At 51.8% G+C, this 136,719-nt stretch overlaps 2 protein-coding genes across 7 annotated transcripts; one reads left to right on the plus strand and one right to left on the minus strand.

The window, feature by feature from the left end:
* The first annotated feature begins 10,292 nt into the window (after positions 1–10,292).
* Positions 10,293–110,192, plus strand: CAMK2B (calcium/calmodulin dependent protein kinase II beta). 6 transcript variants are annotated; one of them, XM_053608407.1, is made up of 24 exons: positions 10,293–10,587; positions 53,321–53,415; positions 70,646–70,705; positions 75,163–75,217; positions 79,051–79,116; positions 84,692–84,764; positions 87,887–87,989; positions 88,080–88,163; positions 88,705–88,799; positions 89,007–89,129; positions 89,559–89,642; positions 90,467–90,509; positions 91,517–91,591; positions 96,570–96,607; positions 96,825–96,896; positions 98,348–98,392; positions 100,005–100,053; positions 101,424–101,537; positions 101,975–102,103; positions 103,844–103,972; positions 108,770–108,845; positions 108,950–109,044; positions 109,308–109,542; positions 110,051–110,192. In XM_053608407.1, the coding sequence occupies exons 1-23, from the start codon at positions 10,523–10,525 to the stop codon at positions 109,538–109,540; spliced, it is 2,001 nt and encodes a 666-aa protein (XP_053464382.1). In that variant the 5' UTR covers positions 10,293–10,522; the 3' UTR covers positions 109,541–109,542; positions 110,051–110,192. The 6 variants fall into 6 exon arrangements, with proteins under 6 accessions (XP_053464382.1, XP_053464383.1, XP_053464384.1 ...); XM_053608408.1 differs by lacking the exon at positions 91,517–91,591 and having other exon boundaries at positions 96,567–96,607; XM_053608409.1 differs by lacking the exons at positions 101,424–101,537; positions 101,975–102,103; positions 103,844–103,972.
* Positions 110,193–116,457: 6,265 nt separating this feature from the next.
* Positions 116,458–128,710, minus strand: YKT6 (YKT6 v-SNARE homolog). The gene is made up of 7 exons (XM_053608417.1): positions 128,422–128,710; positions 125,119–125,201; positions 122,958–123,058; positions 121,787–121,891; positions 121,381–121,446; positions 118,134–118,235; positions 116,458–116,760 (listed from the first exon to the last, which is right to left on the minus strand). The coding sequence occupies exons 1-7, from the start codon at positions 128,523–128,525 to the stop codon at positions 116,725–116,727; spliced, it is 597 nt and encodes a 198-aa protein (XP_053464392.1). The 5' UTR covers positions 128,526–128,710; the 3' UTR covers positions 116,458–116,724.
* Between the last annotated feature and the right edge of the window lie 8,009 nt (positions 128,711–136,719).

A 136,719-nucleotide genomic window follows, 5' to 3' on the forward strand; every position in this document is an offset into this window, starting at 1 on the left:
TGAGTCTTTTTCCTCTGTGATATTCCAGTTAATTTCCATTGATCTGCTTCCTGTTTACTGACTCTTCCACTATCTCCAACCTACTGTTAAACCTTCCAATGAATTTAAAAATTTTAAATTTCAATTATTTTACTTTTTGGTATTAAAATTCACATGTGAATATATATATTTCCATACATATTCCATTTGGGGGCTGAGCTTTCCTATAAATTCACTGATTAGGACCATATCTTCCTTTAATTATTTGAACATATTCCCAATAGTCGCTTTAAAGTCTGCTAAATCTAACATCTGGGTCATTTTAGGTCTAGTTTCTGTTTCTATAGACTGCTTTATCTTTGCCTGGGTGTCACATTTTCCTGTTTTCTTGTATACCTAGTGCTTTTTTGAAAAAATTGAATACTGGAAAGTGTGGCTTATATGTTGTGAAACTCAAAATTCTGTTACCTTCCTCTGAAGAATGTTGATTCTTGTTTTAGTAGGCAGTTCAATTATTGGCGGATGAACTTGAACTTGCTTAGCTGGGTTTCATATTTTGTTACTGCAGATCTGTGGAAAAATCCAAGATGTTCCCCAAGATCCACCACTTTGGCATGACTCAATCCTTCCCTTTACTGTGTGCAGCCTTATTGTCAGCCAAGGACTCGCAGGGCTCCCCAGGTGGAGTCCTGGGGACAGCTGCCTGATGGTTCCCTCTTCTCCGATGCTATGCTCCATACATGCCTGCTGCTGTCTACTGTCCCTCACTTTCAACTTCACCTCTTCAGCTCTGGAACTCTGTGCCCTGCCCAGACAACTGCACTCTGTGCCACAGTGATAAAACTGTCCATGGGAAAGCAAGGAGCAATTGTGGGATTTGCCTCATAGGTTTCTCTTTTCTAAGGGATCCAAGTTATGAACTGCCTGTTTTCCATTGCTTAAAACAGTTGCTTCATGGGCGGCACCTGTGGCTCAGTGAGCAGGGCGCCGGCTCCATATACCGAGGGTGGCGGGTTCAAACCCAGCCCCGGCCAAACTGCAACAAAAAAATAGCCGGGCATTGTGGCGGGCGCCTGTAGTCCCAGCTACTCGGGAGGCTGAGGCAGGAGAATTGCCTAAGCCCAGGAGTTGGAGGTTGCTGTGAGCTGTGTGACGCCACGGCACTCTACTGAGGGCAATAAAGTGAAACTCTGTCTCTACAAAAAAAGAAAAAAAAAAACAGTTGCTTCATACATGTCCAGATTCATGATTGCTTATGGCAGGAGGGCTAGTCTGGTATCAGCTAATCCATAATGTCTAGAACTGGAAGTCACAAGTAACATTTTTTTCAAGACAGGATCTTGCTATACTGCCCAGGCTGACCTGTATGTAACTCCTGGCCTCAGATGATCCTCCTGCCTCAGCCTCCTGAGTTGCTGGGTTTACAGGTATGACCCAATGTGGCCAGTTCGCAAGTAATTTCTAATGTGGGAGGTAACACTCACCTGCACATCTTGATCCTCCAACATCCTCCTTGACCTACTGGCCCAGCACTGCATTTCTCCACCTGGACACATCTTAGCACAGCTTCCATGATGCTCTTCTCTCCTAGCTTGCACACCGCTCCGCTTACTCCTCCTTGGTCTCTTTAATCACCCCTTCCTCAGACCATCTCCTTTATGCTGCACCCCCTGGAGACCCGCACGGACACTTTTCTCTCCTCCTGGTGACTTCACTAGGCTGGCACTCATCCTTCCTTCTGTCGATTCCCCAGTCGGTGCCATCTATTTGTCTCTGTATTTGGGTATCCAGACACCTGATATTGCAGGCAATGGACATTTACACTTCTTCAGTGGGATTTGGTATCTTTCCAAACCTGGTCCTCTTCATTGTCCCTCTGTCCTGCCACCTGTATGTGAAAACAGGAGTGTGCATGCAGCCCTGGCTCCCTACTACCCACATCTCACTTGCAGTGGGCCTCAAATCTAGATTCTGAGATCCTATGTCAAAGGGATAGGATCCCCCCTTTCATCCTCTACCAATAAGTGGTAACTGCTGTTAGCACAGGTAGTAGCCACAAAGGTGAGGTCGCTGTGTAGGTTGTTTCCAGGGTGTGGTGGAACAGAAGCTGGGTCTGGCCCCAGGCGGTTTTTCTCTAGGGGCGGAGGCAGCACTGGGGAGTGGGAGGTGTTGAGTGTTCAGGAGCTGCCTGGGAGCCCATGGCCAGGATCCACCCAGACCCCCCCCCCCCCGAGACAATCCTGAGGGGAAGCCCTGGGTGAGAGCCACTGCACCAGAAACCTGACTGTGTGGGAGGTGGCCACTGATCTTTGTCCTCCAGGCCCTGGGAGCTGTGGTGGCTTGAGGGCACCTCAGCCTAGAGGCTGACCTGTAATCGGGGCTACTTCAGGTCTACCTGCCTGTCATGCAGCTGGCCACAGTGAGGATCTGGGCCAGTGGAGGCCTCCGCTGAAGTCCTCCCTCTGGGTGTGTGTAGGATGCTTGGCCAGGGCAGGGGCTGAAGAGCATTCAGAGAGAAGCCATGCAAACAAATGGCCAAGGTCTCAGCCCAACCTGGCTGCAGCACTGGATGGATCATTTGTTGCTGCCTTGGAGTGGGAGGGGGTGTCGCCTCTTCTTGTGATCATCCTGTATCAGAGTCTCCAAGCTCTGGTGGCCTCCCAGCCTGAGGATATGAAGAAGGAGGTGGGGGTAGCCATATACTTTGCACTAAGCTTCTTTGGAGACTACCAAGAAAGGATGATGCAGGCAGGAGCCAGGCAAGAGCCACGCCACTCTGGGCCTTAGGCTCCATCCACTACCCCATCCTCCTTCCACTGGCTCTGCCAAGGTTACAGGGACTCTTGGGGCCCAGGGGGTACGTAGGAATTGTGTAATGAGTGTCAGAGTGGAAGACCTTGAACTTGAGGTGAGTCCATCTCCAAGAAAGGGTTCAGAGGGTGTTGCCTGCTTCAGAATCAGCTGAGTGGAATCCCTGAAGGGCAGAGTGAGAACACAGGACACTCTCCAAAGGAAGAAAACACAGATTTTGTTGTTGTTGTTGAGACAGGATCTTATTCTGTCGCCCAGGCTAGAGTGCAGTGGTGTCATCATAGCTCACTGTAACCTTGAATTCCTGGGCTCAAGCAATCCTCCTTCCTCAGCTTCCCAAGTAGCTGGGACTACAGTATATGTCCCCACCACACTCTGCTAATTTTTAAATTTTTTGGTAGAGATATTGCCCAGGCTATTCTTGAACTCTGAGTCTCAAGTGATCTTCTTGCCTTGGCCTCTCAAAGTGCTGGTATTACGGGCATGAGCCCCTGCGCCTGGCCAAGAAAATGCAGCTTTAAAACATGTCCCCTCCCACCCCTGACTCTATACTACCCACGCCAACATTTTTGGTGGGGGAGGTGGAAGAACTCAGAGGGGAGAAATTATCTCTACTGGGGGAAGTCCCTTTGAACTTCATGCTCTGTTTCTGTCCTTATGATTCCTGGGCAATTAGAACAAAGTGGCCTTTGCAGTTGTTTTTCTCGCAACCCCCATTCCTGATCAGGACCTAGGGAGGGGGCTGGCATCTGGGCACAAAGCTGGCAACATAGGCCCTAGATCCCAGCCAGCCTCCTCCCTGCTCTCTTCCTACTGTTTGTCTTCAGGCAAGTTACTTAACCTCTCAGGGCCCTGGTGTCCTCATTTGCAAAGAGCTGGTGGTAATAACATGTCTGGCACACAGGAAGTACTCAAGAAATGCTGGCTCTGACTGTAATCGCTTTAGCTATTTTCTGCTTGCTTTCGCCTGACACCTGTATGTCCATGCGTGTAGCTTTCCATAATTACGGTGGTTGTGTACAAACTACGTTATATTTGGCGTCCCCCACGCATGAGGCTCTTGTATCCACTGAGTTCTCTCCCTTCTCACTTGTCACGTGGCCCCACATCTCCATCCACTGGCTCCGTTGTTTCTGCCAGGCCAATCCCCTGTGGGGGGCGATTTGGGTTGTTTCCAGTTTTTTTCAGTTATAAATAGCACTGCTGTGCATATCTTTATTACAAATTCCTTCTTGCCTCTGAAACCCTGAATAACTGAGCCTACAGGGCATCCAGTACCTGGCGCAAGCTGCCTTACAAAACCCTCTGCGCTTCCTGGCCTGTTCCACCTGTGCCACGCTATGCCCTGTGGACGGGCATCAGCGCAGGAAGGACCTGCATGGTCCTTGTTTTCAGCTGCTGGGGTGGCTGGATGGCGGGGTGGAAGGGCCACTTCAGCCACGGCTCTTCTGTAACCCCAGGAGCGAAAATAGGAACACATAGATGCTTGACACCATTCAAGTTCACAGGCATAGAACCAACCAAACCAAAATCACAGGGAAAAATGCTCCTCCAGCATTTTCTAACATGCCATGCCCTTAAACTTTTTTTTTTTTTTGCAGTTTTTGACAGGGGCTGGGTTTGAACCCACCACCTCCAGCATATGGGGCTGGCGCCCTACTCCTTTGAGCCACAGGCACCACCTATGCCCTTAAACTTAAAAAGACGTGCACCTGGGGTGGAGCGAGGTCGTGGCCCTCTCCTGGTGGTGGAGAGGCACTATGGTTTCCTCGTTTACAAGCTTCATTTCCATAGTTTCCATAGTTTGTCATTTAAATTTCCTGCTGAGTGATTTATTTGGCTTTCCTTCCGTTATTCTTTTTAATTTTCTTGCAGTGATTCTCACTTTTGTAGCATTTGTGTGTGTGAGTTCCTTTGTCTCCTAATGCTTGGCCTATTGCTAAAACTGTTCCATGTGACGGAACAAAAGTGTATCCTCCACATGGGATGTCAGTATCAGTGAATATTTCATGTAATTTTAAGTTGAGGTATAATTTACACACATAATTGCATGAAACTTACATGTAAATTATATTTACATAAAATGCTCTTGATTTTATGGGTACAGTATGTTAAGTTTTCAACCAATATATACACTCGTGTAACTACAAAAAAATACAGAACATTTCTAACATCCCAGAAAGTCCCCTTGAGCTCCTTGAAATCAATCCCAGCACCAACCCAACTCACTGCGAGACAGTTACTTTTCTGAATTCTTGACCACAGATTAGTTCTAGAATTTTGTAGAAATGGAATAATGCAGTGTGTATTCTTTGTGTCTGACTTTTTGGGTTCAGCTTTCTGTCTGAGAGACTCATCCTTGTTGTTGAGTGCATCAGTTGTTATTTTTTATTTATATATATCAATTTGTTTATCTACAGTCCTGTTTATGGATGTACTCTACTGTTTCCAGTTTCAGCTACTGTGAATAGACCTACTATAAAGGCCCTTGTAAAAGTTTCTTTCTCTCCCTCATGTGTGTTTTTATTTCTTTTGGGTAAATTACCTGAGAGGAATTGGCAGATCATAGGAAAGGTATTTGTTTAGCTTTATAAAAAAATAGCCAAACAGTTCTTCAAAGTGGCTGTCCTGTGTGTGCATATTATCTTTGTATTATGTTTTGTGCCTGTCAATAGTAGTAAATCCTAGTAGCCATCAGATGTTAGCACCTATCACAAAGTAGAACAGAAACCAATGCCTTATGCTCCATGGACCTTGGTTCTTCGGCAGTGATAACCACAGAATAAGTAGGGCATTGCACAGACAAGGTGGCAGAGACCGCACTTGTCCCTGGCACCGTTTTCCATTTGTTCCGCCATAGACACCCCACATCCCCACCTCTCTTTCAGCTAAATGAACTCTTGTGATTTGGCTGTCAGTGGGGCCGTATGGCAGAAAGCTGACTGGTACCTGCCATCCAGCCTCCCTTTCTCTATGCTGGGGACACAAATGTGATGACTGGATCTTCACATGGAAGCACCAGGGAGACAACCAATTCCAGATGCCAGAGCAGAAAGCCAGTGCAGCCTGGTTCCCGAGGGATGCACAACCACCAAAGTGCTACCTCTGATAATGAGGCGGAAAGGGATGACTCCTGCTTTGTATCGGCCCCAGCCGGCGAGCACGGGTCTGTGTCTGCGCTGGGAACTCCAGCCAGTCCTCTCGCTTTAGCAACTGCAGTTGGAGGCTGCACAGCGTAGAATGGGAGGAGCCTGAGTACAGGGTCTTCTGAGCGGGGCTAGGAGGTAGTTCCATGAGGACACATCCCTAGTCTCCAGGGAAGGAAGAGCTAGGAGCCACTCCCTGGCCATTTGGGATCTGCTCCTGTCAGTCTAAGCACTCACGGCTGATAAAGATACCTGGGGTGGGGGATGAGATGGGCACTGTCCAGGGGCCAGGGCCAAGGAGGAGTCAGACAAGAAGGGTCTGGAGGCCAGGGAGGCCCAGGGCTGCTCCAGAAACCCTAGCCAGCCAGAGGCCTGAAAAGCATGCAGTCAGGTGGCACTAAGCCCTAGCTCAGGAGTTGGCTTAGTAGGAACCGCGGTCGCTTCCCTCCATTTGCCCAAGTTTGTGGTGTCTCCCAGACAGGTGCTGGTGCCCACCTTGTGCTTGTATTCCTAGTGAGAAGGAAGGAAGTCTGGGGAGTTCCCGCCCTGTGTCCTTGGCGGAGCTTCATCCGCGGCCCAGGGGCTTACTGGTTAGCTTTATCACTGTGCTTGTTAACCATCAAGGTGGCTTAAAATCCGTTGGAGGACTCAGGTGCCAAACAGAACCTGCAGACGAACTGTTGACAAAATGCCTTCACTGCCTCTCTCTTTCCACCTTCTTCATTCCTTAAAGATATCAGCTTGATCTAGCCCCTGGGCCCCTTCTGCCAACACCTATGCCCTCATTCGCTCAAGCCTGGTTTCTCTCTGTCGTTCAGACTTCAGCTTAGATGTCACCTCCTCAGAAGGCCTTCTATGGACTCCCCTTTGAAGTTGCTACCCTGTCACTCTCCAGAAGATCACTTGGTTTGAAATATGAAAATAAAAAACCGTCTCTCCTCCATGTTTCTTATTGGCTTATTGTCTGGTCTTGGGTGTCAGTTCTACGGAGGCAGCATCCGTATCTATCTTGTTCCCTGATGTGACTTGGGGCCTGAGCACAGTAGAGTACACCATAGCTGCACCAAGAATGCCTGTGGCCACTCTTGAGCAGAACACAGTGGTTAAAGGCACTGGCTATGGGGTCAGGAAGACCTGGGTGCCACTACTGGACTAGCTGTGTGACCTGATTTAGAGTCTGTGTGTGTCTCAGTTTCCACATTTGTAAAAGGGAGGTAATGACAGTGTGGTCATGAGGTTTATATGAAGTGGTGGAAGTTGGACCTTTAGAATGGATTCTGGCATGTGGCGAATGCATTGTAAGTTGTATTGATGGCCTTCGTCACCACCGTCACCCTCATCACCATCATTATAATCATCACCATCAACACTGTCATCCCCACCATCGTCACTACCACCATCACCTGGCTTCTCTCTGTCATTCAGACTTCTGCTTGCCACAATGTCCTGGATGGGCTGCCATGTCGTGGGCCAGGTGATTGAGACTGCACGGAGTGGGGTCTTCCTGCTCTGGGACCCAGAGCCCGTTCTCCTGGGCAGATGGCTGGGCCTAGGAGGGGAGGTACAGTGACATCCTCCCCCATGACAGCAGCCACTGGAGGTGAGCGGGATAGGGCGGGCATGGCTTTCTTTGGGAGAATGAGCCCCATGTGCAGCACTTTTGGTTCTGCAGATGTGATGCTTGTTGCCATGGTGACTGTCCTAACAATAACCTCCCAGAACTGATATTCCCCATACCCGCCCCAGCTGCCACCTGGGAGGGAGAGCCCTCCTTGATTACGAAAGCGAGCTAGAAAGGACAAGGTGGGAGACGGAGATGGCACAGGGGCGGGGTGGAGGGCAGGGAGGAGAGCCCTTCCTGAGGGTGGGAGGAGGAGGAGGGGAAAGTCTGGGCCTTCTGACCAGAGCCCAAGCCGGATGAGAGGGCTTCTGGGGCCTGGGATCAGGAAGTCAGGGTTGGAAGACATTTGCCCTTCTTGCCTTTTCCCCCTGCTAGGGAGGAGTGCTCTGGGTCTGGAAGTGAGGAGTGGGCTATTCTGTGAGTGGCCTCAGCCTTCCCCACTGTCTGGTGCCCAATCAGCTGCACGTCCTGTCCTCCCATGGCCATGGCACATCACATGCTGATGCTTCAGCTCAGACAAGGGGCTGCCCAGGGGTTCCCAGGGCCAACAGAACTGGGTGGTGGGGAGGCACAAGATACAGTGGGCCTCAAGTTGTGTCACTTAGTGATCCCCAAACTTGTGGGGGGTCCTAGCCAACCTCCCAACCTTTTGAAAGGTGACCTCACAAAAGACTACAAAGATGGCTGCTATGTCCCCCTGCCCCGGGGCTTATGTGTGTGTGCATGTATGTATTTGCACATGTATGTTTGAGTGCATGAAAAGGCAAGGAATCTTTATGGGGCAGTGGAGTGTGAGTCCCAGCCATTCTTGCATGTGTGACTATGGGTAAGTTGCCTCACCTCTTTGTCTGTTGTCCCATCTAGCTAAATGGGGATAATGACAGTTTACGTCTCATAGGACTGAGAGCTAAATGAGAATGCATGTAACAGGCACGCAAGCACCATCAATGTTAGCTGTCAGTGGGGTGCCACCGTCACTTTACATCTCCTGGACATGCTAGTAGAAGTGTGTGTGTGACTTCACAGTAGCTTTGAAAGAGTCTTGACTTACAGAGGGCTGTGGTTTTGTTTGCTTTGCTGCTTGTAGTCTACCGTGTGGCCCCACCTCTTCTTTCTCAGTTCAGAAAGGCAAGGATGCAGATGCTCCCAGCAGGTGCTGGGAGAGGCTCCTGTGGGGTTAAACACAACCTCAAGAACAAATGTCCAGTCCTTCCCTGGGACCACACCAGTCTGTCTGTTAGGATGGCCCTGAGCTCACTGTGTCCAACCCTGGCACTGAGGCATGAACGACTTCGCTCTTCCTCCCTTTCTGCTGAAGTCAAGGCCATGTTCCCTCTGCCTCCTCAGCACAGGACTTCCCCATGGAACCCAGCACTTGTCTTTAGCCTGAGAGTTTCTCAACCTCTAGCCTGCTCCCACCTGCAAATAGGTTTCACCTAGAGCAAGAACTTGTTGCCCCTGGGCTTACTGATGTGCCAAAGGGATCCTGGCCTGGGAGGGCACTGGTGACCCCCACTCCAGAATCTCTTCATCTGCTCCTTTGTGGCTTCTGGGGCTAGTCCTGGGCTGGCCTTGGGGTGAAAGAGATGAGAAGGACAGGTCTAGACTCTATCCTGGGGTGGGGGTGGGAGAGTGTAGCAGTAAGCAGGTCATGTCAGGGCAGCAGGGTGACCCAAATCCAGAGCTGGCTCCCTCCTCAGAGCCTACCCAGGATGGCCCTGTCCAAGGAGTGTGGGGGCGCTGGAGCTGGGGGGGGTCTCAGGTCCTGGTTCTGGATGGCAGCCCAGATGGCAGCCCTCGGGAAAGCTCTTTTTTGGGAAACCAGGTCTGCCCAGCCTCCCTGCTCTCTCCTCCTTCGCCTCCAGGACCACTTTCAAGAGGAAGTTGGAAGGGGTAGACCCTCTTCCTCTAAGCCAGAGCAGGGGGATCAGGCCTGGAGAGAGGAAGTGTGTCCCTCTATTTGGGGCAGGGTGGCTATGAGCTCTCAGGCTCCCGAGTAGCTATGGAGCAGTCCCATTCTCCCCACCCCAAGGCCCCTCAGTCTGAATGCCAAATGCTCCTTCCTGGGAACTCCACTCTAATCACCTGGTGACCAGTCCTTGGAAGACAGAGGGAAGGAGAGGCTGGGACCATGGGGAGGGAGTAGCCCCAGCTTCTCACTCATCCTAGTGTCCCACTGTGCATTCCAGGACTCCTGGGCAGCTCTACCAGGACAGGTGGACCGGGCTGTGCCCATGTGGGGTGATGGAGACTGGACAGGAGGGATCTGGCAGCAGTTCCTTCCCGAAGTGTGAGACCTGGGTCTTGCGTAGGGTGGCCCAGGAACCCTGGCACCCAACGTGGTCCCCAGTTCCCCGCTGCTGTCAGAGGGAGGTGGGCCTTCAGGGACGAGACTAGACTGGGCTCATTGTGTTAGTTCGTGTGCGTGGGAGCAGGGGCACAACAAGCATAATTGCTGGCTCGGGTGGCCTGCCTGTGCAGGGCGCAAGCGGGTGCGGGCGCGGTGCGGGAGAGGGAGCGGGTGCGGGTATGTGCAAGGTGCGGGAGCACGCGGGGGTGAGTGCAGGTGCAGGTCCAGGTGCGGAAGCGTTGCGGGTGCCGGGCACGGATGTGGGTGCGGGTGTGTGCACAAGGCGCGGGTGCGGGCACAGGAGCAGCGTGTGCAGGGTGCGGGTGAAGCGCGTGCAGGGGGCGGCGGGCGGGGCAGGCGCGGCGGTGGCGGCGGTGACAGCGGCGCCCGCGCCTCCCCGCGCGTAGGTGTGCGGCGCGCTCCTGGCGGGGACGGAGCGAGCAGATCTCGCGTGCGCTCGCCGCCCGGCGCAGCCCAGCCCGGCCCCCGCCCGGCGCCGCGAGCCGAGGTGTCTCCCGCGCCCGCGCCCGTGTCGCCGCCGTGCCCGCGAGCGGGAGCCGAAGTCGCCGCCGCCCGAGCGCAGCCGAGCGCACGCCGAGCCCGTCCGCCGCCGCCATGGCCACCACGGTGACCTGCACTCGCTTCACCGACGAGTACCAGCTCTACGAGGATATTGGCAAGTAAGAGCCGCGGCGCGCGGAGGCTGGGCCGGGGACCTCGGAGGGCCGGGACCTCGAGGAGCCTGGACCCTTGGTGCCTCCAGCTCCGGGCGCACTGCGGCCCCGCGCGCCGCCGGCTCCTCTGGGCTCCGGGCCCGAGCGCACGGCCCCGCGCGGTCCCGACCCCCGAGCCCCGGGCCCAGGGCCTGGCCACCGGACCTCAGCGCGCACAGCCCTGCCCAGCCCTGCCCAGCGCGGCTGTCCGGCCGGGGCCCGGGACTCCGGGCTAGCGACTCCGCGCGGCGGGGGCGGCAGCAGGTGTCCCCAGAGCGCCCGACAGACGTGACGCATTTGGCGGCGGGGAGGTCAGAGAGGAGGGGCTCGCGGGGGCGGCCTCGGGGCCTGGAGCGCCGGGAGGGGTCAGCCGCAGCCCCAGAGGGTCGTCCCCAGCGTGGGCGAGCTGTCCCCACCCCCATCCGAGTGGCGGCGGCGGGGGTGGCGGGACCTGCTCGGCGCTTGCTCCTGCGCGTGGCCCCATCCGCGCGGGGGGTGCCGGCGTGGGAGCAGTCTCTGCCATGGGTCCCCTGAGGAATCTCGGTTCTGAAGGATTTTCCCGCAGATTTTTCTGGAAACAGGAATTGGGGGGCGAGGGGAGGGTGAGGTCAGGGAGCTTGGATCAGGTCATCAGGATGGGGATGAGCGGGTGAGGTGAGAAGCCCGACTGGGCTTCTGACTTCAGGTCACTGAGTGAGGTGGGGGCTGGATTTTGGAAGGTTGGTTGTGTGGGGAGCTCTCTGGGCAGGGCTCTGAAGGTTTGCTGCAGGTAGGGCCTCACGGGGAACAGGTGCCGGGGCGCTTCGACTCTGCTGAGCCACAAGAGCAATGTGGGGCGAAGCCTGGGTTTGGGGCCCCAGACTCGCTTTGCCTTGGAGTCAGAGATCGGGGAGTCCCTCAGTAGCCTTCTGTCCTGTCTGGGGTCTCCCCTACATCAGTCAGCCTGGCTGCACTTGGCGTCTTTTGGAGTCTCTAGCCTGGCTGGGCCAGAGCCCCCTCTTCCCTCTCCTCCAGGTTTCTCCTGATCCTCTCCATCCTCCCACACCCTCCTCCATCCCTCCTGCGTGGTGGGGGCGCTGGCGAGATTTCCTCTTACACACCCCGCGGCAGATCCTTTTCTTCCTTTACTAAATAAGCGTCTGGTGAAACCTTGCGGTGGGCGAGGGACGCTGATCATTGATAATTGTAGAGTGCCTGGCTGGAGGAGTGCGGGGGCGTGTTCATCCCCACTTCTCCCTGCACATGGGGAGGATTCGGGTTGAGGGGCAGGGAGCTGAGCAGAGTGGAAGAAGCTAGTGCTGGATGGCTCAGGGTAGGGGGGCAAGGCTGGCCCAGGGGACCCTTAGGTGGGGGGAATGGATGGGTGGGTCCAGCGCTCCTTCATAAGGGACTGTGTGTACCTCCCTGTGGACTCTGGGGACACAGGCCTTGAAGACACTTCCAGGGACTGGCTGGGGGCTGGAAGCTTGTGAGGAAGGGGGCAAAGGACTGAGGGTCCTCAGATGGTGGCCAGGTAAGCTTCCATGTAGACAGGAGGCCTCAGTTGTGCCCTGGGAGGGGTGGCTGGCTCTCCAGCTCTCAGACCCTCAGATGAACAGGTCTGTGACACCTGCTGTCCTCCTGAGGTATGTCCTGGCTGCTGTAGGGACAGGTTCTCTGAAGAACAGGTCAGCAGTGGGAAGCCACTTCTTCCCAGGGGATCTTCTTGTCATTTCTGCTTGTGCCCAAGAACACACACAACCTTACACTGGGCAGTCCTGGCTGCCTTCAAAGAAGCCTCTTTTAGGACCATCCCATACACCCCCCAGTTTCCTCAACCTGCAGCTCGCTTGGCCAATCCCTGCTTCACTTTGGTGTGAGCCTCACTGTGTCCAGCCGCAGGGTCAGGATGGCCCCGCAGCCCCAGCCTCCAGCTCCTGTGGTGACTGGTTTTCCTAAGGGTTGCCACTTACACTGGGGAATGGAGGTCTTTGGGGCTGCCTTCCCAAGGCTGAGAGGGGCAGTGCCCGCAGTGGAGGCTGGGTGAGGCAGAGACTTCGGGGCTCCTCCTCCAGAGGAGTTGCCACCAGAACAGAGCAAGTGTAGCCTTAGAGGCACCAAGAGCCATTCGCATGTGCTGTTAACAGTGAAGCCTGGTGTCCTGGGGAGTGCTGTGACCTGGGACACGTGGGGTGGCCTCCTAGCCAGGAGCAGTCAGCTCAGCTCAGCACACCTTTGTGGATCCCTGCTAGACACCAGGCCCTGGGGGCTGCCAGGGGCCTGACACTGCCCTTTTGGAGTGGCTCTGGGCTAGGCAGGGGACTGAGTGCCTTGGGGTGTAGCTGTGCTTTGGGTGGGACAGCTGGGAGGGTGAGGCAGGGCACCCAAGGGGGATGTCTGAGGCAAGGGCTGAGCCGTGGGAGTTGAGCCCATTCACAGGGCTGGGGTCTCTCAGTGGCCATGTTGGCTGGTTGTTGACAGTGCCTGCCTGGGCCACAGTTGGTGTTGCTTCCAGGCCCCAGGTGGACATGTCCAAGTTTATTTAAAGCTGCAGCTCCTGGCACCCAGTCAGGTGACGGTGAGCTCCCTGCTCAAAGGAAGGGCAGGCCTACAGCTGCTCATGTGTGTCTCGGCCACTGGCCATCCTCCTCCCCTGCCCCATCCCTCTTTGCTGTCTCCTGGGTCTACCTCAGGGGCCTGGGCATGGGGGTCAGCTGGCCAAGAGGAGCCACTTTCTGGGCCCTGCCCCACCCAGCTCCATGGATTGTGCCTTTCCTTGCCCAGCCTGGCAGGGCTCAGGGACACTAGCCTGGTGGCCAATGTCCTGGGATGCAGAGCCACCTTGGGCCTGGGGGACGTGGGAGCGGGTACAGAGCACAGCAGGGAAGCCCTCGGCCGGGCATGGACTAGCCAGCTGTATTTTATACTGGATAGATTTTAACAATCCAAGAAAATACCAGTAGTAATAAAATGAATACCAGTGTCTTCTCTACTCAGAAATGAAAACTGTTCATCTTTTGTCAGTTTGACTTTAAATCCTTTTTCTTTTTAAGTTCTAAGAAGTAAAGCATTACAAATAAATATTAAATAACCCATTTTCCTCCAACTACTGCATTTGCATTTTTACTCCCGGACTCTTTTTGGCACATTTACACACACACATAAGTACCCATAACTAATATATAGGATTCTTTTGTGCTTTCTTTTAAATTTATGTAGAAAACCTGGCACTTGTATTTCTCTCTGAACATAGTCTCGCCGATGTACTTGAGCTGCCGCATGTGCTCCGTAGTATGAACACCATGTCTACCTGCTGCAAATCTAGGTTGTCTCCAGTGCCCGGTCTCTCCCAGCACGCAGGTGTCCGCCGGGAGGGTGTGAGGGTTTCTCTGGGCTGCGTCCCTGGCGGTGGGGCTGCCCCTGAGGGTCTGCGCGCCTCATCTCAGTGGATACCACCACCGTGTCCACTCCCACCAGCAGGGATGGGGCCCTCCACCCTGGTGCTGCCGTCCCTTGGCATTGGCAGGTTGTAATGGTGGACAGTTTGTCTCGTGGAAGCTGTCTCACATTTTCTATTTAGGTGTATGAATCTTCTACTTTTGGAAGTTACCGTCTCCTTTAAAATATGGATGATCTATCTCCCTGGAAGAAAGTGGCTCCCATGAGGTTTTGGATATAATTTCAAGGGTTTATGGACCCCTCCTTTTCTGGGGGAGATGGCACGGGGCCTGTGGTCTACACTGTAAGAACATCTAAGGTGTACGTTACTTACAATGTTTGATTTTGTTTGACTCGAGTTGTCCAGGAAGGCTCCTCTCTCTACCCCTGATTCACAGACAGAGAACCGCATTCAGCGAAGGTCCTCAACTCACCCGAGCCGGGGCAGCAAGGGCAGCCCCTGAGCTCCAGTCCAGGGTGTCTCCTACCTCTCCCAGCTTGCCCAGAACCTTAGATGGTCCCCTTGATATGTCCTTGACTCCATCCAGTAGTACCCTGCGGGGCAGAGAGCAGGGGCATCTGTCACCTAGCCACTGGTGGGGGCATCGCTGCCAGCTGGTGGGGGCTTTCTGCTAGTAGAAGCATACTCTGAACCAGCAAATGGCCTGCTAGGTAGTTAATAGATAAACTTAGGAAATTCAGAGCAAATCAATTTTTGAGTCTCCAAGCTCTGAAGCTGGTTGCCAGGGAAGAGAGGAATTGGTGGAGGAGCTATCGTTATATTTGCTTTCTCCCTCCCTGGAGCACACCAGGCACTTCCTGCCTCAGGGCCTTGGCCGAGCCAGCCCTCTTCCCTGACTCCACCAGCTCACTCCCTTGCTGCTCAGCAGGCTGTCTGGGAGCCCAGCTCTGGTTCCTCATCGTCGCCAGCACTTCTGTTGTTCCAGTTCCCTCGAACTCTGCCCCATGTGACACTCAGGACAACTTATCCTCACAGAGGCAGGGGTCTGATCCCCTGTCCACAGTGATGTCCTCAGTGCCTGGCCCAAGATGGGTGCTTCTACCCCTGTGGGGAAGGGGTGGACCAAGTGGGCGTCTGCCTGCTGGCCCAGCTCCAAGGAGGCCAGCTTGAGTCCTCCTGGTCTTGATTCCTTAATGTAGGGTAGTTTAAAAAGAAGTCGCACATGCTGAGGTTGCTGGCAAGATGTGCATTAAGGTGATGCTAGTTTAGTTACTATTTAATGGTATTTTTATACCATAACCTACTTTGCTGAGAGCTAAGAATATATCTGCATGCTCGCTACCCAGACTCTTTCTTTTCTGGTAACAGTTGCTAGCGCTTAAATGGTGCTTATTATATTAACATGCTCAATCTGTGAAACAGGTACTGTGAGTATTGCCAAGTTTACAGAAGAGGTAACTGAGGCATGGAGAAGCCCCATCCCCTAGTAAAGGTCACACAGGGTCAGGGTTTGAATCCATGTTCTGCTCTTCCCAGAAGCTCATGACCCTACTCTAGTCTGTGTTTTAAAAACGCTATTACTCCACCAGCTGACTCATGGCCAGCTTGTGGTGTACTCTGACCTGAGGATTTTAGGCACCTGTCCTTGGCTGGCTGCTTGCCTTGCCTTTCTAAACCAAAGACACCATCCCTCAACTACCCCTCTGTTCCCTTTTGCCAGAATGTCATTTCCATTTGTTGTCAAAGACAACTAACACTCTGACCCCATTTGAGACGAGCAAGACTTGAAATTTTTATTAAACAAATTACCAGAGCAATATGGTCTCGTTGTAAACAAAACAAACACCCCCTCCCCAGTCGTACAGAGGCATACATAGTGAAATGTGACTTGTTTACGCTCAAGTTCCCTCACTTCCCGAAGTCCTTGGACTATTTCAGTGTCAGTGTGAGGATATGTGTGTGTACGTATATGCACATCTACATATATATCAGATATTTATGATTTCAAAATACAGATGGAATCACCATATATGTGATTCTGCAATTTGTTTGCCCAACACTTCTATGACTACCCCACATGTCAGTAAGTCTTTCCTAACGGCTAAGTGTCTGCCAGTTCTTAGTAGAGAGATGTGTACATACTTGTTGGTCACATCTTTTAAACCAAAAATTAGGAACCATCCTCTGACAAGCGTGATGGGATGATAGGACCCTATATTTGAAATCGGGGCCCCGGAAGTCCCGTGAAAGAAGGCTATGTCTGCAGCATGGCCGGCTGCAGGGGCTAGACCCATGGGAGTGGGCACAGGCAGACTTCTGCCAAGGTCAAGGCCCTCAGGGCTAAGGAGGACCCTTTCAGGTCTCACTTGAAAGAACTGAAGGACATGTTTTTATCTTTATTTCTTCTTTTTCTTTCTGCAAATCACCAAGAACAGAGGAGAGAGAGAAGTAATGTCTGGGTTTTCTTTCTTCTACTTAAAAAATTCTAATAGGGATGGTTACCTCATTTTTGCTCCATTGGCCAGAGTCCATGTTGAGCCACCCTAGAATTTAACAAGTAATTTAATGGAAAAGACCAAGTGGGGGAAATGTGCAGTGTCTGTGACCCTGGAAAAATGGCTCTCATGACCCTCTGTTATCTGATACCACCCCCATGGTTCAGGCAAGAGATGTAGTCTTTCTGGAAGTTTTTTTTTTTTTTTTGGCTAGTCAAGTGAACTTTCTGGAGATTTAAAATACATTTTCAAAAAAATTAACTCCCTCTCTCTTCCCCCACAAAAATGGAATCGGATTTGACTATTTTAAAGCATCTTTTACAGCTGCAACTCACATTTGTTAGTGTAAAGACATAAAAATGCATTATGTATCTACTTGGTTTTTAAAAAATTATCATATTGGCAGATTACACAGAAATGTATATTTTATTCATATAAAAATCTGAATTTGTTTAAAATAAAAACATCCTTTTATGTTAAGAGTTGGTGTTACTAGCTGCCAAACTTTGGGTGGCTCTTATCTCCTGGGTTAGAGGGTCACTTGTTTGGAGCTTAGCTCCTGGTGGACATAGTTCTTTCTGTATTGACATAACCATCTTAAAATAACTGAAGTTATGATTCTTTGTTAAGCCAGATACAAGCGCTTGTTGAATTGTAGAACAGATTGGCAATAGCCAGGCAAAGATTTAAGAAAATTTCATAGAAGGAAGCATAAAATCACAGGGGTGTAATGTGAGAACCATGGTCCTTGTTTCCCCATTTAGTGAACAACAAGTGAAGACTGGAGGTGAGGAGCTGCTCCAGCCCTACTGTGAAGTACGGAAGGTGCTGTGCCTTCCACTGGGTGCTCTCCAGGTGTCAAGCATGTCCCTCTGAGTGCCCATTTCCAGCAAGGAGCTGAGGAGCAGCCCCTGCCTCTGTCCCCCAGTGCTACATTCAAGTATTGAGAACAATGCCCAGCACACAGTAGGAGCTCAGCAGTGGCTCATTGACAGTCTGACTCACTCAGTCCTTGCAGCATAAAAGATGAAAGTCTTGCTGGAGGTGTTAGGTGGCCCTGCAGGTGTGTCCTTGGGGTCTAATGATGCCCACCTAGCCCAGCTGGGCTGCTAGTCTTACCACCTGGTGAGATGTAGCCTCAGGGTTGTCAGCACTTATGTACCTGCCATGGAGCTTGACTCTGAGAGGTTTGCGGCTCTCAGCCCACTTCTTAATAAAGTTCTTCACATTATTTCCATTCTTGTGGTGCAGCCTGGGATTCTCAGGCCGTCTGTTCAGGGCTTTCTGGGTAAAGAGCATAGGTCTTCTTAGAAGACAGACCTCCTGAAGAAGACCAGTATGGTGGGTCTCAGCCCCAGCTGTGCGTTGGAGGCCCCTGGGGAGTTCAGCCACACCCCAGCTAATCAGATAGCATAGGGGATGAGGTGTCAGTATGTTTGAAAAGCTCCCAGGTGGCTCCAGTGGGCAACTGCAGACCCTGCAGCAGACTCTGTACCTGAGGCCAGACACTGCCTAAGCCCACACTCCCTCTCACATCTCTTGGTTCTTTCAGAGCCTCACCTAACCACCTAATGGTGCATTTAGAATTTATCTTTGTTTCCAGGCGTTATTCCCCACACACCCCCCTGCCACCCCACTGTCCACATTGTCTACAGCAGCATTCTCCAGAAGAAGTGACATGGTACAAAGACGCACCATGTGTGTGATTTAGAATTTTCTAATACTTGAAAAGTAAAAACTAGTGACAGGAACTTTAATAATATATTTATTTAACTCTGTATCCAAAATAATATTTCAACATGTGATCATTATATAAATGATTAAGCTATCTTGCATTACTTTTTTCTGGTATATCCTTGAAACCTATTGTCTATTTTACACTTAAGATATATCAGAGTTTGGACCAGGCACGTTCCAGATTCTCATGGCTAGATGGTGGCAGCATCCACTGTATTGGATAATGCAGGGCCAGAGCCTAGAGGTCACCCTGTTCTTTTTTCATTTTTCTGTGTGTGTGTGTTTTTGTTGGGGTTTTTTTGCTTGTTTGTTTTTGTTTTTTGAGACAGAGTCTTGCTTTCTTGCCTGGGCGAGCATGCCATGGCCTCAGCCTAGCTCACAGCAACCTTAAAGTCCTGGGTTTAAGTATTCCTCCTGCCTCAGCCTCCCGACTAGCTGGGACTATAGGTGCCCACCACCACGTCTGGCTGATTTTTCTATTTTTAGTAGAGTGGGCATCTTGCTCTTGCTCAGGCTGGTCTTGAACTCCTGAGCTCAAGTGATTCTCCTGTCTCAGCCTCCCAGAGTGCTAGGATTCCAGGTCTGAGCCACCGTGCCTGGCCCATTTTTCTGGCTTCTTTTAAGCATAATAGTTTTACAGTCTTAGTGGTCTTAGTGTGTTCCTAATTTCTTTTGCCCTCCTGAAGACTTATGCATTTATTCAACAAGTCAGATTGCACGTTTACCATTTGACAGGTATTTTCTGGGTGCTTGGGGAACAGCAGTGAACAAAGCAGTCAAGGATGCTTGTTCTCCCTCAGGCTTTGGGGAGAGGTGGGGAGAGGCACATAATAATCATAAAAACTAAACAAATTATATGACATGACAGGGTAGAGGTGATTAATACCCCTAGGAGTAATTAAGAAGACTCAAGAGGTGGCACCTGTAGCTTGCTCAATAGGTGGGGCCCCAGCCACATACACTCAGGCTGGTGGGTTCGAATCCATCCCAGGCCAGCTAAACAACAATGACAACTGCAACAACAACAACAAAAAATAGCCGGGCGTTGTGGTGGGTGCCTATAGTTCCAGCTACTTGGGAGGCTGAGGCAAGAGAATGGCTTAAGCCCAAGAATTTGAGATTGCTGTGAGCTGTGACGCCATAACACTCTACCGAGGGCGACATAGTGAGACTCCATCTCAAAAAAAAAAAAAAGAGAGAGAAAGAAAGAAAGAAAAAAGACTCAGGAGTGCCAGTTAGGAGGAAGGTTTCAGCTATTAGAGGAGTGGTCAGACCAAGAAAAAAAGAGAAGATTCTAATTGTCAAAATCAAGAATAACAAAGGGAACATTACTACCAACCTTACAGAAATAAATAAGGAAATACTATGAATAATTATGCATCCCCAAATTAGATAACTTGGATGAAATGGATATTTAGAAAGACACAAAATACTGAAAGTGACTCAAGAAGAAATAGAAAATCTAACTAGACCTACTATATATAGCAAGTAGAGATGAATTAACAATTTAAAAATTTCCTGCAAAGAAAAAGCCCAGGCTCAGATAATGTAACCGGTAAATTCTACCGAACATTTAAAGGAGAATTAATAATGGTTCTTCACAAACTCTCCCAAAAAACAGAAGAGGAGGAAATTCTTCCTAATTCATTCTGTGAATCCAGTAATACCCTGATACCAAAACCCAAGAAACCTACGTAAGATACTACATACTAGTATCCCTTTTGAATATATATATAAAACATTCTCAACAAAATAATAGTAAAACCAATCTAGCAGCATATAAAAAGGATTATACATTACAAACAAGTAGGATTTATTTCAAGGATTAAAGGTTGATTTAACATACAAGAATCAATCACATAATAGAACAAAGAAGCTATATAATCATCTCAATACATGCAGAAAAAGCATTTGACAAAAGCCAAATACTCTTTCATAATAAAAACACTCAACAGACTAGGAGAAGAAATTTCCTCAACTTGATGAAAGACATTTATGAAAAACTCACAGCTAACATCACATTTAATGGTGAAAGACTGAAAGTTTTCTTCCTAAGATCAGAAACAAGACAAGGATGTCTGCTCTTTCCATTTCTATTCAACATGGCATAGGAGGTTCTAGCCAGGCAATTAGGCAAGAAAAAGAAATAAAAGGCACCTAGATTGAAAAGGAATAGATATAACTATCTCTTTCTGCAGACAGAAATGGACATGCTCTGGTATGTAGAAAGCCCTAAGAAACCCACTAAACAGAACTACAAAATGAATATAGTTGCAGGATATAAGATCAGTATACAAAAATCCATTGTATTTCATTATACCAGCAATTTTCAATATCAAAATAAAATAAGGGGGAGAATTCCCTTTGTAATAGTGTATAAAGAGTAAAACACTTTATAATAAATCTAATAAAAGAAGTATAAGACTTGTACAATGAAAACTACATATCACTATTGAGAGAAATTAAAGAAGACCTGAATTAATGAAAAGATACCTCATGTTCATGGATTAGAAGACTTAATACAGTAGAGGCTCCACAGCTGTCCACCTGCCTACCCTGACCACTTCCTTAAGTTGACCTAATTTTCATAGACTAGACATGCACCATATGTATGTCTCAGTATAGTAAGCCTAGTTCCTTATGTTGACTACCTCTGTATATTGACCAGTTTGTTACAATCCCTTGGGTGATCAACTTACAGAGGTTCCACTGTATTGTTTAGTTGGCAGTATACTTCAGATTGACCTATAAGTTCAATGTAATACCTACAAAAATTCCAACTGGATTTTTTGCAGAAATTGACACACTTGTGCTAAAATTCAAATACAAGGGACCTAGCATAGCCGAAATAATCTTGGAAAAGAAGAGCGAAGTTGTGAGACTCACATCTCCTGATTTCAGAACTACATGCTAGGATTATAGGGGTGCAGTGGCTCATGCCTGTATTCCTAGTACTCTGGGAGGCTGAGCCAGGAGGATTACTTTAGCTCAGGAGTTTGAGACCAGCATGAGCAAGAGTGAGACACCTAAAAATAGAGCGAGTCACTCCTAAAAGTAGAAAAAAATTCTATAGTATAGAATGTATACTATAGGTATTATGATGCGCCTAGCTACTAGGGAGGCTGAGGCAGGAGGATCACTTGAACCCAGGAGTTTGAGGTTGCTTTGAGCTAGGCTGAGGCCATGGCACTCTTGCCTGGGCAACAGATTGAGACTATGTCTCAAAAAAACAAAACAAAAAACAAACAAAAAAAACTATATAGCTTCAGTAATCAAGACTATTGGCAAAAGGATAAGCCCATAAATCAGTGGAATAGGATTGAGAGTTTAGAATAAATCCATACATCTAAGATCAGTTGAATTTTGACAAGGTTGCCAAGACAATTCAATGGGGAAAGAATAAAGATCCATTTAACAAATGGACAATTGGGTTTCCACATGCAAAAGAATGAAGTTGGAACCCTATTTGACACCATATGCAAAATTATTAATATATAAATGACTCATAGACCTAAATGTCAGAGCTAAAAACATAAAACTCTTAGAAGAAAATATGGGAGTAAATCTTTGTGACTTTGAATTAGGCAATGGTTTTTCAAATATGACACCAAAAGCATAAGCAAGGAAAGAAAAATAGTTTTAATGTTAGACTTCATCAACATTAAAAACTTTTGTGCTTCAAAATAGGCCATAAAGAAAGCAAAATAGAATAGCCCATAGACTGGGAAAAATATGTACAAATCATACATGGTGGCCATAAAGTTCATGTACAATTTTTTTTATGGCCACCCTGTATAACTGATAAGGGATTTGTATTCAGAATAGTTTTAGAAGTCTCACTACCTAACAGTATAAAGAAATGATGCAATTCAAAAATGAGTAAAGACTTGAATAGACATTTCTCCAAAATAGATATATCAAAGCTGTGGCAAATAGCACATGAAAAGCCGCTTGGCCATTAGTCACTATAGAAATGTAAATCAGAACCACAGTGAGATACCACTTCATTCCTGCTAGGATGCTATTATCCAAAAGGCAGAGAATAACTAGTGTTGATAAAAACTTGAAGTTGGAACCCTTATTCATTGCTAGTGAGAATGTCAAATGGCATAGCCACTATGGAAAACACTGAGGCAGTTCCTCAAAATGTTCCATTCCTAAGTATATATCCAAGAAACATGAAAATATATGTCCACATAGGATGAACGTATATTGGATAGAAGCACAGTCCCTACTAGCCAAAAAGTAGAAACAACCCAAATGTCCGTCAGCTGATGAATGGGCAGAGAGAATGCATCACATCCATACAGTGGATATTACTCAGGCATAAAAAGAAACGAAACACGAATGAAACATCATGCTCAAAGAAGCCAGTCACAGAAGGTCGTGTGATTCCATTTTTATGAAATGGCCAGAAAAGGCAAATCTGAGGGGCAGAAACTGGAGTTGAGGATGTGGTAGAGAGAGAGGATGGGAAATGAGTGCTAAGGGGTGGAAGTTAGTTTTTGAAGCGCCGGAAATGCTATAAACTGAGATCGTGGTAATGGATGTACAACTCTGTGAATATATTTATTCTTTTTTTTTTTTTTTTTTTTTTTTTTTTTCTTTTGGCCGGGGCTAGGTTTGAACCCGCCACCTCCGGCATATGGGACCGGCGCCCTACTCCTTGAGCCACAGGCGCTGCCCAAAGGTGTACACATTTTTTTTTTTTTTTTTTTTTTTTTTTGGCCGGGGCTGGGTTTGAACCCACCACCTCCGGCATTTGGGACCGGCGCCCTACTCCTTACCGGCGCCCTACTCCTTGAGCCACAGGTGCCGCCCGAATATATTTAAAACTACTGAATTGTACACTCTGAATAGACGAATTGTTTAGTATATGGGTTATGTCTTAATAAAGATGTTAAATAAGTAAAACCTACTTAGAAGAAAAAAAACCTCTCACATCTGAATCTCAGTGTTCAGACTGCTGAGCAGTGGGCTTAGAAATCAAAGTGACTGTAGTGTCCGGCTCAGGCAGGCGGCCTCCCCCAGGCTTCAGGACCCAGGCAGAGGTGAGGCTCTGACCTGGCCATCTCCTTTAAACCAGCCTCTGCTGGGAAGTGTCTTCACAAACGACAGTGAGAAGCAGCCTGTCACTAGAACATCTGACTTGTGCCTGGTGACAATGTCACTAAACTTAGCGAGTCCTCTGGGCCTTTGCCTGATGTGAGCTCAGGCCGAGCTCAGGCCTGAGGTGCAGGGAGAGTTAGGCGTCCGCTGGCCTGAGAAGGTCCAGGGAGCCATGAGCCTCTCACAAGCGCAGCCTGTGGTGGGCTCTGACCTGGAGGCCAGAGGACCTGTGCCACACTGGGTGACCCCCAACCCACCCTACCCCTGGCCCTTCTGGAGACCGGCACGGGGAAGGATGCTGTTTGCATCACTTCACATTTGGGATTGCGTTTCTGAGGGTTCCACTGGAACAAGGAACCCAGTGATGGCTTGGCTGCCAAACTCTACCCCCATACGCTCGCCCTCTGGCCTTGCCCTACCCTCTGGGGCTCCATTTTGCTCCTTTCCTGAGTGGCCTTTGGAACTGTCCCATCTGAGATTCTAGGCCTGGCCTTCGCAGCGGGGATAGGGCTGTGGCCTCCCTGTTACCCCAGTCTGAGGTGGGCCTCAGGGCTCCCCTGCATCTGTGTCCCCTTTCTTTCCTCAGAGAAGGTCTAGGCCCCTCAAGTCTGGGTGGGGGCTCTTGTAGCAGCAGTGTGATCTCCATTGCAGGGTGGGGCTTCTGGGGTGCAGATGTGGCTGCCCTGAAAGGCATCCCACGGGTCAGGGGGACAGGACAGAGTGTGGGAGCGCTGGCCTATGGCTCAGGGCCCCAGTAGGTCACAGGGGCAGAGGAGAGGAAGACTGGGCAGGCTTCTGGGACCTCAAGAGCCAGAGTTTAGGGAGAAAGGGGGTGCTTGCAAGGCTGCTGCCAAGGACCTGCAGCCACCCGAAGTATCCCGCTTTCTTTGCCAAAATTAACATGACCCAGTCTATTCACTGCTTCCTGCAGAGGTGAGGACCCCTGGCCATGTGAGGCCATGGTCACCCCTGACCTGGGGCCTCTCCTTGACCTTTTTTTTTTTTTTGTAGAGACAGAGTCTCACTTTATGGCCCTCGGTAGAGTGCCGTGGCCTCACACAGCTCACAGCAACCTCCAACTCCTGGGCTTAAGAGATTCTCTTGCCTCAGCCTCCCGAGTAGCTGGGACTACAGGCACCTGCCACAATGCCCGGCTATTTTTTGGTTGCAGTTTGGCCAGGGCCGGGTTTGAACCCGCCACCCTCGGTATATGGGGCCGGCGCCTTACCGACTGAGCCACAGGCGCCGCCCACCTTGACCTTTTTTTATACCAGCCCCCAGGGACTGATGGAGAACATCCTGTCCAGTCTGAAAGCCCTGACAAAAATCAAAGATTTTGGTGCTTTTCACAATTCTTTTGCATACCTGAGCCCAGGTTCATTTTATCTTTACATTTTTATTTTCTGATTAACGGTCACAGACTCTCCCCTTGACCAGACAGCCCAGGACAGCCTGTCTCATGAGAGGGGCGTTGATCTCTCACCTGCTCTGCTCCGTCTCTCTCTTCCTCTGTCTCTGTCTCCGTCTTTTCCTCTCCGTTTTTCCCACTTATTGTCCTTCCTCCCTCTTTTGCTCCCTGGTCTCTGGCTCCTCTAGGCGTTGTCACGGCCTCAGGCCTTACCCCACTTTAAGAGGCCCCTCCAGCGCAGGGTGTTGCTCCCCTCACTTAAGGGACCCACAGGTATCTCTTGATGTCCCCCATCTGGGCACCCTCCTTCTTTTGCCTTCCCAGGCCCTTGGCGTCCTGTCCCAAGCTCCGAGGTACATTCTGGGCCTCGAGGAGCATCACGGGCCCTTCCGGGTCTCTGGCTCCCCACTGAAGCTCAATTGGGTTATTTCCTGTGGCTGAGGAAAGAGCTGTCATTCTAAATTCCAGTCACCTCTGCTTTGCTGCCCTGGGGATGGCATTTTCGAAGGGGGGGACCAGAGCATGGCCTCATCTGTGAGTTCTGTGTCGTTTGGATGGTGTCACAGTCACAGGGAGCATGTGGGGCTCTTCCTGTGCCTCTTGGGGGAGGGGTCCAGAGCTGGCCAAGCCTTCTTCAGCCTTCCTGAGTTTGTTGGGGCTCCCCCAGGCAATAGCCAGCCAGGAGCAGACATGGGTGAGGACTCAATTTCCCCCTCTGGACAAAGGGGCACAGTGGGGTGGTGAGGGGCGGACTCTATGGTGAAGGTGGGTCAGTGCCTGTTTTCATCCCGCCATGTGACCTTGGGCAGGGTGAAGGTCACCTCTTAGAGCTGCATCATGAGAGTCAGTCTGCAGTGCAGAGAGCCACCATGTGGCCACCCTTCCCTCTCCACAGAAGGGGGAGGGCAGAGCCACTGGCACGGCCCCTCCCCTTGTCCCATCTGCCCGCCCGTGGGGCAGAGACCCAGGCCCTGGTATCTGGCTGCTGCCTGAGGGTGGGGATGCCTGGCGCTGGGGAGGCGGGGGGCCTGTGTGGGGGATGGGGCAGCTTACACTCAGAGCCAGGCTGTGGTGCTTTCAGGGAGGGTCAGCCCCTGAGGGTGCTGGTGGCTGGGAGGTGCCTGAAGAGGGCTTCCAACAGCCCTACCTGGCACCCCCTGCAGCTGCTCTTCGCTTTCACATCATGGTTTTCTGCCTGGAATTATTAGGGATTATTTTTTCCTCTGAAATTTTTCTTGTTTGTTATCAGAAGTTAAGGTTTGATTTGCCACTTGGCACTAAAGGAGCTCTTTTTAAAAACCAGATTTCAAAGGCAGCGTTGTTACAAATATCATTTTCTTTCATTCATTCTTTCTTTTTTTTTTTTTTTGACAGAGTCTGACTTTATTGCCCTCAGGAGCTCACAGCAAACTCAAACTCTTGGGCTCAAATGATCCTCTTACCTCAGTCTGCTGAGTAGCTGGGACTATAGGCACTTGCCACAATGCCTGGCTGTTTTTTAGCGACAGGGTCTCACTCTTGCTCGGGCTGGTCTCAAACTTCTGAGCTCTGGCTATCCACCCGCCTCGGCCTCCCAGAGTGCTAGGATTACAGGCATGAGCCCCCATAATTTCTCAGAGAAACGGTCACGTACCCTACCAGGACACTATTATATAATTTCCCATTGTAACCATTTTTACATGTACAGCTCAGTGGCATTAAGTCCATTCACAACTGTCATCACCATCCAGCTCCCGATCCCAGACTGGAACTGTCTCTCTTAAGCACTAACTCCCCATCTGCCCCCGGCCCCTGGCACCATTCTGCTTTCTGCCTCTATGAGTGTGATGGCTCTAGGTTCCCCCACAGTGCAGCCACACAGGATGTGTCCTTTGGTGCCTGGAGTGTTTCACTGAGCCTGGTGTCCTCAAGGTCTAGCCACGTGGTAGCAGGTGACAGAATCTCTTTCCTTTTTATAGCTGCGTGACCTTCCGAGGTGTGCCTGTACTGTGTTTTGTGTATCCAGCCATCTGTAGGTGGACACTTGGGGTGCTCCTACCTCTCATTGGTATACAGGATCATGATACAGGGTCCCCTCCACTGGGCACAATGTAGCTGCTGGGCTATGTGGCCTAAGGCTGCCCTGTGACTCTCTGGATTTCAGCCTCCCCACCCCTAAACTAGAAGGGTTGTGTCAAATGACTTTCTGGGGACCCTTCTGCCTGCATGTATTGGTTTTATGGAAACCCTATTTCTTTCCTCTGAGACTCAATCAGAACTCATCTGTTGGTTGTGCAGGGGCCCCCAGGCTGATCCCAAGCACATGTCTAAGCTTCCAGAGTCTGTCTGCATTCCTCCAGAATAGAAGAGGGATGAAATCTCATTGATACGAGATGAAAAACAAAAGCAAACCCAGCAACGCTTTAATTGATACACACTTTGCAGAAAAAAAGCTCCAGTGGACACAAAACATGGCCCAAGTTCTGAGGCAGCCACTGTGGGTGTGGTCCCCGTTCCTGCCGGCAATGGTGTAGAGGTCCTGTGTGCGGGTCAGGGAGCCGGCAGGTCCCAAGGGTCAGCCAAGACATCCCTGTGTCCCTGTGTAGCCACCAGAGTGGAAAGTTTCCTCCAGTTTGTCCTCTGTGAGGCGACACAGCCTGGGCAGTCGCTCTGCTCGAGAGTGATTTCAGACCCTCCATCATCTGATTCAGTGCTGGTCCCTGTTGACTCTTCCCGGGCGGAGTGACTGGCAGCCTCTACCAGGAGGGGAGTGGCTGGGCTTTGAAGAGCTGCCTTTGAAGGCGGCTCTGTGAGGCTGCTCTCCATGGCCTTGAGGGGGCCACTCCTGTGGTGTTTCTGAATCCAGTGACTGCTCGGGTGGTTTCTTCCTAATTGGCTGGTGTCGCACGTTTTTGAGTCTATCCACAGCCCTACTGATGCAGTGATGGCATGGCCTGTGCTGTGAGGCTGAGCATGTCCTTTTTATCGGTGGGGAGACTGAGGCTGCCACAGGGCAGAGTCCAGCCTGCACAGCCACCTGGCGGAGCCTCGCACACGCTCCTCCTCACACACAGCCCTCTTCTGCCTTCTCTTCCCAAGGGCCCTGTCCGTGCCACGTACATGGGGGCAGGACGGAGGTGGGGCTCCGCCACGCTCCAGGGGAGGTCCTCAGCATGCAGCGGGGAGACGGGGCACAGGAAGCGCTGGCCTTCCTCTGATGCCCCTGCTGGCTGGACACTGGGACCATCCCAAGAGCACAGCGGTCTTCACGCTGCTGTCTGTGTCCCTCCTTCTGCCAGCCCGGGAACAGACGGCCTCAGCTCCAGGTGGGTGGGCTGACCACTGGGGCAGCCGTGAGCTCCTCCTGTGCAGGCTGCCCAGTCCGAGGAGAACCCCTCTTCTCTCGGGCCTGGCCTGGTGCCTGCCCACTCCTCTGGGACAGTGCCTAGCACAGCGGCTGGACTTTGTGGAATCTCTGTCTGTGGTGGGAGCCTGCTGGGTGAGGTGGCCAGTGCCAGGCAGGGCTCCAGGCTGACTGCCTGGAGGCAAGTTTCCTTGGTACCTTTGCTGGACCCTCCTGGGCCCATCAGGCCCAGTGGGCAGCGGAGGGCAGACAGACCATGGACGGATGCTTGGGGATGGATGTTCTGCTTGGCCCCTGGTCTCGTCGGTTTGAGCGCCGTTGTGTGTGCAAGGTCTGCTGGGCAAGGTGCCTTCTTTGTACCTCATGGGGCTAGTTTTAAGGCCAGTGGTCACCTGCATCCCCTGAGCAGGACCAGGCCTTTGAGGCACAGGTGGGCTCTAGAATCCTGTATCCCCCTTTTCTGCAATCTCTCTCCCACCTTCCTCCTCACAGACGTGTGGGGATACCTTGTCCTGCTCTCTGGGTGTCCCTGCAGGCCCAGCTTAGAGATGGCAGCAAGAGGTCCTGCCATGTGGGTGCTGAGGTGAGATGCCTGAGGAAGTCAGGGGAGGTAGAAGAGGGGTGCAGGCAGCCCATAGGGGGCAGGACTCAGGACCAAGGCACTGTGCCTGGCACCGCTGTCAGTAGCCATGGTGGAGGCCCCGTCTCTCCTCCTCCAGCCACCTGGGCCTTCCTGTGTAGCATCCTGGCTCCCTGTGTCCTGGACATCTCACTGGTCCTGAGACACAGCCCACCCCTGGAACTTCTTAGGCAGCAGTTGGGATGGCAGCTGCCTCTGTCCCAGAGACTTGCCCTCTGGACGTCTGGACTCCAGGAACAGAGAGGAGAAGAGACAGGCTTTGTCCTCGAAGTGTCTACATTTGTGTTAAGGGGACAGAAAAGAACATGCTGCTCTATCTCGCCCAAGCACACCCTCACAGTATTTGGGCTGCTTGGAGTCAAGGGTTTGTTTCCCTCATATATAAAGAGCTCTTCCTGGTCAATAAAAGATACCCAAAACTCCAGTAGAAATATGGATCCCTGGTACTACGTAAGCAGCAGCTCACAGAAAAAGAAATGAAAGCTGTTGGCCTATAACAACAACACATGTCACTTGCTTTGGCCACTCTGTGCCCCACGGACTTCTAGCAGCCCAAGGCTCACGAGTCCACCTCAGCTGACTCTGGCTCAGCTCTTGTGGCCAGGCACCAGGGACTCTTCCCGTGGACTGGGTCAGCCCTGATGTGTCCGAGGGGCTTTCCATGTAGGCAGGAGAGGAATTCCAAAGATGCCGTGCGCCTGGGCAGCCTGTTCCTTGTGCAGAGGCCAGATGGTGCCAGTGTCATAGGAGCCCCAGGACGGAGCCTGCTCGCACCCTGCTTCTCACATCCTCAACCTTACAGCCTTCTCCTGATGCTCACACCCTCCTCCCCCTGCTCAAATCCTCCTCCTTCCAACCTCCTTCAATGTTCATACTCTCCTCTTCCTGCTCCTACCCTCCTCCTGTTCACACTTTCCTTCCCTTGCTCACACCCCCCCTGCTCACACTTTCCTCTCCCTGCTCACAATTCCCCCCCAACCCACCCACACCTTCCTTCCCCTGCTCACCATAATGTTTAAGGCCCTCGGCTGGGCTGGCTGTCCCCCCAAGGGCCTTCTCAGCTCCCAGGAGTTCCCTGGCCCTCCCTGCCGTGCCCATACCCTCACAGGGGCACCAGTTTGGCCACAGTGTACCCCTGGGTGGTCTTCTCTCTAGTGGTGCCCTGCTAAGTGTTCCAACTGGAGGCAGAGTCCCTGATGGGTAGTGCCTGCCCGTTTCTGTGGTATAAAGATGGCTCCCATGGCCAGTATCAAGTTAGCAACATGACATCAACCTGCTGTAAGATCCAGAAAATGTGACAGTTGGTTCTCTGACTAGGGAGAGCTGTCTCCGACACCCCACTGCAGCCTCTGCTACAGGCCAGCCCAGAGAGACTGGAGGAGTGGGCCCTGTGGCGGGCCCTGCTGCCAAGCCCCAGCCCCTCTCTCCATTTTCAGGCTCTGCTTGGTTTAGGGCTATGATTTGTTCTTCTCTTGCTCCAACTTCCCCCACCAGAATGCACTGCCCATCTCACCAGAAGACCAATTTGCCCATCTCACCAGAAGACCAATTTTGAGCTTACAGAGGGCATCTCCATGTGACCTGTGCAGGGAGGGATGTCCAGTTTAATCCTGCCTTCACACCCATGGTCCTGTGGTCTCAGCAGGGCATTTGGTGGCTGTCCCTGCCTGAGAGATGGGGAGCGTAAACCCATCCTTCATAGGGGTCCTGAGAGACCCTTGTAGACCCTTGCACACCAAGAGATCTGTACTCAGGGGGCTGTTACAATCAGTGGAGACAGCTCCAGGGACAGATGTTATAGAAAAGCACAGTTCCCTGATGTCATCCAGGGTCTCTTGTCACAGTGAAGTTCTGGAATTTCACTGTATAGGTCAAATACATTAGTTTTTTCTTTATGGCATTTGCTTTTCTGGATTTATTTTTTAAAATGTTCTTCTGTATCCTGGTGGTGTAAAGATACGTTTTTTTTTTTCTTTTTATACTTAAAAATAAATTAATGGACTTCATTTTTAGAGCAGTTTTATGTTTACAGAAAGAATGTAATCAAAGTATAGAGCTCTCATGTGTACCTTTCCCAGCCACCCCTCTGTTTCCCCTACTGTTAGCATCTTTCCTTAGTGTGGCCCATTTGTTACAGCCATGGACCAATATCGATGCATTATTATTATGATTATCTGAAGTTCATTGTTTACACTGGGGTGTTGTGCTCTTGGTGTTGGACATTTTATGGGTTTGGACAAATTTGTAAGGAGGTGTACCCAACATGGTGGCATCTCTGCCCTAAAATACTCCGTTCTCTGCTTGTTCATTCTTCTCTCCTCACAGCTTCAAGCAACCCCTCACCCCTGCTCGTTTTACTGTCTCATTGTTCTTCCTTTTTCGGAATGTCAGATAGCTGGCATCATACAGAGTGTAGCCTTTTCAGACAAGCTTATTTCATTTAGCAGTACCCACTGAAGTGTCTCCATGTTTTCTCATAGCTTCATAGCTCATTTCTTTTTAGCTAAATACTATTCTTTGGTCTGGATGTAGCACAGATTGTTTATTCATTCATTTACCTAAGGACATCTTGGTTGCCCTCAAGTTTTTCGCAATTATAAATAAGGGAACTATAAACATCCGCATACAGTTTGTGTGTGGATGTAAGTTTTCATCTTATTTGGGTAAATATCAAGGAATATGATAGCTGCAATGTACGTATGGTAAAAGTATGTTTAGTTTTTTAAGAAACTACCAAACTGTTCTCCAAAGTGGCTGCACCATTCATTGCACTGAGCAATGAACGAGAGTTCATGTTGCTCCACATCTGCTGTTGTCAGGGATCTGGATTTGGGCGTTTCTAATCGGTGGTTAGTGGTGTCTCTCTGGTTTTAATTTACAATTCCCTAAGGACTTACGATGTTGAGGATCTTTTCATGTGTTTATTCGCCATCCATGTATCTTCTTTGGTGAGGGTCTTCTGGCCATTTTTAAATTGGGTTGTTTCTGTATTGTTGAATTTTAAGAGTTCTTTACATATTTTGAAAACCAGTTCTTTATCAGATGTGTATTCTACAAATGTGTTCTGCCTATTCTATGTGGCTTTCCTTTTCATTCTCTTCGGAGCCTTTCACAGAGCATAACTTTTTAATTTTAATTAAGTCCAACTTACCAATTTTCTTCTTTCGTGAATCATGTTTTTGGTGTTATGGCTAAGAAATCATCATCAAACCAAACCCCAAATCTAGATTTTCTTCTGTGCTATGTTTTAGTTTTAAAGTTTTGCATTTCACATTTAGATCTGTGATCGATTTTGAGTTAATGTTTACAAAAGGTGTAATATCAACATCTAGATTTACCTTTTTGCATCTGGATGTCCAGTTGTTCTAGCACCATTGTTGAAATGACTATCATTTATCTCTCTAAAGACCTCAGACTTTGCTCTTCTCCTTTAATGCATTGGCTATTGGGTTGTATATCTTTAGCCTTCCTATATAAACTTTAAAATAAGTTCATTAATATATAAAAACAACTTGCCAGGGTTTTGGTTATGATTATACCGTATGTATAGATCAAATCGGGAAAAACTGGCATCTTGACAAAAATATTGTCTTCTTATCCATGAACATGAAATATACATTTATTTAATTCTTCTTTGATATTTTTCATCAGAAAATTATTTTTCTGTCATTTTTTTATAGTTTTCTTCATATAAGTCTCATACATACCTTGTTAGATTTATACCTAAGTGTTTCACTTTTGGGAATGAAATATAAATGGCATTGTGTTTTTAACTTTAAATTCAGTTGTTCATTATGATGTATAAGATAGCAATCAACTGGCTTGACGCCTATAGCTCAGTGAGTAGGGCACCAGCCACATACACCAAGGCTGGCGGGTTCAAGCCCGGCCTGGGTCTGCTAAGCAACGACAGCGGCAACCAAAAAAACATAGCCGGGCATTGTGGCAGGTGCCTATAGTTCCAGTTACTCAGGAGGCTGAGGCCAGAGACTCACTAAAGCCCAAGATTTTGAGGTTGTTGTGAACTATGACACCACAGCACTCTACCGCGGGTGACATAGTGCAACTCTGTCTCAAAAAAAAAAAAAAAAAAAAGCAGTCAACTACTGTATATTAAACTGGTATCCTGCAACCTCGCTGTAATCACTCATTAGTTCCAGGAATTTTGTTGTTGATTCTTTAGGACTTTCTACATTAACATGTATTCTGTGAGCAAAAATAGTTTTATTTCTTCATTCTCAATCAGGATGCTTTTAAAATTTCCTTTTGTTGTATCACTGCGTTAGCTCGGACTTCCAGTAACATGCTGAATAGCAGAAGTGAGAGGGGGAAATCCTTGCTTTGTTCCTGACTTCATCGGGCAGTATCTAGTTTCTCACTGTTAACTGTAATGTAAGCCGTAGGTCCTCTGTAGATATTTTTTAAATCAAGTTGAGGACGTTCCACTCTATTCCTGGTTTTCTGAGGATGTTTATCATAAAAGAGTGTGGGAATTGTGTCAAATGCTTTTTTCTGCAGCTATTGTTATGATCATGTGATTTTTTTCTTCTTTTAGCCTGTCGATGTGTTAGATAATAGTAATTAATTTTTGAATGTTGAATCAGTGGGATAAATCCCACTTAATCCTAGTATATAATTCTTTTTATACATTGTTGGGTTTAATTTGGTAATACAGTAGAACCTCCATAGTCAACCACTTCTCTACATTGACTGCTCCTTAAGTTGACCTAATTTTCATAGACCAGACATACATCACAGGTGTGTATCAGTACAGTAGTAAGCCTAGCTCTTTTTGCTGAACACCTCCGTGTGTTGACCAGTTTGTCACAGTCCCTTGGGTGGTCAACTTACAGAGGTTCTACTCTATTTTGTAGAGGATTTTTGTATCTGTTTTCATGAGAGCTATTGCTCTGTAGGTTTCTTTTTATAATATAATGTCTTTGGCTTTAGTATTAGTGTAATGCTGGTCTCATTGAATGAGTTAGAAGTATTCCCTTTGCTTCTGTTTTCTGGAAGAGATTTTCTAGAACTGGTATGATTTCTTTCTTAAATGGGCCTGGTAGTTTCTATTTTGAAAGGTTATTAATTATTCAATCAATTTCTTTTACAGATATAGGCCTATTTGCATAGTTGGTATTTCCTTGTGTGAGTTTTAGTGGGTTATATCTTTTAAGGAATTGGTTCAAATTTGTGGCCATAGAGATTTTTGTAGTATTCCTTTATTAACCTTTAAATGTCCATGAGGTCAGTAGTGTTGACCCCATTTTCATTTCTGATATGAGTAATTTACCTCTTTTCTCTTTTTTTCCTAGTTAACCTGGTTAGCAGTTTATCAATTTCGTTCATCTTTTCAAAGAACCAGCTTTTGGCTTTTGTTGATTTTTGTATCAATTTCCCTTTGCAATTTCATTGATATCTGCTCTAGTTTGGGGGAGGGTTTTTTGAGACAGAGTCTCACTCTATAATATCTGTGTATTTTGGACTTTTCCAACTATCTTTCTGTTATTGAGTTGTAGAGTGCTGTGGCATCATAGCTCATAGCAGCCTCAAATTCTTGGGCTTGAGCAATCCTCTTGCTTCAGCCTCCCAAGTAGCTGGGACTGTAGGTGTCTGTGAAAATGCCCAGCTAGTTTTTAGAGATGGGGTATCTCTCTTGCCAGGTTGTTCTCAAACCCCTGAGCTCAAGCAATCCACTTGCCTTGGCCTCCCAGAGTACTAGGATTACAGGCATGAGCCACCATGCCAGGCTTCTGCTCTAGTTTTTATATTATTTCTTTTCTTCTGCTTATTTTGGATTTAATTTAATTTATTCTCCTTTCCTAGTTTCTTAAGGTGGAAGCTTAGATTATTGATTTTTTATTTCTAATATATGCATTTATATGCTTAGATTATTGATTTTTTTCTTTCTAATATATGCATTTGATGCATATTAAATTTTTTCTCTAGGAACTGCTTCCATACATCTCGATAAGTTATATTTTCATTTATTTAAAAGTATTTTTAAATTTCCCTTGATATTTTTTACTTGTGTCATTTAGGGATGTGATTTAATATCTGTGTATTTTGGACTTTTCCAACTATCTTTCTGTTATTGATTTCTAATTTACTTTCATTGTGAGAGCATACGTTGTATGATTGCTATCATTTTAAATTTGCCAAGGTGTGATTATGGCCCAGAATGGGGTCTATCATTGTGAATGTTGGATGTGAGCTTGAGGAGAATGTGAGTTCTGCGGCTATTGGATGAACTATCTAAAGATGTCCGTTAGATAACCAGTTGATTGACGGTGCTGTTGAGTTCAACCATTTCTTACTGATTTTCTGCCTGTTCTACATGTCCGTTTCTGATAGAGAGTACTGAAGTCTCTAGCTGTGATTGTGGACTTGTCTGTTTCTCTCTCCAGTTCCATCAGTTTTCACATCACATATTTTGGTGCTCTGTTGTTAGGTGTGTATACATTTAGGATTATTGGGTCTTTGGAAAGGAAAATCGATCCTTTATCATTATGTAATGTCCTTCATTATTACTGACAATTTCCCTTGTTCTGAAGTTCATTTTCTCTAACACTACTGTAGCTGATCCAGCTTTATTTCAATTAGTGTTAGCATGACATATCTTTTTACTATTTTTAAAAAGTAAATTCCACTTACTTTTAAAAAATTGTGATAATTTTGACCATAAAAAAATCATAGCTAACACTGTGTTCTACTATGTTCTAAGACAGGGGTTCTCAAACTGCGGCCTGGGGGCCACATGAGGCAGTGTGATTGTATTTGTTCCCGTTTTGTTTTTTTACTTCAAAATAAGATATGTGCAGTGTGCATAGGAATTTGTTCATAGTTTTTTTTTTTAAACTATAGTCCAGCCCTCCAATGGTCTCGGGGACAGTGAACTGGCCCCCTGTTTAAAAAGTTTGAGGACACCTGTTCTAAGATGTACCATTGTCATCTTTGTTTACAGATGGAGTTGTCTCAGGATCACACAACTAGTAAATGGCAGAGTCCAGAAATAGACAAAGAATTATCAGTTGCAAGTTATTGACCCTGTAAGCCAGCGGTTCTCAACCTGTGGGTCGCGAACCCTTTGTAACAATGAAAATACATCCTGCATATCAGATATTTACATTACAATTCATAATAGTAGCAAAATTACAGTTATGAAGTAGCAAAAAAATAATTTTATGGTTGGGGGCCACCACAACATGAGGAATTGTATTAAAGGATCATGGCATTAAGAGGCATTAGGAAGGTTGAAAACCACTGCATAAGCTGTTGTTTTATCTGATTCATTTAGATCACTTATTTATATTTTGATTTGGCTAATGAAAATTATGATTGATTGATTTTCAGATGGAATCTCACTCTGGTGCCCTGAGTAGAGTGCTATGGCATCGTCACAGCTCACAGAAACCTCAAACTCTTGGGCTCCAGAGATCCTCTTGCCTTAGCCTCCCCAGTCTGGATTACAGGCATGTACCACCACACTCAGCTAGTTTTTTTAATTTAGTAGAGATGATGTCTCACTTTTTTGTTGTTGTTGTTGTTGAGACAGAGCCTCAAACTGTTGCCCTGGGTAGAGTGTCGTGGTCACAGCTCACAGCAACTTCCATCTCCTGGGCTTAAGCGATTCTCTTGCCTCAGCCTCCAGAGTAGCTGGGACGACAGGTGCCCACCACAATGCCTGGCTATTTTTTGGTTGTAGTTGTCATTATCTTGGCAGGCCCAGACTGGATTTGAACCCACCAGCTCTGGTGTATGTGGCTGGCACCTTAGCTGCTTGAGCTACAGGCACCAAATGATGTCTCACTTTTGCTGAGGTTGGTCTCAAACTCCTGAGCTCAAGCAATCTACCTGCCTCGACCTCCCAGGATTACAAATGTGAGCCACCATGTCCAGTCTATTTTTAATTTTTAAACTGTATAACATATATATAACTTTTTTTTTTTTTTTACTGTTTTAACTTTTTTTTTTTAAATAAGATCTCCCTCTGTGTCTCAGGCTGGAGCTCAGTGGTGTGATCATAGCTCACTGCAGCCTTGAATTCCTGGGCTCGGGTGATCCTTCTGCCTCAGCCTCCCAAGTAGCTAGGACTACAGACACCTGCCACAACATGTAGCTAGTTTTTAAAACAAAATTGTAGAGACAGTATCTCACTGCATTGCCCAGGCTGGTCTTGAACTCCTGGTATCAACCAACCCTCTCACCTTAGCCTCCCAAAGTGCTAGGATTAGTTGTGAGGCACCATGCCTGGCCCCATTTTAACCATTTTTACATGTACAAGTCAGTGAGATTAAGTACATTCACACTGATGTGCTTTCATCCATGTCCTTAATTTTTCATCTTCCCCCACGGAAGCTTGTACCCATTCTCTCCTCCCGCCAACCCATGGTAACCTCTCTTTCTCTCTATGAATTTGCCTATTCTACGTACCTGCTATACAAAGGAAGTCTTGCGCTATTTGTGCCCTTGATTACTGGTTTATTTCACTTAACATAGTATCTTCAAAGTTCATCTGTGTTGTAGCATATATCAGAATTTCCTACCCTTTCAAGGCTAAATCATATTTATTATATGGGCCGAGCACAGTGGCTCACACCTATAATGCTAGCACTTGGCAAGTCAAGGTAGAAGGATTGCTTAAGGCCAGGAGTTCAAGACCATCCTGAGCAAGAGTGAGACTCCATCTCTACAAAAAATAGAAAAATCATCTGGGCATGGTAGCATGCACCTGTAGTCCCATCTACTCGGGAGGCTGTGGCAGCAGGATCCCTTGAGCCCAGGAGTTAGAGGTTGCTGTGAGCTAGGCTGAGGTCATGGCACTGTAACCTGGGAGACAGAGCAAGACCCTGTCTCAAAAAATATGTATATTTATTATATGTATATACCATATTTTGTTTATCCATTCTTCTGACAATGGACCCTTGGGTTGCTTCTACTTTTTGGCTATTGTGAATAATGCTACTATGAATATTGTATACAAGTATCTGTTTGATTGCCTTCTTTCAGTTCTTTTGGCTCCACCTAGGAGTGGAATTGCTGGATCATATGGTAATTTCTATATTTAACTTTTTGAGGAACTGCCAAACTGTTTTTCACAGTGGCTGCAACATTTACATTCCCACCAGCAATGAACAAGGGTTCCAAGTTCTCTACATCCTCACCAACACTTGTTATTTTCAAGCTCTTTGAATTAAAAAACAATTTTTATAATAGCCATCCTAATGGATGTCAAATGGTATCTCATTATGATTTTGGTTTATTTCCCTCATGGCTAAGTAATGTTGAACATCTTTTTATGTGGTTATTGTCCATTTGCATGTTTGTTTTGAAGAAATGTTTATTCAAGTACTTTGCTCACTTTTTGAATTGGCTTATTTGTTTTATGTTGTTGATTTGTAGGAGTTCTCCTATGTTTATCCCTGATCAGACATGTGAACTGCAAACACTTTCTCCCATTCTGTTGGCTGACTTTTCACTCTCTTGATGGTGTCCTTTGATGCATAGAGGTTTTCTATTTTGGTAGGTTCCAGTTTATTTTTTTTCTTTTGCTTCCTGCACTTTTGATGTCATGTCCACGAAATCGTTCCCAAAGCCAATGTTATGAAGATTCCACCCAGGTTTTCTCCTAAGTGTTTTATAATTTCAGCTTTTAAATGTAGATCTTTGATTCATTTTGAGTTTTTATTTACCGTGTATGATAAGGATCCAACTTTCACTCTTTTGCCTGTGGGTATCCAGTTATCTCAGCTCCACTTGTTGAAAAGACTGTCCTTTTCCCATTGAATGGTCTTGGCACCCTTGCTGAAAATCAATGGACCATGTGTGGGAGATTTCTTTCTGGGCACTCTGTTTTATTCCACCCATCTGTACATCTGTCCTTATGCCAGTACCACACTGTTTTGATTACTATAGTTTTGTTATAAGTTTTGAAGTCAAGAAATATGAATCCTCCAAACTTTATTCTTCTTTTTCAAGATTGTTTTGGCTAGTCATATATTTTTTAGCTATTCATATTTCATATGAATTTTAGGATAGATTTTTCTATTCCTGGGGGGAAAAATTGGGATTTTGATCACAATTGTTCTGAATCTATAGATCACTTTAAATAGTTTCCATCTCTTTACCGTTACTCTATTTGTGTCTTCATATTTAAAGTGTGTTCCTGGCTTGGTGCCCATTCCTCAGTGGTTAGGGCACTGGTTACATACACTGAGGCAGGCAGGTTTGAACACTGCTGGGGCCTGCTAAACAACAATGACAACTACAACAACAACAAAAATAGCTGGGCATTGTGGCAGGTGCCTGTAGTCCCAGCTATTTGGGAGGCTGAGGCAAGAGAATCACTTAAGCCTAAGAATTTGAGGTTGCTGTGAGCTGTGACACCATGGCACTCTACCGAGGGTGACATAATGAAACTCTTGTCTCAAAAAAAAAAAAGTGTGTTTCTTGTAGATAACACATGATTGGGTCTTTTAAAAAATTCATTCTGGGCGGTGCCTCTGGCTCAAGGAGTAGGGCGCTGGTCCCATATGCTGGAGGTGGCAGGTTCAAACCTAGCCCAGGCCAAAAACCACACACACACACAAAAAAATTCATTCTAACGGTTTCTGTCTTGTAATTTATGTATTTAGACCCATCGACATTTAAAGTGATCATGATATAGTTAGATTAATAGCTATCACATTTGTTTTTGTTTTCTATTTGTTCCCCTTTTTCTTTGTTTCTTTTTTCTTTTTTTGTATTCTACTCTTTTTTATTGTCTGTGGTTTAAGTGAGCATTTTATGATTGCATTTTCTATCCTTGATCTTGATATTCCTCCTTGACTTCCTTCCTCCTCCCCGCCTTTTGTATTTTGAGTTTGCAATATAAATTCGCAACTAATCCAGGTCCACTCTCACATAACACCATATGACCTCATGGGTGGTGACACAGTGACCTTATACCAGTTTCCCTAATTCTCCCCTGCTGTCCCTTATGATGTTACTTTCTTTCCCTTATCCATAAGCTGTAATTACTAGATATATTGTTGCTATTATTATTTTGAGCAAAGTGCTATCTATTAGGTTGATGATGAAAAGAACAAAGATTTTATAATACCTCATTTATTCCTTCTTTTAGTCTCTTTATGTAGATCCAAGTTTTTCTGACATATGTCATTTTCCTTCTTTCTGAAGATTTTCTTTTAACATTTCTTAAAAGGAAGGACCAAGTCCTCCTACTTTTGCTTGAGAAACAAAACATCTTTGTTTCTCCCTTACTGTAGAGGGATCATTTTCCTAGATACAGAATTCTAGGCTGGAGGTTCTTTTCTCTCACCATTTTAGATATTTTACTCTACTCTTCTTGTTTGTGAAGTTTCTGAGAAGTTTGATGTAATACTTATCTTTGCCTCTCTATAGGTAAGGTGTGTGTGTGTGTGTGTGTTTTTTTTTCCCTTCTGGCTTCTTTCGAGATTTTCTCTTTGTCTTTGATTTCTGCAGTTTGAATGTAACATGTCTAAGTACAGACATGGGGGGATTTACTTGGCACGTACTCTTAAGCCAGATTTGGTGCCTGTCTTCAATTCTGAAAAGTTCTGAGTCGTTATTACTTCAAGTATTTTTTGTTTTCTCCCACTTTCTTCTCCACATTTCATGTATTTATATTTCATGTCCTTTTCCCATAGTTCTTAGATTGTTTTGTCTTTTTTATTCTTTATTTCTCCTCTGTGCATTTTGGTTCTGAAGGTTTCTATTGATATTTCTATAAGATCACTTGTTCTGTCTTCAGCTGTGTCCAGTGGGTTGATGAGAACAACAAAGACATTCTTCATTTTTGTCATAATGTTTTTTGATTTCCAGCATTTCCTTTTAATTCTATCCTAGGATTTCCATCCTTCAGCTTACATTACCCATCTGTTCTTGTATGTTATCCAGTTTTCCCATTAGAGTCCTTAGTGTGATCATCACAGTTGTTTTAAATTCCCAGTCTGATAGTTCCAAAATCTCTGCCTTATCTTAGTCTAGTTCTGGTGCTTGCTCTGTATCTTTAGGCTGTGTTTTTTTGTCTTGTATGCCTTGTAGGTTTTTGTTGAAAGCTGGACGTGATCTATAGGGTGTTCCAAACATTACCCCTAAATTTGCCATACATAGGGAAAAGGAGAAATTGTAGCTAAGTGCACTCTATTTACAATTTAAATTTTTAAGCATATTGACAAAATATTCCCTACGTGTTGGCTACCTCTTTGTAAAATTATGTAATGAATATTTAGGGGTGACTTTGGGGACGCCAAGTACTGGGTAGAGGAATGTGGTAAATAGGCCTTTAGTGATGGAGGGAGGGGAGCGTCTGTAGTCCTATTATTAGGTCTCAGCTCCCAGTGAGCCTGTGCCCTTGGGCTGTGACCTCAGCCTCTCCTTTCTGTCCTTATATAGGACAGGATTGCTGGAGGGGGCTGGAGTTGGGTATTTCCCTCCCCCCAGGTTTCTGTTAAAATCCTAGCAGGTTAGGCTTCAGTAAAATAGTTCCTCCTGAGGGCAGGCCTTGTTAAGAAGTACAGAGTGCTCTGGCATATTTCAGTATGATTACTTTTCTCCCCTCTTGGCCGAGGTGCTGGGGGATTTCCCTCCATTTTTCACAGTGAGAAGCTGGTAGGGCTCCTAGAACGTGGGTGCACCCACTAAAGCTGGGCATCCCGGTGTTCCTGATTCTTACACTTGTCCACACTCAGCATCTAGAATTCATCAGTTACCGTTCAGGTTCCCTACCCCAGCGTAGTTACATGGAGGCTTCTGCTGTGCTCAGTCGTGACTCTCCGCACTTGATCTTAGCCAACAGGCCAAGAAGCGAGGCTAAGTTGTGATTTTCCATATCTGCCTGTCTTTCCAATTTTGGGGGGAACAGTTTGCCTGTGACCTCAATTCTCTGATGGATCTCAGAAGAGTTGTTCATTTTCCACTTGTTCAGCTTTTTGTCTGTGAGGACAAGAGTGACACCTTCCAAGCTTCTCACATGCTGAACCATGTTAATCAAAACGAGTGACTGAGGCAAAAGGCACAATTAATCAAGATTTGTCAAGTCAGAGGTTGAGGGGCCGCCTGCCTCTGTGACTCATGTTTTTCTAAGGGGTTTTTATGCATTTCTTTAAAGAAGAGAGGGCATGTAGGAAAAATGGGGATAGGCAATGAGATTGGTTATGTTTTTGTGAGACTCTAGTTAGTGCCCACTAAATCTACATTTTATACGAGATAAGGTGAACGTTGAAGAAAAAAGGGAGTAGAGGCCCTGCATGGTGGCTCACATCTGTAATCCCAGCACTCTGGGAGGCCACTGCAGGAGGATCCCTTGAGCTCAGGAGTTCAAGACCAGCCTGGGCAAGAGCGAGACCCTGTCTCTACTAAAAATAGAAAAATTAGCTGGGTGTTGTGGTATGCACCTGTAGTCCCAACAACTTGGGAGGCTGAGGCGGGAAGATCCCTTGAACACAGAAGTTTGAGGATGCTTCTGAGCTAGGCTGACACCACAGTACTCTAGTCTGGGCAGCAGAGTAAGACTCTGACTAAAAAAAAAAAAAAAAAGGGGGTGGTGCCTATGGCTCAGTGAGTAGGGCGCCAGCCCCATATACCAAGGGTGGTGGGTTCGAACCCAGCCCTGGCCAAACTGCAACAACAACAGCAAAAAAATAAACTATAGAATTTCATTAAAAAAAAAGGAATGATTGGCTTCATTTTGTCTTTGTTTTATGCTTGGGAAGGTAAGCTTGTAATTGACATTATCAGTGTGAAAAATAGCAGACTTAGGTTTTAGGACCTGGTCTTAGATTGTAACCTAAACTTATAATTGACCTATCCTTGTGTGTGGGTATGTATCTTGAAAGGTTTCAAGGTCAGTAAAGAATGTACTTATGAATGATTTTGCAGGGGCATTTCTCTGGAGATGTCTGAGGCTTTCTAGAGCCCCACCCTGGGGGTCTGGCTAATGAATAATACTCTGACACAAGGTTGCGGGGGTAACAGTTATTTGGGAAAAGAATGATGGGATTGCGTGACTCAGTTTCCAGGTTTCACTTGCCCTTTGGTATAAGAAGTTTGGGAATCTAGAGATTTTTTATATTCCTTGCCCAGAAAATGTTTCAGGCTTTGCTTTTTACATTTACGTCTTTAAAAAAAAAATCTACCCAGAAGTAATTTTTTATAGTTGTTTGAGTTAGCAGCTGTTGTTCTAACACATCAGCCCTGCATGACAGGTATCATTAAATCCATCTTGCAGCCCATCACTGAGCTGCACGTCCAGAACACACTGTCATCTGTCGTCCTTTTTCTCTCCTTGGCTTCTCTGAGTCCAAAACTGTAGGGCTTGGTTGTCTTTTCTTGACTTCTTGTGTCCCAGGTTGGACAGAAAGTATAGAGCCTGCTGGGATAGATACGTAATCGATGTCCACTGATCCCATCTCTGTCTGACTCCACTGCTGTCTGGGACCCAGCTGACGCTGTGTTGGGAGGTGTGTGTGGGTGCATTGAATGGTGTCCTGGGGAGGCCAGCACCCTGGTATACCTGCCATGTGAGCGTACACTATCCTGTTTATGGCTGAGCCATGGCGGGGGTCCCCAGGAGGTGAGGGTGCTGGCCTGAGTGCACTTTGGGGAGATGAGGAGCAGAGGGCCAGGAGATGGGACTTGCACAAGTCAGGAGAGACAGAGCAGTGCTGGGTGACAGCCTCATGGATCTTTCTAGAGCAGGGATAAAGATCCCATGACGCATGCCCATGGTCCTCCTTCAGGTATTCAGGGCAGACGTTGCTAACCAGTCGCTGTGTGTGTGTGTGGCTGAGCTCCAGTGCTCCACTGGCCCTCAGCAGGCATGCCCTTCTGCATGCCGATCCTTGGCTGGCTGCTGGGACAGAGCAGGTCCCTGTCAGTGGTTGGAGACCGATGGTCTGTGTCGTAGCCCTTTTACTGCCCATCCATGCCACCTCTCAGGCCATCCATCACATCAGCAGCATCGCAGGATGCTTGTCCTTGTCCTCAGCCTCCTTTCTTGCGCCTCCTGTCTCTTCTGAGAGAAGCAGACAGAGGCCTCCAGTGGGCCCATGGGGTTGGGGGTTGGGTGGGTACAGGAAGGACTCAGAAAAGAGCAGAGGCTGGGGGTCAAGTTTGTCAGAGAGGAGCCAGCCAGGCATGCAGGGCTGGGTAGGGAGAGGAAGGAGCAGCTCTCCCTAGAGGTGTGAGGAGCCCTTCAGGTCATCAGGCCTCATCTGACCCCGGGCTGGTGCCCAACACATCACTTCCCTCGGCTCTGCTGCCTTGACCCAGAAGGTATTGGCTGTGGCAGGTCCCAGCTGTGGGTTGGGGCAGTGTGAGATATGAGGCCCATGAGGTTGAAATCAAACACGGTGTCACAGAAATGGGTCAAAGTCGTGCTATTCTCACACACTATATAGGATTGTAGGTGGTGTGGGAGAGGGAAACCTATACAGACGCCCTCTGGCTGCAGACGTCCAGAAGCGATGGTGATCTCGTGAATCCATGTGGAAGTGTGGCAGGGGTCCCAAGGGTGGCCATGCACATGTGAACCTCCTTTAGATAAGGCATTTTGTCATGAGCTTGCTTAATTAGGAAACAGCCTCTGCTCTGCTCACAGCGTTGTCAAAAAGGTAAAAAAAAAAAGAACAGCATCTCTGGAGACACACTCATCAGATGACGAGCCAGCACCAGTGTCTGGGAGGACAGGGTGAGAACAGTGACAGGAGACATGGCGGGATTGGTGGGGTGCGTGATCGGGAGGGTACCTGGCCACCAGGAGGCTCGGAGGGGTGGGAGGAGCTGCACCCCACTCTGTTGAGTGGAACAGAAAGCAGAGGGTGCCCCACTGGGGTTTTCTTGGTCTGAGATCCACCCACAAAGACTCTGGGGGCAGCGGCTGGTGTTCTGGGGTGGAGCCGTCAAGTTTGGGTGTATCCTTGGGTGAGTCTGTGGATGTCAGGAGGATGGACAGGCGGCCTTTCCATCCAGTTCTCACCATGTGTTTCTTTGTTAACTTTGTTCATTCCTCCAGAAGCATCTGTTGTGGGTTTCAGTGGGTCACACAGGGTTTCAGAAGGGGTCACTGTTGAGTTCTAAAAATAGAAGTCCCCACCTCCCCCACTCCTGGCTCTGTGGAGCCTCTTCTCAGAAAAGAGATGAGGGATTTCTTCTGATTTAGGCCAGAGCAGAGAAAGGCTGCACCTCATACTCCCTTCTTGGGGATTCACAGTATAGATTGTTATATTAAAGGCTCTGAAAAGTCCTGTAATAAAAAATGAAGGAAGGAAACACTGTTCAACCTGCTGGTTTCCAAACTTCTTTACGTGCAGAACCCTTTTGGTATCTAACATCTGTTAACAACCTGTGAAGCTAATATTGAGGAGTGTCATTTGGAAAATATTTGCCTACTACACAGATTCCACAAAGCAGAATTGGGGGGGTCATCATACCTTATTGGCTGAATAATGTCCCCCCAGTTTCGTGTACATACAGAAGCCCTAACCCCTAGTACCTCAGAATGTGACCTTACTTGAAAATAGGGTCAATGAGGAAGACATCAAGTTAGGCTGAGATTATACCAGAGCAACGACTACACACAGACATGGAACATGTGGTCTTGAAGGCAGAGACTGGAGTGACGCATCTTCAAGCTGAGTAACACCAAGCATTGCAGACACCACCAGAATCCAGGAGAGAGGTGGGTGCTCTTTCTCGTCACCAGCTCTCGCACCCTCATCTCTGACCTTTGGTTTCCAGAACTGTAAGAAAAGAAATAGCTGTTGTTTAAGCCACCTAGCAGCCCAAGCAGACTGAGAAAGCTTGGATAGGTTAGGACTTAGCTTTTTGTGGGCTCAGAAGCCACCGCTGGCAAGCCTCAGGACCCAGAGTAGGAGAGAGCTTTGGGGAGCCTTTCTGAGGCTACGTGTGGGCCACCCACATTCCAAAGAAAGACCTCAAAAAGGCCAGCAGTGGGGTGTTTGGCAATTGGGAGAATGGCTTTCCATTGCTGGTGACAATTATAAAATCATCCAGAGGTTGTACCTTTAGAAATGAACTCTATAAAATAACCAAAACGCTTGTTTATGAGAAGGGAAGGTGGACCGCCCTGTCCCCCATGCCTACTAGTTGAGGAAGTTCCTGGCTGTCTGTGCTGTGTGAACCTGAAGGAATGTTCTCTGCCATCAAGTTGAGTATATGATCTAGTTAAAATGTGGGAACCGCATGTGAAGTGATGTTAAATATAAAAGGTGAAATATGAAATAAGAACTCGCGTGCTGGTAGAGCACGTGCTTGGGTGCTGGCTGGGGCCAGGGGCGTCTGGTGCTTACACTAGACTTAGACTTTAATGTCGCTTGGCCGCTCCAGTAGGGCCACCTGGGGCCCAGTGTTTAGAAGCCAGGGTGTCTGGACCTGGGCTGGAGTGGACAGACCCAGCCCCAGGAGTGTAGCTTGCCTGTGCCTGAGGGCTGCCTGCTAGTGGGTGACCCCTGCCCACCTCCCGGTGGGACATTGCTCTGGGCCTGGGAACTACCCCTCCTGCCCAATGCGTCAATGCAGGCAAGGCCAGGCCCAGGGTGGCTGGGGACAGTTAAATACCACACCATAGGGTGTAGGACGGTGTCCTCAGGCAAAGCAGTGTGCAGCTGTCAGATCCCCCTGGTGAGGGCTTGCCAGTGTCATGGGGAAATACAGAAAGTAGAGGCAGGAGGCGCTGAGGGTGCGGGAGGACACCTCCCGGCGGTGAGGTTGCCGCACACCCGCACAAATAAAACAGCAGCGCCTCTGCCCACTGCGTTTGGGCTTATGGAGGTGACTTCAGTGTGTTCTTTATCTTGTTTACTCTGTTGCAAACACTGTACACATAATCATAATACAAACACATAATTCATCTGCGTGAACATGGATTATGTGTTTGTATTACTGCAAGCAGAAAAATACATAAAAGAAGAAAAAACCCACTGCAGTCTCAGCACTCTTGTTTCATACAGAAGTTCTTGTTTTGACCAAATTGCTTAGGTCAAGATTAAAATATAAAAGAACCTTTCTTCCTTCACTCCTAAGCACTCATTTTTTCAAAGGTAGGAAATGTGGGATTTTTTAAAAAGCTAACACACAAATAAATAGCAACTTACAAACACACGAGCCAACCTCTGTGCAGCCGGTAGACCTGTGCCTGCTGGGCTGTCCCCAGCCCTGGCCTGTCCCCAGCCTTGGCCCCTGTGTAGCAGCTTTGAGTGCTTCTTTGCCAGCTCAGCCTCTTCCAGAAAGCTCTGATGGAGAGGACCTGGGGGGGATCAGGGGACCGTGCTTGTCACTGGGAGACAGCACCTGGCCCTGGCCTGTGAGGGGAGCCATACACAGAAAACCCAAATGGGAAATTTCAGTTTACAAATCAGGTCAACAGGGTTGGCTCTTCTGCTTTTACTCAAGACTCCTGGGCTTCCTTCGGCTCTAAAATGTAAGACCACCTTGGAATTACCCGTGGCCTGTCTGTGGACCAAAGGTATCCCTGGCATGGCCCTTGGCTATCACTGTTGTTGGGAACCAACCTGAGGGGGCATTTCCAGCCCACCCCAGAACGTCTGAGTTAGGAGAGTCCCTGCATGTGTGTGTTGTGTGCTGGAGAGACAGAGGTGACCAGTGGAACTCAGGCTTTAGGTTTACTTATGCAAATAGCAGCTGTGCTAGGAAGTCAGCCCCTGTGAGGCTGGGGGGGACCAGGATGAGGCAGGGAAGCTCTGAGTCCGAGGGCACAGGCCCCATGCTTGGGAGGAAGCCAGGCGTGGACCGAGGAAGCTAAGAGGAATAGGACAGAGAAGCTGCTGCCTCCAGAGTTGCCACCAAGAGGATGGAGGCAGAGTATTGAGTGGGCCCGTCTGAGAAGCAGTCCTGGGCTTCACTTGCCCCAGCACAGCTCTCTGCAGGGCTGCTTCAGTGAGGACATCATGGGATCCCAAACCAAAGAAGTCCCTGGGGCTACTCCCCATCCACCCATGCCAGGAGCAGAGTTGCATCACAGCTTTCTGGGTGCCTGACACTAATTCACGGCTTCTGCACACCTCACCTCATTTATTGCACATGTGGTCTAGGAAATGTCCTCACTAATTGACTGGAGTCTTCAGCCCTGGATGACATAGCTGGGGAGGGGGGAGCACCCGAGCAGGCTCTGCCATGGCTACATGGGACAGGCAGCAGGGACGGAGCGTCCAAACTGCCATTGCAGTGTCATTACCAAGTGTCTTAACTGGCACCCTGAGAACTAGCGATCGTGGTGACCCCCACCCAGTCTTCACCAGTGAAGGCAGGACACAGGCAGGTCCCTGAGGGGCTACTCCACAGCCCTCTGTGAGCCCAGGGCAAGGCTCAGAGCCTTCCCACCTCTCTCAGCCTCCCACAGACTCCAGCCCAGCAAAGGCCCTCTGCTCTAGGGAGACCCTCCTGGCCAGCTCACTGGGGAGAGCATGGGGTGGGACAAGACAGTGGGGGCAGCCTGGGGTTCTGGGGAGGGCAGTGGCCCAACCAGCAAAGCCTAGTGGAGAATGGGGCAGGTCATAGAGCCACCTGCAGCAGGAAGCTGTGTCGGGGTGGATGGAAGCCACCAATAGCTACAGGTGGGAGGGCAGCTAGAGTTGGAGCCTGGGAAAATCCTGGGGCCAGTCTCTGTTCCTGAGGGGCAGGAGAGCTGGGGATAGAGGCTGGTGCTTTCATTCTGTCATGGTATGAGAGGAGCTCTAGACGGGATGTAGGGCTAAGACAGAGGCAGACAGATGAGGGGTCCTGTGGACTCTGACACTTCCCACCACATCTGCCCCCATAAAGTCCCCACAAGGCTGTCACTCACCTGTAAAGCTTGGGCACTGCCCTGGATAGCAGTGGTTGGTGGGAGCATCAAGCTCTCCTCCGAGGTGGCCTTCACCCCATTTTCAGATGAGGTGACAGAGACCCTAGCAGTGAGGCAGGTGCGGGGTGCTTGCAGCCTGGGGGCAGCTCACGGAAGCATTTAGCAGTTCCAGGGCTCCCTTCCCTCCCAGAATTCTCTTTTTCTCCCAGGACCGGTTTCCCCGGCACTGTTGATTCCACTGTAAACGAGATAGTGTTCTGAGCCTTCCACAAGGCAAGGACTCAAAGAGTATTTTCTTGTTTTAATTAGCTCTATTTGATTTTAAAAGCCCCATAATATGCTTGGTGCCCAGCGGCCTTGTGATGTGAACAAGTTATTCAAATCACTTTCAGCTGAGTTCAGTAGCAGGCGTCCCTCACTGAGCATTGTGCAGGTGACCTTGATGTTCAGATGTTCAGAACATCAACCTGGGACCCCACAGTGTTCTCTTTTCTGGACCTTCTCCCCACTCCTCATCCCCAACCCCTCTGCCTTGCAGCCTCCTGGGAGTGGATGGTGCCCCAGTATCAGTGTGCACACCTGCAACCCCGTTCAAGGATGTTCTTCGAGGAGTTTAGCACAATGCTGCCACTACCTGCCTGCCCATCTGTGCTTCTGGATAAGCAGAGGGGACTTTGAGCCTGTCCGCAGGCTGGGGCATCCCCCAAGTCCCAGACCCTGTTTACTCAGATGTGCTTCTGCTCTGAATGGGGCTGTGGGCCTCAGCCTAAGGGATGCCTGTCCACAGGGCCTAGAAGTCTTGGTGGTCCTCCAAGTCTTGGTGGTCCTCCTGCTGGGTCACTCCAGGAGTCCCCTCTTCCTGACTCATTCTCTAGAAACTAGCTCAGACCCTCCCTCCACATGGCCTTTTGGTGGCCATGCTCTCTTCCAGCTGGGCTGGACAAGTGCTAAGGCCCAGCAACCCCTTTCCACAGCCAACTGGAGTTGCTTGAACGTTGGTTCTTGCTCCTGTAACACAGGCCAGATGCTGTGCCTGACACCGGGGTCCAGAATGTAGGACACAGGCTGGTCTATCGAGAGTGTGTGTGGGGGGGGACAAATAATTATAACAAAGTGGACCTGAGACAAATGCAAGGTGCAATATTCAGAGCTGACTTCCTTTGGGAGCTTGGAAAAGGAGCTGTTGGAATTGGGTCTTACAGGATGCATAGGAGTTGGCCTGTGGCAGTAGGGACAGGCTTACAATTCAGACCAAGGATCTTGGTTGGTATTATCTCTCAATGATTATAAATTCTGCATGCAGGCACCAGATCCTGAGAGAGGATGGCAGTGGTGCCAGCCTTCTTACTTTGAGAGATGTCTAAGATGTTGGGGCCCCTACCACAGCCAGCAGGGCACATACTAAATGTGCTTGTGGCCTCTTCTCAAAGAGCTGTCACTTCCAGGAGGAATTCCTGTGACAGATTGGCCTCTAGTGAGTGGCAGAGCCATAAGGGGAGGGGAGGAGGCAAAACTGGTTCTGCAGCTACCAGCCTGAGTGTGTGGGGATGGGGGTGGGGGGAGGGGAGGACAGACCACCAAGAGGAGCCCATTTCAAGGTGGTTCTCTGGGGGGAAAGGTGGGTAAAGTGGACAGATGCCTGGGGCGGGCCTTAGGGATGTATGCCAGGTGGGGGCAGAGAGGAGGGGGAGAGTTGGGGGCTCAGAGAATGTCCAGCGCTGCAGTGAGGCTGTGGAATGGAGGGGATGAAGTCAGGAGCCGAGGAGCTGGGAACAGGTAGCAGGGGTCATCATAGGGCCAATTTCTGCCCTCCATCAGCCAGCCGCCTTGCCCTCTGGGGACATCAAGTTGTCAGCAGTGGAGATCCTGCCCTCCACCCCATCTGCAGGCCCATGTCATCCTGGGGCTTTCTTGTTGAGTGCCTGCTGGATGCACTGTGCATGCTGCCTTCCCTGTCATGAAGATGCGCACAGTGGCGCTCCCACTCCAGACTCATTCGTGCCCCCTCAGCCATGCCTTCTGCCGTCCCCCAACAGTCTCTCCTGGCTTCCACCGGCCTGGCCTCTTGCTCTTCTTTTCCCTGCCCTGGACATACTAGTCTCAGGCCCAGGCTGATGGTGCAGGGGCAATTCCAGAGCCTTCTGCAGAGAAGAAAGGGATCGCTGACCTGGGGAGGGGAGAAAAGCCCACCTGGGGCAGTCCTGTGATCTGTCCTTCTGCAGCCGGGCTTTTGGTCATTTGTTGTGTGGACACACCTGTGCTGGGAAAGGCTGTGGCTCCCTACCCTCCACTCCTGACCTGTCCTGTTCTAGACGTTCCCTGGGAGCCTGCTGTGGGTGGGAAGGGGTGTTCCTGCCTCCTCTTTGCTTGAGGATTGGCTCACCCCAATGTGTACCATACTGCTATCCTTGGCTCTGCGCAGATGTCCAGTCTGGGTGTTTGAAGTTCCCTCCAAGACACGGCCCTGCACCGTGCGGGCAGGTCCCTGCACAGGAAAGCCAGGATTCCCCGCTCTCTTCAGGGCTTGGCCCAGAACTCTGTATAGAGGTTTGCCAAGCCGTGCTGTGGCCACCATGCCGTGCTGTGGCCACCATGCCGTGCTGTGGCCACCCTGCCCTCTGGGGGTCAGAGAACAGCAGATGGCAGTGCCTGACCCATTTGGGGAAGCTCTCACCTCTCCTGAGCAGGAAGCAAATGCCACCGTGAATGGTAGTCCAGGTTGGCTTGGGCAGACAATCTCGCCCTCGCCCCGGGAGGCCACCCTGCTCTGCTGTATGATGGGGCCACTGAGACTCAGTGCCATATCACCCCCTGCAGCCAGGAAGTGACCGAGGAGGATTGAAACCAGCCCAGGCAGGAAGCTCGCCCCAGGCCTCCGCCCTTGCCACTCCCGGGCCACTTTGACATGTTAAAAACAATCCTTTTCTTTACATTCTTTTTTAAAATAAAAAAATATTTTGAATACATAACCAATGTACATAGTGAAAAATATCAAACAGCAAGAGGACACTGAAACGGATGTACACCTCTCCCTCATCTCTCGGCCACCCCCGATGTCCCCATTCACAGGGTTGACCCTGAAAACCGAAGAAGCAGCTCAGCAGCCGCCTGAGCACAGTCATTGATCTTATCGACCCAAGTCATTGAGAAAGTGGTCAATTAGAGTTCATGTAATTACTTATTTTTTCCCAAGGAATTGTACTTTTTTACAAAGACTTAGCTCTAAAGGAAGATTGTAGAAAAAAGGTGTTCACTATTTAAGATGTTGCTTCTCTGTCACACAGAGCCCTGCCTTGGGCACTCTTGCCGGTTTCTTAGGGGGAGATTGTGCAGGTGGGAGGCTGGGCGCTTTGGGGTACAGAGATGGGGATGGGCCGTATGTACTTTGGGCTCGCACCAGCGGGTGTTCTGCTGGCTGCGGGCTTCTACCCTGTCCTCCTGTCTCCCAGCGCTGGCCTGAGAAGCCCCTTCTCCCTCCTGTCTGGACTTACACCCTTCCTATGACATTTCCTTGCCTCACATGTGCTGGGCTTAACATTCTTAGAACATGATCTGAAATCAAATGACATCAATGGTGGCAAGAAGTCAAGTAAGGCAGGGCCCTCTGGATGGGAAGTAGGCTCTTGCCCCCACCCCGGCTTCCCGTTCTCTTTGGGGGCCACACAGGCTCCTCCGCTCTGTGGCCCCTGTTCCGTGGCTCCTTGGCAGCACTGACTCTAGATCGGTGTTTTTCAATCTTTTTTCTTTTAATCTCATGGCACACTTGAACCTATAGTTAAACTTTCACAGCACACTTATATTATGTTGATCTAAAAAAAAGTAAAAAAAAACAGACTATACTTCCTATGCTTTGAACTTCTTTTGAAAATAATTAATGATCTTTAAAAATGTTCACAGCACTTCCTCCCTACCAGCTGAAAATCACTGCTCTGGGGACTCCCTGGTGGCTGAGGTGGAGCTCCTCTGCGGGTTAGGGTTTGTGGGCAACGTTCAGGGCGTCGCTGCCAGCTGAGTAACTTTAGTCCACGTTCCCACACTCTTACCCTTCTTGTATCTCTTGGGCTCTGGCCCGTGATGTGTGCTGGTCAGCTCTCTGCCCCGCTGTGCCCACGCCATTCTCTCAGAAGTGGCACCTCCCGGCTATTAGTGTGTGCATGTTCCCTAGTGGGGGGTCTTAGGGACCCTCTCCTCCAGCTTTGCAGTTTAGTGATGTGATGCTTCTTCCTCCCTTCAGAGCCTTTAATGATTCCGCATGCCTGTCTGTACCAAGACCTCGTGTGTCCTCCCTTTGGAGCTGGGCCTCTGGGACAAGTCCAGATTTGCTGCCCTCCGGGGAGACTTGGTAGCGAGCACTGAGGGAGCACGCTCACAGGCTCCTGGGCACACTCTTGGTCCTGATGTCTCACGAGGATGTGGGCCCAGGGGTCACCCAGGAGCTGAGGGGCACTGTGGCCTTCCTTCAGGGGTGGGCCCAATCCTTCTGCCCCTGCCGCCTCCACTGGCCAGGCCATCAGCAGGGCTGTGCCAACTGTTGGGCAGCCAGCCCTGTCCTGCTGGTGCCTAACGCTGGCCGGCTGCGAGCAGGCTGGGAGGAGCCCCCCTTCCTCGCACAGATCTCTGAATCACTGGCCGCCTGCCTGAGGCCTGGCCGGTGGCTGGATGCTGAGTGTTTTTGGGGAGATTAATCGGCTTTCTCTCTTTCTCCTTGTCTGTCTCTGTCTTTCGCTGTCCCATTTTCCTCCCCAGGGGGGCTTTCTCTGTGGTCCGACGCTGTGTCAAGCTCTGCACCGGCCATGAGTATGCAGCCAAGATCATCAACACCAAGAAGCTGTCGGCTAGAGGTAGGGCCTGGGGAGTGTCCGGCACAGCTGCAGTCGGGCTGCGTCAGGGACTTGGTAGGCTGGGCCCTGTGGACTGGGCCGGGGGGGCTTCCTAGGCTCGGCTGCTGCCCGACCTACCTGGCCTGTGGCTGCGCACATGGAGCAGGGTTTGTGGAGTGGACGCTGTAGTGGGGGGCACAGGAGTATCAGGCACTTGAGGCACCTTGGGCCCAGTGGGGCCGAGGGCGAGTGACCCTCAGACCCAGAAATGCATCTTTGCTCTTAGTTGGGCTGTTCACAGAGCCTACACTGCCCAAGTCTGTTGGGGTCTCTGCCCCTAGAACTGGATGGGGAGATGGTCGAGGAGGCCAGTGGTGCTCAAGGTGTGCCCATGGCTAGTGCCCATGGCCTGTGCCTGTGGGTCTCCAGGGGAGATCTTGACATCTCTGCCTAGCATAGGCCACCACAGGGAGAATATCTGGGCAGCAAAGCAGCCTTTGGGTGAGGAAGTGTATGTGTGTGCACACTCGTGCGCACATGTGCGTGAGTGTGTGTCTCTGCAAGGTGTGTGGCTGCATGTGTTTATGTGAGTGTGTCCCTGACTGGGTTTCCAGGATGGAGCCCTCTAACCCTTGGGCAGCAGCATTGTGACCAGCGCAGCCTGAGCAGGGTGGCCGAGAGGTCCTCCCAGTTTCTGCTTGGAAGATTCTTAGGTACTCCAGGGACCTGGAGTGAGGCAGTTGGGGATCCTAGAGGTTGCACCTGGCCAGGAAGACAGTGGGAAAAGGTGAGGGCCATGTGCTCTGAGAGTCAGCTTTGATGAGCACTGGGATATTCAGCCAACCAGGTGGGAGACAGAAGGAGTGACTTCTATAGCCAGGATTTTAGGAGGGATGTCCAGGAAGGCTGTAGGGACCAAGCCTCATAGTGAGGGCAAGAAGGAACACCAGCCTGAATGTGTCACATGGGTGGGACCGAGGCCGGTGGGGCACTGGGGACAGAGGGGCTTGGCGTCTTTGCTGAGCACACAGACCTCAGAGTAGCTTTCTGCTCTCTGCCAGCCTGTACCCTCTGGAAGTCATGGGCCAGTGTGGTTGTATGCAGTGGCCAAGTTCTTCCCCCAGGGGCTGCTGCTGGCCTGAGCTTGAGCACAGGATGGGCAAGCATGGGCCATGTAGCCTGTCATCCTCCAGGCCCCGGGTGCAGCTCTTGTGTGGCTCCCACATCACAAGGACTTAACACGTCCAGTAACCTCACCGACCCCAAGCCCGGGTGCTGCCTAGCATAGCCCTCATCACCAGCCCCAGCACTGAGGCCTGAAGGGAGGCAGCCGCCCTGCTCATACTGTGCTAATGCCAGCCGGAAGTCAGCACGTATTGGGTGCTGGCTGCACTCAGGAAGCTTCCACATTCCCTGACGTTTGGTGGTTGCACTGCTGATGACACGGGTGTGAAATGTTCTGGGGGGTGTTGGTGCCACACAGGTGGAAGGTCTCTAAGGCAGGAAGAACATGAGCTTCACGTGCCTTGGAGCCTCCCAGGTGTCCCCCGACCCTTCTCTTAGAGCTAGTGGTCGCCGTTCCTGCGTTTCACCCTCATTTGGGTACACTGGTGTTTCATCCACTTGCATAGCTGAGCCTGAAAGTGGAATTGCGCTCCCAGCGCGACCTACCCCCTGCTCGGGGCAACCTTCCGGGGGTGTCTTTGGAATGAACGCTCTGTGGTGTCCCACTGCACAAAGGCTGCATCTGTCCGGCTTTGGGCTGCTCCTGATGAGAGTAGCACCACGACCCATCATGGGAGAGATGCTGAGTTACATATGTGAGTGAATTCAGTTGGGCACAAATGTCGCACCCGTCAATTTAATGTTTAAAGAACCTGTCGAAATGTATTAGCCTAGGAAGCCAGAATTCTTAAAAGGCTTGTGTCCCCTCCTGCTTTTCTGACTACCCCTGGAGGATGGCAGCCACCCCTGAGTCTCCTTGGTCCTCAGCAGGGGTCCTAACATGCATTTCCTGAGGGGGTTCATGTGAGACCAGCACCTGGCCCAGACCCCTCTCCAGACTCCAGCCCAGCTGGGGGTGTCTGCATGCTGTTTGGCCTCAGAGAACCACCACGGACTCTTGTCCACAGCTGAAACTACTTGGGCTTTACTTCCTGCCCTGGACGCCACACCCATGCCAGCAAGCCCATTCCAGGCAGCACTATGCTGCTGGCCTCTCCTTGCCTGAGGACCTTGCCTTGGTTTCTGCTGCTGCAGCCCCGTGGTGTTGGGAATAGTACTGGATAGTCTGGGGACACCACAGAGGGAGGGTGCCTGCCACTTTCTTCCCACCCCTTTCATTAAGCGGAATCCTAAGTTCACCTCCCACCTTGGTCCGGGGGCTCTGTCCTATGCCTCTGCTGTCTTGGACACTCTCCCCTATAGGGACCTGAGTTCCTCTGACCCTCCTTAGGCCCTTTGGGCATCCCTGAGTGAGGGTGCAGCTGGAGAGGTGAGGGAGAGCGTCTGGGACCAGCTCTCAGTGCTCTCCGCAGGGCCCGTCACCTCCAGGCGAATGCCTGGCTCTAGCCCTGACTGCCAGCTGTCTGACCCTGGCTGGATTCCTTAGCCATGGTTCACCTCGGTTTCCCCAGCCATAACATGGAGGTAAAAATAGAGTCTCCCTCAGAGGAGTGTGGTGAGGGCTGAAGGCAGGAAGGCCTTAGGAAGAGCTGGAGTGGGGCCATGTCCTCAGGCTCCTGGCCTCACCTGGTTGCCTCTCTTCCCGGCTAGATGGCTGCAACCCTGTACAGACACTCCAGTGACGCCTGCAGTTTTCTGGCGCTGTGTGGCCTGCCCAACCTGTAAGGCCTAGGGCCCTTCCATGAAGCTAACAAGGGTCCTTCCAGTAGCGGCCACCCTGCTTGGAACTCCCCTGGCTGTGTCAGTCGCCCACAGCTATTTCTCAACTGGCCATGTGTTTTTGGGGGGACAGATGTAGCTGGTTCCTCTGGCCATCTCCCAGCCCAGACCCCATGAACACGTGGATGAAGGTGCCACCCTCCTGTCTGGCCTGCTTTCTCCCCGACATGAGGTGGGTTCTGGGGGGTGAGGAGGTCACCAGACCTGGAGCCTGGAGGGGCAATCTAGCATCGTACCCCACTCTTGCCCACATTTTCCCCCTTACATGAAGTCAGTGCCAGTGTGTGAGGCCTTACCTCTCCTCGGGCATCCCCACCCTGTGCATAGCCAAGAGTGTGTGTCTGTCCAGGGCCAAGGAGGCAGCCTTTGTCCCTCAAGACTCCTGGTGACAAGAACCGCCAGGTAGCACGTGGCTACAGGGAGAAAGGAGCTGGCACCAGACATAGGAAAACTCAGACTGCCCAGCAACTGACCACCAGGATGCTGCTGAATTGCACCAGCTCACGCCAAAGGCTGTAGCAGTTAATTTTTTTTAATTTAATACTTTGTTAAATAGAAGAGTGTGAAACATTCAAAGTCTGTGAATGTACTGAATAATTAGAGATTATTAAACTACTGTTAACAAAGGCAGTTAGAGGAAAATTAATTGGCTGGGTATAAAGAGACTATTAGGCACACAAGTCTAGTTGTTATCTATACCCAAGTTCATTGTCGACACTGAATGGCTGTCATTTGGGGGGGGTTATTGTGCCTTTTTTGATACACCCTGTGGAAATGAGCAGCTTGGGGAGAAGGAGCAGAGGGGTGACCCTGGTTAATTGGCCCACGTGGGGGAGATTGGGTGGGGGACCCTGCCCTGGAATGGACTCCTGGCTCAGCTGGGGCCTTTGTATGTCACATCAGTGGCACTCACCTCCGCCTCTGCAAACCTCCAAGGTCAGTGTGGGCTCCCAGCTTACAGAGGGGGGAAAGTGAATCTGAGAGATGCTCAGGGGCCCACAGATGTTAGTTAGCAAAGCCTGGATGTGGGGAGCTTTAGCTTTCAGCCATCTGGGGTGGGGTGAGGGTTGGGACAGCGTGGGGCTCTGGTGGGGCTCACCTCACAGGTGAGGGGTTCACCCTATGTATAGGTAGGCCTGACCTGTCCCCAGCTCCCTTTCCAGGGCACCCTGCCTCCTGGGACTTGTCTTGGGGGGCAGCCCCTGCCCAAAGATGTGACGTATGGATATGTCTGGGTCTTTGAGGCTGGGCCTGTACCCAGGGTGGAAAGAGCAGCCAAAGAGCAGGGAGGGTCTACACCTCTAGCCTGTAGCTGCCTGGAACCTCTTTATACAACAGGCCCAGGTGGGGGACTTGCACTCAGGCTTTCCTGCTGCAACCAAGCCTAAGGCTTTATGTGGGCACCCCATGACCCACAGCCAGACAAGTAACCCCTACTCAGGGGATGACAAGTGCCTGGTTGGCAGAACCCGTGGAACTGCGTTAACAGAGGACGAGGCACCGGCTGCATTGCAGGGGCCTGGAGAACATGCCTGCAGCAGCTCCTTCCCTTCTCTCCCGGCCTGGGGACCCTCTCCTCCTGCCCCAAGCCCAGAGACCCCTTCCCTTCCCCAGCCTTGGGTCCCTCTCCCCTCCTCAACTGGCACTCCTTCCCTTCCCCTCCCCCTGGGGACCCCCTCTCCCCTCTTCTCTTTTGGAAACTCTCTCCCTCCTCTTTGAGACCTCTTTCTCTCTCCCCTGCTAGCTTGGCGACCCCTCTCCTTTCCTCCCCTTCCAACCCTGGGTGGCTTCCAGCCTGAAGGAACTGCTTTAGGGCTTGGATCCGACCAACTGTGGTCACCTCCCCCCCCAAGTTTGCTTCCTAGGGACAGAGAGGGTGGGTGGGTGGTGGTGGTGGTGGTGCTCCCTCTGGGAATCGCCCCCTCCCAACCCCTGGCTGGTAAGACCAGCCATTGCCACAGACCCTGACCCCTGGGTCAGGCTTTAACAGGATGGTGACTGGTCTCTGCCAGGTTCTGTTGCCAGGACTTGGGTTTATAGGGAGGGGACTGTGCAGGTGCAGAGGGAGTTGGAGGGAACGGGGAGGCCTCCTGAGGATGGGGCAGGGTGACCACCAAGAAGTGATGAGAAAACCAGGCTGGGGCTGCCAGATTTGGCAAATAAAACTGATTGCCAGATAAACAGTGAAAAAGTTAAAGACATTTATACTGAAAATTATTCATTTTTCATCTGAACTTGGGACATAATTATACTAAAAAAATTATCCTTTGTCTGAAATTCAAATTTAACTGGGCACCCTGTGTTTTATCTGGCAGTGCTAAACCAGGTGGCCGAGAGAACAGGTTTTATAATTAGTTCGTACACCAAATGGGCTTGGTCAAAGGCTTCTGAAAGGGCCGGGAGGATTAGATCCAGGCTGTGTGAGGGTCCTGGCTCTTAGTGGCCTCCCCTGCAAAGTGGAGTAAGTGGCTTCATGGCTGTCTGCTTGCTGGCCCTCAGGTATGGCCCCAGTGTGGACACTGTGTCCCAGGGAGGGCTATTGGCTTGGGGCCAGTGCAGGTTCCTGACCCCACTAAGCTGTGTGCAAGAGCAGTGCCCACTCCACTGGTGTGAGGAGGGCCAGCAGGGGTGAGGGAGGAGTGAGCCCCTGAGCAGGAGGGGGAAGGGATGAGCCCCAGAGCAGGGGTGGAGGGGAGGGACACCTGAGCGGGGGTGTTCCTCCTTGGGGAGGAGAGGAGCCCCTGAGCAGGGAGGGAAGAGGAGGGGAGGAGCCCCTAAACAGGGTTCTGGGGACAGGGGTGGGCTGGCCTTTGGCTATCAGGGATGATGCCTCTGTGAACGTGAGGTTCTCTTGGGCTCATTTCATGGGCCAGTTCTGTCTACAAGGAGGAACTTCGGGGTTTCTGGGGTGCCCCTCTCCTTCTTTCAGGGCTGGAGTTGAGTCATATCAGATTGTTGGTAGCAGAAAAGGCTTCTGACAGAGGGAGGAGGTGGAGGCTGGATTCTGGGCCATGGCTGCCTGTCCCCTCCTGCCTCAGTGGAGAATTGACCCCAGTGCTACCTGGTTCTTCCAGCACTGACTTTCCCCAAATCTGGAGCGGTCCTTCCTGTCATGCCCTGCCTGCTGCAGGAGGCGAGCGAGGGTCCTTGCAGGCCCAAGGTTTCAGGACTTGCTTCTGCCAGTGTGTTCCAGCTCCTGTCAGACCCGCCTGCTGCGTCCTGACTTTAGGCCCAGCGTGGGGCCCTACCTCAGCCTCCAGCTCTCCCTCCCTGAGCTCAGAGCTATGCGGGTTTAAAGGGTAGAAGAAGAGAGTGTTAGAAAGTTCCAGGGGTGGAGACCAGTGATTGCAGGTGAAGGCAGGGGCAGGTGGGAGATGAGGTGAATGTGCAGGTCCCTCAGGACTGTGTGGGGCTGAGACCCGTGATGGGGCAGTGCTGTGGTCTCTGCCACGCTGGTGTGGCTGGTGGTGGAAAAGTCTGGGGAGCTGGAGATCCATGATGAAACAAGTGAGGAAGCCTTTCTGGAGAACTAGAGGTGCTGGGGACCCTGCGTGGGAATCTCCCCATCAGGCAGCCACTGTCCTTTGTCCCCAGGGCCATAGGTGCTCTCAAGGTCATGATGTTTCTGAAATCTGCACATTGATGGGGGAACCCCAATCCTAGGCATGATGAGGTGATTAGTGCTGCCAACTGGGATCTTCTGATGGGACACTAAGACCAGGCCAGACAGACCTGCTAAAAATCTGTCATCTAAGTCATCTCTCATGAAAGGAGAGGCACAGCCACCCTCCCCTGGCCCTCTGGGGAGAGTTGGAACACTGGTGGCATGTGGGCTGTGGCAATGGCTGGTAAGAGCTCAGGCTGTCCTGTGCAGCAAGGACTCCCCAGCTAAGAGGCTGTGACAGAGGTTCAGGCTTGGGTCTTTCTGGACTGTAGCACCATAGAAGGTCATGGAGGGTTTAGTGAGGTTAGAGAGAACAGTGGCTGAGGGGTGAGAGTCTGCAGCCACCCCTGCTGGAAGAGGGTAGGGGTATGAAGATCCTCACGGTTAGTGTGCTGGGCTGCTGGACATGTGGCCTCTGTTGCATGGTCTTCTCTGTTGTTTTTTCTCAATCTCTGTAAAAATGTGCACATGCTTACTCTGGGCCATGCTCCCTGGCCTCAGGCTGCAGGCCGGGTTGGGCCCCCTGGCATCCAGTCAGAACTGCATGGGAATGTCCAGGCAGCTGTCTGGTCTCTGGAAAGGACAAGAAGGATGTAGTGGGCAGAGTGGGAGGCAGAGGCAAGGCCACAGTGGTCGGGAGCTATTATCAGGGGTGCAGCCCTGGAAGGAAGGAATCCCATGTGGCCAGTGCCTGGCTTTATGGAGTCTGGGCCTTGTCTTTATGAGTAGAACCCTGCCATAGTGCATCCTGTACCCTCAGGGGCCTAGTCCGAGCCCAGAAAGTGTGCGATTCATGTTCAATTCCATGAGCATGTTCAGGGTCACAGTGCTGAGCCAACAGCACAGAGCTGCAGTATCGTATCTGTCCTAGGAGAAAGCCATGGTGGTGTCTGGACAGGTGGGCTCTAATGGGATGTGTGTGCTTGAGGAGAACCTGCCCCAGTTGGAGGGCTTACTGCACCAGGGCCAGAAGAGGACTCAGCTACTAGCTCCTCCTGTCCCCCTGCCCTGCCAATCTGGAGAGTGGATTATTCCCATTTCACAGTTGACAAAACTGAGGACTCAAGAGTCTTTGTTTAAATCATCTCCTGTTCACCCCGTTTGTGAGGATGGGAGTCCTGCCCAAGGGTTGTGAGGATGACAGACTACACGACATCCTGGATAGACAGGTTGTCACAGATACGCAGAGCCCAGGGAGAAGGACTGTGCCCTCGGGAACAGAGTGGACAAGCAGGCACTGGGGAAGGCATTCTTTGTTGTAACAAGAGGGTGCAGTGGCCTCTGGTACCCACCAGAGGAAGTTTTGGCTGGCCTGAGTAATTTCGTGGGTTGGCAGGAAACTGCAGCCTGCTAATCAGGGATGAATAGGAGTCATGCCTGGTCCGGGCGGTGAGGAGGCTTGCTGGCAGGGCTTATTCACGGGAGCAGGGTTGGAAGGGGGACATGTGGTTAGGCCACTCAAGGTCTTCCTGATTTCACTGCATGTCAAGGTAACACATAATATTGTTCTTAATTTTAGGCCTTACACCACAGCCCTGCATAAAAGACCACAGCTTGGCAGTGATGGAGTGGGAACTCCAAGCCACGTCTCTGTTTCAAAGCTGTGATGCCTGTACATGGTAGAGGATGGCTCTAGGGACCTCCCCCGGGACATTGTAGCCCCCACCCCTGCCCAGGCCCCCTAGAATGGTAGGACTCACCCCGGTGTGGTCGCCAAACAGCTCTGAGGCCCCCAGCAGTGCCATAGATGACATGATTGTGCAGAGGGACAGGATGTGCCAAAATGGGTTGCCAGGGTCCCCAGAAACCCTGACGGCAAGGTGGCAGGCAGCTGCAGGACACGCACACAGACTGCTCTTGTGGGGTGGTTTAGCTGCTGGCTGGTGCTGGCGGGTTAATTGCTGGTTGCTGTGTTGCCTTTTAAAAAGAAAACATGCACAGAAAGCCGCAGTGAGAGCCGCCCCTCTTTACCTTCATTGCAGGGGGCTTTCTCAGGCACCCTGGTGCTGGTGCTGAGCAGGATGGGGGCACCCGCCCCTTCACTGCCTCGCCCCATGCTACCTTTTCCAGCAGACTCTCCTAGATACCTTCAGAGGATCCTGACCTGGGCCCCAGGCTTCAGGGGAGGGTGGTTTTCATCTCAGATCTACCATTTGGGTGCCAGCCACCCCACCTGCCATGCCCACCCGAGATCCCCAGAAAGAGGGCAGGCTCAGGTCAGACAGGGTTGGGAAGTGGTGCCCGCTCCATCCCCCCTTGGGCATGGGGCTCTTGCGGCCTCTGACATCCCACAAGAAAGAAGATGGGGAGGTGGCTAGGGGCTCCTCGAAGTGCAGCCTGCTCTGGAGATGTTGGGCCCCTACCATGGGGTCCAGCTCCACTGCTACCCAGCCCTGTGCCCATGCCCCTGTCTGAAAGTTGGGGTTGACACAACAGCAGCCATAGCCGGGCGTTGTGGCGGGTGCCTGTAGTCCCAGCTGCTTGGGAGGCTGAGGCAAGAGAATCGCATAAGCCCAAGAGTTAGAGGTTGCTGTGAGCCGTGTGACGCCACGGCACTCTACCCAAGGGCGGTACAGTGAGACTCTGTCTCTACAAAAAAAAAATGGAAAGACACAACAGCAGCCCTGCCTCATGGGTGTTGTGAACGGTCACAGGCCTGCCTGGAGCTGGTGGTCAGCAGGCAGAGCCGTCATGCAGGAGGACTCTGTTCATTCTCTAAAATCAATTGTCATTTTAGGAGGAACAGCTGGGGTCTGCCCACCACCTTCTTTTGGCCCCTAAACTGGTCTGCACCCTAAGACTGCATGGCCCCGAGCTGACTCGGGGGTCCAAGCTGGCTCTGGGGTCTGAGCTAGTTTTGGTATTTTTTTCTTTCTTTTTTTTTTTGAGAGTCTTATTATGTCGCCCTTGGTAGAGTGCCGTGGCGTCACAGCTCACAGCAACCTCAAACTCTTGGGCTTAAGTGATTCTCTTGCCTCAGCCTCCCAAGTAGCTGAGACTACAGGTACCAGACACAATGTCCGGCTATTTTGTTGTTGTAGTTGTCATTGTTGTTTAGCAGGCCCAGGCAGGGTTCGAACCCACCAGCCCTGGTGTATGTGGCTGGCGTCCTAACTGCTGAGCTGTGAGCTGATTTTATTCTTCAGTTGCCCAGGCAGAGAGTCAAAGGAGAGGAGCTACCAGAAGCCCTTGCCTAGAAGCCACCCATGGCCCCCACTGCCTTGCCAAGGTCAGAGCCACCAAGGGACTGGCCAATAGCCCAAGCTGGCAAGTGCCAGCGCTGAGACTTGAACTCTGCCCACCATTACTGCTCCTGCCCCACAGCCAGTCCACACTTCTCCTGGGACATCAAAGGTCATCACTGCATCTGTAGGTGCCTGCCAGGACACAGCCAAACAGGAGGAAAGGCCAGATACCACTGGCTTGGTGAGGAGGTCCAAACATCCCATTGGGGTGTGACCCCATAGCTCAGTGCCACAGGGCTGACTGCCTGGCTCCTGGCACACTTAGGAGCGTGAAAGCTTACACGAGTTTAAGCTTGCAGTGAACTGGGATGCTTGGGTTAAAAGTTGGCTCAGTATATGCCCGGCTGGGGTTTAGTGTGGACATCGATAAGCCTTCTCATTCTAGAAAGCTCTCTCATGCTGTCTGATGGTGCAGGTAGCTGAGATAGGCAGTGAGGGTTACCTGGGTCTTGCCCACGTGATGAAAGAGCAGGGAATGGGGCCTTAGTCCCCACCAGAGTCCCAAGCGGAGCATCAGACAGACATAAGCCCAGCCTCCTCCCAGCTTCTGGACCTGACAATCCCAGAGGCTCTGGAACCAGCACGGGGACACGAAGATCCTCCCCTGCTGACCCCAGTGCCCCTCAGTGTCCTCCTGGGGGTGACAACCCTGCTGTTTCTCCTGGCAGCTGGCGGGGGGCCTGGCACCCACCCACGCCCTCCTGTCCCTCTCTCTGGCTCCTCCTGCTCACCACCCACACCCTCCCCTGCTGTGAGTCACACGCTGCCAGAGAGTAGGGTACAGGGAGGGTGGGGGATGGTGTTCAGGGCCTGGGCCGGCAGAGGAGCCTCAGCCAGCCTGGCCCCTGGCTCCGACTTGGCGCTGGAGAAAGGAAGGGACAATGATGGGGAGAACAGCAGAGATCTAATAGTGCATCCCTGATTCTGCCCTGTTAGTCCCTCCTCCCGTGGGGTACACTGGCTGCACCATCACCTCAGGCGCCAACCACAGGGATGTGAGGGTCCCCAGAGCCGGGTGTGGTGTATCTGTGGAGTGTTGAGGGAGAGCTGCCCCTCCTGCCCCTCTGCTTTTCAGACCCAGCAGCTCTGCACCCTATCTATGTCCTGGTTTCCTTGTCTCTGGCTTGTGCCTCACTGCAGTGCAGCAGGGTCAGCACAAGTGTCCCCCACTTCTGCCAGCTGCTTCTCCCCCCACCCTCTGCCGGCTTCTTTTTGTTTTTAGTTCAGGGGACCCCGCCTAAGGATGGCTCCGCCGGGGGTCCTACAGCACCTGAATGAGGGAGGTGCTGGTTTGCAATCTCTGCCCTGCCACTTCTGGTCTCTCAGGGAGTTTTTGGAATTAAATGGGTTAATGACTGTAATGCACAGAACAGACGGCGCCTGGCATGTGGCAGGTGCTCCAGGATGGATCACGTGGCATGTGCCTGTGTCCCAGCCCCATCTCCCCCTGCACTTAGCCGTAGGCACCTTGGGGCGCCTCCTGCCCCATCAGCTTCATGGTGATGGGTGCCAGCTGCCAGCCCACCAGCACAGTGACAGCCCAGAGGAGCCCCACTCCCGTGCCCAGCCCTGGAAGCTCCACACCTAAAGGGGGCATGAGGGTCTGGAATTGGCTATTCTTGGGGGGCTTTGTGGTCCCTGCTTCTGAAAGCTTAGGCATGGGTTAATGTGATGTCCAGATAAGCATAATAGGCATTGTCCCCCCGCACAATTGTGAGTGGCATGCTTTGGTCAGGCTTCTGCAGGTGGGTGTCTCAGACTGGCTGGGATCTTGCTGCGTTTTGGAGAAGGTTGTGGGATGATGGAAAAGGGAGACTTGGTCCCCAGCAAGCCCTCCTTGTGCTGGCATGTGGCTGTCTCCCTTCCCTGTGAGGGTGGCCATGCTGCCCCACAGTCAGCATCTGTAGGGTGCAAATAGCAGGTTCTGCAGTGCGCAGCGACAGACGCCGCCCACTAGCCCAGAGAGCAGCAGGGAACACAGACTAAGTGGTATCATCCCAGAGAGCCCCTGTGTTTCAGAGGGAGGCCTTGGCTTCAAGTCCTAGCTCAGCTGTCCACCCTCCTGTGCACTGGGGGGTGTCTTTGGCGTCCTTGGATGTGTTCTGGGGCTGCCGATAAGTCTGCCAGATTAAACCAGCATATGTGTGCCAGGCTCGGCTGGGACCACGTCTCTTCCCATGTCCCTCTTTGACCCCCAAGCCCACTTGTGCCCCACACATCCTGCTGACCTCAGGGGGCACCCAGGGTACAGGTCTGGCAGGCTGGACAGCCTGGCAGGCCAGGATTCTGCATGGAGATTGCAGCCAAATCACTTAGAAAAGCTTCCGGGCTTCAGCATTCCCCAAGGGATGGAATCGGAGGATGCGGTGCTATCATTAGACTGCAAGCAAATGGGTGGATAATTGCAGGCTCCAGTTTAGCCTGATCTCTTGGAGTACAATTGTTTGGGGTTTTTTATTTATTTATTATTATTTTTTTTTGGTAAATTCTTTTATGGGTTATAAATGAATGCCGTACTTTATCTGTGGGATGTTTCTCTGGTAGGGGAAATAAATAGCTATGGTTTTGCCAGCATCTCTCTGAGCCAGCCCCTTTGGAGAACAGGTGTGTAAATGTGTATACACGTGTGCGTGTGTGTGTGTAGGATTGCCTCCAGACTAAATGAGCCAACTATCTTCTGGCTTAAATATAGGCCCCCACACATATGCCCTTGTCTTTCTGTTTGGGGTGCATAGTCTCAAGATCCCCAAGCATTTAGGAGGTGGTTGAATCGTAAGCTCTCTTTCCAGGCTTCACATTGGATTGGGGGTGGTGAGAAGTGAGTTTTGCCAGCATGAGGACACAAACTCCTACTTATCCTCCAAAACACCAGTCACACATTGTCCCTTGAGTCTCTTGCAGGCAGAAGCAGGGCCTCAGAATACTTTGCTTATCTCTCTGCTAGGGGCTCATGCCTAGTATCACTGCTGTCATGAGCTCCTTGTAGCTCAGGGCCTGTCTCCCCCTGGAGTCCCAGGGCCTCAGTCAGTGCTAACAATGGTTCTGGTGAGAGAAGAAAGAGGGAGGGCAGAACAGCAGAGGGGCCTTCCCTTCATGGAGTGGGGTACCCTGGAGGTTGAGAGGGGCTTGGCTTGTGTCTTCACTCTCTGGTCCCTGCCTTCTGTCCCACATCCTATTTCAGAGGTTGTCCCCCAGGGAAACTCAGTGTGGGAGGGAACTGTAGCACGTGGGAGGCGACGTGAGGAGGGTCCTGACACTGACAGGGGAGAGGGGCTAATGCCTTCTGGGGAGGTGATGGGTCACTGGCCCTGTTGGGCAGGTTCTTGGAATTTACTTGTCATTGGTTACACTAGCCACAGAGGTGTGGCATCTGTCCTGCCACATGTATCATTACTGAAACATTAACCACATAGATGTCCCTGCTGGATGTAGGACACAGCAGTAAGAATGATCTCAGGCCCTGGGTGACCAGAGCACCCCTAACCCAGGCCCATCAGAGAACCCAGACACAGCCCTGGGGCTGGCTCAAGGCTGGCCTGGGCATCTGCCTTTACAGGCCCCACGCCTGGTGACCCCATCTGGTGGGTGAGCTGGCCAGGACATCACTGTAGTGCACACAGCCACTCAAGAGGACTCTTGGGGCCTCCCTCAGAAGGAGGTTGCAGGCTGGGATCCCAGGCATGCCGAGGGGCTCTGAGTGGGAGGGCCACCTGAGGCTCTAGACACCTCTTGCTGTAGGCCTGCTGGAGTCTGGTCCTGCTCAGTGGCCACTGCTGTGGTCCCCTGAGTCCAGCAGGTTCCTCAGGGACCAGAGCCCCCTAGAACAAGGCCAGAGGGCAGGGATAAGCAGTTGTGGCCACTCAGGTCACTGTCTGAGGCAGGGAATAGGAGAGAGCTGGGGGTCCTTCCAGGTTCCACTGTACCACTTAGGACTAGCACACATTTCTTATGAACTAGATTGGGTTAAATTTGACTTAATTATCCTTGTCCATGACAAGGGGTTTGTGATGTTAATTTGGAATGCAGGAATTAAGTCCCTGACTTGGTAGGAAGAAAATCATAGGGTGTCCACCGAGTTAGGAACTGGATTCTTCGTCTATCCCCCACCCCCAGCCACGGTCCCTCCCAAGATGGGGCCATCTGAGGTAGGGCAGAGACCACCGCCTCTTCCTACCCCCTCCCCATTATGGCTTAGATTTTCTGTTTTGGTCTGATGTTTTGAAATTTAAGGGCAAATGTGACCATAGCAGATTTTAGGAACATCCTGATCACTCTGAATCAGTGGCTTGCTCACTGGAGACAGGATCAAAATCTTTTTTTAAAACAATGTTTTGCCAAATTATAAAAGTAACACATGATCACTGTCAAAATCAAGGAGGGGGGGCATAAAGAATAAAACAGAATTACCCATAACTCTGCCACCCAGAGCGAAGCTGTTAACATCTGTGCAATGTTGCGTCTGGGTATTGCCAGCTCTGACTTGGTGTCTTGGTTTATAGTTTCAAAGCAGCTCCCTCCCCTTCCCCCCAGAAGCTGCCAGGAGGAGATGGCTGAGGTGCTCCTGTGGGTGTTTCAGAAAGGGGAACCGCCAGTGACCTGCATGGCCATGCCAGCACTGAGCAGCCAGGTTCCCAATCTTGGTTCCATACCATTAATTAATTTCCCTAAATACACACTCAGGAGTAGATATGATCTCATGGCTAGGGCTCTGTTCTCAGAGACATTTCAGTAATAAAACACAACCTCCCAGGAAAATGGGTTCACAATTGCATTTTCTCTTGATTTTTATTTAACTATAATCAAGCAGTTTTTCCAAAGAAGACTTTCTACCCTGGTCTGCCCACCTCATCATCTTAGGTTATCCCTCCCTTCAGCCTGGCTTCAGTTGTGCGTTGTGATCTGGAATTGGGTCTTGCCCTGGGGACAGGTGAGCCGCTAGCATTGTTGGGCAAGTTGGGAAGTTGGAGTGTGGAAGGTGGAAGGTAGAGTGGAGAGATGAGTGGGTGTCTGCACAAGGTTTACTGAATCTGATAGCTGCACTAGGATCATGTAAGGGAAGTCTGGTACCTCGGAAATGCTTCAGAAAAAAACAAGTACATGTAGGGCGGCTCTTGTGGCTCAGTCGGTAAGGCGCCGGCCCCATATACCGAGGGTGACAGGTTCAAACCCGGCCCTGGCCAAACTGCAACCAAAAAATAGCCGGGTGTTGTGGCGGGCGCCTGTAGTCCCAGCTACTTGGGAGGCTGAGGCAAGAGAATCACCTAAGCCCAAGAGCTGGAGGTTTCTGTGAGCTGTGTGAGGCACGGCACTCTATCGAGGGCCATAAAGTGAGACTCTGTCTCTACAAAAAAAAAAAGAAAAAACAAGTACATGTATATGGAAGGAGAGCAGAGATTGTACCAAATAGCTATACATGATACACTGTGCTGTTCTTGCAATGCTTCTCTAAGTTTAAAGAATATTCAGAATATTAATAGACACTGCAAAAGAAAAAAATAGCCTGTGAACTCACCACCCTGCCCTTGAAGCCCTCCCAGCTCCACCCTGCAGAGGGAACAGAGACTGGGGATGTTGCAATGGTCAGTCCCCTGATTTCCACTAGAGGCCTGGGCCTCATGTGTACAGACCCCCCCATGTCCAATATTACCCGTTTTTTAGCTTCATGAAAAAATGAAAAGCCACGCCATGAAAAAATGGAAGCCACGCCATGTGTGTTCTGTTGTGATTGTGTTTGATTTATCCATTCTAATGTTAACAGACCCTTGGGCTGTGTCCGACCTCTGCCATCATGAATAGCTCCCTGCCTCGGCAACCATGTCAGGGGTGTGCTTTGGAAGGCAGCTCCGTGCTTGCTGAGTTAGGAGTGCAGGTGAAAGAGCAGGGATGCTGGGCTTCTGGCAGCACAGCAGGGCAAGGTCTAACTCCCTCTGTCCCACATGGAGGCTCTGCTGGGTCCCTTCGGATTCTTCCCATGGGTGCCAGGCTGCTGAGGCAAGGCAGAGGGGAGCCAGTGGGCAGGGCAGGGAGAGATTGGCCTCTCCTGGAGGCTGGAATGCTTGTCCTTGGGGAAAGGAGAAACAGTGGACACTGTTCCCAGAGATGTGGCTTTCTTACTCAAGAAAGGCATGTGTGTCTTTGCGAGCATGTCCTATACCCCCAGACCACCACAGTCACGCCCACCCATGGAAACTGGCCATAGACATGCCTCCATCAGGCTATTCCTCTCGCAGGTGGACAGTTTCCCCCAAGCACGGGGATCAGACGCTTTGTGCTTCCTGGGCATGCCTGCTATTAGCAGCTACGTGCTTTCCCTGCCAGCACTGCTCCTGGTGTTCTGTAGTGAGGGAAAACGTCCCCTACAGTCTTGGTTGGCACATTACATGCTCCTTGGACCCTGCCCACCTTCCTGTGGGGGAGCTCTGTCCTCGGCAGGGGCAGGGGATTGCAGACACCAGTCACATCCCATCCCAGCAGCAGCTGTCATCTGACTCTGAAAACCCACCAGTCTGACTGCATAGTCCCCCACACGCAGCTGTGCCCAGCCGTGGTCTGCTTTCCACCTTTCTGTGAATGAAGATACGTTGTTTTCTCCCCCTCTGCGCTGTGTTGGGATGTTAGGGCAGTGTGGCAGAGGGCTGCGTTTCCTTGTCTGCTTACGATTATAGCCACATGGAGTCCTGACTTCTATCAGTGGAACTGTGGGGGTTTGGGGTTTTTACTGTTGTAGTCTCTATCAGTTTTTAAAATCCTCCTGGCACCTCTATTTGAAATATACAATTTCTAGCTGACAGAGATGTCCGCTCTGGAGATGGGGCCCAAATACCTAGTGTCCTGGCATCTCTACACCTACCATTTCCCAGTGCCAGTCCAGAGCCCTAGAGGTGAGAGGGGTGTTTGCCGCACGTGGGGCTCTGAGAGGCCTCTGGCTCCAGCACCAGTTTGTTCCTCTTGCTCAGGCGAGCCTCTGATTTTTTGACTCTTCCAGCCAGTCAGGCTGAGGGCACACCCTTATCCCCCACCCCAGTCCTGTTCTGACAGCCCTGCTGCTGCCTCTGAGGAACAGATTTGACTTCAGCAGAAAGCTCCAGAGCATGGAATTAGGACAAATAAATGAAGGATTAAATCAGTTCCCTGCTAATACACAGAACTTTCTGTTCTTTGAATCATCTGGAGAGACTCTTAGCCCCTAGTTAGCAGCACTCATGGCTTCCTGTGGGCCTCTTCATACAAACACCTGCCAGTCTGTCCCTGCCCCAGGCCTGCCACCAATGACCTAGGGGATGTCACGACAGCATCCCTCAGAGGGCACTTGCTGCTGGGTCACTCCCAGTGCTTTCTTGGTTGGCATCCCCTGCACATGCACAAGGGCCTCTTCTGACATGGGTGGGCCACTAGCTGTTGGGCCAGGAGGTGACACCTTTTCCTTTTCTGTCCCCAGATCACCAGAAGCTGGAGAGAGAGGCTCGGATCTGCCGCCTTTTGAAGCATTCCAATATCGGTGAGTGGCCCCTGGGGTGGGGGCAGGTCCCCACACTCTCCCAGACAGCAGCCCTTCCCTCTTTCTACACCCGACTTCCAAGGGGATACTGAACTTCCTTTCCTTCTCTGTTGAAATACCCCATCTGCGACCCCCGAGGAAGCTCATTCTCTACCACCCAACCCACCCAAACTTTGAAGGCTCCGTCCTGTTTGATGTGATTCTTGGGGATACACAGAGGTGGGATAGCCCCCTTTGGGACAGCTCCGATGCCCAGCTCCACCCGACTGGCCAGGTCCATCCCCACCCCACTCTATCCTTACGTCCTCATCTGTGGCATGGGTGACACTGGCTGCAGAGAAAAGTAAATGACACACTCCTCCCCCACAGAGCCGGCCCCCAGTGTGTGCCTTCCCAGAGCACTGAGTGCTGAACACACACTGGGGCCTAATTACAATAGGAAAGTGTTAAAAGTTTGGAAAACAAGGTCTGGTTAGAGACCCTGCCCCATGTGGCCTTTGGACTGAGAGCCTCTGACTGCCCCACTTCGCCAGTCTAGGGCTTCTGCAGCTCTTGTCTGGGGAGGAGGGACCACCATCCTAGAGTCAGTTGCCCTGAAGGAACATTTGGAGCCCAGAGCCAGGGGCCTTGGCTGGGCACATAGGTATTCTCCTAGGTGGCCTGGGCCCTGGTCTCTGGCATGGAGGCTATTTGTCCTGCCAAGGAGAGGTGGGCTCTAATACATGAGCCTCCTGGCTCTTCCTGACAGCCCTACTGCCTGCCTCATCTGGGAGAGATCAAAGCCAAGACTTTTGTAGGGTCCCAGCCCACCCACCAGACAGTGTGAGCACTTTGCCTGCAGGCTGCCTCCCTGAAGCTCTAGACCGAGTCCATGTTGGGGTAATAAATGCAGTTTGGGGACCTCTGGGGACTGCAAGCTGTGCAGACCCCTGCAAATTGGCTCAGATCTCCCTGGCATTACTCCGGCCTCTTGCCTACCCCTGCCCTCCATGACTTCAGACTGGTCCTGGCTGCACAGGCCCCACGGAGCACATGTGGCATATGCATCACTGTGTGCGTGTATCCGCCTGCCTGTCTTTCTCTTAATGCTGGTCCTCTGGTGACCTCCAAGGAGCCCAAGAACTCAGGCATTGCCCATGTCAGGGGGCAGCCAGGAGATTCCTTGGGGTGGCAGCCACTATCTGCTGCCTCTGGCCTCAGAGGCACCTGAGGAGCTCAGCATGCAGATTCCTGCACCCTTCCTGCAAAGCTCTGAATCACCTGTGCCACGATGGGGCCCAGTAATCTGTGTGCAAAAGGGCCCTCAGAGGGTTGTGAGGCATAGTTATTCAGGAGCTGGAGCCTTCACATACTACCTGGGCCTGGCTCAGAAAGTCAGTGAATCCTCATCATCTGGTACAGGGGGCTGGAGCACCCTCCCTTGTCGTGCTCCACCAACAAGCTGGGCAGATGGACACCCAAGGGACAGACACTCCCTTCTGGGGCCCAGGGCCAGGCTGCAGCTCCGGTCAGGTGCTTAGGGTCCTGGTCCCTTGAGTCCCACCCAGTGGAGGTATAGCCCCAGAAAAAGGGTGGCTTCAGCAGAGGGGAGCCCTAACACAGAGCCAGAAAGAGGGAAGAGGCCACATCACTGAAGCTCCCCTTCAGGGTCATCAAGGGCTGCATATTGGCCCTGGACAAGATTTGCTGTCATCCTCCTAACTGATGTCTTCTAGATGCCACTCTTTTTTTTTTTTTCAGACAGAGGCTCACTCTGTTGCCCAGCTAAAATGCAGTGGCATCATTATAAGTCACAGCAACCTCAAACTCCTGGGCTCAAATTATCCTCCTGCCTCAGCCTCTTAAGTAGCTAAGACTACAGGTGTCTGCCACCACACCCAGCTAATTTTTCTATTTTTAGTAGAGGCAAGGGCTCACACTTGCACAGGATGGTCTCAAATTCCTGAACTCAAGCAATCTACCTTCCTCAACCTCCCAGAGTGCTGGGATTACAGGAGTGAGCTACTGTGCCTGACCCAGACAAGACTCTTAAGATACGATCCAGGACTTATTTATTTGCCACTTCTCTATTCTGCCTGTAGTATTGCTTGCTTACTGTGTTTACAAATAGATTTCTGCCAATTCACTTTTTTATTTAGCCCTGTCTATGAAATCATGGCTCTGATATGGTGGTTAGGTTTTCTTTTAAACCAGTAAAAAGTACATATAAGTAGGTAACTGCTTATAAAATGTTAAAAATGTTTTATAAGAACATTTATTAAGAGATGTCCATGCCCCTACAGACCCTGGTGGCAAAGAGTTGGGATCCCCCCCAAGTGGGACTAAAAGCTTATCTGCCTCTGCCTCTGCCCCACCCCCACCTTGCAGTCTGCATGGGGTGGCAGGTGCCTTAGTGCAGGAACAGCCCCACCCTCCAATAGTACAGTCCTGCAGCACCCAGGAGCAGTGAGGTAGCTTCATGGATGAACAGGGCCCCCTGGGTCTCTCCTTTCATGGCCCCCGGGCCCTTCTCTGCTCCCAGTGGAAGATTTCCATGCAGCATGTCCCAGATGGGGCAGCTCAGAGTGGCCAACTTACTGGGCCCATACCTGGGCTTGTTCAGTGGCCCCCCACTAGAAAGGAGTCAGGAGGGGTGAGCTTTACTTTAATTCCAGGGATTTTGTGGAGGGTCCTAGAAGGAAGCTCTTGGTGACTCCTGGGGACTGCTATATCTTAGGGAGTTCAGAGGAAACAGTGTCAATCAGGCCAAGTGGGAGAGTGCCCTTTCTCTTAGGACAGAAGTTAGCTGGGGGTGGGGGGATGGTGGCTTTGTGGGAAGAGGACCATTGGTCACAGGGAGTGCCTTAGCTAGTGGGGGGGTCCTTTGGCTAAGGTCAGTGTTGGGTCCTGGACAGTGTTGGGTCCTGGATGAAAACTGACGGAGGCTTTGGGCCAAGGGACATCTTGCTCTTTGAGGGTGGGGGTCGGTGGGGGTAGCGGGGAAAGGCTGGAGCAGAGAAACAGAGCACTGGTCTTGGGCTGCTGTAGCCCAGGGATCCTTGGGGTGAGGCCCGGGACGCAGAGGCACTCGGACACAATGGGGCTGGGCCCCTGGGAGAACTAGAGCCAGAGGAGGAAGGGCACTGGCAACCGGTCAGAAACTAGGGCAGCACCGGCGGGCGTCACGCAGGGGCTGGAGCTAAGTCAGCGGTTTGTGCCCAAGGCCCAGGGGCCTGGGAAATCGGGTTGCGGGGGGACAAGGAAGGCTGCTTTTCACCCTTTCAGTGCCTCATCTCCAGTGGTGGGGCAGAGCCAGGCCTCCTGGGCCTGTCTTCCCAGGACCAGAATAGTGAGGGCTGAGGAGGTATGGTGCAGACTGACCCCCGTCCCGAGTCCACACCCTGCTCGTCCTCTTGTGAGCTTTGTGACCTTAACCTTAACCTCTTTGTGCCTCAGCTTTCTCATCTATAACTTCTCGGGTGGTTGGGAAGGTTACTTGGATTAACATACGCAAAGTGCTTAGAGCAGCACTGATGGGCAGGGAGTGCTTGGTGTGTGCGGGTTGTCAACTGTCCTGGTCATTCTAGCAATGGGCAGAGTTGGCACATGGGAATGCAGTGTCCAAAATGACTCGTTCCTGGAGAATATCTGCCGCTTAGTGCAGGGCGCATCTCCAGCTCAATGGAAAACAGGCCTTGGGTTTGCGTGCTTCATGAGGAAATCACTCACTGTCCCCTTGAGCCTCTGCCCATATGTTCGTGTTTGTTCATTCATCACATCCGGCCTGGCTCCTGCCCCGCACCAGGCAGAGCTCATGGTGAGGTGAGAGCATGGAACACGCAGACCATCACAGGCAGCTGTGCATGTGGTAGCCATGGGCGGTGGGGTTGGGAGGATGCTCCATGTGGCTGGACCACACACATTCTGGAATCTGAACTCAGGATGACGCTGTGTTGGGCACATTCCCTCCGGGCAGTGGTCCCTGCCTGTCTGCCTGTGCTAACAGCATGCAACTGAGGCACAGAACCTGAGGGCCAAGGGCAGCCCTGGAAGGGCCTGGGGAAAACAATGGGCACGTTTTATCCTGGCTTCTCTCCCACAAGAAGCTCCTCAGTGGCCCCTGGCCAGCAGCAGTTGTGCGAACTCTCCTTGGGGTTTGGGAACAGCTGAGGTCCAGGCCAGGACCAAGAGGGCCAGGTCTCCCTCTGGCAGAAGGAAACATGCAATCAAACTGGTGGCTGAGGCCAAGGGATGGCAGGGTACTGCCTAGAGGCCCACAGATGCCCCCTGGTGGCCAGCCAACCTGCAGGGCCGGAAGCACTCCCCAGGTCCTGCCCTCCTGCCTGAACACTGGGCCTCCCCACCCCTGTCCTGAGGGCGGGCCTGGGGCTTGTGCAGCTGGCCAGTGCCTGCAGAGGTGGGCAGTGGGGTGTGTCCTGGGCTACTGCTAACACCTCATGGCTTCTGTGTCCTCACAGTGCGTCTCCACGACAGCATCTCCGAGGAGGGCTTCCATTACCTGGTCTTTGATCTGTAAGTTCCAGACCTCGACCCTCTTGCCCCCACCCGCTCCCAGTGTTGGCCCAGGGTGGATCCCCTACCCCCTGGAAACAGTTCTAAGCACCAGGCTGGCCATATCCAAGTGCACCTCTGCTGCTGTGGGTCACCTTGCTCCAACCCACCCACCCAGCCTCACTTGCCTCTCCTTGCTTGCTTTGCAGCAGGTTTATTGGGTCCCAGGGAGGCTGGAGTGCCCTGGGCCCTCTCCACCAGAACAGAACATGCTGGAGGCAGTGGCAGGGGTGGGGGAGGGGGACCCCAGAGGAACAGTCAGCGGCTTCATTCACCTTCCTTCCCATGGTGCCCTCAGCTCACCTGGGCTGGGGCACCACTGGCTGGCATGAGCATGTGTGTGTGTGTGAGTGCGAGCCTGATTGTGTGCACATGTGGGTGTGTGAGCATGCGAGAACAAGAGTGTCCGTATAGGCAGGATGTGCATCTGTGTGAATGTGGGTGAATGAGTTTACGCAGGCATGTGCATGCATGATCATGTTTCCAAGAGTGTGCATACATGTGCACAAGTGTGTGTGCACATATGAGTGTTGGCGGGTGTGTGTGCTTGAGTGTGTGTGTGCGCGCGGTAGCTGAGCAAGGAGGCGTCTGGGGCTGCTGCCGCCTCTCACTTCCTGCCGGATTTAGAAGCAGTGATCTCATCTCCTCACTCTTGACAGCTCCTGTTAAGCAGCGCTATATTTAGCTGTCAGTGAGTCAGTGCAGCTCCAGGACCCTGGGCTGGAAAGGGGCCTGTAGGTCTTGGCCTGCCCCTGTGGCCCCTAGTTGGCCGCACAGCCAGGGAAGCCGGGTGTACTATTGCCATGGTTACCCCAGGGCCCTCCCCGCGGCTTGGTGAACATGCAGGCCAAGCAGAGACAGGATGAGCCTGCATGGGTCCTGCCCTCTCAGCTCCTCCTCCCTCACATGACAGATGACTGGGCCCTGGCGCGTGCAGGACTCAGGAGGCCTATGTCCACGTGGGGTCCTCTTGTCAAGAGAGGCTGGGATTGTCCCTGCAGGGGCTTGGCCCCACAAGACACCACCTCAAATTGCCAGCCAGGTGACTGAGACTGACCCGGGACACAGCGCCTGCTGCTTGGTTGAGACTGTGCCCTAGAACATCTATCCCATGGTCCTGGGGAGCTGGTAGGTACACAACTGGTATATATGTACACAAGGGCACACATAAGTATACATGAGCACATGAATACAGACAAACCAGTATATGTGAACACAAGCACATACACAGGCACACACACCTGTACATAGTGGCACAGGTCCACATGTACACACATGCACATACTAGTATATATGAATACAGGTGCACACATAGGCACATGCATACACATGTACACACAAGCGCACCACAAACCAGGACATATAACCACAAATATATACACAGACTTATGTATGCATGTGCTAAAGATTCACATGTATATGTGTGTGTACATAGAAACAAGTATACATTATGTACTACAGACATAGGCACACATGTGTGTACACTGGAACATACCAGTATACATGTACCCACATGCACACATCCTCACACAGACAGGCCAAGCTCAGGAGCCAGGCCAGACATCCCCATGAAAGCCCCGCCTAGACACCCTTTTGTTTTCCTGTGGTCCATGCTTGATGCAGAGAGGTGATGGCCTATGGGGAGCGAGAGGAGAGAGATATGGGTGCTGGTGTGTGTTGAGAGCCGGTCAGACATCAGAGGCTGAGCCCCTGCCTCTGCCCTAGCCCCCAGCCAGGACAGGAAAAGGGGGGAGGAGTGGGAACCCCAGTTCTTTAATGTCTGGTCCTGTGCCAGGTACTTTTTGGCTCTCCATGCATTCCTTCCTCACCTCACCTTAAGGGTTGGGGTCAGTGGGGCGTTCTGGGTGCATTCAGCCTGGAGCAAGCCAGGCTAACACTCCACACTTCCCCACTTTTATTTTCTTCCAGTGCTGAGCGAACGCACACCATGCTAGGGTCATCCATCCAACAGCCCTCCCTTCCCTGGGTCACCTGTGGACCAGCACCGTCCTGAGTGCTAGGCACAGAAATGAGGAAGGCCCAAGCCCCGCCTTTCAGAAATAATGGGTAAAACCAAAATGCAAATAGAGAAACCTCAGCACCTAGGGCACCGTGGCTGAGCAACAAGGAGATGAGGAAGAGGCTACAGGTGCCAACAAGGTGCCCTCATGGCCTCACAGGCCCACAGGCCCCCTTCACAGAGGGACACAGGAGGGAGATCCTGGCAGCTAGATGGAGTCTTCTAGCAGACTTGGAGGGCTGACTTGGGGGAGGGGCTTGAGCAGACCCCAGAAGGGTTCTGCCTCACTCCCCTGGTATGTATTGGGCCCTCACCATCTCTTCCACACCCACATTGCTCAGCCCAGGGGACCCTGAGCAGTCCAGGTTCCCAGAGGCCTTCCAGACAACAACTTCTTTGCTCTTGGCATCTATACTAACCATAGGACCTGATGGCCACTCACTAGGGGGCGGGTGTGTGAACATAGGGCAGGCGCGTGTGTGAACAAAGACACCCACCCTATCCTACCCCCCCATCACCGCCTGTCATCTCTCCTCCTGGAGATGACACTTTGAGTTCCTCAAGTCCTCAGCCTGACAGGGAAACTAGATCCAGGGAGCATATTTTCTGGTCCGTCTGCTCCTGTGTGAGGGCCACAACTCTGGTCGTGGTTGAGGAAGGGAGACCAGATGTTCTCAGACTTGGAGCTCAAGTAACAAGGCCTGGGTATAACACTGCAGAGCCCTGGTTAAAACTACCTGTTGCCCTCTCTGGGCAAGTTACTTAACTCTTTGAAATTAATTCTCTCATCCACAAACAAAGTAAATTAGTGCCAACGTCATGGAATAGTGAGGACTGAAATGTTCAGTCATTATATATAAGTAAGTACTTGGTAACTGATGGTCCTAAGTGATGATAGTAATAGGATGAAGGTTGTGATGCTGGCAACGGTGGTGGTAGTGATGGCGGTGATGGTGATAGTGATGGATAGTAATGGAGGTAATTGTGGTGGTAGTGATGATGTTAGTGATGAAGGGTGGTGGTGGTAATAGTGGTGATGGTAGTGATGGTGGTAGTGATGATGATAGTGGTGATGATGATGGTGATAGTGGTAGTGATGATGGTGGTGATGTAATAGTTACGATGGTGGTATGATGATGATGGTAGTGGTGATGGTGATGATGGTGGTGATGATGATGATATGATGATGATGATGTGATGATGGTGGTGGTGATGGTGGTAGTGATGATAGTGATGATGATGGTAGTGATAGTGGTGGTGATGGTAGTTATGGTGGTGATGATGGTAGTGATGATAGTGATGATGATGGTAGTGATGGTGGTGGTGATGGTAGTTATGGTGGTGATGATGGTAGTGATGGTAGTGATAATGATGGTAGTGATGGTGGTGATGGTGGTAGTGATGATAGTGATGATGATGGTGGTGGTGATGGTAGTGATGGTGGTGATGGTGGTAGTGATGATAGTGATGATGATGGTAGTGATGGTGGTGGTGATGATGGTAGTGATGGTGGTGGTGATGGTGGTAGTGATGATAGTGATGATGATGGTAGTGATGGTGGTGGTGGTGATGGTAGTGATGGTGGTGATGGTGGTAGTGATGATAGTGATGATGATGGTAGTGATGGTGGTGGTGATGATGGTAGTGATGGTGGTGGTGATGGTGGTAGTGATTATGGTGATGATGGGGATGATGATGGTGGTGGCAATAGTGATGAAGGAGACAGAGTGACAGGGATCTCCAGAATCTGTGACCCCTGCTTGCTTTCCCACAGGGTTACTGGTGGAGAGCTCTTTGAAGACATTGTGGCAAGGGAGTATTACAGCGAGGCTGATGCCAGGTGAGTGTGGAGCACCCCTCCAGCCTGTCCCCACTTTCCTTATGCCTTTGCCTGTTCCTGCCTCACCCCTACCCCTGTCCCTTCTAACCCATGTCCCCTCCCCAGCCCAGGTCAAAGGTCATCTGAGTGGAGGTGTTGGTCTTCCCAGCAGCCCCACCTGGCCCTGCTGAGAGCTAACTCTCTGAGTGAGTTGAGGGAACAAGGGCAGCTTGTGTGTTCTTGGCTGCCTCTGGGGGAGTGGCCCCAGCCTGCACCACTTTCCCTAGGGTTATAACTGGCTGCAGAGAGGATGGCTGGTGAGGAGGAGAAGCAAACATGGTGTGGTCACAGGTTGCTGTGGCCCATGAAGGGCACCCCTTGGTTAACCTTCCTCATGGAGATAAGCAGTTCCCAAATGCCTTTCCCCTTCTGAGATGTCCTCACGGGGCCACCTTGGGCCCTACCTAGCTTGGGCATAAAGTGAAGGGCAGCTTGTACTGCCCTTGTACTGGTGGCAGCTGGCTGGGAGAGGGGCCACTGGCTCTCCTCCTGGGGCCTGCATCATTGCTCAGCCACACCCCAGGGCAGTGGGCATGAAGCTGGGTGAAACATCAACACAGGGACTAAAGGCCATTTTTCCTCTGTGCCCAAGGCCCTGTTAACAAGAAGGAAGCCCCGCCTGGGTGGAACCTGGGTCCCCACATCTCATCCTCACAGTGGGGGGCCCAGAGGCCAGGGCTGAGCCCCCTGTAAACCTTAGAGTGGCCCTTTAGCAAGGCCAGCCTTACCAGGGAGATGAAGAAGGACAATGGTCTCAGAGATGACCATTTGTGGCATGGCTGCTGGAGGCCAGATTGAGGCATCGCAGATGTCATCTGTGGAGATGACAGGGCTCCTGTCCTGCAAGGATAGGTCATTAGTGGCCTGCTTTGACCCAGGCCAGATACCACCCTGACCTGTGACAGAGACATCACTCACAACAGTGAATTTCACCTGAGGGATAGCTAAAGGCGTCACTCTGTCTGCCCACCAGCTATGCCCACACCTGCTCTGCCCTAGAGAGGTGCATTTAAAAAGAAAAAAGGCCAGCGGTGGCCACTTAAGGAAGTGAGTTATGGATGATTTTACACTTTTTATCTTCTTTGTCTATTTCAAAACTCTTCTTTAATAAGTATGAATTACTTTTCTAATCAAGAAAAAAGAATATTATTTTTTAAAAGTAGCAAAAATAACTTGATGTGACTTGCTTCTGTACTAGCAGGCAACCTTGCCTATCGCAACAGGCCATGTCCCTGTGTGGGCGGGCATGTGCAGCTTGGTGCAGTGGCCTCCCCAGCAGCCAGTGGGGACAGGCACAGGTCACTCAGGGACCCTGAATTATTTTCTTAAGCTCCTCAAGGAAGGACTATGTGTTTTACAAACAGTCTGGGAGTATCCTGTCCCCTTGAACAAGGCTAGGTTTTTCTTCATATTCTACTTGCAAGTAAAGTGGAGAGTGGAATAGAGACACTGCTCCTTACCTGAAATGCTGGAGTGGGAGTTGGCACACGGTGCGTTGGTGGTGGCCTGCTGGGCAGGTAGACTAGAGGGCCCTGGTGCCCCTCCAGGTAGGGCACCGGGGTGGGCTGAGTGCCCTGAGTGGCTGATAGAGGCATAGGTGAGGCATGTGGATGCCCCAGAGCCTCCCAGACACAGATGGGACCCCAGGGCCCAGGCAATACCTGGACTGAACTCCCCTGGGCACTTCCCCAAGGCCTGCTATGCCCTTTCCCCTCTCATGACCCCCACCCACAGCCCTCCTGTGCCCCACCCCCACCAACTCCTGCCCCACCCTGGCCCCCAGTGACCCACCCTCTCTGATGTTCCCTCCACCTCTTTGTCAATGTCCTCCAACATTGAGTCCCCTCTGCCCTCTGTGGGGTTTAGGGGTCCGTGTGTTCATCATGTATCAGGAAGGGGATGCACAGGGGACCCATACTACCTATTGTCCTCTGATCGGGGGGGTAGCTGCTTGCAAGTCAGCCAACTCCAAATGCCATGCCCCCCAGCCCTAGCTTCATCACACCATCCAGTTTCCCTCCCAGAGCTTCAGCAGCTCTGTCCAGTCCACAGGTGCTGCCTCCACTTGTCTTTTTTGCTGTCTCTTTCTTACTTACCTGCTTACTTGTTCTCTACTCAATCTACATCCACAGTGGACACGCACAGTACATCCTACCTGCCTGGACCACAGCCTTTTGCTGTAGGCCAGGGGTCTGAGAGCTGGCCTGGCCATGGGGTCCCCAGCCTGGGACTCAGGCAGGGAGAAGCTCAGAAAATGCTTCATCTGTTCCATTCCTAGGAAACTTTGCCAGAACGAAGTGTAGAGTGCTGGGAGGGAAGGGCGTTCTGTGCCTCCACCAGCCACCTCCTTGCTTACTCTGATGGCAGGTGTCCCACCTTCTGCTCAGGACACTCTGGATACGGAGGATACTGAGTGTATGGAGTCCCTTGGAATTGGCAGAAGATATGGGGGTTCTGGGCCAGGGTTTCTCCCTGTCCCACCTACACCCCCCCCTAGTTTTCTCTTACAAACTCTACTACCTCTTTTAGGAGTTTAGGCCTCAAATGGAGGGTGCTTAGTAGCCAGACTGTGAGGGAGGAGAACAGACAGCCTGATTCCCCCAGGACTCAAGAAACAAGACAGAAATTGCTTTTCTGAACTCTTTCTAACCACAAGCCTGGTACTCCTTCTTGGAGGAAGCAGGATTTTTATTTTGGAGTTTATGGGAAAACTGAGGCGTGTCCATGTCTTTTTTCTAAACAGAAGAAGCAGAGTTCAAATTTAGAACCTGCTTTTTAGAAACCTTAAGAAGCAATATGGCTGATGAAAGATGGCCAAAGGAACCCTATAAGATGCTCACTGTCCTCAGGGGGAGGACACCAGAGCCCAGACTATGAGAATAACATCCAGAATGCTGCTTGGGAGCAAAAGGCCCTGCCTGAAGAAGGTGGTACGGTGTTGATGGGTGGGGGTAGGCAGGGCTGTGTCCGGTGGGTGGGCCAAGTCCTCCCAGGGCCATCTTCTCAGATTCGAGGCCAGGACAAGAGCAATGTGAGGAGAGGGCAGAGGCTGCTCTCAGGCTGGGTGGATGTCCCATGCCATCTGCAAGCAGCATTGTTGGCTCAGCCAACAGTATAGCCCAGGCACGGGTTCTCTTGGTGCTGAGCCGCCTCATTCATGCGCACATATGTGCAGTGCCTGGAATCCTCCTGACAATGGCCAGGCAGGGGAAGGACTTGATTTCAGCACTATGTGCCAAATCCCTGTGAAACACAGTAGAGAAGTATAGAACAGATGCTGGCTCAGCAGTCGCCAGGGCTCTGGCATTGGTTTGGGGCCCTGCACTGCCAGCAGGGGATGCCAAGGAGGGCTGGGCATGTTGACCTTGGATTTAGGGAGGGACGACAGCTGGGAGGAGGGAGGACACAGGCATGACCAGAGCTGCAGCCAGGACCCGCCATGCTGTCAGTAAGTCTGCAACTGGAGGAAGTTCAAGGAGGAAGGCGCCACCTCTTACCCTCAGCATTAGACCGTGGGTGTGCACGGTACAGGCCAACCCCCTGTTGGTGGTGTCCAAGGAGGGGCCTCTATTGATGACCACTGGCTCCACACAAATCTCTGCATGGGCAGAGCACTCGAAGGCAGAGGAAAGGCCAGTCTGCAGGGCTGTGACAGACCACAGGGAGGAGCTGGAGGAAAGGGTGCCATGGTTGGGGTGGGAGGAGCCCAAGATCTACTCTCCCTCCCAGGACAAACCAGGGCCCAGGGTGACCACACAGGATCTGGCCACCAATACTACACAGCAGTGTGTGAAGGGGCTGGTTGGCCCCTGAGAGGGTCACACTGAGCTCCTCTGCACTCTGTAGCGTCAGAGGAGGATGCTTGACCCCATGGGCTCAGCCTCCACTGGCTCTGGATTCCTGCCCTGGGCAGCCCATGAGTCCACTCAGTGGAGAAAGGCCCCTCCACTAGCTTGCTGTTGGCACAGCAGGCCAGGCAGCCGCAGGGCTAAGTACTATCCAAAGTACTGAGGGCTGGGCTCTCAGGTACATGGTGATGGGACTCCCATGCAGATGAGGGCTCCATGGGAAGTGGATGTTTGTCACAGTGGCCTTATGGGCTGACTACAGGGACATGGCCCCAACCCAGTGGCAAGAGTAGAAGGGAGGCCTGGAGGGAAAATACAGGCAAAATAAAGGGAAATATTTTCCTCCAAGGGTTAGGAGACCCCAGAGCATGGGGACGTGGGGGATAGGATTGTACTTCCTCTCCTTGGTGACATTGAAGGGGGCCATCAAGAGGCTCCCTCCCACAGGTTTGGGCCCAGCTCCTTCAGAACACCACAGACCTCAGGAATTTATCCTCCCCTTAGATTCTGAGGGCTGGATGTCCTTGGGGTGGAAACCAGATTCACCTTTTAATGCAGTGGCTGACACTGTCCAGATGTGGCCAGGAGGGGCAGGAGCTGTGTGAGGAAGAGGTCTGGACTCCCATGCCTTCTCACTGTTTGCCATCAGGAAAACAAGGCCCACCCATCCTGCTGACCCTTGGTCACACCACTGTAACCCCCCCCTCTTCCCTGCTTGGGGTGTCATGACTGAGACACCAGCAGACGGACTTCAGGCAGCCGTGGCAAATGTCTCCAGCCCAGCAGGGCAGCCTTTGTGGTGGCTGCTGTGCCCCCAGGTCGGGGGTGCCTAGGAGGAGGCAGGCTCCAGCCACAGGGTCTCAATGTGCAGGGGTGGCCTGTATCTGTTGTGCTCCAGGACAGGTGTCAGGGAGGTGGCCTGGGGGCAGCTCCATCCTCTCCTCTTAGCCAGTCATGTCCTAGAAGAGCCCCAGGATTTCTACCCTCAGCCCTCCCTGACTACGGGAAGGTTGAAAGGGAAGCTCCCTGTGCTTGGGGCTGTCCCTTGCCAGGATTGCTCCCCATACACACAGGGCCTCCGCCCAGCCCCTCAGGCCCACAGGAGCTGAGCTAGGCACCCCCAGTGCTGTGAGCCACCCGCCATGGCCGCCACCAGTCAGCACATTGGACATTTGTCAACTAACACGCACACAAGCCATCCTTGGTGCTGCAGAGCAGAGAGGGCCACACTCCAGGGCACCCTGCCCACCCCCACAGCCTGCCTCGGCCCTTCTCTGCCTTGGTTTCCCTCCCTTTTGCCTCCCTTTCACCACAACCTGCCTTGCAGGAAATAGGCCCAGCCTGGCCTCCTGAGGGTGGGTAGCGTGAGGGTCAGACTTGGCCAATATGAGCCTGGGAACAGCTGTTTCCCTGAAAGTCAAATCCATAGGCCTGACCTGAAAGAGGCAGGCCCACAGTGGAAGTTAGAGCCGGAGCCAGGCTTGCTGGCTGATGGGGTGTGAAAGGAGCCCCCTGGGCCCCTCCTAGTCAGCCGCCTCTCTCCCCTTGATTCTGTATATCCCCCAGGACCCCAGACTGGAGACGCCCCAGTGCCACACAGCACCTGCCCCCAGCACCTCCTCTCGCTGCTCCCTTCCCCAGCCCCACCCCTGGGCTACACGCACTAACCCACCTGCTGTTTGCTGCAGTCACTGCATCCAGCAGATCCTGGAGGCCGTTCTTCATTGTCACCAAATGGGGGTCGTCCACAGAGACCTCAAGGTGAGTCCCCACCCCATTCTGTGCCAGGGGTCTGTTGTCCATACTCGCATGCAGTGTACAAGAAGGTGTGAGAGGCTGGGCAGTGCACAGCATCATAGCACGCTGGGGAGGTGTGTATACATGGTTCCATGCATGTGCATATGTGTGTATGTGGCGAAATGCACGGAGCCATGTGTGCACATGTGTGCAGGGAAGTGTGTGCTTACATGTGTGCTTGTATGGAGACATAGTGTGTATGAGTGCGTGTGAGTAGGCATATGTAGGATACATGCTTGTGTGCATACACGTACATGTATGTGTGGGTATGCATGTATGTGCATGCATGAAGGGATGTGTACATGTGTCTGCATGAGAGGTCATTTGTGTGTGTGCCTGTATGTGTACATGTGAGTATGCATGTGTGTGCACACATGTATATGTGTGGGAAATGTGTGCGTGTGGCTGAGTGTGCACACTGCTGGTATGTACATGTGCATGCCTGTGCTCCTGTGGGGGGTGTCCGCACACCTCTCTCCCAAAGCCTCCAGGCCTCCAGGGCTGGGAGGGGTAGTCTTCAGAAATCAGCCTTTTAGCAAATGTCTACTCAAGGTCTCACTTTCTGAGCTCCCTCTAAAACTTGGCCCTGGCAGGTAGGGACACAGGTGACAGAGGGCTGATGCCTCAGGGAACAGGATAGTGAGAGCAGGCCTTGCTCAGCTCTGCCAAGTCCTCCAGCCCTTTCTCCAAGTCTCTGCTGCCCATAGCTTAGCTCTGGGCAAAAATGCTCCAGGCTCTGTTCAAAGGTCTGTTGTCCCCCAGGGCACAGGTGGCCACAACCTCTCAGAAGCTTCCCTTCCTCTTGTTCCTCCCTCTGTCCCTCCTTTTCCTTCCTTCTACTCTCCTCTCCTCCTCCCTCAGCCCCACCTTGTCCAAGGCCTGACTCAGCCCATTGCTTCTCTCTGGCCTGGCAGGCAGTGTGACTCTGAGCCTGTCACCTTAATGGCATTTAAGACCAACCTTCCACTCCCTTTCTTGGGCCCTTGATAAGGGGCTGATCTTTGCAATTGCTCTGGGAATGGTGTCACACCAAGAGCAGATCCAAGACCTCCTGTGCCCCATCCCTCAAGTCCACATATCTAAGTGGTCCTGCTCTCTGTCTTATCTCACCGACCTCAGTCAGGGGCTTATGGGAGGAGGAACCCACAGGAGCCTCTAACAGGATGATCCTGTGAGGGGACATGGGTACTTTGTTTCCAGACCCTACAATTGACCTTAATTAACTTCAAGGCCAAGGCATAGGAGTGGAGGTCAATGCTATCTCCCCATTCTGAAGACAGACAGAATTCTTGTGGCCTCACTCTTCCTGGTGAGGGAGACAGAATGTCCCTCCTCTTCTAGACAGAAATCCACCGTCTGGATTGAGACCAGCTGGGAGGGGCATCATGGTGGGTTCACTCTCACCCCATGGGGCAGGACAGAGGGCAACCTATACCCTCCCAGGGGACTGTGAGGGAGTCAAGGTAGAGGCTGCAGGTGGGAACATCACTCTGTGGCCTGGCAGGGTGGTCCTGGCCTCCTAGCTCCCTCCAAGGGCCCCCAGGCCTTTGCACCTGGTGCTTCCTGGGCTTGGGTTCTCCTAATGCTCCTTCCTCTCCTCAGGAAGAAATGCTGGTGTGTTTCCTCCAAGGAGGGGCACCTGCCATGAGTCTGCTGTGTGCTGGGCCCTAGCCCACAGGCCCTGCCCTGCTCAGATTTCTCCATGTGCGTGTGCAGGGAGTGCCAGGCCCTGCCCCACTCACAGTGGCAAAATCAAGATGTCCAGGAGCCTCTGGATCAGTGCTCAGCAGGCAGGGATGGGTGTGTCCCAACCTGTCACCTGAGGAGATGGAGAGGCTGAGTTGGGGGACAGAGCTCCGCAGCACTGCCTAGAGGCCACAGGGCGTCGACCCCACCAGCTCAGCAGGGCAAGGCTGGAACCCCTGAGGGAGCTCTGGGCCTCTGCTGTGCGGGGCTCTTGCAGCTCAGGGGAGCAGGAATCTGTCCAGGACGGGGTGGTGTTCTCATGGATTCTAAGGGCCACTTTTGCACATTTTAAAAACTCTGAGATTCACACCCAGTGCTTAAAAACAGGTTGAGTGGCAGCATTTCGTCCTTTTCGGTGGCTCCTGAAGCTGCAGTGTTGATCCCAGCAGGTGGTTGGCAGAGAGGATGAAGTGCCAGGATCCCATGGCACTTCATAAAGGGAAGGGCAGCTTGGGAGGCTGGTCAAGGGGACCTGAGGTCCCCATGGAGCCCCCTGCTGGCCGAGGATTAGGAAGGCTGAGAGCGGAGAACTCCCCCTGTGGGGCGCTAAGCTCAGCAGCTGAAAGGGGGTGAGGCTGCAGGGATAGACCGGGCCCTCACAGGTTGGTCCCAGGAGTTGCAGTAATCCTGGGAGCCCTTCAGGCCCTCGGCGCCTCATGTTCCCAGTTGAGGGGACAGCAGCCTCCTTGACCTTGCTGCAGGATAAGGAACAAATGTCTATCCAGCCTAAGCAAGGGTGCTCACTGCTCCCCGAGGGAGGATCTAAGTAGCCTTCCTTACCTGTGGGCACCTAAAGGAGCAGAGCTTTCCTTTTGCCCCGGGTGGTGGAGCCCACCACAGTTGGGAGACCTTGGTGGGTGACCGTGCCTGGCAGGTCTGAGGCTGCCCCAGGTGCTGGGGTGCTTTGCCCTTTAGGGGTCACCATCCCAGCAGGAGGTCCCTGGGCCTCCCAGCAAGCAGCCTTCCTATCATGTCTTGGAGGAGCCAGAGCAAAGAGGGAAGGGAGGGCTACTGCAGCCCTGCTGCCAAGGGGAGCTCCGGGGCACAGACCGTGGGGAGCATAGAGTTTGCTTGTAAGAGCGAACTCAAGGTTTTGGTCCGAGTGGCCCCCAGACTCCTGTTACAGGGAGATCTGATCTCTGGCTGAGGGGCTATTGTCCCTGTCCCCAGGGCAGGTGCACTGTGGAGTGGACTTAGCCAGTGAACACCACAGGGCAGGAGGGTCAGACTTGTGTACCCACCTCCTGCAAATTGTTGTCACCTCTGTTGTGTCCCCCCATTCCCTCCTGTAATACCCCCCAGTGTGAACAACTCACCTCACGCCTATCACCTCCCCGCAGCCGGAGAACCTACTCTTGGCCAGCAAGTGCAAAGGGGCTGCAGTGAAGCTGGCGGACTTTGGTCTGGCTATCGAGGTGCAGGGGGACCAGCAGGCATGGTTTGGTGAGTGGCTGGGGCAGAGACTGTCACCTGGTGAGTGGAGGGGCAGGGAGATGCTGGTGGCCCCTCATGGCTCCTTGCCCCTCTCACTAGGATTTGCTGGTACACCAGGCTACTTGTCTCCTGAGGTCCTTCGCAAAGAGGCATATGGCAAGCCTGTGGACATCTGGGCATGTGGTGAGGCCTGGCCCGGGATGGGGTGGGACCTCAGGTGTTTTGGGGCCCACTAACTCTATCCTAGAGTGTGCAGGTGACCAGCATGTCTTGCCCTGAGCCAGGTTTCACTGTGACAGACCTGCCCTTGAGCTACCCTGTGCACAGCCCGGAGCCCCCTCCCCACCCAGAGTAGAATTGCTGACATGACCCCGGACCCGTCACCCCATGTCCACCTGCACTCAGCAGAAGGAGCACCTGGGTGAACAGGAGTGGGGAGGTTGAGGCTGTCAGGTCACTTGGCAAGGCCACCTCCTGGGAAAGAGGTTCCCTCCCACAGAGGCAGGGAGCATCAGAGAGGGCTGGCCTCGGGCAGGGTGGTGGGTGGGGGCTGGTTGTGCCATTCTGCCCATGTGTCTCCAGCACAGAGCAGGGGGCAAAAGAATGCTGAGAACCCCTGTACCCTCACCAGACTGTGGGAGCTGAGTGCTGGCGCACAGGGCATGGGCTCTGTGGCTGGTGGTGCCCTGCACGTGGGTACAGGGCTCACGGGCTCCATCCACAGGGGTGATCCTATACATCCTGCTCGTGGGCTACCCACCCTTCTGGGATGAGGACCAGCACAAGTTGTATCAGCAAATCAAGGCTGGAGCCTATGACGTGAGTGCTCCTGGACGCCTGCTCTGACCCACCCCCCGCCCCTGGGTGTGGCCGGCTGGGCGCAGCCTGGGAAGAGGCTAGGAGAAGGGTGAAGCCTCCTGTGGCCAAGCCCACAGATTCTTGGCTAGGGGTGAAACCCCTTGGAGAATCCTGGCCCTGCCTGGGGAGGGGGTTCAGACTCAGCCCGTGCCTTGTCTCCATTTGCAGTTCCCATCCCCCGAGTGGGACACTGTCACTCCTGAAGCCAAAAACCTCATCAACCAGATGCTGACCATCAACCCTGCCAAACGCATCACAGCCCATGAGGCCCTGAAGCACCCGTGGGTCTGCGTGAGTTGTCCTTGGAACCCACAGCGGGGAGAGGCTCCCGGTGGAGGTGGCTTCAGACCTCTCCCCTGATGAGGGCCCTGGGAGGGCCTTAGGGTCTTATTCCTCACATACGATAGGTCCCCTGGGGCTCCTCCATGTTACTTGTGACCTCTGACTGCGCTGATGGGTTGGGCACTTAGAGAGTGTTGGAGAGTAGATCAGTCTTCTCCGTCCTGATCTCAGTCCTATCCATGAGGGATAGAGCAGGCAAGGCCAGCAAAGGGACAAGGCTTGAAGTCACAGGCAGGTGGGGACAGGTGGCCTTTTGCTGTAATGGTGGCTGGTGGCTCTTGGCACATGGGAGATCTGGGGTGCTGTGAGCCCTGCTGCCCTGGCCTCTCCTGACCCCCTGGGCTTCTGGCTGCCACCTGACCTCCCCTCTCCCTGCAGCAACGCTCCACAGTAGCCTCCATGATGCACAGACAAGAGACGGTGGAGTGTCTGAAAAAGTTCAATGCCAGGAGGAAGCTCAAGGTGAGACACCATCCCCTATGCCCCCCCTGGCACTCTATACTAAAGAGAAGGGGACCTGGGGGGATCCTGGCAGGCCCAGCAGTTGCTGCTGCCCCCAGGACTGTGAGTGTTGGCAAATTCCAGACCAGATGTGACAGGTGAACTCAGTCCAGAGGTGCCCTGCACCTCCAGACCCAGCACCTGCCCACGGTGATCTCTGCAGGCAAAATACACCCGCTAGCAGTCATGCCCTCTTTGAGTGAGTCCAAAAGCTTCTGACCCAGAGCAGGTTTGATAAGGAGAACAGAGCCACACACTGGTCTTGGATGGGCTGAGGAGGTTGGAGAGAGCACAAGTGGTGTGCCTAACCCATGTGCTGGCCAGAACTGGTCCTGACAATCCCGAGATGGCCAAATCCCTTGGCTGCTTGGTGCCAAGGGAGAAGCCCAGGCCTGAGCTGGGCAGTAGCCTGGCTAGCTTTTTGGTAGTCTCCAAGCTGTTCTCCTCAAAGCTCCAAGGACAGCTTCCGCTGCTCTGGTCCTGTCAGGGAAAGGAGGAGCCATCAGGGAACCAGACCCCTGAGGAGCTGCCCTGGTGACCTGTGGCCCCAGAGACCTCTGAAGCTCAGGAGGTCTTCCAAGCTGGTTTAGGGTCCAGGATGTGTTTGAATTCTGGAAATAAATGTCTGTCTTGGGGCAAACTTCTGGGTTCCTGAAACTCTTGCCTTTTGGGAAGGCTGTGATCACATCCTGCCAGATGTTCGTGAGGCTAAGGGGGATGATCTGGCCAGAAGCCAGTGGGTGTACTGACAGGACTACCCTGGCTTTGTCTGTGTCTCTCCCCAGGGGGCCATCCTCACCACCATGCTGGCCACCCGGAATTTCTCAGGTGAGACTCTTCTCCAGGCAGACTCACTGCCCCTGCCCTGCGGTGGTATGGGAAGGCTCCTTTCTCACGGCCCCACGGCCCCTGTCCTCTGCTGCCAGCCTGCACCTGGCCTCTGCCCCAGCTTCGAAACCCCTCCTGCCCACCTGGCCCTGCCAGGCTCTCTTCTTGGATGACTGTCCAAGGTCCATCCCCTCTCCTACTCTGTCACTTTCGTGCCGAATCTGTGTCCCCTCCCTCGACACAAGTGTCTTTGCTGCCTACTTCTGGAGCACAGTGCCGCATGTGTCTGTCCCAAGCGTCTGTTGGGCATCTCTGTGGCCTCCTTGTTGTTTTGAGCGCTCTGAATACCATGTCGTGTGGGGGCAGCAGGCGGAGGGGATTCGGGTGCGCAGTAGGCTCTGTGGACCTCCTTCTGAATTCTGGACAAGCTGTGGCTGCCTGCCTCAGTCACTCAGGGTGGGTGATGGGAGAATGAGGCCTCCAGGGGGTCTGTTAGAGACCCCCAAGGTCCAGGGCACTGGCAGGCCCACCCAGAGTGGAGCCGGCGACCCAGACCTGGACGAGCTGTGCCTGTGGCTTCTCCGTCGTCGATACTCAGTGTGCGAGCGTCTGTGATCCGTCTCTCGTTGTGCGTCTGCATCTGGCACCCCTCCCTGCCCCCATCCTGTTACTTTTGCTGTGATACTGTACTGCCGGGAATGGGTGTATACGATCACACCAACACTAATAGGACTGTCGCGTCTGCTGTGAGCCCACCATGCCCCAGAGGGCACGAGAAGCCCCCGCTGGGGTTTTCTAAGGAGAAAGGAGGCAAACACTTTTGGTGTCAATCAGCCCAATCTTGTTTTCACTCTCCTGAGAAAAGGATTCTGGAACCATCGTTCACCTAAACTTTAACTCTAATCTTCTCTGCTTCCTTTGTCTCTTTTCTTCCCTTACCTTGCCCACCCCCTCGTCTGTGTCCGCCTACCCCTCCCTCCCCCTCGTCTCTAACCCGGTGCTAACAGTGGGCAGACAGACCACCGCTCCGGCCACAATGTCCACCGCGGCCTCCGGCACCACCATGGGGCTGGTGGAACAAGGTAGATGTGTCTTGACCAGCCTCCCACCCGCTCCCGCCTGTCCCTCCTGCCAGCATGCAGCCCCCCTGCTGCACGCAGCCACTGGCCAGGCCCCAGAGCCATCCCAGAGGCCAGCAGGCCCCTGGGAGCCCATGCTCCTAGCATGGTCATATCCCAGCAGAGCCCACCTAGAGGGCAGGGAGACAGCCCCTAGACTCCTCATCTGTAAGAGGAGGGGTTGGGCTTAGGTGACCCCTGGGCCATGCCAAGTCACCTGGTCCTAGCCTCTGAAGTCTGGGGATCTGGAGACTCCCAATTCAGAATGGCCTTGACCCCACAGGGAGCCACTGGGCCTGCTGCTGGGGTCTGACTCCTGAAAGGAGAGCCTTGGGGAGCAGGGCCAGAGAGGCAGAGGCATGACCCCAGGAGAGCCTGTGGGGCTCAAGGTCAGTCCCTCCTGCTGGGCAATCCACATCCTGCCCATAAGGGGCCTGCACGGAGCTGGTGGTCTGTGCTGCTGAGTCCCACACGTTCATGTCTGTGCTGAGAACTCCCTGCAGGACAGGGTGCTCTAGAGCCAGGGGGCTCTAGGCATCCTATGGCAGCTTCAAAGGCTTCATCTTAGGTTCTTTCTACAAGATTCTCCTCACCTGGCCCCAAGCACCAAGAGGGGAGAAGGCTGGCTCTGCCACCCTGCTCCTCTGCTGGGCCTTGCGTGGACAAACCCCCTCCCCCCGAGCAGGACTTAAAGGCAGAGCCCAGAGGCCCAGGTCAGCTCCTGCCTGCCTACCAGCTTGTGACCATGGGAAGACCCTGTGAGAGCTGGGTGACCCTGTACCTCCTTGTGGGTTCCACAGCTAAGGGCTGGCAAGAATGTAGGCTTAGCTGGCTGGCCTCAGCTGACCACTGAGCACATAGAGCCATCCTGGGTCCCCCTTGAGCCAAGATTCAGTTTCCTGTCATGCCTCCAGCGTTGGCAGAGAACAAGGCTTTTGAGTGCTGAATTCTGAGTACTGCCCTCCAGAGGCCCACCCACCCCAGCTCCCACTAACGACCCCAGTGGGTAAGCCTTGCAACCTGCCTGATCAGAGAACCCTCCTCCCAGGAGGCTCAGGCTGCCCTTGGGGGTGGGGGGGGCTTGTGTTCTCCCCACATGAGCCTGTGGACATGACCAGCAGCAGCACCAGGGAGGGTGGTCCTGAGTCTGCTTCATTCGACAGGCCTTTCTGGGCACATGTGGCAAGTGCTGACATTAGAAAAGGACAAGGCTAGTGGCTTTCGGGGAGGCCCTACTGCCCAGGGAACAGTGCAAATAGACAGCCGCCTCTGCGCCGCCCTCTGCCAGGGGCTCCTGCTGCATCGCCCGGCTGCCTGCAAGTGAACATGGGGTGCATGAGCCCATGCATGTGTGGCTCTGCCCTGGGCGCCAAGGGCCACTCTGTCTTTTGGGGGGTTGGTCAGTGCATGTGGACAGAGCCCAGCATGGCTGTCCAGGGTGACCAGCAAGGGGGTAAGACAGAGGCAGGACTGAGGGGCCACCTGCCCTGCTAGATCCACCTAGCTCAGCTGTACTCCACAAACACGCAGCGGGGGTCTCACTTCTCCAGGGATGACGGCCGAGCCTGGCACTATTGGTCAGACCTCCTGTGTGGCAGAGCTCTGCAAATCAGCAGGGAGAACCTGGCTGTGTGAGCATATTGCAGTTTGTCCTGCACTGAGCAGGCATAAGCGCAAAGGAGACCCACACTGGCCAGCTGCAGGGTGACAGTAGTCACCCCAGCCAGAGACCCAGTGCCTTCCCAAGGTGGGGGGCAAAGGGTCTCCTCCTTGTTCTCCAGAGGCCTGGGAGCATGTGTGTAACATGCCGGTGGCTGCCTGGTCCAGCCTTGGCCCTTGCTACACCTAATAGATACTTTTAACTTGAGACAGCACGGGAGATGTGCCTATGCCTTTGAACACTGACATAAGTGGAAACGGACAGGATTCTGGCCACAGTGAATCTGGAGTTAGTCCAGGACAGTAGATGTGAAGTCAGGGAAATAAGTGACCCAAAAAACTCATGGCCAGGAGCCATGTAGTCATGCCATGGACTCCACATGGCACGCAAGATGTGCACATGTGGTTGTTCTCAAAAGAGGTTCGCTAGTAAGGATGTTTAGGGAACTGATTAAAAGGAAAAAGTGTCTGCTACAGGGTTGTTCAAGCTGTGCCCACAGCAATGGCCTCAGTCAGCAGAGTGGGTTAGTTTATATGGGGTATTTCCCACCCACTTGACTATGAACTTCTGTCCTTTTCTCCCCCACTGATGCTGTTAACATCTCCAGCAGCACAGTTGGGAAACATGAGCTCTGATGGGCTTGGGGACCTCTGTGAAACCCTCTTAGCACCAACTTGTACATGGGCTTAACTCAGGCACCCCCTTTCCTGTGAGAATCGTCTGAGGACTACTTCTGCTGCCGCCAAGGGTGCCACACTGGCCCCCTCTGAGTCTCAGACCACTGTCAGCCAGCTCTGGCTCCAACGCAGCCCCCAGCCGGGAATGCTGCAGGGCTGGCTGCTGCTTGCCTCCCCTCACAGAGATGGGGCCAAGCCTGCCTTTTGCAAAGTGCCCATTCTGATTGGCCACAGCTTTGAAATGTGTGTTTCTGGAAGGGATGGGGACCCTCCCTCACCTGCTCAGCTGCCCATGGCAAGTGTTCTCAAGGCGAGGCTGGTTGTCTCCTTCCTCAGGCTCCTGGGAGGAGCCTATTTTCCCAGCTATTTGGGCAGCTGTCACCAGCAAGGACAATGTGCCCCAGCAGCAGCCACAGCTCCTGCTCCAGGGGCAGACTGGACAGCCCAGTCAGCTGGTTCAGACACACGTCGCGGGGACTGAGTCACGTGTGTTGGAGATGAGGAAGGGAGGAGGAAAAGCCGGGTCCACGGACAAGCAAAGGGGTGTGCTGGGCCCAGGCCACATGTTCCCAAGTCTTTAGGACTGCCTTCCCCTCCGTAATGACTTACCTGGAGGCAGATTTTAGCCACAGTGAGGGAGCAAATAGGAAGTCTGGTCCTGAGAGGGCACTGGGCAGGGGTGCCCAGGCATGGCAAAGAGGTGGCCCTGCTGCAGCTACACTGGGGTTGGGGCTCAGGTCTGGGAAGGTAGGATGCAGGGGGCAGGCCTGGAGGCAGGTAATGCCTGTGTCCCTTCACTTCTCACGAGGAGGCCTCAGGAGTCAGGTTTCTGGTTAGCTCTAGAGAGACTTGCTCCATGGATCCTGGGAGAGACTCCTGGGGTTGATGCAAAACTTTTGAGAGAGTTAACAGATCTGTGAGGGAAGGGAGACTGTGAATGGAAATTGCCCACTAGAGAGGGACTAGGGCCACCTTGCAGGCCCCCAGGGTCACTTGCAGCCACTGGCAGTCATGACTCTGTGTCCACACATAGAACCTGGGAGGGACCTGGCCATGGAGTTGGCAGCAGTGGACATCTGGGAAGGGAAGGAGGTGGTCAGCAGGCAGCGGGCAAGACCCGCTGGACTCTGAAATGAAATGGGGAGCAACCCCATCATGGAGTGTTAGAACCACCCAGAGCGACTGTGGAACAGATGCCCAGCCCTTCAGAGGGTCTGATGTAGGAGGTCAGGGTGGGCCTGGGAATTTGCATTTCTGATGGTATGGGCCATACTGCTGCTGCTGGGGACAGGGCATTTGAGAACCATTGCAGCTCTAGGTCCCTGTGTGCCCATCCATTCCTGGCCCGTGTGGGCAACACTAAACAGGCCGCAGAGCCTGACTTCACGCCTGGCCGGCCAGCATCCCAGAACTAGGCATGGGGGTGGGGTGCTGTGCCACTTGCCTTACCCGCTTGGCCCAGGGGTGAGGGACCTCACACCTCCCATGTCATCATTTCACCTGGCGGGTCCAGCCTGGCTGCTTCTCTGTCCCTGCTGCGCCCTGGCTCTTCTTGGTGAGGGAGGTCCAGGACGAGTCGCTGGCTCTCCGTTCACATTGGGCCCGCAGACTTGGGCTCCTGCTTGAACCAACACAAACCTTGTTTTCTTTCTCTCTCCCTCTTCATTTCCTCCCCTTCTCACCTTTTCTTTTCTGTAAGGTAAGCTGACTTCCTTCTTTTTTCCTCCCCCCCCACCCCACCAGTTCTGTGATTACAATTCTAACCACCGTGGTGGGTGTAGATATTGTGGACTGGGCCAGGCCCATCCTGACCTTCAAGGGGGCGTGTCGGGGTGAGTTGGGGGTCCAGCTGCTACATTCGGGAGAGTCTTCGGAGCCTTGTGGCCAAAGAGGCCTCTGTTGACCCAGAAGTGGCCCCAAGGCCAGAGCTGCCAGGAGCAGCTTAGGAGGGAGCTCGAGGCTGCCACTCAAGTGCTCTGAGCAGAGGGCTTTGGTGCTGAGTCCTGTTCACCAAGAGGCGTGTACATAAGGAAAGGTGGGAAGGAGGCTGAGAGCAGGGCAGGTGCCTGAGCTGAGCTCGGGACAAGCCCTCTGTGGGTGGCCAGCTGTAGCACATGCACCCCTGGGAACATGGAGACCCATGGAGGGCATGACCCTCCCTCCCCTCTCCAGCTCAGCTGCCCCTATCACCAACCTGGCGCCGCTCGTCCTGTGTTCCCATTGTGGGAGGGGGTCTGCGTCCTGCCTTCCTCTTGGAAGAACCTGCATGTGACCTGGAAGCCAAGGGGTACAGGGTTGGGAGGCTCCCCAGCACCCAAGGAGAAATCTTGGTGCCCTGCGGGAGCTCCAGGGTCATGAAGAATGGCTGGGGAAGGGGCCTGTTCTGGGGCAAGGGTCCTTGGGAAGTTCTGACCCAGCCCCCCCACAGGGCAGGCCAGCTGCCTACTCAGAGCCAGACTGGGGGCCGAAGCCACCCCTGCCCCAGGACCCTGGACCACGCTCCTGGGGAAAGAGTGGAGGCAAAGGAAGGGGTGAGGTGGGGTGGGCTGCAGGGGGACCCAGGCCCATCACTCATGATGCCTCCTCTTCTCTCCCAATGCAGCAGCCAAGAGTTTACTCAACAAGAAAGCAGATGGAGTCAAGGTGAGGTGCCTGCTCAGCCTTGGGGCATCTAGGAGGCCTAGAGGCTGCTGCTCTGCCCTCAGCCCTTACAGCTCTGCCCCTGGCCCCTGCAGCTCTCCCCCCAGGCCCTGAGGCTCCTGCTCTGGAGGGCTCCCTCCCTCCACACCCAGCAGACATGGGGAAGGGGAATGGTGTGCCACTTCTCCCACCTAAGGGCTCCTCTTCCCTCTCTCCACAGCCCCAGACGAATAGCACCAAAAACAGTGCGGCCGTCACCAGCCCCAAAGGGACGCTTCCTCCTGCCGCCCTGGTACTGAGCTCCGCAGCCCCTGCCTCTCAGCCCCTCCTGCACCCCCAGTTGCAAGGGGGTTTGGGGGGGCGGTGGGGTCTGTCCCTACCTGGCCTGTCTCTGACAGCACACACCTGGCCCCCGGCCCCTCACCCCTCGCTGCCCTGACGGTAGTGGAGTGGAGGGTTCGGCATCCCCAAAGGAGAAAGGGGCCTTAAGTTCAGACAGGTGCAGAGGCTGCCTGGGGAGTCCCTCATTGGTGCCAGAGATGTTTGAGTACAGGGGAGAGCCCAGCCTCACCTACACTGATTTGTGGGTGCCTCCCCAGGAGGCCTTTGGGAGGTTGGTGAGGTGGAGGACACCCCTAACCACCAGGGACCGTACCTCCTTCTGCCACCCTCAGTGGGCTGAGCCAGAGCTCACAGCCAGGGTATGGCTTTGAGTGCTGGGCCGGGCTGTGCAAGGGGAGCATCCTTGAGTGGCACATCTCACATCCCATGGGGAGACAGGGCCTCAGAGGTCTTGTGGGGAGGTGTCTGGGCCAGTGGCAGCAGGGTGGGCTTGCTGTCAGCGTCTTTCCTATAGGAGCCAGAATACTATGCTGGTCTGTGGCTGCCTGAGGGGCTCCCTGCTGGGAGGGTGGGCTGCCCATGACGTTCCTGCTGTGCCCTTCACTGCCTCTCAAGGGGATGCCCAGCCAGCTCTGGCCCCCTTGCTCTGGGGAGGTTCCTATCTAGGTGAACCCCACCATGGTGCTCCCACAGATGTGGGAGTTGTGGCCTGTGAGCACTGGCCACTGTGCTGTACCCCTTACAGGATAGTTATCCTGAGCTGTCCTAAAAGGTTTGAGGCTTGTTGGCCTACAGGTTCCTGAGTTAGCACGCTTGGTGTCCCCTAAATGCCCCAGGCCCAGCTCTGGGAGCCGTCCCAGGGTGCCTATAGGAAGGCTGAGTTTGCCAGATGGTCACCCTGAGCCCCCAGAGAGGAGAGCTTCCTGTGAAGGGAGCTGCTCAGAGTGGCTGGGCCATGGCCGGAGGGTAACCTGGTGCCAGCCCACACACCAGCCTCACAGCCAGCCCCATCTCAGACCCCGTCCATCCCATGTGCCACCCTCACCCCCATGACATCTTCAAACCTGTGACCCCCATGCTGGGGCAGAGGGTCAGGCAGCAGAGGGCAGGGGAGAACTCCCCAAGGCGGAGCCTGGCTTTTCCAGCGCCCACACGCATTCTGCAGCTTCTCAGGGCCTGCACTGCCCATCGTTGGGCTGGACGGCAGCGCCTCCTCCGGCGGCTCCATCCCACTGCTCCACTGCCTCCATGCCTGTCCCACTCTGCTCTGCACTCTCCTCTCTCGCAGGCTCTGGCCGCCACCCCACCTCTGTCTCCCCTGTTCCCCTCCTGGTGGTCTCTGCTTCCTTCTCTTCTCACTTTCCCTCTCTTTCCTTCCTCTGTGTCTTCCTTCTTCTGTAGGAACCTCAAACCACCGTCATCCATAACCCAGTGGACGGGATTAAGGTACTGGCGCCTCTTTCCTCCTCACGCTGTCCTCAGGCAGGAGGCACCGGGGCCCAGGAGAGGGGTCTGGGGTGCTGTCCTGGGGCAGCATTTGTGCCATGAGAGGCCCAGGCCACCTCTCCCCAAGGCAGAGCAGAGCTGCCCAGCCCACCTGTGTGGGCCATGACAAGGCAAATGGCTCAGTCCCCAGGTGCTCAGGCCAGGGCTCACTGATGTATGGAGTGAGGTCTACTCCTTGGAGACTGGGCCCTTGCCCCTCCTGGCTGTGCCCTTCCTTCCATTCCTGCTAAGCGGTCCCTCCCTCTCTGCTCCCTCTCTGCTCTGGCCATCAGCTCCCATCACATTGGCATCATCACTTGGGCCGGGGAAGGGGCTGGCTCTCGGGTGGTGGGAAGGAAGGGGAGGTGGCCAAGCCCTTGCAGGACTCCTGGACAGCACTGCCCCCCCCAGCACAGCCTTGGAGCCGGGGCCCTGCCTAGACATGGGCGCCTTTCAGTGCCTCCATGGGACCCCCACTTGCTTCTGGCTGGTGCCACTGCCCAGCCTATGATCAAAAAATACCTTTCTCCACGGCAGGGACTGGGGATCTGAGAGGATGCTATGCAGTCAAGAGACCTGGGCACAGCCCCCACCTAGCAGCTGGGGATGGGTGTCCCTTACACCCATGTGTATCTGGGATGGCTTCACCTTCTCCTCCCTGCGGGGGGCCCTAAACAACCTTCTGGGCTTCAGTGAACCCTGACCTGGTTCAGAGCAGTGTGGCCCGGCAGTGTCCAGATCAGGTGCTAGTCCCCTGAGGACCTTTAAAGATATTTCTTCTGTGGACCAGAGCAAACCTCCTGGTGACTTGGTGACAGATGGGTGCTCTTTTGAACTGAAGGGCAGCAGCCCTTGAACAGGGAGAGGGTCAGGGCCACCTCTGTCCTCTAAGGCCACCTGAGAGGTAAGATGGGCACTTGGCTGGACATCTAGCCTGAGGGACAGGTGACCCTTGCGGGGTCTCATCTCTTCTGGAGGAGAGGATGTGTGCGGCAGGGATGCCCTGCCTGAAGCCAGATGAAGGTTCTTGGTGCCTGACGGGGACACACAGACCTACTGGAAGCTTCTCAACTATCTTGGGAATGTGCCAGCTGCTCCTGCCTCATTGGGAGCCAGCCAAATCCCATATGTTAAGAGTTTTAAAAAGCCCAGTTTCCTCTCTTATTAAAGAGAGTCTACTGTGCAGACCAGTCTTCCTACCAGGCGTGTCTTTTAGAGAAGTTGAGGCCCTCACGTGCCAGGAATGTGGGGCAGCAGCAGCCCCAGGGCAGCAGGGCCAGCTTCTGACCCCCAGTGAGTCTGTGCTGCCTGCCGTGTGGGGGGTCATCTGGTGGAGATGTCCTCCTGGGACCCACACAGGGCAGGTCACAGGTCCCTGCTGTATGTGGGTGTCCAGGGCTGAGGCCCTGTAGGAAGACTTGTCTCCAAAGGCCCCGGCCCTGTTGAAGCAGCGGGGAGGAGACCTGTCCCAGAGCCCGAGCTGGCCCACCACAGCCCCACTGCTACCCCCCTCAGCTGCATTCCACCTGGCCTCAGTCACGTCATGACCCACCTCCGCCCTGTGTTTCCTCAGGAGTCTTCTGACAGCGCCAACACCACCATAGAGGACGAGGATGCTAAAGGTACCTGCACTCAAGTCCTTGCTCCCTGAGTGGCCTCAGCAATGCCGGCTGCTCTTTTTGAGGCGGGTGGGACTTCAGCTGGGTCAGCTGTGCTATGAGACGGGGTTTGTGTCGTGGGCTCAGAGGCTCTGAGCCTGGGTGTCGGGCCTGTCCAGCGTGTGTGTGGTGTGGCGGAGACAACCAGCAGCCGGGAAGTCTGTTGGCCTTGCGTTGGGGCTGGCTCTTCACACCAGGACTGGCACTCGCTCCAGGAATTCAGGAGCTCTGTTCCCATGGGAGAATGAGTTTGTGGGTGGAATTTGCTGAAAGACATTGTTCTTCTCTTAAAGTTCCTTAAGCTTGCGATCCCATCCTGCTTACACTTGCATGTGGCCGGGCAGCTGTGAGGCTATTCCCATGTTTGCCTTTGCTGACCCAGGAGCCTCTTCCTGCAGTGGTTTCTCTGCCACACACTGGCCTCAGGGGCCGGAACCCCATGCTGAGCCAGGCTGGTGTGTTTCATGTCCCCTCAAAAGACCCCAGGGCACTGGGGCATGCACCCCCAGGGTGTGATCTGCTGCCTGGAGGGCGCCCATATAGCGTCTCCAACCTTCACTGATCACGCAGTCACATAGGTGCACCTGTCAGGCTTCCCCTGGGGCCTCACGGGCTCAGTCATTCTTCCACTTTGGGGAAGAAAACTTCTCACCAACCCAAAAACTGGTCCACCACCTAGCTCCTGCCCACCTGCCCAGCTATGACACTGTCCCTGAGGGTCTCCTGGGCCCTGGAGCAGAGGACTTTAGGCCTTGGACACCGGAGATTTTAGTTTATGACTCCCCCACAGACTGAAATAAGTCCTAAGGCCAATGGCACAGAGGCTGTTCAGGCCTCCCCCTTCCGAGGTTCTGCCCTTGCCCTTGGGCTGGGACCTCTGAGCAGTGAGAGAGGGGCCCTGGGAGTCTGGTGGGCCTTGGATCCTACAGTGGAAGAGAAGCTGAGGCCTTAGCAGCCCTTCAAGGTGGGGGCAGGCACTCCCTAATGCAGAGGGAAGCCCCGCCAGTCTTCCCTGGGGCTGGTGCGGAGTCAGGGCAGGCCTGAGGCCCTACAGTGACCATTACTCCTTCTCCTCTCTGGACCTAGCCTCTGCTGGCTGTGGCTAGGTGGGCACATCATGCAGCCCTGCTGGCCCCAGCAGGTGACCCTGGAGGCACAGCCCCTGTGTTGACTCCTTTAGCCTTCATCAACCTTCTCACAGGCTGACCCCTATCTCCACCCTCACTCTAACTATAACCTCCCTCCTCTCTCTCGGGCCCTTGGTCTGTCTCCTCTTGTCACCTTCTCTTCCTGGGGGCTCCCTGCCCACCATCTGCTCATCTGTTCCGCCCCAGCCCCCAGGGTCCCCGACATCCTGAGCTTGGTGAGCAGGGGTTCGGGAGCCCCAGAAGCTGAGGGGCCCCTGCCCTGCCCATCTCCAGCTCCCATTAGCCTGCTGCCAGGCCCATGTAAGTAGCCGGGCCCCTGCTGCTATAGGGGTCACTTTGAAGGGCAGGCTGAGCGTGGACTCCTGGCCATGGCCCCATCCCTCACAGGCCCACACTGGGTCTCCTTGAGGCTGCCTCCACCCAGCAAGCCCAAACCTGTGTAAGCCTTGGCCAGATGCCTCTGCTGGCCCATGGAGAGACCATCCAGGCAGGGCAGGTCTTGGGCCACACTCCTGCTTCAGGTTGCTGGGCAGTACAGGAGGCCCCAGAGGCTCAGGCCTCGCTGCATCTCAGCTCCAAGGACTTCTTGCTGCTGAGACAGGCCCCAGTCCTGGGCCTGACCCCAAGGTCTGTGGGAAGAGAATAGGGGACCCTCCTCCCTCCCTCCCTGCTCTCTGCTTGGCACCTCCTCATTCGTCTGTCTGTCTTGTGTTCACGTCTTATCTGTTCTGCCCCAGCCCCCAGGATCTCTGACATCCTGAATTCGATGAGAAGGGGCTCAGGGACCCCAGAAGCCGAGGGCCCCCTATTAGTGGGGCCCCCGCCCTGCCTGTCTCCAGCTCTCCTAGGCCCCCTGCCTGCCCCGTGTAAGTAGTGGTCCTGGGCCTGCTGCCTCCACTGCGGGAGCACTTGCTGCAAATGGGCACTCAGGGGCTTTTCTGCCTGCCTGCACGGCCCAGCTCCCCAAGGGTGGCCAGAGGCCTGGCGTCCCTCTCTGACGTCCTGCCCTGGCTGGGCTTCTGGCGGGGCTCATGCTAACTCCGCAGGGCAGCTGCCTGGCTTCCCCTTTCAGAGGCCCAGCACCCTCTGGGGTTCACCTTCCACTCCCTGCTCCCCTCTTCTCTATCCATCCCTTGACCTCTCCCTGCAGGGTCTGTCCCACACTTGGGCAGTGCTTGGCCCCTCTGTGGCCTCCTCAGCTTAGCTCTGCTTAGACACTCACACCCAGCCCAGTGCTCTGTCCACACAGCCCAGAAGCCTACCCTCCAGGCTGCCCCACCCTGATGTAAGCCACGCCCTGAGTGCCCTTCCTCAGCCAACCAGGTGAGGAAGGTGCCAGAACTGGACCCCAGCCAGGACCTTAGAACTCATGGACAAGGGGGATGTTACAGACAGGAGCCGGCCTGGTCTCTGCTGACCTCGGATATTCATGTGGGGAGGCTGGTCCTGACCTGTGCAGTCTGCCACTTCTCTTATCCCTCATCCACCTTCCACACTTCCCAAGGGCAGTTTCCCTGATGCCATCTCACCAGCCAGGGTGCCTCTCCCCGGAGGGAGCCTCTGCCACAGCACCTGCAGCCACGCCACCCACCACAGAGCACCTGCCCATCATTCCTGAGGCCTCTTCCCCGTGGCCCCTCTGTCCCCATGCTTGCCTCTGTCTCCCCACGTTCTCCTCTGTCTTCATGGCTCACCTGTCCCCAACATCTCCCTCTGTCCCCTCCATGTCCCCCTCTATCCCCTATAGCCCCCTTTATCCCCATAGCCCCTTCTGTCTTCCACAGCCCCTCCGACCCCATCATCGCCCTCTGTCTCCCACAGCCCCTCCGACCCCATCATCGCCCTCTGTCTCCCACAGCCCCTCCGACCCCATCATCGCCCTCTGTCTCCCACAGCCCCTCCGATCCCATCATCGCCCTCTGTCTCCCACAGCCCCTCCGACCCCATCATCACCCTCTGTCTCCCACAGCCCCTCCGACCCCATCATCGCCCTCTGTCTCCCACAGCCCCTCCAACCCCATCATCGCCCTCTGTCTCCCTTGTGTCACCCTCTGTCCACCACGTCAAACTCTGCCCTCATAGCCCCATCTGTCCCCCATGTCTATCCCCCTTCCATCCTCCATGTCCTTCCCCTCTGTCTCCCATAGCCCCCTCTATTCCCAACATTCCCCTCTGTCTCCCATGACCCCCTCTTCTCCAACAGCCCCCTTTGTCCCCTGTGTCATACTCTGTCCCCTACAATCCCCTCTGTCCTCCACATCACCCTTTGTCCTCCATGACCCCTCTGTCCCCCAGTGTCCCCTTTATCCCCAACAGCTCCCTCTGTCCCCCCATGTCATCCTCTCTCTACAGTGCCATGTCTCCCATGGCCCCCTCTGTTCTCCATGGTGTCTTCTGTCCCCCATATCACCCTCTGTCCCCCATGTCCCCTCCTGTCCCCCCACACTATCCTCTGTGCCCCCATATCTGCTGTCCCCTACCTCCCCACTGTCCCCATGCCCCCCTCTAACCCCCACCTACTCTCTGGCTTGGCTGTCAGCTCATGGGTTTCTCTTCTGTGTCCCTCATGCCTGTCTTGGGTTCACGTCTCATCTGTTCCACCCCAGCCCCCAGGATCACTGACATCCTGAATTCGGTGAGGAGGGGCTCAGGGACCCCAGAAGCTGAGGGGCCCCCAACTGTGGGGCCCCCGCCCTGCCCATCTCCGACTCTCCCCGGGCCCCTGCCTGCCCCATGTAAGTAGCACCTTGAGTGGCCCTGGTGGCAGCTGCTCAGTGGGGCTCCCAGGGCATGAGTCCTGGGCTGTGGCTCACAGCCAGGCTTGCTCTGGGAAGGGTAGGCCTGTGGGGGAGGCAGGGCACAGGCCGCTCTGCCCAGTCACCAGGAATGGCCCTGGTGCAGGTGAAGATGCCGCTGGGTCTCAGCACATGGAGATTGCGGTTATGCACTGTGCGCGTGTATGGACGCCTGCGTGTAGGAAAAGCACCTGAAGCTGCGGGTTTGTAGCTGACCTGGAGCATTGGCAGGAAGGGAGCGGGTGCGTGCATAGGCCTGGAGTGGAGGGTACAGCCGTTGGCAGGGCCTGGAACACTGCACAATGTGAGGTATCAACTCAGGTTGGGGTGGACCTGCCAGGCCAGCAATGGAAAGGAAACCGTCAAGACCTGAGGGTCCAAGTCCCATCATGGGGGAGCAGACTGGGGTAATGGGAGGTACAGACTAGGAGCAACCAGGGCTCAGGCTCTGGAAGGCGATAGAGGCAGTTGTGGGCTGGACAGCCTCTGGGCAGGGAGGGGCAGGCTGGCTGCCTCCCCAGCCTGTCTGCCAACCGCTTGTCAGTATCGCTTACAGGGATGGATGACATCCCAGGGCTACAACCGTCGCCACCCCCACCTGCAGGGAGACACTGGGCTGGGGGGTGGTGCTGATATGCTCTCAGAGAAGAGGCTGCCAGCCCAGGGGCTCGGCATGGCAGGGCAGTGGCTGGGTGAGTACCCGGGTGACAGGTGAGGTTGCCCACCTCCATCCCTTCTGCAGGCCAGCCTGGGAGTCTCCTGCAGCTGCTACAGCAAGGGCTGGGAGAGTGAAGTCATAGGAGCTGTGGCCCGAGGGTGCTAGGGTACACAGCCTGCAGGCTCAAAGGGGCACAGGTCCACCCCAGGTGGCCCAGAAGGGCACTAATCCCCCAGAGCATTCTGTAGTCAGCCTGAGGAACGCAGCAGGGTGGGGTGAGGGCATCAGAGGTGAGTAACTGAAGTGAGAGACCAGGTTCTTGATGGTGATGGGGTGGGGCGCCTTAGTGGTGGGAGGAGCAGGAGGGGGATGCTGTATGGCTGAGGTGCAGCCTCTGGGAGTGGTCAGAACCTGCCCCCCAATTTCTGTATCATTTCATCTGATTGTAAGTGGCCTTGCTGCCCTTGCAGAAGTAGAGAAGTGTGCCCAAGGGGGCTAGCCTGGAACATCACCCCAGTATGTCTTTGTGACCCTAGCCCCAGGCTATGACCTGCCCTAGAGGTCTGTGCAGTAGCCTAGGGTGGATGCTTTAAGGACAGGGCTTATGGTGGGCACTGAATATCTGGGTCAGGGGGCAACAGACCAGGCTCACCCTCAAGAGCCACAGCATAGATCAGCCTCTTCAGGTCTATCCTGAGCTTGCCTGGGAGGTGGGGCACAGGAAGGAGCTTCAACAGGCTGGCCTAGGGCTGGGCAGGACATCCTGTGGAAGTCAGGGAGAAGAAGGGTCCAGAGACACTGCCATGCCTGGCTCCTGGCCATCCTGCAGGCCAGTGGTAGGTCCCTCATTTCTCAGGAAGGTGCCCACCAGCTGTGTAAATAGGCCAGGTGGCCTCTGGCCCACCTCAGACCCAGACTCCTCCCCACCCCAGGGCTCCCCAAGCCCCAGGCCTTACTCTCTAATCGGGGATTATGTACAATCCAGGCTGATCCCTGGGCAGCTGCCTTCCCTCCCGCAGTCACCTCTGGCTCTTAGGGACAGGGGTTGGGACCAGCCTGGGATGCCTCAAGTCCAGGCCAGGGTCAGAACCTGCTCTAGCCCCACCTATACACATTGGGCCTCCTTGGGCCTATAGGCCCTTCCTGGGAAAGCCAGAAGCAGCATGAGGCAAGGGCTCACCTCTGGGTACCTGGCAGGCCTGGCCGAACCACATGGCCCTGAGGCTCTCAGCATGGGCACACGCTCCCAGGCCAGCCCCTGTCTACCACCTCAGCTTTGTCCCTGGAGTTGCCAGGGGCAGCTTGTCCTCAGCTAGCAACCTTCACCATCAAGATGACCCTTCACGCGCCCCCTTCCATGTAGTGTGTCCTTCACAGGCCCCGATACTGAGGACACAGAAATGCCTGTGTGCTATTTTGGGAGACAGAGTTGGGGCTGGGTCCAGCTGGGGTCTGGGCAGCAGCCACTCAGCAGGTTGGGAGCCATCTGGGCCCCATGCGGGGCAGCCTCAGCTTCCCTATCTGCAGAGTGGGACCAGCTTCCCAAACACCAGCATGCTGCGATCACACACCTCTTCTGTTTACTTGAGTCTTTCTCTTTCTGCTGACTCCCGTTTTTTAAATTGCAGTTTGTTTAAAAGCACTCCATATTACTTCATTAAATGGAAGATAGTTTCACTTACCACAGGTATAAGGTGACTGCAGAATCAAAGTAGGCTGGAAACAAAACAAAGTCACTCAGTTCCAGCTGCTGCTGCTGTGCGCCCAAGCTCTGGGGAGGGGGAGGGTCAGCTCTCTCTGTCGAAAAGGGGGATTAACAAGCATCAGGGGTTGTTTGGGACACGTGGACGCCTCAGACTTCTCTGTCCCTTGATGTGATTAGGGTAGAGCTCTGGGGCTGGCAGAGGACTAGCTTGGGTAGAGGTCAGGCCTGAAACTTGGAGCCACCTCTAAGAAGGGACAGGTAAAAGGTGGCATATGGTTCCAAGGGAGAGCAGATGCCAGGCAGAGGGCAAAAAAGAGGCAGGAACTCAGCAATGTGGGTGGGATGGGACCTGAACTGCCACATGCTGCTGCCCCAGGGTCCAAAGGGCGAGGACAGAATGGCATTCATGTTTTGGGACAGAGCCCAGGTGTTCTCCCCGAGCTGAGCAGAACTCATAGTGGCCTTAGGGAAGTGGCTTTTGGAACCTTCAGTCTATCTTCCTAGAGGCCAGCTTTCCAGGGGCAGCCAGGGGGGTGGGGCAGGGCTTCTGCAGCAAGAATGTCCTGAGAGCAAACCGTGACTGGTTTGGACAAAAGGTTAGGCAAGAAACAGAAACAGGATGATGGCAGAAGTGCAGCCAGGTTGGGAAAGAGGGCTTTTCAAGGGAGAGACAGTCCATGAATGCAAATGCACCAGCACCCACACAACAGGCACACACAAGCACTCACATGCATGTGGGCTCAGGCACATACATACGTGTGCAACCATGCACAAGCACACTTGTACACTCATGCATTGATTTGTGAGCCCAGCTGCTCAGGGGTGCCATTGGGCTTCCCTGCAGCAGGGGCTGTGGGGCTCCAGAGTGGTGCAGCACAGGCATTCTCAGGCAGACTCAGGGCCGCTCACACCCAGCCCATGCATGGACACAGCTGGGCACACAGCCCCTTCCCCACCAGTCACCCGGTTAGGGTAACCTCTCAGAGGGCCTGGAGGTGCTGGTGGGTGACGGACAGGCAGCCCTGCTCCAGGGCATTACTCAGAATGAAGCACACACAGGTTGAGGCCAGTGATCTCTCGGAATTTAACCCACAGCCAGGGGAAGCAGGCCCTTCAAAACAGCACTCACAGCTTAAGAGTGGACACGCTGATCACAGGGCCTGCCTGGGGGTGAAGGGCTGGCGGGGAGGCTCATGGGGAGGGTCCCAGAGCCTGCCCCCAGCATACCTCTGGGCTCTACATTTTCACCACGGCGAGTTACTGAAAGAAGCCACTGTGACTAGTGTGTATAGATGCGTGTGCATGAGTGTAAGTGTGCATATGGATACATCTAAGTACCTAACTCAAGGTACTGCTTGTCTCTGGGGAGATAGAGTGAAACACAGGCCTCTCCAGCAACACCTGTAATGCTCCATTTCTTTAAAAACTGTCTCAAGTGGATATGAAAAATATTAAGATTTGAGTCAGCAAGGTGTGAGTTTTATTATTTTCTTTGCTTGTTCCTTATGTTTAAAATATTTTACAATGAAAATCAACTGTGGTTAAAGCAACAAAGGGGGCTGCTGGCAGGTGCCCTGGAGGCCAGAAGGACTGGTGCCAGGCATCCAATGTCAAGGCCCGCGGGCAGGCTGGGGCATTTGCAGGGTCAGCTGTGGACCTGGGCTGCAAGCTGGTGGGGCCGGCAGAGAAGGGGGTGACATGAGGCTCTGCATTTGCTCTTTCTGCCTCCTGGGACCCCTAGGCCATGTGATCCCTCAGCCTTCGCCCCTGACTGCAGCCATCACTCATGCCGCTCACTCCCTGCTTTCTTCTCCACGGGTCTCTACGTGACCTTGCCTGCTCGGGCCAGGGTCTTCCTTACCTGATGCCCCCAGCACATGGTTGCGGGGTGAAGTAAGCACTAAGTGAGCAAAGCACAATGGGAGGATGGAATCTGGTCCTGGTGTCCAAGCTGAGGGAAGCCCAGGACTGAGGCCTGGTGGGCCTAGGGACACAGCCCTTGTGAGGGCAGGAAGGTGACCTCGGGGTGGAATTGTGGTCAGGTTTTTTTCCCCTTTCTGCATTTTTCAAGCATTGTGTAATATGGATGGAGTATTTTTGCCATTTAAAAACATTTTATTTAAGAAAAATAAGATAGAAGCTGTTGCACTTGGAAATGAAGAAGCCCTTGGCGACCATGGTGGGGCTGACCTGAACTGAACAATTTGGGCCCCAGGTGCCAGGGCCTGAGCAGGTCCCTTGTGAAGGTGGAGGCGGGGCAGATGCTACCTACAGCTCCTGCTTCCAGGGCCGTACCTGGGCTGTGTTAGGGGTGTCCAGGGGTGGGAGCAGCCGGTGCCCAGTGGTCACAAGGCCCGGCCCTATCTCTCCACAGCCCGGAAACAGGAGATCATCAAGACCACGGAGCAGCTCATCGAGGCTGTCAACAATGGTGACTTTGAGGCCTACGCGTGAGTCCCCAACACTGTGCAGGATGAGAATGAAGGACCCTGGGGGGCCCTGCTTTGAGCTGGGGATCTGTAAGGACCCCTCCTTACTTGTATTTGTCCTCCAGGAAAATCTGTGACCCAGGCCTGACCTCGTTTGAGCCTGAAGCTCTGGGCAACCTGGTTGAAGGGATGGACTTCCACAGATTCTACTTTGAGAACCGTGAGTGATAGATATGGTAGCCTTGTCCCCTCTGTGCCCAGGGTTGGCAGAGCCCTTGCTGGCAACCCCTGTGGCTGTCCTCTCAGACCATACCCAGCCCCTAAAATTACACTCTTGTTGGTGGGGGGGCCGTGCTGCTCCCAGGAGAGCCAACCCCTCCTGAAGGGAGATCCAGGCCCAGGAAGGATCAAGCTGGTGTGGGTATGGGTGGGCACATGGGGTGGCCGCAGTGCCCAAGCCCCCACTGTGCCCGCCATCCATAGTGCTGGCAAAGAACAGCAAGCCGATCCACACGACCATCCTGAACCCACACGTACACGTCATCGGGGAGGACGCCGCCTGCATTGCCTATATCCGGCTCACGCAGTACATCGACGGCCAGGGCCGGCCCCGCACCAGCCAGTCTGAGGAGACCCGTGTGTGGCACCGCCGTGATGGCAAGTGGCAGAATGTGCACTTCCACTGCTCAGGTGCGCCCGTGGCCCCGCTGCAGTGAAGGTGAGAGCCCTGGCCACTGAGAGCCACAGGGTGCAGTGGGGGTGGGGGGGTGGGCATGGGGAGGGGTAGTCTGGGGCAGAGCCTGTTCCTGGGGGAGCCCAAAACTGTCGGATGAGGCCCCAGGAATGAAGTTACATTAGGGATGACAGCGGGCTGGGTGTGGCCTCCTCCTCAGAGGATTGGGGGACTGATGACAATGTGAGCTGCCCACGCCGGCCAGAGCTGGGTGAGTCCTGGGCCATTCAGCACCAGGTACTGTGCCCCATGTAGCACTGTGACACTATGTCATGACTGTTAGCACCTGGGTGGGGCTCCCCAGGCTGTGGGTGCAGGGGGCCAAAGCCCAGTTTTACCTGCTAATCAGGTTGGGCATCTCAAGCCCTCTCTCCCAAACAGGCCCTTCTCTGAACCTGGTTAGCTTTAGCCTCTCTGCAGTGCCCGAGCAGGCAACAGAGCCCGGGTAGGCGGGGAGAGGGCTGCTGACTCCGACCTGCCCGCCCTGTTTCAGAGCTGGTTTCGCCGGACAGAGTTGGTGTTTGGAGCTTGGCCGCCTTTGGGCACACGGCCTGCCTGTCGCATGTTTGTGTCTGCCTCGTCCCCTCCCCTGGTGCCTGTGTCTGCAGAAAAACAAAGACCAGATGTGATTTGTTTTTAAAAACAAGATGATGACAACGACAACCACCAAAAAAATTGACATCGGATGAAATGAAAAAACAAACAAACAAAAAAAACTAAGGAAAGGAAAAAGCTGTAAAAATCACTGGCATTCGTGGGGCCACTCCCCACCTGCTCCACGTGTGTCCGTCCATGCTCCTGGCCTCTGGGGCACCAGCTGGGAGATGAACTTGTCTGCCAGGCCCCTGTCACGTGCTGAACGGTGTTAGTTTGTAGGTAACGCACACACCCCACACCTAAGGCGTCTGCATCCTCCCGCCAACGCATGGGCTCCATGTGGTGTGCTCGCTGGCTGTGGTGACCGTCAGCTGTCTCTGGGGAGGGGCTGCGGGGCCCGCCGGGCTGCCCCTTCCTGCTAGTCGTGCCTGAGAGTTGCTGTGTTCTGCTTTCTCTTCCCTTCCTTTCATTCCCGAGGGGCTGGGTGTGGGCTCCCCATGCCCAGCATCCCCACGCATCCAGCATGGACAACCTGCAGCAGAGCCCAAGCCAGCCCCTTGCCTCCTAGAGCATCAAGGGGACCAGACCCCCATCCCCAAGGCCATCAGAGATGCCCCCACAGACCCAGGGCTCCAGCTCTGGCCCTTCTGGGGGAGCGAGTACAGAGGACACACGTTAGCTTCAGGTCCCCACCTGATAAGAGACAGCACCATGGCTGCAGTGTTAGCTGTAGAGAGGCCTGGGCTGGCCTCCATCCTGTTTGGGACACCCATACCCTCTCTGCCAACCAGCAGTAGACGCATTGGTGGCTCCTGACCCCCTTCTCCCTCCACCCTGCCCTGTGGCCCTCCCCTGGCCCGTGCAGCTGGGAGCAGACTTTTCACAAAGGACTGCAGGCCTCTCTGGAGTCATGAGCCCCAAGCAAGGCAGGAGGCAGGAGGAAGCCAGGTCCAGTGTCTGGGGATGTTCTGGGAGCTGGGGGCTCACACCTTGGTCAGGTGATGCAGCAAGTGGTAGAGAGGGGTCAGAAGGTGCTGGCTGCCTAGGCTCCTGGGCTGAGACAGGGGTCTAGGCAGGTGTTTGCTGAAGTGGGAGCATTTTCAGAGTCAGCCTGGAGCAGAAGGAAGGAAGAGCCACAGTGGGAGCTGGCCCAGGGTGCACGGAAGGCCTGGGGTAGGCAGGGCTGCCATGTGTGTAGGGGCACCTTCTGGGCAGCCAGGGATACAGCCATGGAGAGACAGCAGGCTGGGGACAGAAACAGGTGGGTGCAGGGCCCAGGACACCAGAGGATGGAAAGGAGAATTCAGAGGGACAACAGTGCTGCCTCTGGGGGCCAAACTTGTGCTCCAAGCATCGCTGCCTGGGTTCACTGCAGGGTGGGACTCCTCAGCCCATGGGCACCATGGGGAGTCTTGGGGACAGTGAGCCCAAGGGCAGGTGGGCTGTAGGGAGCAGCTCTAAAACCAGGTTGGGTGAGTCGGTCAGGAGGCTTAACTGCAGAGATTCAGGGGCTCCCACCCAACACCTGCCCACCTCAATTCACGTCATTTTCAACAAGGATTTTCTTTATCTTCCCACACAAATCAATCCAAGGGAGGGGCACGGAATGGGGAACAGGACACAAGTTTCTAAACTCCAAAGGGACTGTTCAGCAATGAACACTCGGAGTGGACAACACCTGTCCACACTGTGCCCAGGACAGCTGCCCCCATCCACGGACACAGGGTAAACATCTGCCGGGCTCCGCACCAGTGGCTCCCTGGGCCACAGGACAGCGGCAGGACTGGCCACGGACAGTGTGTGGCCCACCAGCTGCCCGCCCTTGTGTCCTGGGGCCTCCTCCCCTTCTGTCCCCCTCACCTTGTTGTCTCCACAGAGCTGCCTGTTTGGGATAATTTGGGAATTTTTTTTCTGGGGGATAATTCTTTTGCATGACCCCTAAAGAGCAAGCCACAGCCGCTCTGCTAGCTAGGTGTCCGCAGTGTGGTGGCAGTGGCCCGCTGGCCAGTGCTGCAGGGGTCGGCTGCCCACGGTGCTGGCTGGCCTCCCCTTTTCTCTCTTTTTGCTGAGTTTCATTGTCTTTTCTTTCTGAGCCTTGTAAGTGTACAAAAATTATTTTGTTCTGTCTCGGGAAACTGCTAATAAAAGAAAAACAGGACAAATTGCTTCAAGTGCAGATGGGTGCTTTATGTTAGGACCCTGCAATACAGACTCAAGGCCAGTGCCTGGCTAAGACCCAGCTCAGGCCTTCCCTCCTAAGTCAGCCCAGACATTCCTAAGTCCCTTTAGAGTGTTGGGAAAGTGCAGGAGTGGGGCCCATGGGTCATAGCTTCAGTAGCAGGCCCTACCACCTACCCTGGTCTTCTGAAGTCTTCACCAGCACTAGAACTGGCTCCACCCACAGTGCCCTCATCCTCTCTAGCCATGCCAGTGACCTCTAAATATGAGGCCTCTGGGTGGGAAGGCCCCAGGACCAAGACCCCCATCTGTGCTTTCTCTCTTCACACTTCCCCCGCCACCATGTTGGCTGTCCTGGATGCTGAAGACACACGGTGCCCATGGCACCAGGCCCCGCTCCCATAGATTAGACAGACATGTATGTATAGGCTACACAGACGTCAGACACAGCTTTCCAATGCAAATGAGATGCAAAGATGATGTGGCAGGCAGACAGCCAGGCATCACAGGGGTTCAAAGGCTCTGTATGGAGGCCACACAATCTGGAACCCAGGGCAGAGGTCTGGGGCAGGGACGGGGACACCAAGTGCCAGAGTCCAGTGGTTAGTGCTAGCGACTTGTGGGCCAGGCCAAGCATGGAGATTGTGTCCTGGCTTTAAAGGGGACAGGCTCCTACCCAGGCCTTCCCTCTACACCGCCAATCAAGCTTGAAGCAAACCCTTCCCTGTTAACCCCCCTCATCAGGGCTTTCCTGTCTTCATGCTCTGCCAACCGTCTGTGCTACCCCCAGCCTGGGTCACCTGACTATGTGACTGCACGGGATATACACCCAAGCTCAGACTGACACAGCAGCTGCTCCTGCCTGTGCTCTGGTGGCCTTTCTGCAGCCTCAGTGCCCTGCTCCCTCCCAGTCACAGCCCAGCCTGGGTGGCCTCTGTTGGTCCCCTAGGTGCATCCTCATGAATCCATGGCCACCTGCTCAGAGCGTGGCCTTGCCCCTGCCTCTCCTCCATGCCTGCATCCCAGTCCCCACTGCTTCATTTTCCTGACACTGAAGTATGGGCTTCAAAACACCAAATATCCCAGACACCAAACATGCCCACTTCTTGGGTCCAAATAACTTCCGGTAAGACAGGTGCCCATACACACTCTTGGACCTATCCACTACGGGCAGGGGAGGGGCCTGAAGAATCTTCCAGAACTTTCCAAAGCCCCCAGTCACCTACTCCACCCTGAGCATCTGGTTATAGACACCGTCACTTGGTAGGGGACCTTTAACGGTAGCCACCTACTCATGGGCTGCACCCAGGCAGGTGCTCTCAGGACCAGGGGCAGGCGAGTGGCAAGTCCCAAGAGCTGGGTGCAAAGAATCTAGGCCAGTGCTCACAAGCACTGTGGTGTTCTGTCTCTAAGTACAGTATCTAGGGCTCCGCTTGCCTATCAGCTGTAATCAGAGAGCCTTTTCAGGCCAGGCCTCCCTCAGGAAGACTGTGTGCTGCAGATCCTGGCCCGCATGCATGCATTATTCCTGAGGTCTTGCTGCAGATGCCATCAGGGCAGCTCTGATGAGGTTTTAAGGGACAACACACTGGGCTAAGTCATCTCATGAAGGGCCAAGTACTACTGGTAAAAAGGACATCACTTGAACAAAGCTATCTTGTATCCCCCCCAAAATGGCATGGCTTAACCCCACCCCAAGCTCGTGGGTCCTCCGAACAGGAAGAGGCTGCACACTCACATCTGCTTCTTAGGCTGGGTGAAGAGGTATCCAAGCTCAGACTGAAAGTAGCTCTGGGCCCTCCCACCCAGAGAAGGATGAAATCAGCGACAGGCCTCTAAATGACTGAGGCCGTTCTCTAACCTCAAGACCAAATGCAAAACTGGAGTCTGACTTGCCCCTGGTTTACTTCGAACCTGCAGGCTTTGGAGCAGGATGTCCCTACCTGTGGAGCCCCCTTTGCTCTTGAAAGGTTTCCACTTGATCTTAGCCAAAAGGCCAAGAAGCGATTACTCTTGAAAGGTTTCCATCTGTGCTTGGTGGGAAGCCAACTGGGTTCAGATCAACCTGGGGTCAGAGGTGAGAGACAGGAAAGCTATGGTGGGACCTCCACAAGGCCTCCCCACCCATGGCTCTGCAGTTATGTGAACCAGTTTCTTAGGTGGCCACTAGTTCCCTGGAATAGGATTGGGAGAAAATGAGGTTTCTGCTCCAGGGCGCCCTCACCTGGCTAATAGCACAAAGAAATCATGGTTCTTGCTAGAAAGGTCAATGAGAGAGGTGAAGTTACTGAGGTGAAGGACTGAGCTACCACCCCTGCCAGGATAATTTGAACCCTTGCTCCCTGCAGACCCACAATACCAAGCCTCCCCCGCACCCCCTGGGGGCAGGGCTTGGTGGAGGAAAGGGTTCCCCTTGAAGCTCAAATAAAGCACAAGACCATTTTGGAATTTCAAAAGACAATTTTATCAGGACAGGAACCTCTCTAACAGAACACAGAAGTTAGGCAGCAGTTATTAAAATACACTCTTGCCAAATGACTTAACATGAAACACAACAGGAAGCCAGAAGAATGCAGGACAGGCCCTCTGTCCACCCCACCCTGCTCAGCCAGGGCTAACCCAGAACAAACCCTTAGAGGAGCAGCAGCCCAGATGCAAGTTAAGGTCTCATTTCTTTCCTCGAATTCACACTTCTATCCCACGGCTCCTCAGTGTCTGTCCTCTTGTGGGAGGGGAAAGAGGCTCCATCATCAGTCCCTCGGATCCAGGCCCACTCCACTCCATCTCAGGCACCAGTGAGCAGGCTGGGCTGTCCCTTCAGACCCTGGGCTTGGGTGTAGTGTAGCTCTAGCAGTGGCCAGAAACGGTGGCAGCAGGCAAATCAGCCAGGGTGGGATCCTCAGAACCCTCAGCAGACCCCACTGTCTCGCCCACTCAGGGGATTCAGGACCCATGGGACTCCTAATTGGGACAGTGGGAGTTCTCAGCAGAATGGCAAGCTCAAGGCAGGACTCCCAAGGACAAGACTGCACTGGTTCAAAACTCATAGATGACATCATCCCAGCAGGGGGCTTCCATAGAGACTGGACCCTAGAGGTGCATATGGGCACAACAGGGCACAAAGAGGCAATTTTGAACATGGCACTAGGACCCAAGGGGCCTGGACCATCCTGTGCCCATCTCCAGGGTTACTCTAGCTTGTTGGACAAGACTAGGCCTCAGGGCTATGGCAGGCCTCCTCTTCCTGGGGCTGGGCAACAGCTCAGACCATCTCTTAGCCTCCACCACCAAGCAGCCTCTGACCAGGAAGGGACTAGCAGGCCTATGTTGGCCAGACCACAGAAGGGGTGTTGGGAGTCCTCAGGCTGTCTGGCATCTCTTCCTGGTGCCTGGGGGAAAGACCCAACTTGTTCAGGCCATTGTCAATGCATTCTTATAGCCGGAGAAGCAAATAACCAGTTGAGAGACTACAGCACCTATTGCTTTGATCTTGATGTTCAAAGTCAAATTGCAAGTCAAGGCAGGTGTTCCACAGACCCTGGGCAGCCAAGTGCACCTGTGTTTGGATCATCCTCTGAAGACGTGAGCACTCCCAGCTGAACACTGAAGGATACCCCGCTCTCCTGGGCTCAATGCCCAGCCCACTTTCCGGTATGACCATGACCTACATATTCCAGCCTACATCTCAGCTCCTTCCAAATACTTCTCACAAGTCACCTTGTAATATTTGACAGAAGTTGCTTAGGACGGGCTCTGCCCTCAGCAGAAAGCCAATCCTAGCAGAAAGGCAAGTTCAACAGTCTCAGAATCTGTGAGACCTAAGGACTATTTTACCCCAAATAGGGCTTGGGCCTGAAGCACTGGTCTGGCTGTAGCCATTATGGTGGGCTCACCCCTAGCCCCCACAATGGCCTCAGGAAAGGCTTTTCCCCAGGGCCTCCAAACTCTGCCCACTCCAGCCCTTGCATCAAGGACTGTCCCCTCCCCACCCGCCCACTCACTGGAGTGTTAATATTGTTAACAAATAAAATCCAAAGACATATCAAAGATCAAGAAATAGTTGGCTCTGACCGCCCTCCCACAGAGCCTTCCTGGGATTAGCTGAGAACGAGCCTTCAGCATCTGCAGGAGCCACTCAGAGTTTATGGTTTCATTTGCCCAAAAATACACCTGTGGGGACCTCAAGTTCCTTCCCAAAAGTCATACCAGACATGAATCTGAATGGTCCCCACCCTTTCACCATCCCTCAGTTCTTCCCAGAAACTCCAAATAAAAAGTGGCCAGTGTGCCCCCACTCGGGTCCTCTTCAGTGGCAAGTCTCTTCTTTTATGGGGGCTGCAGTTCTGATGTGAATGATGGTGACGTTCCAGCACTGGGCCTCTGTGGGCTGCGTCACATGATTGCACAGCAGGAGTTTTGTTTCCGGGCCTTGAAAGAATCAAAGAGGAGGTGAAGAGGACTGAGGAAGGCTGGGTAGCCCTAATCTTGGCAAGTGTGGCAGAGGGAGTTCCCCAAGAAGCGATCAGAGAAACCAGAACCAAGAGGGTAAGGGGGGCAAAAAGGCCTCAAGGGAAACTGTCCAGAGTAGTTTATATCACCAAACACAAGGTCAGCCACAGCTTCCAGTACTGTCTGAGATCTTTATTATTTTTTTCCATACCCTATTAAGGCTATCAAAAAGTAAGTAAAATTCCTATTAGGCCAGGTAGCAAAGAACCAATGTTACAAAGTGGACTGGCTCAATATCTTAACTTTGCCCCCACTCTTGTCTTCTGACCATGCTATCTGACAACCATGGTGTTTTCTTTCTAGAGGATGGTCCTCAGACACCACTCAGGATGTCATCCCTGCTCAGTTCACTCATAGGAACCACTGTTTTCATCTTCTCTCTTGCTTTCTGGTCACCAATTCTCCTACTAATCCCACTTGGTCACCTCCCTCCAATATGTACACAAAAGCAAATGTGTGTGGACAGACCACATATACTCATGCCTACTAATGTCCAACAATTGGGCCAACAGTGCCACCTCCGTGTAGGAAGACATCAGCACTGACCTGAAAGAAAGCAGCGGTCAGTAAAAACACCCTTGTTGATGAAATACTTTTTTTTTTTTTTTGATGAAATACTTCTGTGCAAAAGAAGTATAATTAAAAGTTTAAGAACCTCTTCAGAAAGGCTGAAGTGTTTGGTTTTTTTTTTTTTTTTTGAGACAGAGTCTCATTATGTCACCCTCGGTAGAGTGCTGTGACGTCACAGCTCACAGCAACCTCAGACTCTTGGGCTTACGCGATTCTCTTGCCTCAGCCTCTGGGGTAGCTGGGACTACAGGTGCCCGCCACAACGCCCTGCTATTTTTTGGTTGCAGTTGCCATTGCTGTTTAGTAGGCCCGGCCCTGGCTCGAACCTGCCAGCTTCAGTGTATGTGGCTCTCACACACTACTTACTGAGCTACAGGCGCTGAGCCAACTGTTGGCATCTTAATGACTTATAACTAAATACTCAGCAGACAAAGGAATAAGGGCAAACCCTTGGTGATCAGAACTTGAACCAACCTCTGTCCTTTTGGGGAGGGAAGTGCAGGTTCCAGAAGCAACAGAGCAGAGTCAGGGGTATAACAAGGCCTCTGCCTGCATCTGCTCCATCAGCACCCAAGTGAGCCTGGGCCCTCACTGCACGTGGAGTGGAACCGAGCCCACCATGTGTAAGCAGACTGAGACAGACCTGTTCACAGTGGAGAGTGCCAGAACAAACAAGCTGCGACTGCTCTCTGGAAGGGAAACACCCAGGAGCAGGTACTCACAGTTTTATAGAAGGCTTTAGACTGCGTCCCCAGCACCTCGGATTTGGACACCAAGTCATCTAGCTTCTCACCTCGCTCTAACAAAGATTCCATGGTGTTGTGCTGACAAAAGAAAAAAGAGTTGAGCGGCACCGGTGGCTCAGGGAGTAGGACACCGGTCCCATATACCAAAGGTGGCGGGTTCGAACCCAGTCCCAGCCAAAACTGCAACAAAAAAAAAAAGAGAATTCTGCTCCGTTCAGTAAGTGACTTGACATGAACTCCTTGTGGAAATTCAGTCACAGGGGAAAGCAGTTCCCTGGGCTCTTCTCCAACACGCAAACTTCACCCCTAAGCCTCAGGACTCAGTTCCAGGACAGTTCCTGTCCCAGTAGATGGAATAGGACCTAGTGACACTCCTATGGAGTCTACAAGTTCTAACTGGGATATAGAGGACTTCCCAAAAAACTGTCCCTGGCACAGGTTTAGATCACCACCACCACTCAAGTACACACACATTTGTATATCAGTGTGGGTGTGTGCACACATCCATATAGCTCTCTGGAAAGAGAAAATAGTAGTTGGGCACTATACGGTTATACTGGGTTAGATAGTGGCTTGTCAAAATTAATGTCCACTCAGAACCCCTGAATGTGACATTGTTCAGAAATAGGGTCTTTGTAGACGTACTTAGTTAAGGTCCTGCTGGATCAGGGTAGGCCCTAGCTGACATCTTGGTAGAAAGAGAAAACACACACACACCAAAGAGGAGGCCACGTGGCAACAGAGGCAGAGACTGGAGTGTTGCATCTACAATCCAAGGACATCACGATTGTCACCTGCCACCAGAAGCTGGAGAGAGGCCTGGGACAAACTGTCCCTCAGAGCCTCCAGAAGGAACTGACCCTGCACATACTTTGAGACTTCTGATGTCCAGAATTGTGCGAGAATACACCCCTGTTGTCTTAGGTCATCCATTTGGTGAGTATTTGTTATTAGCAGCCACAGAAACTAACACCACAGTAAAGGTGTGCTGACTTACCACAGCAGCCACCAGCAGCTACTGAGCATTTGAGATGAGGCAAGTCATCCAAACTGAGATGTGTTTGAAATGCAAACGCACCAGAGTGCAGACTCAGGCTTTTTATACACAGCATCTCGTTAGTAACTTTTATATTGATTACATACTGAACAGTATTTAGGTATACTGGACAAAATAAAATGTAACAAATTTCAACTATTTTCCTTTTATCATGTTAAAATATGGCTCCTAGAAAATTCAAAGTTAAACATACAACTCAATACAATATATACAATATATTCCCACTCAACCACACTATGACAGAACAGGTCCTGTTTCCTAAAGGGAGCTGTACCCTAAATGTCATCACTACAAACTCTGACTTAGGAAACAGAAACATCAGCCCTTTTTAGCAGAGGTCTGGGGAGAGAGGCCCTGCTGCTAGGGTCCTAAGGAAACTGCAGCTCACTTCTCTCCCTAGATAACATCCGCTAGAGCAATGATGAAATGGTACAGAATGAGGAATTAGCAAATACATCCTTTATCCCTACACACAGCTGAATAACTTGGATTTTTAACATAAAAGTTAACTGGATTAGGCGGCACCCGTGGCTCAAAGAGTGGGGCACCAGCCCCATATACTGGAGGTGGTGAGTTCAAACCCAGCCCCGGCCAAAAACAGCAAAAAAAAAAAAAAAAGTTAACTGGATTAAGATTTGGACACCGAAAATCCAGATTTTACAACTGCAACTAGAAAGAATCTATGTGAACACAACTTATCAGCTCTCCACACCAGAGAGAAGGGAGACGCAGCAGGTGTCCCAGATCCCTCAGTGCTCAAAGACTCAAGCTGCAGGAGGAGGAGCTAGGGCTTGAGGAGAAAATGTGGATACCTCCACAGTGGTAAGGAAGCTTAAGAGGTTATAAACAACAGAGAGATGCTGCAAGATTTTCACATCTAACTTTCATCCGAAAGCCACATTATTGAGAGCACAGTCCAGAAGATCTATGTTTGAAGCCTCTGGGATGACTTTTTTTTTTTTGCAGTTTTTGGCCGGGGCTGGGTTTGAACCCACCATCTCCGGCATATGGGGCTGGTGCCCTACTCTGTTGAGCCACAGGCACCACCCTGGGATGCTTTTTATACAACATAAATTCCCAACCTCCACCCCAGACCAATGAGTCCAACCCCTAAAGATGCTGATATAGGGCGGCGCCTGTGGCTCAAGGAGTAGGGCGCCGGTCCCACATGCCGGAGGTGGCAGGTTCAAACCTAGCCCCGGCCAAAAAAAAAAAAAAAGATGCTGATATAAGCTACAGCCATGATGGTGGAGACAGAAAAGGTTTACACTGGGCTTTATATAGGGGGTGAGTTTTTTCTAGACTCTATATATCATCAATTGCTGTGCACTGGTGTGAACAAGGTGCTGTACGGTGAGCAGGATGAAAAGATGTCCTAGGTGCTTACACACTGGTCAGGAAGACATGTAAACAAACAGTGACATAAAAGGGTATAAGAGAGAACAGAGCCCAGTCATGAGACTGTGTTAGGGAATTATCACTTTATTCTAGAGCAGATCTGAGAGCCAAAGGATTTTGAGAAGCATGTAGCTCAAAGGATACTGACTGCATGCTGAACAAACTGGAGGTGGGTAGGAAGTGAGGGGACCAGTTAGAAGCAAGGGCCACAAGGGTCAAATCTGAGGCGAAAAACAGATGGCTATTCATCTGTTTTCCCAAGTGTACAGAATTAAAAAACAAAAAGTTGAAGCAGCAGGAGACTTCTCAATTGGGCCTGATAACTTTGAACCTGTATTCCAGCACATGGCTGCCCTCTGGTCAATGCAGTGTGTTTCAATCTGCTCACCTTTGACTTAGATGCTCCAGAGGGAGGCACCGGTTGGGGACTCTGAGACTTGACTTAAAACAGGCACAGTGGTAGGAATAAGTAACATGGTGGCCTGACCCTCAAAGCCCAGGAACTGCCCAGACAGTGGCCATGGGGAGGAGAAACTCAAGACTTCACTGGTTCCCAGCTTGGTCCCCTACAAACAGTGGACGCTGTGAACCAAAACTGGGGTACAGGAAGAGGGACAGCTGAAAACTGGGTGGTACAGGATAAGCAATCCCATTTCCCAGAGAGTGCTGTGGTTATAATTAAAACAAAGATTGATTCTGTGCATGCCTAGCCAGCTGCAAATCCTTTCACCCCCAGTTCTTGGGTTTGTTCTCCACCTTTCTGCTTACCAGAATGATTTTGGTCTCGTCTAGTTCAGCCTGCACTTTGCTCATGGGGTCAGCTTCTCTGGGGTTCTAGGAAAGAGCCAAAAATAAGAAGAAAGTCAAGACTGCAATGGCAACATAGAAACAAAGCTCATGACTAAGGAAACTTTCAGACAGACAAACTTTCACAGGTTAAAAACTACAGCCTGTTTAAACTAACATAATAGAGAAATACAAAGTCTGCCTAGAGCTTGAATTACCAGGTCTGCAGGTAGATTCCTGTGATTTTCAAAGAGTAGGTTCAAGAGAGAACAGTACCACCAAAACTTGTCAGAAGTCACTGCACCAGAACTATCAGGGCAGTTGGCTTTTTCAGATTCACACAGATTTGGGCCATGTGGTCTCTGTATGATGTTTCCTTAAACCTTACCTGGTATCTACTAAGGTGACTATCCAGGGATGTGTAACCGATTGTGGCAGGAGATCCTACTGGCCAGTCTTTCTTGTCCACCTGGTTGGAGAATTCATCTAGTACCTTCAAGACAAAAGAGTCTCAGCAAGTCTCCCATCCTGTGCTTACCAGTCCCCATAGCAGCAGGGCTTTATCCCTGAGCACCTCACCCTGAAAGAGATTCCCAGGCCCCCCAGAGCCCAGGAAGGAGGAAGGAAGAAAATATATAACAGCATGGGGGAAAATCTAGGCTAAAGTTCTTTCCAATTTTTGCTTATCATTAAAACATGTCCTAAGTGTTCTGGGCATCAAAAGTAAAGTATGCCTAGCCTGAGATGAACCTCAGCATGGGGAATGACAAATTAAGATGCTTCAAATTTTAAGCTCCAGATTTCCAGGAAAAGGGGCACTAGCCCTCTAATCTTCCAAAGCAATTTTCCAAAAAGGGAACTAGGTCCTTCAGATTTAAAAAACCACCAGATTTCATGTGCTTGGAAGTGTTTTAGTACTTTCAGGAATATGCTAAAGCCTTTGTTTTCAAGAAGTTTAAAATTAGAATGCTTAGGCACTAAGCTCCGTGGTGCAGCTGACCAAAACCAGGGCAGAGAGCTGCAGTAACTGCAAGAGGCCGTGCAGTGAGAGGGGGCCTTTGGGAGGGGCTCCTTCAGCAGCACAGGGGTTAGAATACAAGGCACAGCTGTCTCCAAGGGCACACCCAAGAGGAGAGAAGCTGCGCATCAGAGCCCAGACCCAGGTAGGATGAGGACAAAGGTCAGCACCAGAGAAGGTACCTGGGAAAGGATGCCAAATCCTCTCTTGATTTTTGGGGGGCAAGAAGGGCTGAAAATATAGTAGAACCTCTGTAAGTTGATCACCCAAATGGACTATAACAAACTGGTCACCATATGGAGGTGGTCAACATAAGGCACTAGGTCTAGTATACTGATATGTGTATGTGGTGCCTGTGCAGTCTATGAAAATAAGCTCATCTTAAGGAGGTGGTCAATGTAAGGAGGTGGTCAACTATGGAGCTTCTACTGTATTTTGACTTTGGACAACATTTCATCACTATGCCTCAGGCACTGATGTCACCTCTGGCCCTGGTCCAATACTCGCTATCCAAGCCCATCCAGCCAAACCAAAAACTCACCTTCTCCAGCAAGGTAAAGGCCACCCGGGATGGGTATTCATTGTCAGCAATGGCCACACCTGCAAGACTGTCATTCCGAACATAGACGTGGCACAGATACTCTAAGGAGACAAGAGATCAAACAGGTGGATGTTACATAAGGGCTTCACATATCTTGTGAACCCCCCAAATCAAAGCATCACAATGCTGAGCTCCTGCCTTTTGTGTCGAATGAAGCTACTTGCAAGCGCAGTAACTCTGAGCAAGGTTTGTGGAGACACTGTGAAGTGAGCTTGGTCCAACACCTGCTTTAGGACCAATAAATGCCCAGAGGCCTAGTATACAAAGCCAGGGCATAAAAGAGCCATCACTGGTGTAGAAAACACACCTAAGGCAACATGGGCCCAGGAGCATTTCCAAGTCACTACCTTGAGCTCAGGCCAGCCTGGGCTATTATCTTGAGCATTTACAGCCCTCTAAGGCTCTGTGCTGCTTCAAAATAGTGTGATGAAAATGTGTCAAATGGTCTATAAAACCAGTGTATGGTGCCCCATGATCACATTAATGTACACAGCTATGATTTAGTAATAAAAAATAAATAAAAATCGGGCAGTCTCTATGGCTCAGTGAGTAGGGCACTGGCCCCATATACTGAGGGTGACTGGCTCAAACCCGGCCCCGGCCAAACTGCAACAACAAAAGAAAACAGCCGGGCATTGTGGCAGGCACCTGTAGTCCTAGCTACGCAAGAGGCTGAGGCAAGAGAATCACCTAAGCCCAAGAGCTGGAGGTTGCTGTGAACTGTGATGCCACAGTACTCTACCAAGGGCGACAAAGTGAGTATCTCTAAAACAAAAAATAATAACAATAATAATAATAAACAAAATAAAAATCCTTTTCAGAGCAGCCAAAAGTCAGAAAATTACCTCCCAGGCTCTCAGTTTTCCTTATCATAGTGACCGGGCTTGGCCTATTGGGTCATCTACTCTGGTGGCTAACTGGGGGGAGGTGGCTTAGTCTATAAAAAGATTAGCCACTGTTGACTTGAGGTCTTCAGCATCACTACACAAAAGTCTTCACAACTGAAAGGTACAGTGTGTACAAGGGCTTCTGCAAAATATATATAATCCATGGGACTGTTCATTTTTATTACTCCAAAAGGATTCAGAAATGACACAGCTAACAATATCCCAAGGAAAGAGAATACAGCTTACAAATAAGAACCTTCTTGTCCTGAAGGATCTGACCCAGAAGAGTCCAATGCTAAACAACACAAAACAAAAAGAGGCGGGAAAGATTGTGAGCCCCTGAAATCAGAAAAGGGCAGAAATAAATAAGAACAGGAATGAGAAGGAGGACGACAGAAGAACATCACCAGCGCTCTTCAGATTTTGTATATCTTTTCCAAAGAAATAAGATTCAAACATGGGGTCAAAGTCACACTCCACAGGAACTCAGAAGCTGGTCAGCGTCTGAAGAATTGCCTTTAAGTAATAAATTTGGGAAGGCAGACACCATTTGAAGAAGAACAAAGCAAGAACACTGAAATATTTGTGAAATATTCAATTTCGCTTCTGTGGGGTTAACAGCACAGAGACCCACATGGAGTGTATATATACATTCAACACTGCCTGTGTTGTAACTGACATTGATACTGTCAATTCAGTTTTACTCTACATTACATGACTCGAGGTCAATGCATGTGTGAGGTAATCTTTGTCTCTATCTGATGAAGTTCATTCCTGAGCTCCTTCCTGTCTGTAGAATATATACATCTAAAATAAATTGCTAAAATCTCTTATATAAAACCTGAATTATGAAAAACTGTAAATAATGACTTTTCAGATTCCTGGTCAAAAAATCTTAGGTGCACAGAATGCATTATGACCTCAATGGTAATATCCTTTTTTTGGTAATCCTTTTTTTGAGGAGTCTGTATCTTTGGGGGGGGAAAGAGAAGAATACAATATTAACACTGGTTACTGCTCCAAGAGTGTAGGACTCTAACCTTGAGAAAACTGAAGCCTGGGGGCAATTTCATCCAGAAAGCTTGGACTTCAACAGTAGGAACAGAATTCTGTATAAATACGAAAAGGAGGAAGAGAGAAAAGGAAAAGAGAAGTGGGGTCCCAGCAGAGAAGAGAGACCTATATATGGCAGCCAGGCTGGAGAGCCCTCTTACCTTGTTCTTTGACAGATGATCTGGTGCCTTTCGCTGAGCGCTCCACAATCAGTTGACTTGTGAAGGTCATAAATTCCTGAACACTAAGAAACACAATATGTATTTATTACCTTCTTCCCGTCTCCTTGCCCCCAACACAATGGCAAGTGACCTCTGAGCTTATACACTGAGACACATTGTTTCTTGGCTTTGTTCCTTTGCCCCTTACCCCTAGTAACAAATAATAAACACTGTCAATGAACACAAATACAGATAATTAGAATCATCAATCACCATTAAGTCACATCTATTTGCTACCTAGCTCACCAAAACCACCCACTTCCAGACTTCTGGAGAATTTTCTACAGGCTACAGTCTATTCACATTTTAGTCAAAGAATGCTTTGGGACACAATGGCAAAGGAGGCAACTCCTTTCCTGAAGGCCACACTAACTTTCCAAAAAGAAGAAAAATAAAAACAGCACTAGAAAAACAGTAGTGGCAAAAACTGTCAGGAAGATGCACAACCAGTTATGACTATGCCCACATTACGGATCCTGGCAATGCCACAAACATCCACAGTGAGTAATGGCTCAAGTCTGCTGGGGTACACTCATGGAATGAGCTCAGAGCACACTGATGGAATGGAAGGAAACAGTTTAGTCAAGGAAAGTGGGAAATGGCTCATACAAAGGCTGAAAGAAAGGAGAGGGTTCATCATGGCCCCAACAAGGAGATCTGGCCAGAATGGAACAATCATAGGAGATGATCCAGTCAGCAGACAAGGTGCTAACAGGACCCTCTGACTGAGGATATGATATAACAAGCAGCCAGGGCCATCAAAACCGGGTCTTTAACTTGAGAGGCTAGAGCAGGGCTCCAGCAGAGCCATACAGAAAACTGAAGACCTAACTCTGGGATCCCAATTCCACCCCTTACTAGATGTGTGACCTCAAGCCAGTTACTACCCTGTGCCTTAGAGATAAAATCAACATTCAGGTGACAGTTAAATGAGTTAATACATGTGAAGTACCAGGCACAATGCCTGGCACGCAGTATGACTTATTATTATCTTGAGGAAGTGATATGATCAAAATAATCCCTTAGAAAAGAAGTCCCCAAACAAAGGAGCCCCCAAACAAGGAAGCCTTTGCAGTAAAAGTAAAAACAGATAGTGCTTGGAGTAGGTCTGTAATTAGACAAAGGAAGAACTGTGTTAATTCTGACAACATGTATTGAAGGCCTAAAAAGCTGGAAACTACTCAAAAGGTTTTTAAGCTAAGGTCTGGTTATCATGGGGCAAGAAGGATGGAAGTGAGCAGGTCTTTTAAGAAAATAAGCTCAGCTGGAACATGTGTTGCTTTAAGAAATACTAGCAGAGTGGCCGGGCGTGGTGGCTCACGCCTATAGTGGGAGGCCGAGGCGGGTGGATTGCCTGAGCTCAGAGGTTCAAGACCCATATGAACAGCAGTGAGCCAGAGTAAGACCCTGTCTCTACTAACAACATCAAAAACAGCCAGCACCGCAGGAAAAAGAAGAAAATCAACAAAAAAGGAGTACTTCAAACAAAGAAGAATGAACAAGCACACTGAAATTAAAAAGAAAAAGAAATACTAGTAGAGATGTCCAGTTAGTGTTGTAGTTGTTAGTCATATGAAACGAGTGCGGTATCCCAAACAAGTGAGGTACAAGTCCTACATCTCTGAGAACCTTCAATATTAATAGCAAGGAATAAAGAAAAAAAATCAGAACCAAACTGGCACTGAAAGTTCCATCTGAAAAAATAACACAGAGCAGGGTGTAGAGGCCATGGTAAAGAAAACCAAGTGTCAAGAAGAACGATAAGAGGAGCCAAAGGATAATAAAATAATTCTACTTCTGGATATATATCAAAAAGAAATGTATGCAGGATCAAGAGATATTTATACATCCACATCCGTAGCAGTATTATTCGCAATGGCTGAAATGCAGAGGCAATCCCAGTGTCCATCTACAGACAAAAGGATAAACAAAATATGATGTATACATATGACAGAATATTATTCAACCTTAAAATGGAGGGAAAGACTAATATGGACAACATGGAAGAATCTTGCGGACATTACGGAAGTGGAATAAGCCAGTCCCAAACAGACAAAAACTGCAATATTCAATATTCCACTTATATAAAGTCCTTAGAGTAGTTAAAATCATAGAGACAAGTTAGAATAATGGTTGCCTGGGGCTGGGGTAGGAGGGAATGGGGAATTAGTGTTTAATGGGCTCAGAGTTTCAGTTTTACAAGATGAAAAGTTCTGGAGACAAATAGTGGTGATGGTTGCACACAATTTATTTAATTCCACTGACCTACACAAAAATAGTTTAAAAGGCAGTTGTATGAGCATTTTACCACGATTAAAAAATAATAATTTTTAAAAGAACCCCTAAGCAAAAAGTTTCAACTAAGTAACAAAAATATTTTTAGATCTAGCCAGCATGTCACTGTCCTCAAGAACAAACAGTTGTAGTGAAGCAGTGAAAATAGAATCCAAATGGCAGCTTCCACCACACTTTAAGACAAGATGAACAGGGATACAGATCTTGTAGGTTCCTTCTCATTTTGCGCCTAAGTCACCACACCCCTCCCACCAACGGGCTGCAAGTGTCTGTGGTACTTCTAATACCTTCCTGCAATTAAAGCACCTCAGAAACATTTAAGAGCCTGTAAGCTCTACAGTTCCCATTCTTTCTTCCAAATCTTCAGTGTAGAAAGAACCCTTTCCTACTGCAAGTGGCGAACCATTAAAAAGCATGCAATCTGAGTTTTAGTCCTAGCTGGCTATAGTTTAATCTCTAGGGAACTCAGTGACTTCACCCATTACAAAAACAAAAAAGAGTGTACCAATATCTCTCATACGGAATTACTGAGAAGCAGCCTCACGAGACAATAACATGTGACTCTCAAGTTGTGGCACCCAGGGTCTCAGGGTCGGAATAACTAGGAGAGAGGTGCTGGTTTAAACCATAGATGTCTGGGCTTCAACCTACTCGTTCAGAACATTTGGACATGAACGTTGCGAATGAGCACTATTTCAAAGCCTCCTCATAATTTTTACAGAACAGACATTTGAAAAACACTGAGTACAGGACGATGTCCTAGAACAGCATAAGCCTTTTACGAGTGACTGCGGGATGGTGCCTCAGGGGGACGTTCCGCCACGCACAGGGACAGGCCCGGAGCCCGGGCTGACCCTGCCCCGCCCCCTGCCCACGGATCTGCCCTCCCCACCCCTCCCCCGGCCTCTCCGCCTGGCCGCCCCTGCCCGCCCGCCTGCTGCCCCTCACCTGGACCTCTGGAAGAAGCTGAAGGAAGACACGTCGTACGCGGCTTTGAGTAGCACAGTTCTGGGCTCGCCTTTGTAGAATACACTGAGGCTGTACAGCTTCATGATGCCGAGCCCTCCGGCAGCGGGGCCACGGCCTTCGGGACCACTGCCGCCTACTGGCACCCCCGGCGCCTCCTGGCAACCCCCGCTGCTGACGGGGCGGCCGGCGACTTCCTCCTCCAGGCTCCAGATCCACTTCCGGTTCCAGTCGGGAGCCGCCGCCCGAGATCACACGAAGGGACCGCTTGCCCTGGATGCAGAAAGGAAAGGCCGGAAACCCGACACCGCGAGGGGCGGGGTGCCGCGCGTGCGCGAGAGCGCGACCCCGCCCCCCTCGCCGGGAAGCCCTCGCCGCTCCCAGCGGTGCGGTGCTGCGGGTGCGGAACTCTCCTGGGGCTTGTCCGGTCGGTCTGGTCTGTGCTGGGCCATCCAACTCGCTCCCACTCTCCACTCCGGGCCTCAAGAGCAACTCATACCTCCCTCTTGGGCAGTGAGACCCAGAGCAACACCCACGAGCCTAGTGGCTGGAGGGACCTTTCTTCCGGAGGTCCCTTCAGGAACGTGAAGAGTGCCTCTCTCTGTCAGCTTATTCACTGCTCCTGTGGCGACACAGCACCGCTCAGCACAAGGCTGCAGGGATGCAGAGGAAAGCTCTGATTTAGGCGCTCACGGAGAGGTAAAACCTCTTCACCTCAAAAAAAAAAGCAGAAGCTGAGTTCCATATTGCCAGGAGAAGCTTGGTGCACAGCGAGTTGAAGTAATGCAAGTCCATGGGTGGGAATGAGTGAAGCGTAGTTCTCTGAGGGTGCCACATCTTGCCTGTTTCTTGTGCATTAGATGGCATCATTAATCAGAAAAGGACTTGCAAGACACATACACATGAAAGGACCTCGGTCTTGGGAAGTTGACAGTAAGGTCACATCATCATATACTAGAAGGAGCCAGATCTAACATAATGGGAAACGGATGATATATTGGAAAACCAGCAGCATCACTCTAAATATTACTCTAATCAGGATTTATCAACCTCAGGACTATTGACATTTTGGGTTGGGCAGTTCTTTGATGTGGGGTGGGGGCTGCCCTGTTCATGGTAGGTTACATCTCAAGCTCAGATGTCAGTATCCACCCAGCCCCCATTGTGGCAAACAAAAATGTCTCTAAATGTGCCCTGGGAAACAGGATCAGAGAACCATTGCACTAATTATCTGTGGAAGTTCCCACCATCTGCCCACTCACTCAGCACCTCCCTCAGCAATCCTCTTCCCTGGAGTATTTCCAAGTACAGAGGGTGAGTGGGCATGGCAGCTCACATCTGAAATTCTAGCACTTTGGGAAGCTGAGGCGAGTGGATTGCTTGAGCTCAGGAGTTTAAGACCAGCCTGAGCAAGAGCATGACCCTGTCTCTACTAAAAATAGAAAACAAAAAACTAGGTGTTGTGGTGCTTATAGTCCCAGCTACTTGGGAGGCTGAGGCAAGAGGATCTCTTCAGCCCAAGAGTTTGAGGCTGATGTGAGCTATGATGCCACAGCACTCTACCCAGGGCAATAGAGGGAAACTCTTGTCTCAAAAAAACAAAAAAGAAGAAGAAGAAGTACAGAGGGTGGAAAGGGCATTTTCACTTCCCCTCCATTTTGATAATAACCATCAGGGACAGCCATTGGTCATCCATAGGCCCAGCCGCCCATAGACATGGGCACATGTCTGACAAGCATGGTTATTGGGTGGTATGGGTCCTGCCCTGTCATGCCTACATTGACATTGTGGCCCTCTAGGCGGCAGGTGAGAGCAGTTTCTGAGGGAAATCTCTGGAGCCCCTATTCCTTTGGCACTGAAAGTTACACAAAAGGATCAGGCAGACAGCGCTTGGATGGAATAGATTTAAATGTATTCACTTGCCACATAATAGTAGCTGTCTCAAAGTTTCCTTTACACCAAAGACTTTCCATGTGCTACTTTATTTAATTGTCATGAAAACTGAAGACAATATTTTTATTGCCACCTTAGCAGACATAGAAACTGAGATTCAGTTAAGCGAATTGTTAGCAAGAGGCAGAGCTGGAGTTCAGATGTCAACACTGAAACGCTTAACAAACTCAGCAGCCCAGTGCTACTTCTGGCAACTCCTCACTCCTCCCTGGCCTTGCTCAGCCAACATTGCCACAGGAGCCTCGCAGTAATACAGTAATAATACCCTTGCAAACTTCCCAAGCTCACCTATCTTATTGAAAAGCAAAGCCTACCTTCCATTCCATCATCCTACCTGTCACCCAACTTGGATTCAGTCCCAGGACTGCCACACCACAAAACCACAAGAGTGAGCAAACCATTACTTTCTCTGAGTCTCCTTTTTTTTTTTCATCTATAAAACTAGAAAAATACCCTATCCATACCCACGTTACTGGGAACAATAAAACAATGTATTCCATGCTCTAGTTGTTGAACAAGTAACAACAATGATGATTATTTGTATTGTTATCATTAATAACAAAAAGGAGTCACAATCATAGTGGGTTGAAAGTGTCCTACAGACTGTGGAAAGTGGATACTTGAAAGTAAACTAAAATCTGAGTAAGATCTATAGACTAAATAATATTGCATCTATTTTAATTTCTTGATTTTATCATGTGATGTGGTTATATAGGAAAATTGTTTGTTTTTAGGAAATACACACAAGTATTTGAGGGTAAGCTGTCTCCAAATTACTCTTAAAAGGTTCATATATATGGAGGGTGCCCAAAACATGTATACACATTTTAAGAAAGGAAAAAATTGTATTAGAACTGTAATACTCAACATACCCACATGTACTGATAACTAAAGATGAATGCAGTCATGTTTGAGCAACTCTTGTAATTGCAGAAGTCAAATGTGACTTGAGTATTATAATTTTTTATTTACTTTATTTTATTTATTTATTTATTTTAGAGACAGAGTTTCACTTTATCACCCTTGGTAGAGTGCTGTCATAGTGATAGAGTGCTGGAGTCATAGCTCACAGCAACCTCAAACTCCTGGGATCAAGCAATTCTCCTGCCTCAGCCTCCTGAGTAGCTGGGATCTCAGGCGCCAGCCTCAACACTGGCTATTTTTTTTAGAGACCTGGGTCTCACTTTTGCTCAGGCTGGTCTTGAACTCCTGAGCTCAAGCAATCCAGAGTGCTAGAATTATAGGTGTGAGCCACTACACCTGGCTGAGTATTACAATTTTAATACAGTTTTCTTTCTTAAAATGTGTATCCGTGTTTTTGTCACCCTCTGTGTATATACATTGTGTGTATTTGTAAAAGATAAAACACCTGCAGTAAAGCTAATTAAAAGAATTAGGATAGAGGGTATTCCTTGTACTGTTCTTGCAACTATTCTTCAGGTCCAAATTTGTGGGGATAGAAAAGATAAGTTGCAGGGGCAGGACACTGGGGCTACCAAGGCTGCATGCACAGGGATTGGGTGGCACGGTTCTCCAGTCCAGGCTCCCCCTTAAGCGTTAGAAGAAAATCTCTGCAGGCAGAACTGGAGTAACACTGTCCATGATGAATGGCCCAGAACCTACAACTTTGCCCCTCTGGGCAAATACCCATTCACTTTTGCAGCCTTTTCCAGTTCACATAGGTGCCAGCTCCTGGCTGTACAGCAGAACACCCAGGGATCCAGGTAGAAGCCCATCAAAGGGCACATCCCCAGGAGACCTTGTCCATCTGAGGAGCCCAGTAGCACAATGGCCCCTACCCCTACACCTCCTCTTCTAGTCAGCCAGGCAGCTGGGCTGTTGTCACACTAAACGTAACACAAGGTTCCACAGCACATATGGAAAAGGGGTATTAAAAGGGACCCTACACTTAATCAGGTCTCTGTGGCCTGAATAGATCACCAAGCCTCAGTGATCTGATGCCATCAATCAGGGTTATCAGCAGACCTAGCCCCCAGTTGCTAACTACTATAACCCCTCACTGCAGTGTCCTGGGCTCCCATTGGGTTCTCCAGGCTACAGAAAAGCAGATACAAAGTGCCACCAAATGTTTACTAAGCTCCGCCACAGGCTATAAGAGAAAGGGGGGTGTCAGAGCAAGGGGAGGTGAGGACAGGAGTATATTTGGGTAGGAAGGGATCACAGCCAAAGAATCAGGAGGCAGGTGAGCCAGGTAAGAGCTCTTGGAAGTAGTGAGGTAGATGCCCTCTTTTTGACAGTGCCACCCCTGCAGAGGCTTCCTAGAAGCTGTATTTGTCCTAGAGACACTCTTTTTTATTTTTTTATTAAATCATAGCTGTGTACATTAATGCAATTATGGGGTACAATGTGCTGGTTTTATATACCATTTGAAATATTTCCTAAAGACACTCTTCCCCAGCTGGGATGCTGGAGATGGATATGTCACCACTCTAGACGAATGCCAGGAATTTGGAATTGGGACACTTAGTCATTTAGGATGGTGCCTTATTCAGTTGATAATATCTTTATGGCCATGACACTACTCTGTAGAGAAAAGGGAAAAGTGTGCAGAAGCAAAGAGGGACAGACACGGCCAGGGGAGAATCCCTGCTTCAAGACCACATGCACCTCCTATGGCCTTGGGGTCTGGATGCATCAAGTACAACCTGACGGGACCACACGGGGAAAACCTCAGCATACCACTCGGTAGGGCCTCAAGGTTGAATCCACACCCATTCACATGGTGGCCCAGGCCTGAGCCAATCAACCAGCCATCCCCATTGCCACAGAAATTCATTTCTGGAAGTGCACCTGACCCAGGCTTCAGCCAATCAGTGCAGGTTACTCATGGCCCTCTGTAGCCATCCAATCAGAGTAAAGCCCAGGACTTTGACACTTGAGAAGAGAGAAGCAATATGATTGAAGGTCCAGAAACCCCAAGCAGGTTAAATACAACTTTTGGTTAAACATGGCAGATTAAATGCATATGTTATATGAACTCCTTCCCAAATATCCTTCACTATAATGACACAAGACAAAGAGCAAGAGAACAATTACAAGGGGGAGCAAGCAGAAGACGCTAGGTGGGGTGAGGTAGGAAGGGATGGATGAGGCGCTGCAGTCCTTGGCAAGGGCTGGGGGAGGGGGAGGAAGCACGAGTGAGGAGGGCCAAAAAGAGGCAGGGGTGTATTGAAAAGGTTCATATGTGAAGAAGGCAGCTCCCTCTCTGCCTGCTCCCCACATTCTTCAGCCAGGAAAGTACCAACACTTACCCAACCCCAGGGAGGAGAACGGAGAACTGAGTGGCTCCGAGATGCCGCCACTTTGCAGTCCATAACTAAACCACTCATTGTTTCAAGTAGTCCCTGTTGGGCAATGTCCTCAACATGAGGCCACCCCCACAGGCTGTGGGGTGTGGAGTGTGGCTGCCCTGGGTCAGGTGACATTCTGATCAACTGTGGCCAGGGAAGGCAGAACCATGTGGCTGAACATGGGAACTCTGCACGAGGGACTGTCTTGGCACCTGTCCTTAGCAGGAGGCTGCGGTAAGGAGTCTTTAGGGGAACGGTGAGAGCAGAAAGCCCTTCTAACCAATCCTTTAACCTTCTGGGCCTCAGTGACCTCATTTGGACAGCTGTGGTAATAATACTAACCCCTGACTGCTGTCCTAAATTGTCTGATCAAATGACAGAATGCATGTAGAAGTACTTTGTGAATCGGGGCAGTGCCTGTGGCTCAGTGGACAGGGCGCCAGCCCTATATACCAAAGGTGGTGGGTTCAAAATCGGCCCCAGCCAAACTGCAAACAAAAAAATAGCTGGGCATTTTGGCAGGTACCTGTAGTCCCAGCTACTCAGGAGGCTGAGGCAAGAAAATCGTCTAAGACCAGGAGTTGGAGGGCAGTAGAGACTTATCTCTAAAAATAGATAGAGACTATCTAGAGACTATCTTTAAAAAAGAAAGTACTTTATGAATTGTAAATGTTTTCATCAATATTTGGTATAATGACAATTTCTCTTTCTTCTAATAAATATATTGCCTTTCCTTTTTTTTTTTTTTTTTTGAGACAGTCTCACTATGTAGCCCTCAATAGAGTGTTGTGGCGTCACAGCTCACAGCAACCTTAAACTCTTGGGCTTAAGCAATTCTCTTGCCTAAGCCTACCAAGTAGCTGGGACTATAGGCACCTGCCACAATGCCCAGCTATTTTTTGGTTGTAGTTGTCATTGTTTTTTGGCAAGCTCAGGCTGGATTTGAATCCACCAGCTCTGGTGTATGTGGCCGGCGCCCTCGCCACTGAGTCACAGGCGCCTGGCCAGTGTATTGCCTTTCTTTAGGAAATAATCTAACAATAAATGAACAATATCTGTATGAGAAAAATAATAAAACCCACTTGACATATACAAAAGGAGACCTAAATAAATAATATAGCATCTTTAGATGAGGAGACTCAATATTATAAAGATGTTGGTTCTCTAAAATGAATCCACAAATTCAATGCATTTCCAATGAAATTATCAACAGCATATCTTCTGAAATGAGGTAAGTAGATGCTGAGATTTATGTGAAAGATAAAAGGTACATGACAGGGAAAATTTTGTAGAAAATAAAAAGGGGATTCTTGTCCCACTAGATAATTAAACACTATACAGTTATGCAAATTGAAAGAGTGCAGTATTGGTAGAGAAATGAAAGAGCTACCCAGCCAACAAGGCAAAACTGCTTCCAGCCCGCAGCTGTACTCTGAGGGGAACATGAAGAAAGCCTCCTATTTATCCCATCAGAACACAGGAGACAATGCGGAACTTGCGTTAGCCTCCCTGGGAGGTGGGGAAAGAAGTAGGACACGGCGTTGTAGCAGCTCTCCACAAGTCTCCAAGAGGATCGCAACATGTTCTGACAATACTCAGATCAACTGTGGTTCTGGCCTAGAGGTAAACTTGAAAGGTGACCAGAGGAAAGCTGTTCCCATACAATAGAGAAACAACAGAATACTAACTGTGGGGACAGTCAACATTACAAATCAGTGGAGAAAGGATAGCTTCCCCCAACAAACAGCCATATTAGACACCTACTTCACATCATACACAAAAAGCTGCCTGAGGACCATGAGGTTTTGGAAGAAAGGTAAAAATGTGAGGTGTGTCCTCAAAAAGGTTGGGTACATTCAACACAGGCAGCTCCAAAAAGATTAAAGTACTGAATCAGACTTGTAATCCTAGCGCTCTGGGAGGCCAACGCAGGTGGATTGCTTGAGCTCAGGAGTTCCAGACCAGCCAGAGCAAGAGTGAGACAGATCATGTCTCTATTAAAACTAGAAAAACTGAGGCAGGAGGATCATTTGAGCCTAGGAGTTCAAGGTTGCTGTGAGCTATGATGACATCATGGCACTCTACCCATGGCACTCTGATCCCAAAGGATTAATAGATATGGGCAGAATAGAAAAACGGTTTCTGCAAAACAATAGGTAGAAGATAATCCAATAGCAACACAGTCAAATAATCCATATAAACAAGTCTTGAAAGAGGAAATCCAATCACCAATACATCCAGCTTTTTGCAGTCCAAACACCAATGAGATCACTAGCAAAAATTCATGAAGATTTATCATCTCAAGAATTGGCCAGGATGTAGTCACACTCCTAACGATGATGGAAATACTAATAAATTAGTGAAGCCATTTGAGGAGACAAGGTTAAATGCATTTAGCATTTGAACTAGCAATTTAGCCTCTAGGAGTCATCCAGAAGAAACTTTAGCATGTGCTTGCTTAGATGAAAAACAAAGCTTTCTACTGCAGCGTTGTTGGTGATAGTGAAAAACTGAAACTACTACAATGATCATCAATAGGAAGGTGATTTTATTTTTTTTTTTTGAAAGAGTCTCACTTTGGGCGGCGCCTGTGGCTCAGTGAGTAGGGCGCCAGCCCCATATGCCGAGGGTGGCGGGTTCAAACCCAGCCCCGGCCAAACTGCAACAAAAAAATAGCCGGGCGTTGTGGCGGGCGCCTGTAGTCCCAGCTGCTCGGGAGACTGAGGCAAGAGAATCACGTAAGCCCAAGAGTTAGAGGTTGCTGTGAGCCGTGTGACGCCACGGCACTCTACTGAGGGCGGTACAGTGAGACTCTGTCTCTACAAAAAAAAAAAAAAAAAAAAAGAAAGAGTCTCACTTTGTCACCTTTAGTAGAGTGCTATGGCGTCATAGCTCACAGCAACCTTAAACTCTTGGGCTCAAGCAATTTTCTTGCCTCAGCACCAGCAGCTGCGACTACAAGTACCCGCCACAGTGCGGGGCTATTTTTAGAGATAGGGTCTCACTCTTGCTCAGG

The sequence above is a fragment of the Nycticebus coucang genome, chromosome 11 (assembly GCF_027406575.1).
Source record: "Nycticebus coucang isolate mNycCou1 chromosome 11, mNycCou1.pri, whole genome shotgun sequence".
Lineage (NCBI taxonomy): Eukaryota > Metazoa > Chordata > Mammalia > Primates > Lorisidae > Nycticebus > Nycticebus coucang.

Coding starts and splice junctions, on each gene's coding strand:
- YKT6 (XM_053608417.1), bottom strand. CDS start 128,525: ATGAAGCTGTACAGCCTCAGTGTATTCTACAAAGGCGAGCCCAGAACT. Junction 121,447..121,786: donor GTCACCTTAGTAGATACCAG/GTAAGGTTTAAG, acceptor GCTCTTTCCTAG/AACCCCAGAGAAGCTGACCC. Junction 118,236..121,380: donor ACGAGACCAAAATCATTCTG/GTAAGCAGAAAG, acceptor TTCTTTTGTCAG/CACAACACCATGGAATCTTT.
- CAMK2B (XM_053608407.1), top strand. CDS start 10,523: ATGGCCACCACGGTGACCTGCACTCGCTTCACCGACGAGTACCAGCTC. Junction 84,765..87,886: donor TCGTCCACAGAGACCTCAAG/GTGAGTCCCCAC, acceptor ACCTCCCCGCAG/CCGGAGAACCTACTCTTGGC. Junction 109,045..109,307: donor CAGATTCTACTTTGAGAACC/GTGAGTGATAGA, acceptor CGCCATCCATAG/TGCTGGCAAAGAACAGCAAG.